Here is a 144,179-nt window from a genome sequence, read left to right as displayed (position 1 = left end):
TGGGCCAGCTGCGGGTTTTTCTTGGCTGTGTAGACATAACATGTGTGTCCTGCAAAAGACTCAATCCCAGTGCTTAAAGTGCACCAGAGCCAATGGGCTGCAAATGTACACAAAATGTCTACAAAGGGAATCAGATCACTAAGGGATGCACATAGCTCTGCCTGGAGGAAGACCCCTTCTGAATGGCTGCTTTCCTCACTTGCCTGCCTCCTGGGGCAGAGCAGCCAATCAGAGCTGCTGCAAGAAGCAGGCAGAACTGTCTCCGTCTCCCCTTAGCAACTGAAGACCTTCTCGCAGGAGGAAGGAGGGAACAGAGTCCAGCTATTGAGAGCAATCTCCCTTCCCTCCTCCCTTACTGTGAGCAACAGGACAACTCCTCTTGTCCCCCTCTCTCTACCCGCAACATCAAGTCTGGGAAGGGGGAGAGAAGACCCTGCCTGGGAGAGGGAGTGAGGAATCCCAGGAGAAGCAGAGGTGAGGGTGGGGACAGAACAGATATGGGGGCAGAATTGATGGCGGGCAGCGGGACAGGCAAATAGGATGACACTTTAATTTCTGTAGAAGATGATAGGACCTGCTGTCCCACCCCCACACATTCTAATTTTCACAGACTACATTAAGCAGTGCTAATTCCTGCAGTTTTGACTCTAGAAAAGTGGGGGGGGGGACATTGACTTTAGTGGACATTTCAAAGGAGTATGGTCTTTAGGATTTGAACCCATCATATTTATCATAATGGTTAATAAAATAAAATGCATGTTTTTTCCCCCCAGCTATTCTCTCTGCTGTGGGGATGTAAAGAGATCAAGGGAACTGGGATGATTCATGAACAATAAGAGGGCAGTGATGTTGTCTTACAAGTTTACCAGAGCTTTCCACGAGAGTGGGAAAGACTAAGGAACAAATCCCTCCCTCACAACCACCACTGGAGAAAAAAATAATCACATGTATTTTTTCCCATGGGGAGTGGAAGAGAAAAAGGAGAGAAAGCACATGTGCCAGATGTTAGTCAAATCACTTATGTCTAGATCCTCAAAAGTCTTTAGACGTTTAACTGCTTGAAATCAAGGGGAGTTTTAATAAATGTCCCCAACGGCTGGAGATGGGACACTGCGGACTCTGAATTATTACAGTGAATTCTTTCCCAGATGTCTGGCTGGTGGATCTTTCCAACATACTCAGGATCTAACTGATTGGCATATTTGGAGTCATAAAGGACTTTTCCCCAGGTCAAATTGGTAGAGACCCTGGAGGGGTTTTTGTTTGTTTGTTTGTTTTCCTCTGCAGCATGGGTCACTTCCTGATTTGAACTAGAGTAAAGGGTGGATTCTCTGTATCTTGAAATCTTTTAATCATGATTTGAGGACTTCAGGAACTCAGCCAGAGGTTATGGGTCTTTTAGAGGAGTGGGTGGGTAAGTTCTGTGGCCTGAAATATGTAGGAGGTCAGACTAGATGATCATAACGGTCCCTTCTGGCTTTAAAGTCTATAAGCCTTATTAGAAAGTGTTCATGGCTAGGCTCCCCTCCCCGCAAATCTATCTCACCATCTTTTCTCCAGTGTGGATTGAATCACCCCACTCACATGCCCAGCACTGTAGCCAAAGCCCCACCACATCTGGCAGTGCAAGGCCAAGAATGGGGTAGGATGCATCATGGCAGAGGGAGGGCCCCATCTGCATGTGAACACATGTCACAGAACGCTGTTGTGGGATCCTCCAAATCTGCAAGCGATGAAAGCCAACAGACCAAAGCAGGGAGCTGGGCCCAGCCCCAAAGGACAGAGGCCACTGCTTGTGGGGTGGGTGACCTGGATTTGCTCTCCAACACTCTCCTCCCCAGGGCATCACAGTAGCCAATAAGTTTTACTTATTCTCCCCCCCCCCCCTCAACCAGTATTTTCACCCACCGCATATGAGTATAAGAACCTGATGAGAATAGAATATCCTGCTCAATGGTTGTTGAATTTTTGTGTAGGAACAGAGAATTCTTCCTTCAAGCAACTTCTCCTTAGAGCTGATGCACAGGCCATCCATCTCTGTTATTTTCTGAAAACTATGCCATGCTTCATAGGGAAAGCTGAAGGATAACCTTTTGGCTATATTATAGTGGGATCTTTTATTTTCTCCCATGTGTTCCTTAATGAAAGAGCAGACAAGGAAGTTCAAGCAAAGTTCAAGCAGATTTGCCCAAAGCACCAGCTGATAACACTTTCTTAATGTTAAGACCATTGTCAGCTAAAATACAACCAACAGACAAAGTTGGCAATATGGGCCAATGCCTTATCTTTCTCTGTTAAACTCATCCAGGATGTTCAATGAAGTACACTCAACAGGAAGGTACAATAAAGATAACAGAAATATGTTGCTACCTTTTGAGCCTTGCAAATCCCTGACTGCAAGAGATAAAAGGCATTGTAGTGAAGAGTTCCTCAGTTTTCTGCAAAATTATTCTCTTCTTTCCATGCAAGACAATATTTTTTTTCCATCTGTGCAAGGAAGCCCAATGCTACCTCTAGACCAAGTGTGAAAGTTACCCAATGCATATTTAAATAAAGAGTTTCCAATATATGCAAGCCCAGAAAGCTATGATATCTTTTAAAGTAGTTTAACAGTGGTGAGTACGAAGATATAAGAGATACCATTCCTCCGGGGACAGAGGCTTGCAGCTGTCTGGCTGGCTGATTATCCCTGTCTCCTGCATCTGAGAAAAAGTTGGAACTTAATTACCTGACCCTTATAAAAGAGGACAGGCGGAAAAATGGAGAAGGGAGAGTGTAGCATCTTCTGGGAGGCTGGGGTCTGTGCTCCCAGTCAACTGCTACTGAAACAACTGCAGAGAGGAGGTGCTCCAGAAATCAGATGGAAAAAAGGAAACTGGGTGGAGTCCTTTATTGCTGAGGCTCTGAAGTAAGAACCAGGAGATTTTAGTTCCTGAAATTACTGGTGTGAGGGACAGACTTGGGAAAGGGACTACTCGGCATGCACAGACTTTTGAGGGAAGAGCCTGCAAAGTTTTGATTTGTCTGTTAAGAAGGTTTAAAATATAACTAACCAGCCCTTCTGGAAACTGCTTCTCGGGATTCCCTGAGAGAGAGCTCATACAGAACAAACCAAGGGAGTGAATTGACTCAGCAAGAGCAAAGCCTAGTCTGGTAGGGAGGAGGGTGCTATAATATAAGCCCCGATCTTTTTACAGTGAGACTAAAGTTCATGCCACATTCATTTCCAAAACACTTGCTAAGTGGTTGTTGGCTACCCGGCTATATAGCGGTGCCAGGTTTAGGCTGAATAGAAACCTTTTTGGTCGATCTTGCGGTCAATGCTGGAATAATGTACATCTCAAAATACATTAACATTTCCAAAGAGCATGACTTCCAGTTTTTAACCATAGCAAAACAAAAATCCATAAAAAAATAACAAAGGAGGGAATGTTCTGAAAGTGCATTAGTTAATACATCAGTTGCTATTAAAAGTGCCTAGTATGCTGGGTGCAGTCTAGGTTAACTTTTAGAAACATAAATCACATCTGTCAGAATCAAGTATGTCTTTGCAAACACTTGCTCTACTCCATGATTAAATTTTAATTTTAAAAATGTTTTCAATGAGAGCAGCTCTTTGTTAGCTAATGTGGAAGGCAATTTGTAAATGTGCATATTTTCCACTGATCTAATTGTACTTGAGATATTGGGCCAGGAACATGGAAAAAATAAGATAGGGAGAAGAGATACTATGCTGGCTACAATCTCCACCCAAACTGCCATCAGCCCCTCCAATGCAACCACTAGAACTGGCCTTTGGGTCCTGCAACATCTGTTGCTGCAGTCCACCCTTGATTTGGAAGACATGTAAATTGAAGGAAGATTTCAGCTTTTATTCTATTACAATATTTTTCTAGCCCTTTTCTTTGAGGAAAGTAGCCATAAAACATAAACTGACAGCACAAGAAGAAACATCTGAGCTCCACTTCTGTAGCATGCTCGACTCTGTGATAGCCGGCACCCTGCAGCATGGGTAGAATGGACAGGAAAGGGGCAATATACAGTATCGGACAAATCATGAAACACTTAGTTAAACTGTCCTTATATTAGTAGTATCATTCATTTTAGGTTTACTAACATGAGCAAGAGTTTCCCGATATCAGGCTTTATATATATTCTCTACGTATTCATTTGGCTACAAATCTGGAAAACCCCAGCACTCTATTAAATTGCTTCTGTAAAAACAAAGCTGTTTGACTCATAGGTGTATGCAGTATATTGGGCAGTAAAATAGGTAAAACAGATACCCCAATGTTTCAACACTATTTTTTCTGAGGCTATATAGATCCTAGTGCTCTATGTTGGTCCTAATCAGTCAGTTATTTTCATTAAAGAACAAGAATGAGACTTCTGTATCAGGGAGACAATTAACAAAGATGTAAAAAAACAGAAAGGTGCTTGAACAAGTCAAAATATACTAGGTTTTTAATTATCCACCAGATGGAGCCTCTTACCTCTAAAATGCTTTATTTCATCAGGATAAATTAGCCTAAAAATGCCTGTTCAGATGTATTCAGTAATTAAATATAATAATCTGACCAAAACTGGTGATAAAGCCAACTAAAATACCACCAATACCCCAAAACTTCAGTTATTTAAAAACAACATTCTATTGTATGCAGAATTTCATTTAAAATAATAATGGCATAACGAACTGTAGCTAGTGGGAAAAAAGATCTTATTTCAGATTAGAAAATTCTATGAATGTATAAATTAATACAACACTGTTTTAGTTTCTATAAAAGTTTCTGCACATGCAGATTTGCATTTTTAAAGGCTAAATACTAAAATAATATTCCATTTTCAGAGATTTTGTTACATGTGTTTTCTGACTAATGTATATTTTGGCTATTTAAAAAAAATCTGTAACGTGTGGTTGATCATAAATTAGAGAGACATATCAGAGAATCCTAATCTGATAAATTAGGTTTGATTTCTAGTAAAGTACTGTATATCAAGGGAAGTTGAGAGGATTTATCTATAACATTTTAAAATGAAATGTGCTCATTATTAGTTTGAAATTACACTTTTGAGAAAAATATTTATTTTGATAATATTTATACTTAATGCATATATAAAATGTTGCAAAATCACCATTAGTTGCCTAAACTGGCAAATAACATGAATTTAGGGCTCCCACTTCCCACGAGAGTGTCCTAAAGTAGCAGGTTAGAGATTCATTGTTACTCTCTCTGGCCCAATGACTATCTGGATCATGGAAACGTTACGTGATTATTGTAACGCCACTCTCCCTGTGAGTGGGTCAACAGCAGGGGGGGATTGAATTTTGGATCTTAATGCATGAGCCTCAACTACCTGAGCTAAAGGGCCAGCTCTGTCAGCCAGTGCTCTAGCAGGCCCATGAACTTCTGATACCTAGCTACCACCAGAGAGGGGCAGAGCACCAGACTGATGTGGGTTACAGTGTTGTTTTTATTATTTGTGTTCCAATATCTCCTAGACCAGTGCTTCTCAAAGCCAGTCTGCCGCTTGTTCAGGGAAAGCCCCTGGCGATCCGGGCGGGTTTGTTTACCTGCCATGTCCGCAGGTTCAGCCGATCACGGCTCCCACTGGCCGCGGTTCGCCACTCCAGGCCAGTGGGGGCTGCGGGATGTGGCGCGGGCCAAGGGATGTGCTGGCCGCCCTTCCAGGTAAACAAACCGGCCCGGACCGCCAGGGGCTTTCCCTGAACAAGTGGCGGCCCGACTTTGAGAAGCACTGTCCTAGAGGTCCCAACCATGATCAAGGCCAAATTGTTGCACTAGGCACTGTTCAAAAACACAGTAAAAATCACTGCCCTGAAGGGGCATAGATAGACAAGACAGATAAAGGTGGGGGATGGGAAACAGAAAGGCGAAGTGACTTGGCTAAGGTTCTCAGAGTAGGTCAGTGGCAGAGGTGGAAAGAAAGCCCAGGTCTCCTAATTCCCATTCCACTGCTCATAATCCACTATGCTACACTACCACCCATGGAACAAGAAACTAAAATTCTTCCCAAATAAGGCTTTTAATTGGCCGGTTCTACTTATAACCTATTTGTCCAAAAAATCTTAAATTGGCAGTATAACCATATCACGAGGCTTCCATTAAAAAAAAAAAAGTTTATCCTACAGCACTTGAATTAAATCAACTTTATCTGCCTGAACTAACTCATGGCATCAGCATTCTTTTGGGAGCTAGGCCTTTCAAACACACAGACGATGGTTATTAAACCTTCTATCTATTAATATTCCTGTGAGTAAAGTGAGGACAAAACAGACATTTCCTTTCTTACATTTCCCAGTACATTTGTATTCCACTTCAAGTGCTCCAAGAGATGCTTGAAACTCAGCCTCTGTTAGTAGAATTCCAAATGAGTCTTTGAACCTGATGGCAGAGCTGGGCCAAAAATAGGCTCTTGTCTCTGCATCTCTCAGGGTCAGATCCTAGTCTGTACTAAGCACCTCTTGAGAGCTGCTGACTTTTCTGTGGGAGTTGATTGCTTACTACTTCATATGATTGTGCCCATATGCAAAAGGAGAGGATGAGCCACAGAAAGACAATTTGTTGGTTTGTGTGACTGCTGTAAATGATGAGGCAGCTGCCCACTGACTCTACCATAATATATTTACCTGGAAACTACTGACGCACTGAACTGCATTGGCTACAGGTAAGACAAAGGATATAGTTCAAGGTCTAATTACTCATGCATAAAACTTTATTAATCTAGGACGTAAGTATTTGTAGGATAGTCTTTCACTCCATTTTACCAAGGCAACTAGAGATTACTGTATAGATGCATGGACCCTTGTTAACTACAGAAGTTCACTCTGGATCAGATGATGGGCCTTCATGTACTAGGAGCTCATATATGGAAGTCATTCTCTGTCTCCCTCTCTGAGTTTTTTTAGAGCTCCTTGTAAATATGTCCCTGTGGGGATTGTTTTGTTTAATTTCCCCACCACAGGTGGGGAGAAAAGTGTGTTTAGAACTCTTGTAGCTGGGGCACTTAGTCATTTATAAGTTTTAAACCTTCATATTCTATTGTTGTATATGTTGAAAAAGCCGAGGTTTTGTTTTTGTTTTTGGTGTTGCATGACTTGTCAATTATTTAAATAACTAAAAGCAACACTCCCAGCACGTGTTCTAAAGAAAATCCAGTCACACACATACACAGATGCTGGTACAAGCTCAGACCACCTTAAATAAGAGGGATCAAACTCATTTTATGATGAGGGCTGTACTACCCTTTCACTCTGGCTATATCTACACTATGAGCTAGGGGTGTGATTTCCCTGCTTCTGTACACATCCTTGAGCTAGCTCTCCTCAAGCTAGTGTGAATATAAATAGCAGTGTAGCCATGATAGCATGGGTAATAGCAGCGGAGACATGGCTTAACCATGTCCAGTATGTATCCACCAGTTTCCAATATCCTCTGGGTATGTACTTATATGGCTAGCCCAAGCCTACACCTGGGCTACCCCTGGCTTCACTGCTGTTTTCAGTGTGCTAGTTCCAGCAAAGTTAGCATGTGCCTACTGAGCTGGGAAGCCTGGTCCCAGCTGCAGTGTATACATACCCTCAGTGTCTGGGGCTGGATGTAAAAAGTTCACTGACAAGTGCCAAACTTGACTGTCTTCTGACTGGAGCATGTACGTCTTTAGCTAGTGAGGTAAATTATTGCATTTAAAAACAAAGCTTTTTTTAAAGTAAAAGCATCCATGAAACCTCCCTCACTGTGTATTCCCCAGTGTTCAGTAATCCCTTACATCTCCCATGTTTGTGAATTTTCCCTACCTGCTGCCCCACTTGGGGCATAAATGCTTTTCTCCAGCTAGGACTTTGGAACTGTTCCTCACCCACCTCTCTCTCTTTCTCTCTCCCCTCAATACCACCGCCAGAGAATTCTCCTTCCCCCTCACTCTTTCCACTTCCCTCGCTTAGGGTAAAAACAAACCTCCCCTTTCTCTCTCTCTTTCCTCCTCATTCCCAACCTGGCTCCACCTTCTCTTTGAGGAAACTCCCCCCTATTTTTTTTCTCTCCCACTGGTTTCTGTTCCCTGAGGTAGGGCACTGGGGAGGGGGCACACAACAGAGAAGCAGCAACTTCCAGGAGCCTGATCTTGTAGGGCTTAGCAGCAGAGAGGACTGAGGAGGATGCTGGAAAGACTCGTCTTTGATCCCAATGTTGTGGGGCTTGGTGGCAGCAGGGAAAGAAAGAGAAAAGGAGCCTGGTTCTAGTAGTGCTCAGCAATGGTAGCAACGGAGCCAGGGGGTAGGTGTAACTGGAAAGGAGTCTTCGCTGAGCCTGAACTGTTGGGAGTTTCGGCTCTGCTACCTGTAGCTGTACAAAAAGTTGCTGAAACAGGAGGAGGGGAAAGAAACTGAGAGGCCTGTGCCCAGTCAGCCATACACTCCTCCCTCAGTTCCTTCCTCTCCGGCCCCAGTTTTTTTCTAGGCCTTTTGTAAACTAGTTGCAGACAGACAACTGTGGACTGAATACCTTTGAAGTTTGCAGAGGGAGCTGCAGGTTGTTGTTTTTTTTTTTTTAAAGAAACGGTCTTGTGGCCAGATGCTACCCCTGGGCCAGTTATTTGACAACCTTCTCTAAAAGGTGTAGACTTGCCAGAAGCCTCGTTCTGCCATGTCAGGAAACAACTAACTCATGTTGAACCAACAGGACTTAATCATAAGTTGGAAGAATCAGACGGGGGGGAGGGGGGAGACAACAAACAACTCCTCACCTCCTATGGACTGTGCAGCTCTGCTCCACTATGTGTCTCTTTCTGTAGCAGAGGAGGAGATTGGGTACATGGCATCTGAGGGGTGGAGTAGAAGCCAGATCTGACACAGTGGAGATCCTGTGTAAGTGATTAACAGAGACCCCAGATGCTACTGCAGCCATGGTAACATAAGCAAGATCTGAATGAGCTCTCCCCTAGTATCTACTGATGAGCTGGGGGAAAAGACTTCAGGACCAGACTGTGTTAGATAGACATGCCTACTCAGCCTAGGTATGCAGCATGATGGAGCTGCTTTGCCAAAATGATCAATTCTGGCTGGTTTTGGGTTACAAATCACTTTGGTGTTTGGATGCATGCACAATGATATGTTATCTTTATTGTACAAGTGTAAGGGCAGCAGATCTATGCTTAGCATGATCTGATTGAAGGTGTCACCCTAAACTGAACTTCACTGGCTAAGCAGGGGGTAGGGATGGCAAATCCCAGTGAAGAAGAGAATGAGTGGGACAGATGTTTCTACCTGGTGGTGAGAAATCTGCCTAGACACCATTTGACCCACCCCTCTCCAGGGTTAATGACAGAGCTGATTAGACTCCATTAAGAGTTCTTGTTTCTAGTTGGTGAATCCTAGAGCTGTCCTCTCTGCTAAGGCCTAGGGGCTAAGCCTTAGAACTTGTCTGGGAATGTTGAAGGGCAACACAGAAACTGCGCTAGCAATAAGGTTCCCCACAACCTGCTGAAATCCCTGAGAGCTAGGTTAAGTGGTGAATCCTCAGAATGTGATGTCACAGCAGCAGTGGCAGAGAGAGGGAAGCCAATGGTGGCAGAGAGAGTGATGGCAGCAGACAGACATTAGCAGCTGTGAGCCAGTTGCAGAGCTGACGGTGGTGGAGGCATTGCTCAAGGCTGCCTTCCTTCCCACCCCCAGGGTGGGAGGTGAATCCTGTCAATGCACCTCCAAACTTGAGACTTCACTAACCAAGGACAGCCAACGGTGAGTGGGGTGCAATGGAGGGAGAGGGGAGAGAGGAGTGATGTGTTAAGGGGATATTAGTTCATCAGACTTTCCCACCACCAGGTGGGAAACTGAGGCAAGGGATCTGGTTTGCTTATGGTCACATACTTTTGAACGTAATTGTCGTGTTTTCCCAAATTAATGATGTGTAAAAAGTTCTCTTTTGTTATGCACAAGCTCAGTGCTTGCAATTGGGGAAGAATTACCTGTTAGAGGCACTTAGGGGGTTGTTCAATTTTCCCAGATTACTGGGTGGGGCTCAAAATGGTTCTGCTTTGTATTGTTAAGAGGAACCCCTATACATTGAACCTGACCCTTTTTTTCTGCCAGAAGGGTTACAGTAGTAGGGTAGAAGGGTTACAGTAGTAAGTAATGGCAGTGAAGCAGCTGTGAAGTTTCTCTGTACCAAGTCGCTGGATTGAAGGTGGTAGTAAGATTCCTTTCTGCAACCCATCTTAGATGAGCTTTGCAGGGATGAGGACAGGTGCAGCATCTGGGACTAAATAATGGCCTATTTGCTCAAGAGGCAGCTTGAGATGTGAGGAATGGGAAGGACAGGCTATACTTAAACAATCCATTTATTCATGTTATTAACTCGTAAAGCAGTGGCAATGTAATTGCTTGGAAAGCACATGACATTTACTGTTAGTATTCTGACATGACATAAATCTTTGCTGTGATTTGGTTCTGCATTACATACAATGGTACTATACTTCTGAAAACCTTATGAAGTAGGTATAAATCCACTCTTCTCTCACATCACATGACAGAAAATCTGGCCCCAGTGTTACAATGCACTTCATACAATATCATTTTAATGCAAACATCTGAAAAAGTTAATGCAGAAATGGGTCAGCAACCCATATAAATGACTTTACAACACACTCAATGGTTTACTTAGATGAATGGAAATGCAATTAACCTGACTGCTGAAGTTAACTGCAGTAGGCCATTTCTTATGACAGGCATCTGCCTACTGCAGCTAGCTGTGTTTTTAGTGATATTAAATACTTTTCAATTTATGAAATGCCCTGTCGACTTTTTGTGAAACCTTTAATTAAAATATTTAGCTAATTATTTCCTGGTATGAAAGTAGGTGGTATTTCACTGAAAACAACCAACAACGCAACAAGCCTGCAAAGATAAGGGGATCAGAACAATGCAAAAATGATAGCTAAGGTTTACTGCAAAGACAGTTCAAAGGAAGTAAGGCTGTAATTTTAAAATAACATCTCATTAGTTTGTTTAATTACTCATTGTTGGCAGTAATTGATTTTAAGGCTGGAAACAGAAACACATAGTACTTAGGAAAAAGAAAGTAATTTTACTCTAGTAAATTGGACACAAGATGGAAGTTCTATCTAAAGTGTGTGCCACTCCGATTAGGTTTCGTAAGTGGTTTAGACTCTACTATATTTGGAAACTTTTGACCAAAACAAATAGGTGCAGCAATGATTAGCTGTTTGTGACTTCGTATGTTTGTTTTGTGTTTTTGTTTTTTTTAAAGACAAATGGAGGCGCTGAGGGAGGGGGAAGTAATTGCTGGGAAGACGCCTGGGTGTGAACTTGGAGGCAGGGCCGGCTCCAGGGTTCTTGCCACCCCAAGCGGCGGGGGAAAAAAAAAAAAAAGCCGTGATCGCGATCCACGGCACCTCCACTGCGCCGCTTTCTTCTTTGGCGGCAATTCGGCAGCAGGCTCTTCCCTCCACCAAATTGCCGCCGAAGAGCCCGACGTGCCGCCCCTTCCCCTTGGCCGCCCCAAGCACCTGCTTGCTCAGCTGGTGCCTGGAGCCGGCCCTGCTTGGAGGGTTGTTGGATATGGGCAGAAAAGTATGGAACAGAGGGGGTTTTTTGGGGGGGGGGGGGTGACATTGTTAGGGAGCTTCCCCCATGCAGACCCTGGCTGACCCCAGCCTCTCCCATTCCATCAGGCACATCTGCCCCTGTCCCCATGTCCTTGCACCCCCTGTCCACATGTCCTTCCACCCCTACTCAGACACCCACTCCCCCCATCCCCATGTGGCCCTGCACCCCCCCATCCCCATGTGTTTCTGTGCCCCCACTCAACCACCCCCCTGTCCCTATGTTGCCCTGCACCTCCCTTCCCCCTGTGGCCCTCTGCCTCCACTCCCATTCAGCCCCTGCCACAGTCTGTCCTCCCCCACTAGCACTTATGTGCCCCTGTCTGACCTCCCACCAGCCCCACACTATCTGTCTCCCCATAGCCCCTGTCTCCTGACCTGGCCTGACTGGTGCTGTGATGAAAGCAGGCTCTTTCTCTTCTCTAGCTGGCCAGGAGCTGCTGCTCTGTTCTATCGCCACAGCACCCTCTGCTTGGCAAAAGGTGAAACTGCAGTAATTTTCCAGCAGAAGCTTTTTTCTGCATAAAAAAAAGTATGTGCTGCTCATTAATTATGTGCACAGGCAGTGGCGCAGAATTCTCACAGGAGTAAGAAAAAGAGAAACGTGAAGGAAGTGAAAGTTAGAAGTGAAAATAAAAGACAATTACTGTTTACTGGGCTGTACAGTACATCTTCTTTATCATTTTGATTGTTCATTCCACCCCATTGTAACAACTGGATTGTGGAAAATACTGCTAATTCACAGAGCTGATCAAAATTCTCCAGAAATCAAGTTTTCAGTTAATTTTTTCATCAAACTTTGATGAAAAAGACTTTTTTTAATGTTATCAATTTTGATCAGTTCTACTAGTTAATCAATAGTAGAAAACATGGCTTTGCATTCCTAGCATTCAGGTGTAGAATTAATTCACCAACCAAGTCTTGTCCTTATAATCTGGGGCAATAGAAATCCACTGCTGTGTTGCTGGGCCAGGGACCCTTTTAAACAGTTGCTGTTAGATCTGTTGATGTCAATAGTCAGAATTCTGCTTCCAGGAAATCTACATGAATTGACACTTAGAAAGTTTACTTTGATGTGAATGTGCTCTGCAGAGTAAGGGCAAGAAGGAAAGCCAGCTGAGGTTTTATTGAGTATGCCTTGTAAGAGAACAACCACAAATTGAACTTACAATACTTGCCCTGTATGGCAGCACAAAGTTTTGAGGTTTTTCTTCCCTTAGACATACCTGTGGTGAGTGTGGGACAGAGAATGAACAAATGAGAGCAAGTCCTGCTGATATGAGGAGGGAAATAGTTACAGGAGGTATTCCTTTAACTCATGAGGCAGAGGTTTATACTTTTAGCTCTGTTGGTGTGCAGCAGCCATTTTCTCTTTACTTTGGCTTTTTTCCCCCATTAAGAGTCAACATTTGCCAACAAATACCTCACAGTTATTTACTCATCTAAGCAGAGGAGGGAAATTGATAATCTGAGATATCACCGTGGCGAAGTTTTCTTAGTCTTGGGAAATGATGCTTTTATAACAATGGCCACCATAGATGTGTCTATGTTGCAATGTAAGCCCAGGCTTAGTGGGACTCGAATCATCTGACCCTGGGTTACAGAACCCAGAATTTGAGCATCTACACTGATTGTTAACCTGAGATTATAAATTTTCTAACACAGGCTTGAACCTGGGATTCTGGCATCCACACAGCAGCAAACAGATCCAAGTAAAAACAACAGTATTCCAGCCTTCCTGAAATGTAGGTGTTTTAGTCCTTTCACTGTGGTGCACTGAAGAAAAACTTGACTGTTCACCCTGCACATTGCAGGAAGTTTGAACAGCCCACCCACATATCCTGGCGAGCGGTACTTTTGGTCTGTGTGCTCCTAGCTACCAGAGCCATCAACACGAAGGAGGCACTTTCTAAAGAATGTCTTTTGCTTGTGTAACCCACACACCTTCTGAGTGTGGTGGTCTGTCCCATCTAGTGGCACCGAGACCATTTAGAGAGAAAAACAAAATGAGACTGCTCTATAGCCTTAGCTAACAGCCAGTTGGATTTAAGCTCATGCAGTAAAGGCTCATGCACTAAGCTCCAGAGGCCCCAGGTTCGTTCCCACCTGCCAACGACTGGGGTTTGTCAGTGTTACACTTGTACTTTCACTCCTGTGTCAGGAAATGGATACAGCTTCCATGAAATGCTGGTGGACATTTTGTCATTATTTTGTGACCTGTCAAAGGCACCTGACACAGCTTATGATGGAGCAGAAGCAGCAGCAGCAGGAGGAGCAGCCAGGCATGGCAGACTCTTATTGGCTGATGTGGCTCATTACATTCGATATAGCTGCTGGTACCCCCTACATCAGGGGCGGGCAAACTTTTTGGCTTGAGGGCTGCATTGGGTTTCAGAAATTGTATGGAGAGCCAGTTAGGGGACGCTGTGCCTCCCCAAACAGCCAGGCATGGCCCAGCCCCCCCCCCCATCAGACCCCCCCCTGCTTCTCATCCCCTGATGGCCCCCCGGGACACCTGCCCCATCCACCCGCCCTGCTGTCTGTCCCCTGACCACCCCTGGACCCCCTGAACCCTAACTGCCCCCCGCCGCCCCATCCAACCCCCCTCTCCTTTCTGACTGCCCCCCCCAGACCCCTGCCCCATCCAGCCCCCTTCTCCATTCAACCCCCTGCCCCCATTCAACCCCCTGTTCCCCGCCCTCTGACCGCCCCCACCCCTAGCCCCTGACCACCCCCCAATCTCCCCTGCCCTCTATCCAACCCCCCTCCACAGTTCCCTGCCCCCTTACTGTGCTGTCTGGAGCACCGGTGGCTGGCGGTATGAGTGCACCAGGACAGGCAGCCGCGCCTCCCAGCTGGAGCCAGCCATGCACCGCACAGCAAAGAGCACCAGGTCAGACCGGGCTCTGCAACTGCGCAACCCAGGAGCTTGCAGCCCCGCTGCCCAGAGCATTGCACCTGTGGCACAGTGAGCTGAAGCTGGGGGGAGGAGGAACATCGGGGGAGGGGCTGGGGGCTAGCCTCCTGGGCCAGGAGCTCAGGGGCCGGGCAGAGTGGTCCTGCAGGCCAGATGTGGCCCGCGGGCCATAGTTTGCCCACCTCTGCCCTACATAGATTGGCACTTCTGGAGCAGGGACACAAACACAGACTGGTGGACTCACATCGTCAGGCAGATCTGGGATGATCAGCAGTGAGTCCAGAACTTTTGCATGAAGAAAGCTACATTTCTGGAGCTTTTCGAACTGCTTGCCCTGACCCTCCACCATAAAAACTCACTTGCCAGGTTACTATAGCCATCTGGAAGCTGCCTACTTTAGACTGCAGGTCTATTGCAAACCAGTTTGGTGTTGGAAAGTTGACTGTGGGTTAAGTGCCTCAGAAACCTACACTACCAATCAGGCATGTGGTTTACCTCAAGTCACAGGCATAAAAAATATTCTTGACATAACTGTTGGCTTTTAGAGAAGGGGGTTTCCAAACTGTGCTGGGGGCATTGATGGGACTTATGTGCCCATAGTTTGCCCTCCTCCAGGAGCACATGAGTATATAGACCTCAAAGGGACTACTCCATTGTTACGCAGACCCTCATGGACCACAGAGGGAGATTTATGAATATCAACATGGGTTGCACAGGAAAGTTTGCAATGTCATGGTTTTTTTTACTGAACAGGAGTCGAGATTCATGGACAAGCTGGGGCGCTACTCCTACCAAATTACATTGTCATAAATGGAGTTACTGTCCCCACCGTTATTCTGGGAGACCCTGCTTTTGCCTTGGCTTACAAAACCATACCCTGGTTTCAGAGGCTGGCAAAAGACAGTTTAATTAGACATTCTGCAGGTGCAGAATGGTGTTTGAATGGGATTTTGGCAGATTGAAATCCCATTGGAGATATTTGTACACCCAGTGTCATCAATGTTGTCCTCATTTACTGCAGCTTGCTGTGATCTTCACAATCATTGTGAAGCCACCAGTGAGTCATTTCCCCATGAATGGACCTATGATAGCTACAAAGTGCACCTGCCACATCTGGAGCTGGATGCATCTGAGCAACGGAAGTCAGGGATGCTTTGTGCTCCCACACTATGGACTTGCATGGCCCAATGAAAGAGGGGGAATAGTATTTATGGTGCTCGGCTGGCAAAGGGAGATGTTATTCCAAGCCGCTAGGAGGAAGCCTGCAGTTTATGCAACAGAAATACTCAAACACGTAGTGACTGAACAGCACATCTGTGAGTAGAGTACATGGGTCAGCTACCAAGGTGGCCCTGGAAAAGACCCCCCTTCCTCAAAATGTAACTACCTATCTGGAGTTCCTGCTTCAGGAAAAGTTTGCAGCCATCAGCACCCAGGACTGGGTCAGAACTCATGAAGGAATCAGCAGGATGCAGCGTTAGCTTCCACGTGGCTTATCCTGTTATGGCGGTGTACAAACGTGCAGAAATCCAGAGCCGCCTTCCTTCTTGCCCCTGGCACATTTCTGGACAATTTCAAACCACAGTCATACTTAGGAGAAACAATTTTGTTACCTGTGAACTGCATGGAATACCTCTAACTGAAATGGATTAGATTTGTGAATGCAACACATTTCCCCAAACACACACACACACAGAGTTCATGATTTCCAGGTAGCTTGATTGAATGGTTACAGAGCGGCGTATTTACAGGCATGATAATATAACATTATTATTTTTAAGGACTGAAACTAGAAAAAAAATCTGTGCCTGTCCATTAAAAATATATTTTAAAGGTGTTCTTCATTGTTGGCATGTCCCAGTCAGCATTTTGAACTCCATGTGGTGGAGATGGGCGGGGGCCAAGGGGGAGGGTGGGAGAACCACGCTGCTGGGATACAGTCCACTATTACTGGATATATGCTGCTAGCCAGGTTCATAGAGTGGAAATCCTTTCCATTATGGTAGTAATAAACATTACAATGTGTCTTGTCTATCTGCTGTAGGCTAAAGGGCAGGCTGTTCCTCAGTGGGGTGTATCATCTCCTTTGAGTATGGACCCAGAATGTGTTACTGACCAAGTCATCACACACCATAGTTGGCTGCATGCTGGGTACAATGTCCAGCACCCAGGCAAACTCCTGATAAAATAGGCATGATTTTGGTGAGTTGCCCAAGGTGTGGTTATGGTCCCTGGTCTTCTCACACTCATTCCTGAGCCACTTAATGCACTCCCTTCACTGGTCACTAGTCTGGTAAATTTGCAAAGCTGTCAGCTTCTTCACTATTTGCTGGTATGCATAGTTATTCCAGGTACTCTTACTAAAGTCCACTCTTTACCAAAAATCATGCTGTGCTCCTGTGGCCATGAAGCAGCTCACTTTGCAAAAGGCTTGTTCTGTCCATTCTCCATTGCAAACACAGGTGTCTCTCTGATGGTGTGTTTGCAACTCAGTGGTCAGAAGAAGGGTTAATGCTGGCTCACTGAACTGCTGTAGCACACCAAAGAGGACTGTTTCCATTTTCACTAGAGTAGATTTGAGATTCTTGGGATAGATGTAAGTGGGAGAATGGTCCCGCTGTTGTGGGAAACTTTCCTGGCTTATATACTACCCCGGCGAAATGGGCTAGCAAAAGGATCTAGGTCCTCGCTCCAATTTCCTTTACCCAGAGACCTGCCTGACCTCAAGGGCTCTCCTTCCACTCTCCTGTGTGGCAGAGTCCTCGTAACCCAAACAAAGCTCGGGCCAGGCTTCCTGGGGGGCTCGACCCTCAACCTTGTCATAGTCACATAGGGCAGGGGCTAAGTGTCCCCACTCCAGGGTGCTGTCTCTGCACTGGATGCTTCCCTAACCCACTGATCATTACATACAGTGCAAAGCAAATACAATTTATTAAACAGCAATCAATTTTTTTAAAAGGGAAAATAGGAAAGGTTAAAGGAAAACATGTCACCTCTCTCTGTGGCATGGGGACATCACAACCAGTGCCTCTGGAATGTAAGGGAAGTTCAGTCTGTTCCTCACACGTCCCAGGCCTCCTTCTCAGGCCCTGGCTGTGCTAATGGGATGCTGCGGGTCGGACACTTGCTCTGGTGTTGGCCATACACCCTCAGGCTCTAGATGGCGGGACCCTTCTTCCCAGCATCGCTCCCGCCCCATCAGGGTTACAATTCCACTCCAAGTCTGGCCTTCAGGGCCTCTTGGCTGGGGGCATCTCCCTGTGCTGGGCCCACTGCCCAGGGTCCCCCTTGCTCTCCCCAGCTGCTCACCGCACTCAGCTCCGGACTGCTCCAGCCACAGCTCCACTCTGGCTCTGCACGGCTGCTGCTGCTGCTGCTCTGCCTCCAGCTCCCTGGGCTGCTTCTCTGGACCCTTTGACTCTCGTTGCCACAGCTCTGCTCCCAGCACAGGTCTGCTCTGTGGGCTGCTTCTGTGACTCTGCTCCCAGCACAGACCTGCTTCCTGGGCTACTTTTCTGGCCTCTCTGGATCTGGCACAGCTCTGTTCCCGAGCTCAGCTTGGGCCCCTGCTTTCTCCTTAGCTTGGCCCTACTCTGTCTGACTCAGGCAATTCTAGCTCACATAGAGGATGGGACCCCCCTGGCCTCCTGACTCCCTGGTTAGCCTGCCCACCCTGTCAATCTGGTGTCAACAGGGACTGGCAGAGGTTGAGTTTTCTCTTGCCTCTTCCCTGCTTGACATGTTATGCTTTGGCTTAATTTAATGTAGTTTGCAATCAAGCTCATTGCTAGGCCATGAGGACAAGATCTCCTATGTTGAACTTTTATTGAAAGCAGTAGGAGTTAGGTGCCTAAACCTTCAAAGAGCTGGCCATGAGTGCCTGGCTTCTCTGCTCACTTCCGTAGGAGGTTACCAGAAGCAACATAATCTCAGAAACAGGTATTGGAAGGAGAACTGACAGTAGTTTTAGGAAAACAGAAGGAGGTGGTCAGTAGGAGAAAAGAGGGAGTTAAAGTTTAATGGGAGAGATTTGAAGATTGAGTCATAAGTGAGGAGAACACTGTATATGTCACTTTCCATACGGCCTTGCAAGACCTGGACTGGACTAGCTCTCTATTCAGTCCTCTTCAGCTATAAAGATTGTGGCTATGATGGAACTTGCTGAGGATTTGTGTGGGAATAGAAGTATGTGGAGTGTCTTGAGTCCAGAAAATGAATCTTAGCTATCCTTCAGCCCCTTCCTCCCCAAAAATTGACTACAAATAAATGGACTTAACAGGTATATCTTTCCATTTAATCAAAGAAAATGAATGTGCTCACCTCTTTCCCTGCTGACACAATAACTAGAAATGCTTTTAAGTAACATTCATTTTTGGACAAAAACAAGAACATTTCAGAGTTAAAACTGACACTAGTTATTTAACACATGTATGTAGCTAGGTCTCATGGGGTTCTCCAGTCACTCTTCATGATGTGTGCTTTGCTAACAGCTACAAAATGGAATGAGTTAAGGTTGAAATGTGTGCATTTTTGTGTCTCCCTTTAGTATGACTCTCCTTGACTCCATCAGTCTGTGTTAGAGCCTTGGGTTCAATTCTGTTCTCAGATACATGAAACCTTTAAAGTTACATGCTCAGATACATCTTCCCTGTTAAAGTAAATGAGAGTTGCACTGGGGTACTGCAATGAAGATAGAATTGGGCTTTTTAATGTTAATAGTACATTAATTTAATGTTAGGCTTTTTCTAAATGCCACCACACTTTATATTTTTATGATGTTGGCCAAAGATTAAGAGCCCCATTTTCAAATGGCGTGCATGCAAAAGTGCTCATGCACCTTTTTCACAGACCTCATTTAAGCAAGTAAATACCTCTCTATGGTGTTTCTAAAGTTTCTCACTATGACCTCTAAATACTATGCATCCACTCAAGACAGCACTGATCATGCCCTAAATTGTAATGCATATATGTATGTTGTTGCATCGCCTTATTTACCCTCCAGTCTCTCCAGTTGTGGTGAAAAGATGACCACTGCTGGTGGAAAGCATTAAGAAAAAATTGTGTTTTGCATTTAAACCTAAATGCAGTTAGGGTTGGATTCAAAATTGCCAACCCCAAGCATTCAAAAAATGCGTCAAACCTATACATTCTGGGTTGTTCTCATTTGCCTTCTGTGCCAGGAGGGAAATGAGGGCTAGAGACTCCAACCCCAGCCCCTTTTTAAGTGGAAGCTGAGATTCTCATGCAGTCTCATCATTCAACCATTTGAGGCTCGAAGAATATCAAAATGCAAGAGCTGGCAACACTGCAGTCTTATTTTTATCTGGTAAGGAGATCCAGAGCTGGGGTCAAGCCACAAAAAATGCCCCTTCAGCTGCATCTCAGTCTTTTGTAGTGGACAAGACTAGTCATAGCATCCCTGAATAGCGGTCATGGAAAATCATGGATTAATAGGTCATCTATTATATTTCCTGGACCGAGCACAGGGATCGGCAACCTTTGGCACACATCCCGCCAAGGTAAGCACCCTGGCTGGCCGGGCCGGTTTGTTTACCTGCCGCGTCCGCAGGTTCGGACGATCGTGGCTCCCACTGGCCACGGTTTGCCGCTCTAGGCCAATGGGGGTGGCGGGAAGCAGTGGCCAGCACATCCCTCGGCCCATGCCACTTCTCGCAGCCCCCATTAGCATGGAGCAGCAAACCGCGGCCAGTGGGAGCCGCGATCGGCCGAACCTGCGGACACGGCAGGTAAACAAACCGTCCCAGCCCATCAAGGTGCTTACCCTGGCGGAACGCGTGCCAAAGGTTGCCGATCCCTGGCCTAGCATAATAGACGTCTTTTTTCTGCTGCAGTTCCTGTTAGTGTAGGGGCATTTCTCTGGGCTCCACCTCCAGGTGCTGTTGTTTTTAGTTCTTGTAGTCCATGAAATAGTATTGCCTTACCTGTAGATGGGAGCAGAAGAGGACCAGGATGATCTCTGCCCCTTTCTTGCTGAGTTTTCCCAGTGGGTGGTTTTGAGCATATGCTTCCCTCAGAGTACTCTCATGGGGTTTCACAAGGTTCTGTCTTGTTTCCCTTGTTGTTTGATATGTATCTGGGGCTGTTGGAAAAGTTATTGAGGCAGCGTGGGTTGTGGACAAGGTATCTTTTCACAAAAAGCCACAAAACTTTATCAAAAATGGCTTTAAAAACTCAACCTCTTATTTTGGTAATCAATTTTGCTTTTTGTGCAATAAAATTTAAAAATTGCAAGACATTTTGAAAAAAAAATGTCTTGGGATAATTAAAAATAGCATCTAGAACTGCTAGGAAAATGCCGGTATCATTACAATGTGTTCTACATGGGGCTACATCCCAACTCCATGCTGAAAGAAACTATAGTGCAGAATATTTGGCATATCAGCATAAGTGCGTAACATCAGAGCTCCGGGATCTGCACTGGGTGCCGGTTATCTCTTTGGAGGAGTTTGTGGTGTTTGTTTTTGACCTTTAGTGCCTTAAAGGTTTTGGGATGTTTCTCTATGAGAGACTTGCCTCCAGGGTTTTTGCCGCCCCAAGCGGCGGGGAAAAAAAAAAAGCGCCGTGATTGCAATCGGCAGCACTTCGGCGGCAGGTCCTTCCCTCCGAGGGGGATCGAGGGACCCGCCGCTGAAGAGCCTGACGTGCCGCCCCTTCCCATTGGCCATCCCAAGCACCTGCTTGCTGAGCTGGTGCCTGGAGCTGGCCCTGCTTGCCTGGACAGAGAGTCATACTGCTGCAGCTGCAATCAGTGGGGGAGGTCAATATAGAGATGCCCTCTTCCTCCTTCCCACATACGCACACACTTCAAAAGAAAGCGAGCTATTTTCTATGAAAGGCACAGGATCTTGAAACTTGTTCCAGTCTTGAAAAAAAACCTCAAGTCTGTTGACCTTTACACTCGCTTCAAAGCTCAGCTATTTTCCCAGGGTTTGGGGCATTGGAGGAGTGTGTTGAGGATTAGAGTTCATAGGAATTGTGGGTGATTCTGATTAATTAGTTGTCAGTTAAACCTGGGCTATAGGATGTAAATAGGTTGCTGCATATTTATATGGATTATATCTTTAATTATTGGCAGAAGTGCCTAGAGCTGGGAATAGGGTTTTTTAAAACCATACACATTAAGATAAAGCAAGAGGATAATAGAGAGATTATTTTTATAGCTGGTTGATGTGATATAAACAATACTGAAATGTCACTGAAGTTCTGAAGCTGAATTCGGTGCAGTCACAGTTTTGAGTATAATCTTTGTAGCATATTTCCTTAAAGGAGAAAAAAAGTGTGAAACTAATTATAGTCACTGCCTTGTGCCTTTCATAGTGTGTGAGGCTCCTCTATGGACAATCAAGGTACCTCCGCATTTCAAAGTTAATGAGCCAAAAAGATGAGACTTGTTTAGTTTCCTGTTCTTCTGCTTCTAATGGCGTAGTTGTTCCTCTAGCAAACCTTACAAACTGCTGAATTAAATGAAACATGCATTTGGTTGCTGAAGTCACAAAGCAATATTCATATGAAAGCTGATTGAATTCTTCCTAATGGCAGACTATTATATGATAGCACAACTCCTTATCTCAGTGAATTACGTGGAAAATGAAAGCAATGAACAAAGCTGGTTATAAACAAATCCAGTCATACAGCATCTTGAAAGTTAGCTCTGTACAATAACCACTGTCATCTTTTTAAGGGTCTCTTCCTGTCCTTTTTCCATAATTGAGACCTTGTTGGATAACCTTCCTACTTCAGGAGAGGGTAGGAACTTGAGGTGTGCAGCAACTGCAATATTGCTGTTTTCCTTAGGCATTAGTTGATGCTGTCCCCTTATAAGTAATTTTTGGATAAACAATCCCGCCGGGGGTTAGTACAGCACACAGTTAGGTGTCCAGAAATGCACTGCATTATTTTTACCACCCCATTAAGCATCGCTGACATAGGCATGGTGATTAGAATATTAGAAGCTAGAGAACAGACAAAACACAGAGATGGCACAGAGAAACAGGTTTTTTGGTAGACTGGAGGAAAGCACAGCTAGAAGGAGATGTGGATTTGTTATCTTTCTTATCTCTTGCATAGAAAGCATATTTACTGTGACCTGTATCTGTCAATATGGTACTACCTCAGAAATATACTCAGCATTTCTTCTAACAAAAAAATCACTGATTGGCACGGTTATTCACAATGCAAAGAATGAGAGTGTATCCATGTAGCTAGATATTGGATTACAACCTGCAGATTGTTTTAGGATGGTGCTCGGTGTCGGTACAAAAGAGTATTTCTTAACCATGCTCTGAACTTCACCAATGTCCAGATCACCAAAGCACTCAAACAGGGGTAATTTTAATCATCTTTAACCATAAGAAAGTGACTTCAGTGACACTCATATTTAAAATTAAATAGGTGCTTAAGTACTTGATTTGAGCCTAATACCCTGTTTAACCAGTCCTTAACAACAAGTGCAGAGAAAGCAGGTACCCTATTTAGGAGAGTTCTTCACAGTTAGTGTAAAGAGAGAGAGAGAGAGAGAGAGAGATTTCTACTGAATTTAATAGCCTATCAGGCCTCAGGTGTGCAGTAAAAAAAATAATCTTTACATTAACAGTAACTTAGTGGAGCAGAGCTCACGTTATTCAGTCTGCCTTTCTGCATCTCCTTCCTCCTCCACAGTTGACACCACATTGCTTCTGCTCAAGATAAAAGCTAAAGAGAGCATGATCTCTAGCTCTGCCCCCATGGGAAGATTATGCTACAAATTGATTGTCCTCCATTTTGAATTCTAATCAAAAACTCCTGATGCAAAAAGCAGCCAGAAGCAGGCAGGGCCGGCTCTAGGTTTTTTGCTGCCCCAAGCAAAACATTTTTTGGCTGTCCCCGACCCCAGCCCTGGGCTCTCCCCCTCCCAACTGCACCCTCCTGCTGCCCCAGCCCTGGGTCACTGGTAACTCGCTCCCAGGGCGGGTCATTCAGCAGGAATTTTGGATGTGCACAGAACACAGACAGGATTGGTTCCCATATGGTTACAGAACTGCAGTAAAGTGGAACAATTTTCAGCTTGTGTGACTAGAGGATATCTGGATGCACATTATAAGACTGTCCTACATAAATGAGGAAAAGTTGAGGTGCCTTTATTATTCTTTTGTTCCATTCTTTGTTTCTATGGGGAATGCACTATCACGGTCTTTCTTTTAAACAAATAAAACTAAAACTTAAAAAAAAATAAAGCAATGGCTGTTGAAAATAGCAACTCCAGTCCTAATAACCACTGGGAAGCATTTCTTGCTCAATTTATTCTACTTTTTCTACAGCAAGTTACAGTGGATCAGTATATTTGATTTGGGGGAAATGAAGTAACAGCTGCGCAAATTGAGCTTGAGCACCCCTGAATTTTGAGGGTGTTCAAATCTGGAAGGCAGGTGCTAGATTCCCTTTCTGAATATTACCTATATCTGGAGAGGAAAAGTCAATTTCTGCTTCCATGGCTCAGAAGTGGAAATCCTCCTAAGTGTCTGGTACTGTATCTAAAGCTGCCCAGGTCCAGAGCCTCCCCTCCCTTACTTTTCATTTTAAATTCTAGTGGGATCCACATACCTCCCTTGCTAGGCTTCAGATAGAGAGGTGCACTGTCCATTTAGTCCCTACAATTCCTTCTTTGGGGGAGGAGCAGCGGCGGGGGGGGGGGGGGGGGGAGAAGAGCCCAGGGCTAGGGCAGCAGGGGGTGCGGGTGGGGGCCAGAGCTGGGGCTGCAGGGGGTGTGGGCGGGGGAGAGCCCAGGGCTGGGATGGCAGGAGGTGCGGGTGGGGGCCAGAGCTGGGGTGGCCGGGATGCGGGGGGGGGGGCAGAGCTGGGGCAGCAGGGGGTGGGGGTGGGGGAGAGCTCAGGGCTGGGGCAGCAGGAGGGTGCAGGTGGGGGCCAGAGCTGGGGTGGCAGGAGGTGCGGGGGGGGGGGAGGGGGAAGAGCCCAGGGCTGGGTGGGTGTGTGTGTGGGGGGGGGGGTGGCAAAAAACCTAGAGCTGCCTCTGTTCCTACCATTCACAGCAAGCTGCAGATTTCAGTTCCATACTCCTTTCCCACACCCCTTCCTGTTACTAGTGACCAAGGGAATGCTGGGAAATGTAGTTCTTTTCCTGCACCAGGGCTGGCTCTATAGGCAGGGAGCTAACCAAGGAACTACAGCTCCCAGGGGCCCCTGTTGGTTCTTAGCTCCCATGCTGGATTCTTGTCCCCTTTGCAAATCTGCCGCCCCAAGCAACTGCTTGCTTTGCTGGTGCCTAGAGCCGGCCCTGGAAGCAGGTAAAAACAGGAAAATGAAGGAGGAAGAAAAAAACTTAACAAAGCTTGGGATAGATTATGCATCCTTCCAAAACCCTGACCACTTTCCAAAGGAAAACAGGTAAGGCAAATAAAAACTTGTTTCTTTGGGACAAGGAATGCCTCCTGTCATGTTTAACACCCCAATCCCCTGCATGGTTAAAAAACATTGCTGCAGATCCCGTGACACTGTTTCCCCTAGTCATACAGGAAACACTGTAGACACATATGCCCCCATATCTTAAAGAGAAAAAAAAAGATTTTTCAGGGGAAAAAAGAAGGAAAGAAGTGACCTTCACCCAAGTGCAATCAGATAGCACAAGTCCATGTGAACCAGTTGGTTCATGTTAAGTTGGTTGGTTACAATAAAGCATTGTGAAGTCCTACACTGTAGTTAATTTCATCTGACAGTATAACCAACATGGATTTATTGGATGTTGCTTAAAGAAAAAAATCTTTTTTTTTTTAAATCTCAAGATGACTATAAAATAGGAATTACAAAGCATTACACAGAGGGATGCCAGGCCTATTGTAGGACAACGACATCTGCTCATATGCATAGATATGTGCTTTGGCTCCAGTCATGAACAAAAACAAGCATTTCATGGGACAACACATCTTTCTTTTCCTGGTTTAAAGAAGCATAAATGAATGTGCATTTTGAAATCCACAGAGAACTGTGGGTTGTTAGATTGTTATGAATTCCACCAGGCGGAGTGTGTTCAACAGTCCCTTGCAATATGATGGTGACATTCTTATTATTTGAGACTATTTTTGTATGCAGCATAAAATATTTCCTGTAATATTGCTGTCTCACAGTGCATTATGTACATGGAAGACTGATTCTCATTGTTGTTCTTGGGCCTTTATGATTCACTAAGGGCTGCTTAAGTCATGTGTGTGTGTTGTGGACCTCAGTGAGCTTTATTATTATTTTTCTACTATTCAGTGTATGAACATATAAGGTTAATTAGGTAGTGGTTTTCTTTATTCTATAGCTTTGTGTATATTCATGAGAGGAATTGTAGTATAGTACAATAGGTAAGTAAGCTTTCATGTTTACACTTTAAATTAGATGACTCAAGAAGGATTTAAATTAACTAGGATGATTACTGTATGTTAAGTACCAGTAGGTTATCTAAGCAGTAATACAACAACACATGCTGTGTTTACTGTAGCCACATCCTGTGTTTCTAACATTTAAAGTAGTGCTTATTGAACATAAAAGGCCTAATCCTGCTCACGTTTGATTTTGCCATTGACATCAGTGGGACAAGGATCAGACTTGATAATGCACACTTCTTTTTCAGTAAATCTCTATTGTGGTTATGTAGTGGCTTTCTTTTCACTTTCTTTTATTTATTTTTAGTGCTAACTTACTGGTGCTGGTAGTATCTGTGACCAAGCACTTAAAATGGCACCATATCAGTGAGCAGTGGCATCATATGTCAGAGAGCGAGAATCTTGATAAACTGCCTCTATAGTAAACTGAGTAAACTTAGACCTGAAGTCACTGAGAAACCATGCAAAAGGACCTCCAGCATACCATTTTTAAAGAGTAGCATTTTGAAATGGAGCTGTATTTCAAGGGGAAAAAAAATCACAGATACTTCATGTACAATTATCAAATGGTCATGTCTCTGCTAAATCAAAACCCGTGTGGGTTCCCCCCCACAACCAAGAAAGAGCCTTTTCTTCCCTGATTATTATGGGCCCAATGCTGCAAGAACTTATCTGTTTCAGTAATTGTACTCATGGGAGTAGTCCTGGTGGCTTCACTGTGAAGACTCACATGAAGAAAACTACTTTCATCCATGATGGTGGATATGATAGTGTGTATAGACTCCACCCGAGTCAGAAAAAATTTAATGGGTGGCTGGATGCCTTGTTAGATCCATCCCGTGACACCTGAAGCTAGTGTTTGGCTTCCAGGGAGAAGCAAAAAGGAAGAGTCCAGCTCAGCTGGTGGCTGGTTGGGAGGGAGAATAGACCTTCAATTTACTATGTAGGACAGCTGGGGATAGGAAGTGGGGAAGACTTTGCTGAGGATTGAGCCCAGGAAGGCCGGAATACTTTGTTTCTCTGTGTTTATTTTGTGCAACGGGTACCCTGGAAAGGCGTGGAACTCTTATATAGTTAAGCTGAAGAGCTAAGTAACCTCATTCCGGAAGGGGTTGGAGACTGGGTGGATCAGCTGAAAACCCTGAGGAAAACAGGGGCAGAGTGACTGCTGTATGGTGTTGCAGCATAAGGAGGCATGCAGAGAGGACTCTTGGCCACAGCGTGAATGGCCTTGGACAAGTTTTAAACTTCAGCTGTCTTTGCTGTAGTTCCATTTCACACATATGGTGAGGAATCAGTATTTTTTTTTCATGCCCACCAACCACCTCATAAGGATTTTTCTCTAATTTAAAAAAGTAAAATATAGAAGACAGAATCCAAGCCTAGACAAAGAAATAAGCTGCAAAGATGAACGCTTTGAACAGGTGAAAGAAAGAGATTAAAATTGAAACAGTTTTGCAAATTTAGGATCAAAATTCAACCACTTTTACTCATTATGAGTAGCACGTTAGTCCGTGCATAGTGCCATAGAAACAGTATATCCATTTTATGTAGATATTTATTATTGCTTGACATGCCTTCCAGAATATATGAAAACTATTTGCATTTTCTATAATCACAAAGACTATTTAAAAAAAATCAGTAATTGAAAAGGAGTGTTTTTTTTTTTTTTCAGTGAAATTTAAAATGTCTTCCCTTTGGTATACCCTCTTGACAGAAATAAGTCCATCATGAATTCAGTTTCTAGGTTGACTGCTCAGTCAGTTTTCTTATTTTACCAAAAACACAGTGATGACTGAGTTAATGACTGTATTGCTTTTTTGTCAAATGTGCTTGAGTTTTGCATTTGTTACTAATTAGAGATCAGATGAATCTCATTAAAAGGTTATTGTAACTTTTCTCTCCATTGAGAAGAGACAAAGAATTTCTCGTCTGAAAAACAATGCAACTGTCAGCACCTAATGGATTTGCCAATGTTGTTAGGAGTGAATAATAAACAGAAAATGACTTAACATGAACTTTTGTGGAGGGTCTAAATTCAGCTTCACAACACAGATCAATATGTTTTTCAAGATGTGACTATGTATTAAAAGTGCTGAGAGTTTTGTTGATAGCAGAGTGACATTTTCCTGTTCATTTAGCTTAGATTTCTCTCCAAAGAAATCTGAAGAAGTGAGGTTCTTACCCACGAAAGCTTATGCTCCCAATACTTCTGTTAGTCTTAAAGGTGCCACAGGACCCTCTGTTGCTTTTTACAGATTCAGACTAACACGGCTACCCCTCTGATACTTGTCTCCAAAGAATGAAATAGATAAATGAGTCATGATACACGCTCTAAAATAAATGAATTGCTCTTACATTTAGCTTCCACCATAAACGATGATGTATGTGTTTTTCCTCCTTTTTGTTGTTTCAATAAAATAAGCATTTGATTTTTCCTTTTGTATGTAGTAAAGCCTATGCTATATGGGATAATACCTAAAATAATTGCAGTATATTGTTTGTATTTATTCTATCTGTATTGTTTGTATCTTATTAACCTTTCATTACTTGTTTGTGCAGAAACTGCTCTCAGCATCAGTGCTATGTAATTGTAAGGTGTTACTATTACTGCTGTTGTTTCACTCAGGTTTTACACAAAACAAAATGCAACATAGAACTTTAATGTTAATTTGTGAGTTTGTGAAACCTGTCTGTTTTGTAATATTATAGTTTGAAAATGTTACAATAGTTGATGTTATTTATAGTGTGTATATGACTTATATAGCCAGCTTTATAGTAGGGCTTGAATCTTCAATTGACAGGTGCTTAGTTCTTTACAGGACCACACCTGTAATGAACTAAGTCACTGTCCCCCCCCCGACCCCCCTTCAGTTACATTTGTACAACCCAATTGGTACCGACTGAGATGAATGTTTGTAAATGAGGCTGTTTCTATGTTTTTAATAAGGCTTGGTCTACACTAGGCGTTTATGTCGAAGTTAGCGCCGTTACATCGAATTAACCCTGCACCCGTCCACACCGCGAAGCTATTTAGTTCGACATAGAGGTCTCTTAAATTCGACTTCTGTACTCCTCCCCGACGAGGGGAGTAGCGCTAAATTCGACATGGCCATGTCGAATTAGGCTAGGTGTGGATGGAAATCGACGCTAATAGCTCCGGGAGCTATCCCACAGTGCACCACTCTGTTGACGCTCTGGACAGCAGTCCGAGCTCGGATGCTCTGACCAGCCCCACAGGAAAAGCCCCGGGAAAATTTGAATTCCTTTTCCTGTCTAGCCAGTTTGAATCTCATTTCCTGTTTGGACATCGTGGCGAGCTCAGCAGCACTGGCAACGATGCAGAGCTCTCCAGCAGTGATGGCCGTGCAATCTCAGAATAGAAAGAGGGCCCCAGCATGGACTGATCGGGAAGTCTTGAATCTGATCGCTGTGTGGGGCGATGAGTCCGTGCTTTCCAAGCTGCGATCCAAAAGGCGGAATGCAAAGATCTACGAGAAGATCACTAAAGCCATGTCAGAGAGAGGATACAGCCGGGATGCAACGCAGTGCCGCGTGAAAATCAAGGAGCTGAGACAAGGCTACCAGAAGACCAAAGAGGCAAACGGACGCTCCGGATCCCATCCCCAGACATCCCGTTTCTACGAGGCACTGCATTCCATCCTAGGTGCGGCCGCCACCACTACGCCACCACTGACCGTGGACTCTGAGGATGGGATATTGTCCACGGCCAGTTCCTCAGACATGTTAGCAGACGGGGAAGATGAGGAAGGAGATGAGGAGGATGAGGCAGTCGACAGCGCTTACAACGCTGATTTCCCCGACAGCCAGGATCTCTTCATCACCCTTACAGAGATCCCCTACCAACCATCCCCAGCCGTTAACCCGGACACAGAATCTGGGGAAGGATCAGCCAGTAAGTGTTTTAAACATCTAAACATTTATTTCTAACAGAACAGGAATATTAAGAATAACAACAATGGATTTCTCATGATTAGTTTGCCCTAGGCGCTTAACGTTTTAGTCCTGGGCAGTGCAACTATTGAAAAAAAATCTAACAATGTCCGATTTAGCATGATTGTTCTGCCCAAGCCGCTCTACTGTTTAGTCCCTGCCAGTGCAGCTACAGTAAAATGCGGTCTATATGTCCGGGGATAGAGCAGAAATCCTCGTGGGACATCTCGAGGAAGCTCTCCTGGAGGTAATTGGAAAGCCTTTGCATCAGGTTCCTGGGGAGAGCGGCCTTATTGGGTTCTCCGTGGTATGAAACGTTTCCGCGCCACGAGACAATCAAGTACTCCATCATTGCCCTGCAGAGCATGGCGGCATACGGCCCTGGTCTTTGGAGGCTTTCCCGAAGCATTCTTTCTCTCTCAGTGTCTGAGATCCTCATCAGGGTGATGTAGCTCATGGTGACCTGCTTTGAATTAGGTAGGGGAATGTTAGTGTTGGGACTGCTTGCCCGTTCCTTTACAGAACTGTAACCGCCGGTTTGCAGCCACGCGTTGGAGGCGGGAGAGGGGCAGCATACAGGGATCTTTCCCAGGGACAGCCGCGAGGGGGTGGGACGGGGCAGAGTTCCTGCTTGCCGGATTGCTGGCAGCAGGGACTGGCATTGCTTTCAATGTGAAAGGAGGCCAGTGCTACTATTAAAGTTTTAAGCTGCCACAAGTCTACGGCTTACCATGTCTGCCTGCTACACAAATTCCGGTGTCCTGCCCCGCTTCTCAGATCTGCAGTGCAAGACCCCAGGCACTGAATGCGAAGGCCGAGAATTCAACCTTGTCCTGAGTGCGCATGTGATAGGTGCTGTGCATGGTCTTGTTCACAGAGAAAGACTATGTTCTTTGTTCACAACTACATTTATCTTTCTGAGGAATTCACTCCCTTTTTCCCATTCCCACAGCCACATCTGTGACTGTCTCACAACCTAGCCTGGCATCACACTCCCAGAGGCTAGCGCAGATTAGGCATAGGAAGAAGAGAACACGGGAGGACATGTTCTCGGAACTTATGGGCTGCTCCCGAGCCCAGGCAGCACAGCAGACCCAGTGGCGGGAGAACTTGTCCCAAATGCACCAATCACACATGGAACGGGAGGAGAGGTGGCGGCAGGAAGACCAGCAGGCGACTCAAACGCTGCTTGGACTAATGAGGGAGCAAACGGACACGCTCCGGCGCCTTGTGGATGTTCTGCAGGAACGGAGGCAGGAGGACAGAGCCCCGCTGCAGTCTATCTGTAACCGCCCTCCCCTGCCACCAAGTCCCATACCCCCCTCACCCAAAGTCCAAAGAAGGAGGGGCGGCAGAGTCCGTGCAAACTCTCACTCCACCCCTGCAGACAGCTCTAGTAGTAGAAGGCTCTCATTCCCCAAAATTTGACAAGTTCTTTCCTTCCCGCCTCACACAAGCCCCCGTCCAAGTTTCACCTCCCAGTTTCATGTGTAGTTGCTAATAAAAAATATGTTTGTGTTAATTACTGTTTTCATCATGTTCTTTTGGAGGAGGGGGGGGAGAGGGGGAAGGGGGTTGGTAATTGGACAGGACAGTCACCTTTAGCAGGGTACATAGGCGGGGGCAGGTCCAGCAGCAGGGCACATACACAGTGCAGTCACTAGTTACCCTGGTCAGTCTGGGAGGTGGTTTTCATGTTCTGTGGTGGGGGGTGGGTTGCTCTGTGACTTTGTGGCGGGGGAGGGCAGTTACAGATCTTATGCGGCGGTCCTTATCCTGGATCACAGAGCCACGCAGCAGGGGATCTGTAACCGTCCTCCCCCTGCCACAAAGTCACATAGCCCCCCCATACACACAGTCCCGATCAGGAGGGGTGACAGGCTCCGTTGAAACAACCAGTCCACCACTGCGGAGCCTGTCAATCCTGGAGTTTAGAAGCGTCATTTGCGTCACTACACTACACCCGCTCCCCACCACAGTCTGCGTCCCAGGTTTAAAACATTCCCGCGAAAACAGTAATAAAGAAAACGGTGTTCATTAACAAAGTAGAAGTGATTTTATTTCTAAACGTGTGTTGGAAGGGGGTGAAGGGGGTATGTAACTGGAGAGGATAGTCAACATTAACTGGGTAAAGAAACGGGGGCAGGTTCAGCTTCTCTGTACACAAACTTAAAAGTCACAGGTTACCCTGCTCACTCAGGAACCTAGCTTTCAAAGCCTCCCGGATGCACAGCGCGTCCCGCTGGGCTCTTCTAATCACCCGGCTGTCTGGCTGGGCGTAATCAGAAGCCAGGCTATTTGCCTCAACCTCCCACCCCGCCATAAAGGTCTCCCCCTTGCTCTCACAGAGATTGTGGAGCACACAGCAAGCTGCTATAACAATGGGGATATTGGTTTCGCTGAGATCACAGCGAGTCAGTAAGCTTCTCCATCTCCCCTTGAGATGGCCAAAAGCTCCACCACCATTCTGCACTTGCTCAGCCGGTAGTTGAAGAGTTCTTTTTCACTGTCCAGGGCGCCAGTATAGGGCTTCATGAGCCAGGGCATTAGCGGGTAGGCTGGGTCCCCGATGATGACTATAGGCATCTCCACATCCCCAAGAGTTATTTTGTGGTCCGGGAAGTAAGTACCTTCCTGCAGCCGTCTAAAGAGACCAGAGTTCCTGAAAACACGAGCGTCATGAACCTTGCCCGGCCATCCGACGTAGATGTTCGTAAAACGTCCCCTGTGGTCCACCAGTGTTTGCAGCACCATGGAAAAGTAGCCCTTTCTGTTAATGTACTGGCTGGCCCGGTGCTCCGGTGCCAGGATAGGGATGTGAGTTCCATCTGTGGCCCCACCGCAGTTTGGGAATCCCATCGCTGCGAAGCCATCTATGATCACCTCCACGTTTCCCAGGGTCACTACGTTTGACAGCAGTACATCAACAATTGCCTTGGCTACTTGCATCACAACAACCCCCACGGTAGATTTGCCCACGCCAAAGTGGTTCGCGACTGACCGGTAGCTGTCTGGCGTTGCAAGCTTCCAGAGGGCTATGGCCACTCGCTTCTGGGCAGTGAGGGCTGCTCGCATCCGGGTGTCATTCCACTTCAGGGCAGGGGACAGCAACTCACAAAGTTCAAGGAAAGTTCCCTTACGCATGCGAAAGGTTCGCAGCCACTGGGATTCATCCCAGACCTGCAGCACTATGCGGTCCCACCAGTCCGTGCTTGTTTCCGAGGCCCAGAATCGCCGTTCCACAACATCCACATGACCCATTGCCACCTTGATATCCTCGGCGCTGGGTCCCGTGCTTTCTGACAGGTCTGTGCTACTCTCAGACTTCAGACCCTCACCGCGGTGCCATAGCCTCCTCGCCTGACTTATCTGCATCTGCCTCTGGGAAAGGTGGATGATAAGCTGCGAGGCGTTGACAACGGCCACAACTGCAGCGATGGTCACAGCGGGCTCCATGCTCGTAGTGCTCTGGCGTCCGCGCTGTCACTGACTAGAAAAGTGCGCGAACTGATTTCCCGCCGGCGCTTTCAGGGAGGGAGGGCGGGAGTGATGGACGGATGACGACAGTTACCCAAAAGCACCCTCGACACATTTTTTTACCCAGAAGGCATTGGCGGCTCCACCCAGAATTCCAATGGGCAGCGGGGACTGCGGGAACTGTGGGATAGCTGCCCACAGTGCACCGCTTCCAATGTCGACGCTTTTCCCGTTAGTGTGGACTCACAAAGTCGAATTACTGTCCTTAGTGTGGACACACACGTTCGACTTTGCAATATCGATTCCAAAAATTCGATTTAAGTAAAATCAAACTACTCTCGTAGTGTAGACATACCCTAAGTGTTCAGCATTAGTTCAGATGTAAAAGTTTCACTGAAATAATGAAAGCAGTACTACACAAGTCGAGTTGTTATAGATGTGTTTAGTTTTTAGATAAGAGAAACTTATGAGGCAGCATAGTCAATAGGACTGAGTGTGTAAGTGGAAATTGGGTGTTCTAGTCCAAGCACTGGAACTGAGAAGAGGGAGAATAGCTGTTGTGCTCTCCATGATTCCCTTTCTGATGCCAAGGCATCCTGGATGAGAAGGGGAAAAGTGTCTTACCTGCTTGAATGCAAAGGAGTGGGGAGGGTTAGAGGCTGACAGAAGCAAGCTAGGGGCGTGGCAGTCTGGAAGTGATGAAAGCAGGTGGGGACAGACACATAAGGTGAGAGGTAGGAGCACAGGGAGACATGGTAAGAAGGGGATGGATATGGAAAGGGGGTGAGGGCAGATTGGGGGGAGATGAAGCAGAAGGGCCCGTAAAGACTGGTGCACACTTCTCTCAAAACCTGTAAACAAACCCAGAATTCCTATGAACCTACTCCTCTGCTGTCAGCAAAAAAGCTGTGAAACTCACTCGCAAAGTGTGTCTCATCCCCCATGCATTACTGATCACAAAGAGGATAGCAGCCTACCACTACTGTCAGTTATTCTGTTAACTCAAATGGTAGAGGTCTGTACTGTGAATTTAAATGTCCTAGCCCTGATGACTCATGTGGGATCAATATGGTTCCACATGATGTGATTTCTGTTTTTATTTAAGCAAACAAACAAAAATAGAAAATGATGACGACAAGAAATATGCCAAAATAAGAAATAAAGGTTGCAAAGTCAAGCACTCCGTAGTTAGGAAATGCCAGTATTAAGGTTGCCTATGTTAGACAGTCAGTGTATGGCCTTTTCTCTTATACTGAGATTATTGTATATTTCTTATATATTTGTTAGAGTGAGAAATCAAAAATAAGTGATCTAGATCTAGACTACTGCTCTTCAGCCTGTGGCCCACAGACCCTGGGAGTCTGCAGACTATGTCTAAGATTTCCAAAGGGGTCCGCACCTCCATTTGGAATTTTTTAGGGGTCTGTGAATGAAAAAATGTTGAAAACCACTGATCCAGATTGAAAGTACATGTTTTGATCTTGGGGTGCTGAGAAACATGTCACAGATAAGATATAGCTTTAACAAATAGCCATGGACAAACTCTAGGAGCAGATGTGACAGAATACATAGTAATGCCATCATACACAATAATACTACTACTTTATAAATGAATGGGGAACTAATCTCCATTTTCACAAAGAAAATGTTTGCTTGTATTCTATAGTACAGGAAAATCTGAAATACTTGCTGTTCCATTTCCTTCACTACAATCTTAAGGAAAGTGTTGTATTAAAACCAGCATTCTCTGAGTTCAAGAGAACTAGATGGAGAACTGCTTTTTGACTTTATCATTATTAGTCATGTTTATTAGTACAGTGTCTAAGAACTAATTAGGAATGGGGCCCCATTGTGCTAGGCATTGTATGCATACAGAATAGTAGACAGTCCCTGCTCTGAAGAGCTTGCAATCTAAATAGACTAGACCGGGGTAGACAACCTATGGCACGCGTGCCAAAGGCGGCACGCGAGCTGATTTTCAGTGGCACTCACACTGCCCAAGTCCTGGCCACCGGTCCGGGAGGCTCTGCATTTTAATTTAATTTTAAATGAAGTTTCTTAAACATTTTAAAAACCTTATTTATTTTACATACAACAATAGTTTAGTTATATATTATAGACTTATAGAAAGAGACCTTCTAAAAACATTAAAATGTATGACTGGCACGCAAAACCTTAAATTAGAGTGAATAAATGAAGACTCAGCACACCACTTCTGAAAGGTTGCCGACCCCTGGACTAAACCAATGCAGGGTGGAGAAGAGGTAGGGGTGCTGGAATAATTTATATGAGGGGAGAGCTGAGAGCCATTGAACAAAACTGTTAACCCTGTATATAATGGAAACTACTTCAAGCCAGGGAGTGCAGCAGCACCGCCAACACCCCTAGTTCCAGCACCTATGGGAAGGGGTAAACCTCACAAGCAGAGAGAACAATGTGATGGCAGCAAACATCATGTTAGTCACATAATTTATTTATTTTGTGCGTTTAGTTTGAAGGGGATGAGCTAAACTTAAAGAAAAGAAAAGTGAAGAGAAGGGGCTTTGGAGGACAGGGCAGGGGAGAATAGGGGAAGAAGTCCAGGGAAGTGGTCTGTGAGGAATGAGGAGGGAGAGGTTTAGAGCAAACATTCAATCAGCTGAAGGCAGAAAAAGTCCTGGAAAACTACAGAAAGTTCTCTGAATATCTGATGGTCCCTTCCCTGATTTGGTTGCTTTTGCAGCTGCTCCTCAAGGCTCAAGTTTCTCTGGCTGGCTCCTCTGCAGTTTTTCCCCAAGCCCACATGGCAGGGGGGTGGGGGTGAAGGTTTATATGGTGATGAGGAAGTAAAGTAAAGCACCATCTGGGTCCTAGTTTACCCAGAGTAATGGGGGGTGCCCCTGCTTAGAGCTGTTTAATCAGCTAGAGGGTTTACTATTAAGTGATACAAGATTTTTTCCCAAGGCTGAGACCTTGTGCTGCCTTTACAGTAGTTCCAGTCCCTGACAGCCAGTAAGTCGGAACCTAGCTTTGGAAATCAAACTCCATGTTCCAGTCTAGCAATGGTAGTGGTGGAATACCTCTAAGAATTTGGGAATTTGGTAGCATTTTCCTAGTCACCGATGGAGCTTTTTTTTTTTTTAAATATATATATAACCTTTATATTCATAGCAAGACAGCTTAGTGGGGACCAATTAAAAGTTCCAAGAAAGCTTTTCAAATGAATAAAAGTGAACTGCATGTGTGCACTTCAGATATAACAAATGTGGATGCGGAGGGAGGGAAATGCTTTTAAAAGGCTTCAAAGTCACTTAAACTTTAAAAAGGTTCATAAGGAGTTTTTTAATGAACATTTTTTTAAAAAAATGTAAAGTGAAAGTTAATAAGAGATGCAGGTAGGCACTTGTTGGTGGCAGAAATCTTTCAAATAAAATAAAAGTGAAAAAAAAACCTCTTTAAGGCCCCATCAAGCAACAATGATCCAACTGTGTAATTTCTGCGGTATATGGTACTCCAACACTGGCCTGGAAAATGTGATAAACACAGTTGTGTCTTGCAGCGTAGCAAGGTCTGAACTATATATTTCCAAACCCAGCGTAGCAAGGTCTGAACTATTTATTTCCAAACCATGTCATAGCTGTGGATGTTTGCAGGGCTACTTCATGACTTGGAAACATAGTTAACACATGATTGTGCCCCATCCACTTTGCAACACCAAACTGTGTTTTAATTGGTCGAGGAGCTACAGTGTTCTAACTTGGCCACCCAAAGTAGTAGAAATCGCAATGGCGATGGCATTGAACATAAGCCAGAATGGATGTTAACTCTGTTTCCTTGGCCAGAGTATGAAAGAGGTGAGATGTTTGTTAAACGGGTTCACCAAACCCTGCTAGGTTAGTGATTTATACTGTGGTTTTGAAAACCAGTTTAAAATACTTTGTTCACCTGTGTGCATGCTGGTCAGGCAAACTGTTTCAGCAGCATCTTGGTAGCAAGATTTAGGTTTCAAAAAAATAGTTCTGCAAACATTGTTCCAGCTCCACTGTACTCAGGGCCTAAGAAAAATCATTAAAAAATCGTATGGCTATATGGGGAACAGAAGTGGATGCACAATAGCCAAAATAGAGGTACTTGAGGGTAGAGCAAAATAGTGAGGTATACTGGTAGGAGCAGTGGTGTGGTGTTTAAAAAAAAAGTCATAGTCCCCAAATGAGAAGTGGCTAAACTCAGTTTACCCTTGACTACACTACTGGGTACGAGAATATATCTGAAAGGGAGCAGGCTAGGGGAAACCAATCTCAGGGAAGCTGAGAAAAGAGAGTCCTATGGATTGAACATGAGCAGAATCAAAGATGAAAGGACAGGGCAGTACACCTAGTTGAAACATTTCTATAAATTTTTTTAATGAAAAATTGAGGGAGGAATGGAAACTGGCTAAAACTTTTGTGATTTTTTTTTTTCTTGGATAAATCAGAGCGCAAGGGGAAAAAAACCCTAAGAGTACAAACCATAAGTAAAAGTAGTTGAGAGAAGCTGGAATTGGTTAGAGTGCCAAGAATCATAGTCTAGAAGCCCCAACTGTCCCCTAGTCAGGTGCCAAATCTCTAGTATCCACCGCAACAACTTCTATGATTCAGTTAGGCATTTTTAATTCAAAATTCCCCCTTGAAAACTTAATTTAAGGGTAATATAACACTCATTTAATTTAACTGCAACTAAAATAACACAATGGGTGCTGTACTTGTTGCATTACTCATTTTTATATTTAATTAAATAAAACCCTTTATTTTGATTCACTTCAGCAGCTGTCACAAAATGTCACAGCAGAGTGTCATGAATCCAAGAGCTCATGCAAAACAATTTGTCAGTATTGGCACAGAGTGTGCAAGGGGCTTATTTGATTTCAAAAACTCAACCTTGCAATTAATATTATTATTATTTAATAGAATAATTTATAAGCAGCCATCATGAGGGATACCTAACCAAACCTACCTTCATTGCAAATGCACGGCACATTTCTTTGGCCTTGCTTTCTCTAACATAAATGCATAGCAAGGTCTGTGTGTATATCACTTCTTTGCCTTTGCTTTATCCCATTAATTGGGGTTGGCGTATCTTCATCTCCAAGTATTCCTGTTGCGTATATCTTCCAAACTGTCAAGACAATCTACTACATATTCATATCCCTCTAGGGAGAGGATGAGAGAATAAGTAACAGATGATAATTGTTAGTCACCTCACTTAATGCATTACTTGAAGCCCCTCAGATACTTGGCTGAGGAACACAGTATAATAACCTATATTGAACAGAATAGCAGTGTTCAAGAATTATAGCTCACTAGATGTTATTCTGGCACCATCTGTTTCTCACTACAATTGACTTTTGAAAACATTAGCATCTCCAGCTTTCACAGTGACCTCACAGGAGCCAACCTGCTTGAAACAAACCACTGTGTATTTATATACTCCAGTCCAGTCCCTTGATTTTATCATCACTGATACTGAAAACATTTCAGATCACCACAAGCTGAAAAATGAATATCCCACCAAGGTATGTCAGAATGTCTAAACATGATGCTATAGTATTTCATTAAAAATTATTATAGTATTAAATGCCTCATGACAGAGGTACAACCCAATTGGGTTACACAATTAGGTTTTGTAAAAGATCTACAAATCTTTGAGTAATATCAAGAAGAAAGAAATTAGCTGTGACCATTCACAAATTGGAAGTAACAATTTAATAGAGAATTCAAGGTTTTATAGCCTTCAACTATAAGACCTAAAGGTGAAAATCACCCATATGCAGAGGGTCATCACAAGACCTATGCACTACTTAAATCCCACATAAATCCTATTTTGAGGCTATAGGCCCTCTGCACAGGAGTGACTTTCTGTTTTGGTGAGCAGAAGGAATACAGAGGATAGTGCTGTGCTGATAAATGAGCAGAAGAGACCCGGAAAACCTGTATGTTCTATTTTGGAAAATAAAACAATGCATTGACCGAAACTACCACTATTGCCATTCAGATAATGCTCCTTCTCTTGAGAAACCAATACAAAGCTTTTTAAAATTGTATTTGTGTTAGAATTCTGTATTCCCTGGGATATTGAAGTTTTCACAGCATCTATGCTGCCTAATTGTACTACTACTTCCTTTTCCTCACAAGGTTGGTCTATCACATCAATGGAAACAGTGTCTATTAAAGCATTCTATAGAAATTCTAAAAAATGTATAGAGTTAATGCAGAATATTATTCCTTCTATAGATTTTGGTTTTAAAAATAACATTTAATTACAGCAGAAATAGATTGCAATTACATTTTGCTGAATGGTTCAAAAATAGTCTGACTTTTATAAGTTTTATAGTTTTGTTTTGTGACTTCTCCACTGCCCTCTCCCCCCCAATCAGGGTCAGGGCTCCTAGTTTCTAACTTGGATTTTGCCACTTTCTCACTGCATAATTCTGTGAAAGTCACTTAGGATAAAGTTATCAATTGCCTCTAAAAATGCATCTGCAATACTTGCTGGTGCACCTGTTTGCAAATGCAAAATTATGTATTTGCAAGAGCCCGTTGACTAATTATATGTTAACCCGTTTAGGTAGATGGGGTGAAACTCTTGCTCAATTACAGTTCATAGCAAAAACACCCATTTAATAAAATGAGGCTATGAGTTTAATTCAAAAGCTTTTGATACTTAACTTTGTGCCTTTGTTTACCCAAATAAATACATACATTTCTAAAATGCATATAATAGTAGTTAACACACAATGGCTTTGTGTAATTTCATTAATTGTGTATTTTCTAAACTTCTGTGTACAGGATGACTTTATTTACAAAGGGTATTTATACACTGCTATTAGACACATGCGGCTGGCTTGTGCCAGCTGACTCATACTCGTGAGTCAGGCTGTGGGGCTGTTTCATTGCAGCATAGATGTTTGGGCTCAGGCTGGAGCCCAGACTGAAGTACCCTGCAAGGAGGGTCCAAGAATCTGGGCTACAAGCCCAAGACCGAACGTCTACACTGCAGTGAAACAGCCCCACAGCCTGAGCCCCGTTAACAAAAGTCAGCTGGCACGGACCAGTTGCAGGTTTTTAATTGCAGTGTAGAAATACCCTTATTGATCACTGGAACAATCACATTCATTCAGCAAAGCAGGTTCCAGGTAGTATGGGCATTAAACTGCCACAGATCTACTCCTTAAGTGTCTCTTGAATTTTTCACCTCTTCCATGCTGTAGTTTTCTATAAGGTGTTGCAAAAACCCCACAGAAAGGAAGCTCTCTGTTAAATTCTGTAAGCTTTTGGAATATCTTTATATAGAATTCTATTAAATTTTTGAGGAACCCTATGAGTTTAATGTGCTGTATTCTGCAGGGATACATTCATTAGTGTTTTATAGGTATTCTAAGAACTGTATAATGGATCAGACTTATACTTATGCCTATGAAGAAAGAATAGAAATACATTCTGAATTTATATTAATGACAAAATAAATTTGACAGGCTCTTCTTCTGTTCTTTTTCTCTCCCTTCTGTTAGCATTTATTCAAATGTTGTTACTTTTTTTTTTATTTCAAAAAAGACATGGTGACATTTTTATTATGGAGAGGAACTATTTATCGTGTTTATATATATATATTAGACAGGTGGGAAACTTGACATGTCCTCTGAAGATTGTGACAAAGAGGAAGCACATACTGAGAGAATGGAGGGTACCCCCCGATCTCCTTTTGAAGTATCTGTACACCCATTGACCAGCTGAAGGAGAAGGGGAGCTGAGTGACCTCTCCTTCTCCACTTTTCATTAATTTAAACCTTATCTTGAATTCCTGGGAGCCTCATCCTGCTCCACTTCAGCTGCCCCCCCCCCCAAAATTGTAGTATCAGAACTATTTTTTGCAGATGCTGTGGATCCACTTGATCACTTTCTAGGGGTGTCAGGAAGGAATATTTTCTTCCTGTTGGAATCATTTTGGCAGAGGCCTGGTGGGACTTTTCGTTTTTGTTTCTTACCTGCCTTGCAGCATCCTGGATACACAGTTGAGGGGGTTTAGTAATTGGTGGTAGTACTATGTAGAGATGTTAGTTTGTCACAATTTGCAGCCAGTTTCCAGTGCAGTTAAGACTGGTTTCCAGAAGTAAAAGACCTGGGATTTTGCTGATGGAACTTATACCTCTGGGATAGGTGGAAACTTCGGTCTTCATGTGCCAAGGCCTGCCCCCATTTTATTACCATCTGTCCCCCTCACGGAGTGGGGAGGGGAAAGGTGAAAGGATTCAGAACAGCAAGCTGAATCGCAGGGTTAAGTAAGGAGAGTGTACCCCAAGTGATGGGTTACATGTTAAGAGCCCTGTAACGCCTGCATTTGAACCACTTAACATGTCTAGTATTGAGCCTCCCCTGTGTCAAGCTTCTCCTGTTGCTTAAATTCTATCCCTCATTCATTGATGTGTCCTGGTCAATGTAAGGATGAATAGTCGTAGGCATTTGGTGCTCTCTTCTGCATTGTGAAGTGACACTGCACAGTTATTTGGCTAAATTATCTATTCCAGTTGGTAGGCATAATAGTCTTGTCATTCAAGTTGTGACTGAAATCTCTTATCTGAAATCCATTCCCCCTTCCCCCGGCCCCTCATAGGTGTGCATCATTGTTTTAGCATGCAGAGATATGTTTAAATAGGAAGCTTGTCAAGAAAACAAATCTGTATCCAGTTCCCAGGCTGGAAAACCCAGATAATGGGATGGCAGTGTTCACATGACGTGTTATCATTTTCTCTTCAAAACCAAATTGAGAAGAATTTGGAAGGGATGCAGTGGTAACAAGATGGTGTATTATTAATGTTCTGTATCACGTTTTTGCTGTAGCTAACAAGCCATTATAATGATCTGATACCATGCCTTATCAGTCAGATCTGATGAGGTGTATGGAACTTACGTGCGTCATCTCTACTCAGTAAAACCTACAGATTGGTACTGCAATATAGATGTAAATGCAGACACCCTGCTTGTTAAAGTAAGAACACCTCAACAAAAGCAAAGACATTCTAAGTTAAAGCTGTTTCACTACTCTTAATGAGGCTTTCTTCTGCTTACCTAATGCATGGTATAGCATGTAAGCTCACCCTACTGATAGGAGTACATTTAATAGCCATATGTTGCAAACTTAGGTCCTGATCTGATAGGTTTTGTAAAAGAGAGCCAGAAAAACTTTTTTCTAATTCCACTTTTCCCATATTGAGTGGCCTTAGTAATAATACTTTGCATTTATATAGCACCTTTTAACCAATGATGTCAAAATGGATTAAAACACTAATTGTGCCTTATATACCTCCACAAAGAGATGCAAATTGCCTCTCTCTATTATAGCTTGTCAGAATATGGTCTTTCTATCCTTCTGTAAATTCTGCCATTTCAAAACTGGAATTCATCCTAAATCAGGACACAAAGCTGAAATTATTGAAGAACAGAAAATCCTAAAATACTAATCTTGTAAACATCAGAACCATCCTTTTTATTACAAGCATGTTGAAATATTACTATATTACATAAAATATTACATTTGATATTTACATATTGAATATATGTGATTGATTCATTCATGTGTAAAAGTTGGGAATCAAATGAAATAGTGAAATTAAAATACTGCTTTTATTTTAAATTGTTTTGGAAAAACATGAAAATGTCATTGTAAGCAGTACACTATGAAATCCTGGATGTTTACAAAATGCTCAATTATCTCAAAATGCTCTGCAGAGATGTGCAGTTCTTTCGCTTCTCTAATTCGGAATCTTTATGATCCAATTTAAACAATGTGGTCAGATGCTGGTGTGATGGATATCTTAAATATTTTATTATTAATATGCCCACGGTCACTAAGTAAGTTGCTGGAAGAGATGGAACTGGAATCCATATTTTCTGACTCAGAGAACCAGGTCATCATCCCCTGTTCTAACCCATTTGTGCTGCTCTCCCAGTGCAAAGGAACAATACAGCCATCTCAACAGAGTGCCTAGTGATTCCTCTTGCACAGAAGCAACCTTGGTTGGTATAGCCACCTCTGTCAGTCCATTTTAATTCCCGCTAGGAGTTAGGTGTGACATGACCTCCAGGGTACAACCTGGAACTGTGGGACTGCTGTGGCCCCTTAACTCTCCAGCCGGAGCTGTCTCTCATGATGTTTGGCTAGTGACAAGCAGCAAACCCCTTCAGGCGCTATAACACTCAGCCACCAACGTGCAGAGACACACATGCAGCTAAGTTGCATGAATGCTCTCCAAGTCATTTGTGAAGTATAAAGAGAGAGACACCAGTAAATCCCCCCAACCTGCTGCCTTGCACCCCAGAAATGTACCATCTTACACTGCTCTTCTTACACTTCTCTTGAACAATGCAAGCTCATTCATTAGTTTGCCATTTTGTCAAAAGATAGTGGACATACACCAGTCCTTGTAATCTGAGCAGATTCCCCAAGCACATTAGACAAACTCACTGGTAAAATTAAAACATTAAAATAAGTTGTTATTTATCTTACCTACAGAAAGATAGATTTAAAGTGGTAGGCATAAAGTTCAGAGATAGTTTTCTAAGAAAACTAAACATGCATTTTGAACTTTCAGGCTAAGCAAGATTTGACTCAAACAATTTTTCGCACCCCACTGTGTATTGCAGGTAGGTGACAGTTCTCAATATATGGGCTGAATTTCCTTCTCATCTGGGGGCCAATCTCCTCAGTTCAAAATCTTTGTCTTCCCGTGTTCTTGTTGCCTTCAGTATAGGTAGGGGAGTCAAGAGGTGGTTTCATGATGCCACTGTCCCTTATTTTATATTCTCAGTTAATCTCCCAGGGAAGATACTGGTCCAGACATGTCTTGGTGGGCCTTGCTGAGTCATAGAGTTGAACAATCCTCATTGTTTGGTGCTTGCACAACTGTCTCTTACAGAATGATAAATCTCTTGTTTCCAAGTCCCCATGGCTGGTCATGGACACTTAATGTCCGTTTAGATGGGGGTCACAAATTTTGTTGCCACTTCAGAACTATCTGTGTGCGTCTCCTGGAAACACAACATATGTCAATAACAACCATATAGCAGATTCCATATGCAATTACGATACACATATTTTGACAGAACAATGAGTTTCTGCAGATCATGACCTTTCATATGATACTATGCAAGGCACGTTTGGTATGAAATACCACAGCCATATACCAGTGATTAATATGGGTGCTACTTTTAGGTACAGTGTGTCACAGTATGTCTGTAATAAGAAGGGCAAGTAATAAGAAAGGAACTATATCCCAACAATCTCCACTAGCATATAGTTTATAAGCAGTAACTGCAAGTAAGTGTAAGTTACAGCAGACTTCACTTGTGTTGGGGGCTGGTTCAGCCAGCCCCAGATTGTACACTTTTTGATAACTCACAGAAGGTATGTTCTAGTTGTTATAGCGTTAGGCCAGATCCTCAGGCTAAATTATGCTTGGCTCAGGATCAGAATAGGTGGGATGTGGGGGGAGTGGCTTTCTGCCACTTTTATCTACCCCGGGACAATTTGCTGTATAGTCTTACAACTCTGAGTCTGATTCTGTGCTCGCACTGATTTTATTCTGGTGTAAGACCACTGAATTCCATTACATTTTCTTAGATTGTAAACCAGTGTGTGGCAGGCAAATCAGACCCAGAATTATTTTAATAGCTCTCATTTTCTAGTGATTTTGTTCCCAAATAAGTATTCTGGGAATATTCCCAACAGCATAATTCCTATAGTATTACTGGTATTCCTCTGGTATTGAAATTCCTTTTTTATTTTCTGTTCCCACAGATCTTTATTTTACTATAATTTTTATAACACAAGAAATCCATAAAGTGTGTATTGGCAAGGGAGTGAAGAATTAAGTCCCTTACTAACCCTCTTTTTGTAACTGGTGGGGCAATGATAACTTACCCAAAAAATTCCATAAACCTGTGATTTCTATTTCCTAGCATGACGGCCATGAACAGTGGCAGAGGGAATCAATGCAATTTTAGTTTTAATCTAAACTGACCATATTTTTTGAAATTACAGTCACTAAAATCTTTACCTTTCATAGGCAGGAGATGATGAGGATGGGGTGATCATAATGACTTTGCATGGGGGAAGTCAGTCAAAGGCTTTCTGGCAACAATCACTTTCTCTCCCTTCATACTGTACTAATGACAACCTGTCTTCACTCCCCTATTTCTAAAGATACTATACCATTAATGCCAAAGAGTTAAATTACAATTCAAAACAGGCTGTGCTCCAGAACAGAGGAGGAAGCCTAGCAGTTAACTACAGGGTACCAGAATACTCTCACATCCTGATGACTGATTTTTATAAAACTCTTTCTACAAATGAATTTAATGAAAGTTTACCTATCGATAAATCTAGGGGCATTTACAAATTACTCCAATTTGTAATTGTAAATAACAGTCACAACTGATACCACTGGACCCTAAAGCAGACACTCTTCTTCTTTAACCACCTCCACCCTTTCCACACCCTTCAAAACCCTGGAAAATACATGTCAATGGACTCTGTGAGAAAGAATGAATACTAGTGCCAAGAACTGCTCCCTGAAGCTCCCTTGAAAACTCCCTGCCATGAGTCTCTACCATTTTAAAATAAGTTGTCACCGAGTGATTACATGAGAAGAAGGGAGTGCGTGGTGCTTCCTGGGGGCACCTGTTCTTAGTGTGTGAGAGCCTTCTCTTTGTCTGCCAGGAGTCAGTACCCTGATATCACCAGCCATATGCAGTACAAGTACTCCCCACACAGGTTCCACTATCCCTCATGCAGGTTAATGATAAACTGTATCTTCTGAACATCCCCCTGAAGTATTCAGACTCTTAACCACAGAAAGCTCACAGAATTACCAGATCCACTATTCCCAAAGGAACAGTACACCACAACTTACCCAGTGCATTGTTACCACATAGCACTTAGATACAATTTATAGTGAAAAGAAGAATACAATTATTTCACAAAGAACAGAGATTCAAATGATAGCAAGTAGGATTAATAGAAACAAAAAGTATAAAATAAAGTCATAACATGCATTTGGGAGCTTAAACTTAACCACAAGATGCCCTCTTGTTTAATAAGGAACTACTTACACACACTCCTTATCACAGTGTTTTTCAACCAGGATAGCTGAGATCCTCCTTTCTTGAGACAAAGTCTGCTGGCAACTTATCTCCTCCAGATGAAGGATGCCTGTGTGTCCTTCTTCACCCTTCAATATAGTAGATTGGTCCTTTGTTCTTTACCTGTAAACAGGGCTCACTCCTCCACAGCTCATTTCTTCCTTCTATTTTTTTTCTCTGGAAGTCCCTGCAATCTTAGCATTTAACTCAGTATGCAAATCAACTTCCATTGTAAGACACCGAATACACAACGACCAGCTAGGAAGATGTGTCCCCCCAGCTCCAGAGTGTCATATAAGGCTTCTACTGAAAGCCGCTGTCATGCTGGTCATCATAAAGGGGTCACCTGCTGTGACATTACCCAAGGTACAATCTGGACTAATGAACAGCTGTGTCCCCTCAGTTCTCCAGCCTGGGTACATTTGTGATGCATTGCTGTGAGAGTTACCACTCCTGGTTTGCTCACACAGAGCTTCCAGCATGTAAGTTACACCAAGTTATATTGCATGAGTGCTATAGCCAGCCATTCTTGAATGAAAGTGCAGGGCAACATCAGCAAATTCGCAGTTCCAGACTTTCCCCAAAAATGTACCTCTTGTACTGCCCAGCTCTCTCGTGAACAATACAAGCTCATATAAAGTCTGTCATTTTATTAACAGAAAATGATATGCACAAATACAGTTATCCCAAATGCAGATTTCAGAGTAGCAGCCGTGTTAGTCTGTATCCGCAAAAAGAACAGGAGTACTTGTGGCACCTTAGAGACTAACAAATTTATTAGAGCATAAGCTTTCGTGGACTACAGCCCACTTCTTTGGATGCATATATGATGTAGTCCACGAAAGCTTATGCTCTAATAAATTTGTTAGTCTCTAAGGTGCCACAAGTACTCCTGTTCTTTTAACAAGCTAAGTAAATTTAAAGCAGTCTCTCTCTCCAGCAGGCTTATTGGCTCAATTTCTTTGACAGAGCCCTTCCCCCTGTCCAATACTGCTTCCTTTGTTCTTCAAGTGTTGTTGATGCCATTGGTAGAGAGAAATGGAGAGATAATTTGGGGCAGCTGCTCTCCCTTCTTATAGTTCTTTCTTTTCTTCAAGAATCATCTCCAGCCGGGGTTCAGGAGACAGAGAATCTGTGATAGGAACCCCAAGATGTTTCTTTATCGAGATGTAGATTTTTTCGGCTCCACCTTTTTTCCTGCCCAAAAGTGGCTAGTTATCCAGGACCCTTTGATTTTGTTGCCACCTGGCTGAGGTATCAGCTTTCCTTTTGTCTCTGAGGAACTGATTTGTAGCTGCACTCCAGACTTGGAACTTGTCTTAATAATACCATACAGAGGAATCTTCTAGCTTTATGTGCAATGTTGCCACACATACTTTACCAGGACAATAATGATCAGCAAATTGTGAGTTTTCAAATGATACTGCACAAGGCATACTTTGTGCAAAAATTTTCATAGTCTTGTAAAAGGAGTGAACATGAAGGTAAATGCAGGTGTGACAGTCTGTACCTCTAAGTCCTTAAGAACATAATTTCATATATCTATATCTATATCTATATACTTACATATTATCTGTCTATGCATTTGGCAAATATGTGACACAAACTTTCAGTAGAAACTTTAAATGACACTCTTTGAACTAAAATGTAAATATCAGATACCAGGGTATTTCTGTAGCCTTTGCTCTCTGCCGGTTGGCATCAAGGTGTCCTTGGGTTACAGGTTGTCAGAACCAAATCCATTTAGAATGGTGAGCTGTTGTAGACCTCCTGAATATAATTGTGGAGAAGTGGGAATCTTCTGATATATATTTATTAAAAATTGTGTGATTCTATTCCCCCTCACCATATATTGTTACCTTCTAGATGTAGAGGGATAACTATGAGGAAGTATCAGCCTGTGAACTGAGTTATAGACTCAGACTATTCAAAGACCTGTGTATCAATCAACTTTATAAGTGTTAAAAGTGTCTGTATGGGCAATAGGGGTGTTACAGGAGCTGCCGGAAGGATCTATCATCAGGAGTTAATGGAAATCCTGAGGCTGGTAACCAATCTGAAGAAACATTCCTCCCTTGGGGGAAATTACATATTCTAGTTTGACTTGGTAGGAGAACTCTGGCAAGCAAAGAACTGGACTATATACAGTGACCACCCAGATATGGTGATAGTGGTTACTCTTACCTGATCCAATCACAGTCATCAGGAGGGATGGACCCTGTGGAAAGGATCTGAATGACTTTGAAATTCACAGGGGTCTCTCTGAGATAAATCAGACATGCATACAAGCTGTTTGTTGTTTTCAATATTTGTTTTCTCTGTATTTTTTTTCCTGAATAAATAATACTTTGATTTTTGAGGGCTGGCTAAGTTGTCATTGTCCCGAGAGAGAGTACAGAGCTGCAGGTGCTCAACTGAACTCAGATATGTTAGGATAACACTGGTCTACAATTTTAGAGAAGTCATCTGCTTCAGAGATAAAATGTGCTATTTATTATGTATTTTGATGTGCTGAATTCAAATATGACAATTAAAACAACTGATTGGCTACTGTTTCTAAGGCTTGGTCTACACTAAACCCCCAAATCGAACTAAGGTACGCAACTTCAGCTACGTGAATAACTTAGCTGAAGTCGACGTACCTTAGTTCGAACTTACCGCCGTCCAGACCCGGCAGGCAGGCTCCCCCGTCGACTCCGCGTACTCCTCGCGGCGAGCAGGATTACCGGAGTCGACGGGGAGCACTTCTGAGTTCGATTTATCCGTCCAGACTAGACGCGATAAATCGAACCCAGAAGTTCGATTGCCTGCCGCCGAACCAGCGCAGTAAGTATAGACAAGCCCTAAGATATTTAAGTTTTTACATTATATGTGTATGTATATTGTGTAGATAGTAGAGTGTTAATCATAAATTGTAAACCTAGGTCTTTTCATGTGTTTATGGTTGTTTTACATGATAATATTTCACCTGTCCTGTTTATGTAACACTTTAAAAATCAGCAAAAGGGTTATATAAATAAAATTGATTATGAAACAAAGGGCAAAAAACTATTATGTACATAGTATAGTCCTATTCAGTGTCTACTCGGCGCTTCTTGGCGTGTCTCTTATATTCATTAAATGGAGCATCTCTTGCATCATAGTCTGCAAGCATCGATGGGCTCCATTTGCCCTGATAGCGTTTCTCCATTGTTGCAATGTCCTGGTGAAATCGCTCGCTGTGCTCGTCGCTCACTGCTCCGCAGTTTGGTGGAAAAAAATCTAGATGAGAGTGCAAAAAATATATCTTTAGTGACATGTTGCAACCAAGGCTTTTGTATGCCTTGAGGAGGTTTTCCACCAACAACCTGTAGATGTCTGCCTTGTTGTTTCCGAGAAAATGTATTGCCACTAACAGGAAGGCTTTCCATGCCGTCTTTTCCTTGCCACGCATTGCATGGTCAAATGCATCACCTCAAAGAAGTTCTTTGGACCAACAAAGACACCTTCCTTTATCTTAGCTTCACTTAACCTTGGAAATTTTCCACGGAGGTACTTGAAAACTGCTTGTGTTTTGTCAATGGCCTTGACAAAGTTCTTCATCAGACCCAGCTTGATGTATAAGGGTGGTAACAAAATCTTCCTTGATTCAACAAGTGGTGGATGCTAAACACTTTTCTTCCCAGGCTCCAATGACTGTCGGAGTGGCCAATCTTTCTTGATGTAGTGGGAATCTCTTGCACGACTATCCCATTCGCAGAGAAACCAGCAGTACTTTGTGTATCCAGTCTGCAGACCAAGCAAGAGAGCAACAACCTTCAAATCACCACAAAGCTGCCACTGATGTTGGTCATAGTTTATGCACCTCAAAAATTGTTTCATGTTGTCATAGGTTTCCTTCATATGGACTGCATGGCCAACTGGAATTGAGGGCAAAACATTGCCATTATGCAGTAAAACAGCTTTAAGACTCGTCTTCGATGAATCAATGAACAGTCTCCACTCATCTGGATCGTGAACGATGTTGAGGGCTGCCATCACACCATCGTTGTTGTTGCAGGCTACAAGATCACCTTCCATGAAGAAGAATGGGACAAGATCCTTTTGATGGTCACGGAACATGGAAACCCTAACATCACCTGCCAGGAGATTCCACTGCTGTAGTCTGGAGCGCAACAGCTCTGCCTTACTCTTGGGTAGTTCCAAATCCCTGACAAGGTCATTCAGTTCACCTTGTGTTATGAGGTGTGGTTCAGAGGAGGAGGAGGATGGGAGAAAATGTGGGTCCTGTGACATTGATGGTTCAGGACCAGAAGTTTCATCCTCTTCCTCTTCCTCGTCTGACACAAGTGAGAATGATTCTGGTGCATCAGAAACCGGCAGTCCTTCTCCGTGGGGTACTGGGCCTATAGCTGATGGAATGTTTGGATAATGCACAGTCCACTTTTTCTTCTTTGACACACCTTTCCCAACTGGAGGCACCATGCAGAAGTAACAATTGCTGGTATGATCTGTTGGCTCTCTCCAAATCATTGGCACTGCAAAAGGCATAGATTTCCTTTTCCTGTTCAACCACTGGCCAAGATTTGTTGCACATGTATGGGGCCCACCTCTTGTCCTGATCTCCAATTTTGCAGCCAAAATAAAGATGATAGGCTTTCTTAACCATAGTGGTTATACTGCGCTTTTGTGATGCAAAACTCACTTCACCACAAACATAGCAGAAGTTATCTGCACTGTTCACACAAGTACGAGGCATCTCTGCTCACTTTGGCTAAACAGAAATGTTCTAGAGCTGATATAGGGCAATTTGTTCAGCAGAGTCATGTAAGCTTCATTATGATTGCATCATTCATGACTTCTGGGAATAACATGATGCAATTCATATCATGTATGACGCAATACCAGCTTCAGGTTGCATCATTCATTGTTTTGCCTAAAAAGCAAGTACTGTCCAAACCCAATCATAGATTTATTCATAGATCCAGTCAAAGATGTAGTTTAGTCATTTCTAGTTTAAATTGAGATCCCTTCCCTTTTTAACTCACTTATCCTCTGCCATTCCCAAGTCAAGTGTCGTATATACTGACCCAATAGCATATCTTGAAAACTAGAGCCAATCAACAATGTTAAGCATCATTTTCGTTCTCCGTGACCCAGAATTAGTAAAGTTTGACTACATTTATTTCAGAAGCATTTTGGCTGTAGAGCAGTGTAATCACAGCGAATTTCAGGAGGAATTGCAAGCTAATTCTCCAGTCTAGAGGAAGAGAGTCATGGGCTTCTGCCCTGAGAAAGCTGTCTGCTAGAGCTCTAAGAACAAAGTGGGGTGTCCTCAAGGAGGCCACAAGGTGGTCAGAGATGCAGCTACCTTGGGAACTGTGACAATAATTGTCACAATTTCTTTTCCAATTAAGTGTTGTGTAACTTCCACCACTGAAGCAGGATTACCATATAACCATCCTCACAGTGATTACATTGCCTTTTAAAAACTTCAGACTTAAGCTTTGTTAGATCCTTCTTTGATTCTCTTTTAATTTGCCTACACTACAGGATATCTCCAGAACTTTATTTTTCTACACCCAACCCTCTGAATAGCAGAGAAGTATATGGACAGTTTAAGAGTGCAGCTCATTGAAACCTGCCAAAGCAGGATGATTGTCAGTGTCATTAATGCTAGTTTGATGGAATGAACTGACCAGGTGGTATAGTAGTAAAGATTACAATTGACTGTAGATGTCTGGAACAAACTCTTTATTGGCAACTAAAATTGAGTAACCATGGGGGATCATTTTTAAGTTTGGGGGCTTCATGTGGACTGTATTCAGCAGGACCTATTGGCTTTTTAAATCAATATTTTTTGGTTTATTTGGAGCTTTTTTTTTTTTTTTTTTTTTTGCTATTGGGTCTTCTTTCTTTCAGTCATGAAGACTGAATGCATAGTTTCCTTATAAGCAAACTGTACCAAAATACTTGATTCCTGCACTAATGTGATCATAAGTAGTTACTATGACATCCCTTCAGTAGAGTCTCAATGAAGTGGATCTTTATACAGATTTTCTCTTTCTTCACAAATTATTATATTTTAATTAGTGTTCTACAAAGCAGGTGTGTGTGTGTGTGTGTGTGTGTGTGTGTGTAATATCTCGGAACACATTTTTCCCCTGAGGTGGGGAGGGAAATTGATTGATCATCACAATTGTATTCATTCTTTTATTGAAAACCAAAGTTTTCAACACATTTTTGTACAATATTTACATTTTAGTGAACCATTGATTACTGTTACATATGATATATGACTTGCTTTGGTTTTCCAATCAAATACTAAGAAAGTTCCTGCACAATGTATTACTGATATCTGTTTTTTGAATAAAAATAGATAAACAAGTCAATAGTCATTGCAAGTTATTGACAGCAGAAAGAATAGCACCTGTGCCTCTAGCTTGCAATGTCCTTTTGATAATATTGCATATTCCTTCATCCACTAACTTCTGATTATAAGAAGCCTATAAGAGACACTCAGTTATATTGTGTAATTTTATTGATGGATGTTGCTATGGTGTCATTGCATCAATACTTCAAACTTACAATATAACTTTAATTGAACAGTTTCAACTTGCCAAAAGGGATTACTGATGTTTATAGGAATGCTAAAAAAAATAAGTGGTTACTGTGCATGCAAAACAGAACATCTCCATATATTTCTATCTAACAAAGCGCGGCATAAGTGCTTTGTGTAAGCAATTTTGATTTTCTTTGCAGCATTACTGTTATCAAAGTAGTGAAGTCTTGGATGTGTAAGCGTGGGTTGTGAGAAAATCCACCTCCATTTGAGCTCTCACATATCAATATTATCCATTCTCTTAAAGGTCTAAAATGATACCAAAATATGCAGAAAGATTGAACCCAATCAGATGTTTTGGATTAATCAGAACTGTTATAGCATTAGATACAGGTGATGAAGGATTATGGAGCTACTTCCTAGATCTGTTTCCTAGAGCATGGTTATTTCTCCGATAATAGAGGGGCATAGAGGAGATAGGGAGCCAGTGTGGGGAACTGAGATCAGATGAGGAACTGAGGGGCATGAGGACTGGGGCTGGTAACCAGTGGGGTGGGGAGGTAAGAAAGACACTGTGCAAGGGAAGAACTGGGAATAGCTGGACAAAGAGACCGGGGTGAGGAGGAGACAGGGAAAGTGAGGACACTGAGATTAGATGAGAACCTTGTAGAGGAAGACTAGGAGCCAGTGGAATGGGGCACATGGATGGGCGACTGGAGGCTGGAGGAGAAAGAAATAGATCAGGGAAGTAGGATTGACTGGGCAAGAAGAAAGTCCCACTCCCTGAGTAGGGGAGGTTGAGATGAGAAATCTGGAGGGGTGACATTAGGATTTACTGGGCAAGAAGACTAGGGTTGGGACCAGAAACCTGAGGCATAGAGACTGGGAATGACTATGTATGGAGAATGGGAAAGGGGTGAGGAGCCAGTGGTAGGATAGTGACAGAGCTGGGGAAGGTACAAGTTGGAGGGAACAGGGCAGAAGCTGGCAGGCGGGGGGGGAGGGGGAGCGGCGGAATTGGTAGAAGAGTCTGTGCCTGACAGAGCACATTCCCCTCAAGAGCCTGGAATGGAACCCAAAAACCCTGAGTCTCACCATTCCTCTGCTGTCCTAGTGCTGGTCCACATAGAGGTTATTAACAATATGTTAATTATTACTCTTGTTATATATTGTAACATATAACTATGTTAATTATGACTATATTATTACTATATGTTAATCCATTACTCAAGTGGAGGAGGTCAGTGTGGTGGATCAAAAGGTTCCAACCCTTTGGATGAACCAAGTGAGTACCAAGATGATGGAATTTCTGCCTTTTTCAGTTTATATTTTAAACACATACAAAAACAAAATGTTAAAGTATCATTAAAGTTGTAAAGTCAAGCACTCAAAGTTAGGAAATGCCAGAATTAAGGTTGCCCATGCAAGTAAGTGACCTTTTTCAATTCACATTCACTGGCAGTTCGGGGTGGGAGAGCGGATAATATATCAAGTCCGGTCAAACGAAAACTGAAAATTATTTTAAAAAAATTGGCAAATCGAAAAGAAAGAAAAAAATTTTTTTGGTCAAATTAAACATTTTTTTTTCAATCTGGGCTAGATTCGCAAAATGGGTGCTGATGAGATGGTAGTAGTGGTCCCCTTGCCCTTATGACATTTTAGCCCATTGATTACAATGAGGGTGACCAGATATCCCGATTTTATAAGGACGGTCCCTGTATTCGGGGCTTTGTCTTATAAAGGCACCTATTACCGCACACCCCCGTCCTGATTTTTCATACTTGTTTTCTGCTCACCCTAGTTAGGACACTTACCTAGAGTGTAGGAGACCCAGCTTCAATTTCCCCTTTTGCCTGATGTGGAAAGGGAATTTGAACTTGGGTCCCCCATCTCTCTAACCCACTGAGCTGTCAGGTTTTGGGGGGCAGGAATCTTTCAATCTCTGTTTCTGAAGCTGTTCACATTTTGTATAAATAATTAGTCATTGGAGCACAGGACTAGAACCTGAGTTTTTTATATCCCAGGTGAATTCCTGCACCACTGAGCTATAGAATCGTTCTATTTTTTTTTTTTTAAATAGCCGAATGTAGGACTTAGGACTGGTCTATATTACAAAGTTAGGTCAGCTTAACCACATTACTCAGGACTGAAAAATTCTGTGCCCTGTGTGATATAGTTAAGCCAATTCAAGCCCCAGGGTAGACACCATAGGTCGATGGAACAATTCTTCCATTGACTTAGCTACTGCCTCTCAAAGAGGTGGATTTGCTACAGAACCATTTCCATCGCTGTAGTAAGTGTCTACATTACAGTGATGCAGCTGCTGTTGTGTTTCTACTATAGACATGGACTTAGGCACGTAAAATGTCTGTTAGGCATCTAAGTCCCCCTTGTGAATCCCTCACAGAATTTCTATGTGACGTTGGGCAGGCACTTATTCTTTATTTTATGGGTTCCTGATTTGAGATCTTGGGCTCTGATTTGTACAAGTGCTGAGCACTCAGAGCTGCAACTGAAATCAATAGGAACTGTGATTTGAACAAAGTCCAACATAATGCGAAGTGCTCTGAAAAATTCAGGCCCCAAGTGTCTCATAATTGGGCACTCAATATTGGTGAATATTTTTTTCCTTAATCTATCTTTGCCTCAGGTCTCTGTCTGTAAAATGGTGATAATACCCACTCATCTCACAGGAATTTTGTGAACATGAATTAATTAATGTTTGTGAAACACTCAGATCTATACTGATGAGTGCCATAGACAAGTCTCTGAGGAAAATAATTCAGTGTTCAGAGTAGAGTATGAATGGGGCTCAGTAAATAAGACATGGAACAAAGAGTTGCTTATTAAGTGAGCAGTATCCTTTCCGTGCACTGAATGAGGCAGGGGTACTGTGGGAAAAATAGTATGTGATCATGTAATTGAAGAGGGTATCATAATACATATGCACAAGGGGGCTAAATTATGGATGCATGGGCAACCTTAAACTCTGCCATTTCCTAACTTTTGAATGCTTGACTTTATAACCCTAGTAATATTTTATTGTAGTTTTTGTGTGTGTGTGAGATATAGTATAGCAAGAGACAGATTGATTAAATAAAAGTGCTCTGATATATAGGAAGTGGATATTTTACGGATAGGGAAACTGAGGCACAGAGAGGTGACGTGTCTTTCCCAATAGGCAAGTGGCAGTGCTGGAAACAAAACCCAAGTCTCTCCTGAGTTGCAGTCTTGTGCTCTATGCACCAGGCTACACTGCCAGCATTATTGCCCCAAATTTGCTTATTGTCCAGTTATATGGGCAGAATAATTTCTTTCTAGTATATGATGAAATAGCTGAAAGCTCTGAAAACAAAGGATGGGCAAAGAAAGGCTATGGATTTTAGCTAATATGACTTCATTGCTGAAGTGCAGCCAGCTGGAGGTAAGAAAAGCTAAACTGGGGACAGGGACAAGACAATGATGGATATCCTTGTTTGAGAGCTGGATAAGATCAGTCTAACAGTTTCTGGCACATGTTGTATTTCCTGCTGTTCAGGCAACTTAATTTCATTTATGACAATTGGATGTACGTTATTTTCTCTCTCTCACCTCCCCCCCCCCCTTTTTGTGTGCTGAAGCTGTACCTTTATTTATTAAATAGCATATCTTTGGAAATATGTAATTAAGCTAGTGTTCACATACTCTACATATCTGAAATTTCTTCAGTTTTCTTTTTATGTGCTCAATAAGAAAGGAGGAGGAGGAGTACTTTATGTGTTCTTTGTTATCTTTCTGTCTAGAGACATACCAGCTTATTGAAACTCGCCTGTGAAATATTTTTCTTTGGACCAATTATCTCTCTGTCTTACACTTTCAAGATCTTGTAACTTCATAGCCACAGAAAATTCACAGTCAGCTATCAGCTGGATTGCTCCCCCCATGTGCGAAGTATTAAGGCATCAAACATGCAATCATTAAGGTAAATTATGTCCTTTTGGTGTGAACATTTAAGTCTCTGTGGGTTTGGGTTTTTTATTACAAAAAAGATGTTCTGGAATAGGTTATATATAATGGGGATAGAAAATGTGAATATCACAGAAAAATGCACCAATTTCTTTCTTGGAGCTCTAGGATAGCAAAAATTGAACATGTTGACAGGGTCTGAGTATACTGCTGTGTCTGGCTAAGTATCACTAGTCTTAAATCTGAGTTGGTATTCACACTGCTGTTCTCAGGCCATCCTGGAATACAAAAAAAAATTGTTAAAACTATTTTAAGGTCATTAATTTAAGCTCAAAAATCAGAAAAGGGGAAAGTTAATGTTCTAGTAGTATCATTAATTCCCCACACATTACATGTGTGTATATATTTAGATTACTAATTAGATTATTCAATATATACCTAAATATACCCAGTATGTGCCATGTGAATGAGTTACTTTGACCTAGACTATCACAGGCCCTATTCAGACACACAGAAGGAGTAAACCCTTCCACATGTACACCTTTACTCCCATGCAAAGGTGGGTATGGGTTGTTCAGATTAAGGCAATGTCTACACTAGCACTTTTGTCAGCAAAACTTTTGTTGGTGAATCCCCCCTCCCCCCCCCCCCCGACCGACATAAGTTTCACCAATAAAAGGGCTGGTGTGGACAGTGCTATATTGGCAGGAGACAGTCTCCCTCTGACATAGGTACCACCGCTCGTTAGGGGTGGTTTAATATTGCCAGAAAGAAAGCTCTGTCCTGCTGGCATAGATCAGCTACACAGGAGACCTTACAGCGGTGCAGTTACAGTGGTACAGCTGTGCTGCTGTAAGATCCATAGTGTAGTCATAGCCTGAGATACTGGCCATGGAGAAGGGAAAGCCAGGGCTGCTTAGCCAATAGTTCCCCTTGCAAGCAAGTTTGTGGCGGGGAAAGAGAGGAAGAGGGAGTGGGAGGAGATCTGGTTCTACCCATCCTCCTCACCTACCAGCCAGGGAAGCAGCTTGTGCTCAGAAAACACAGTTAATTGTTCCAGGAAGGGTAAAGTAACTTATTAATCCCACCCCCATCCCGGTTGAGGAGGAACTGGGGAAGAATCAAACTAAGTCACAACTTATTCTCTGGTCTACTCATGGGCAGTGCACCTACCCATCAATCCTTCAGATCCAGCTCCCATTGAAGTCAGTAGAAGTCTTTCCATTTACTTCAGTGAGAGCTGAACAAGGTCCTTGTAGCGGGGTGGTTACCCCGCTCCTGTCCTGAAGGGCTTAAAACAGCCCTGGGTGAGGGCTGTGGCAGGGGAAAAGCTGGGCTGATTGGGAAAGCAGCCACAGTTGTAGCCAGTGGAATCAGGGCCCAGCTGGCCCTAATAAGAGGGCAGTGGGCCAGAAGGAAAGAGACTCTCTCTCTAACCTCTTGAGAGAGAAGGACCTGGCTGCCTGGGAAGGTGAGGAGGGTACCTAGGGTGGAGCAGTGCTGGGGAAGGGCAGAGGGAACTGGGGAGCTCCAGCCTAGCAAAGCTGCAGGCCGAGTTAAGGGCCCATAAAAGGGTACTAGGGCTGCAGAGGGGTAACGCCTCTGCAGGACTAGGCAGAGGCAGTTGATCCAACCCCCATTGCCGATGATGAGTCGTTTACAGACTGCAGTCCTTCCCAGTGAGCAGGGGCTAGATGATGACTGGCAGTAGTAACTAAGGCAAGGTGGGGATAGAGGGTTGGGGGTTCCCCTGGGAGTGGAGACCCAGAGACAGTGGGTTGCTGCTGGGGGCAGAACCCTGAAGTAGAGGGGCACCGAGGTCCATGAAGGACATGGGGGCCAGCGGTGGGCGAGCCACCAGCTTGCAGAGAGCGCTCTGAGCTGGAAAGAGCTAATTCCAGAGACCAACCAGCAGGAGGCACTGTGCCAGTGAGTCGTCGCCCCACCACAGTCCTACATAAACAAAACAATGGCTAACATATAAACCCACTATGTAGAATGACCTGGTAACAAGACAACACTACGTAGATAAACACACAAGAGAAAAACTCACATCAAAGAAAATTTCACGTGTATTGGACAGAACCCTCAGAGCATTGCTGAGCAGGAATATGAATGGAATTTCTACCCTTTCCCAATAAACCCAAAGAACAATAAGGTAACAGAAAAACATTGGCAGGTGAGATCCTTATTATATTAAGAATCTGCAGAAAGTATAAAGTTTTCCCTTTGGCATCTTTAGGGTTTGGATCAGGCAATGAATGAGGCCAACTTCTATGGAGTTACACCATGGATGAATTTGATCGAATGTTTTTGGTGTCCTTTTTTTTAAGGTGTATTAGTTTCAGTTAAACTGAGAAACTAATCAGTAGCCTTAGTTCTGTTGTAACTCTCAGGAGAAAAAAATAAAACAAAGAGTCTGCTAAAATTGGTATATCATTAGTTTCTTTGATATGTCATTAGCCATGAAAGAGAGAGGTACTAGTGAAACTTATTACAAGGATTAATGCAGCTCTAACAGAGCAAGAAGATGTGTGAAGGCTTTTGGTTCTAGTCCCCAAAAAAACTAAGCATACTTTTTATAGGGCTACTGTAGTTTGTGAAACTGAAAATTCTGGTCAGCCAGAAGGTCACAAAGCATACATTCTCATCCACTACATTTTTTTTTAGGAAATTCAGACTCTTGTGTGGAATAATTTCTTATGCTGGCATCAACTTATGGCCCCCATCATGTCAGCACTTGTGCACATGAGTAGTCCCCTTGAATTCAAAGGGAATACTCATGAGTGTAAAGTTTACCATGTGCATAACTGTTTCCAGAATCAGGAGCTAAGTTAGTAGTAATAGTGTATCCCATACTGATTTTTCTCACTTCAGTTTCATTGTAATGTTTAAGCAGCAAAGAGTCCTGTGGCACCTTATAGACTAACAGACTTATTGGAGCATGAGCTTTCGTGGGTGAATATTCCCACGAAAGCTCATGCTCCAATATGTCTGTTAGTCTATAAGGTGCCACAGGACTCTTTGCTGCTTTTACAGATCCAGACTAACACGGCTATCCCTCTGATAATTGTAATGTATAAATGTGTCAGATGAATGGCACAGTTTGAAAAACATCCATTTGACTTCTCCTCCCACAATGACCTATCTCTGGTTATGCTAACTTAACAAATGTGGAACTTCAGCTGAGAAAGCTGCCAAAAAAGCACTTTTATCATCTTAAAAGGAAATTTAAAGTATTCCATAATGTATTTGAATGCCAATTTCAGGTGTGGTCATTTCATGTTTGAACTAAAACACATCTTCTAATCCAGAAACACACATATTCAAAAGACTTTGATTAAACAGAATCAATGTTCAGTATAGTTGTCACTTTATAAATGGTCACTGTACTGGACATAGTTTGACCTTATAAAATAATATGGAAATACAATTAGAAGTATGAGCATGTGAAAGCCTGTTAATAATCAAGGGACTATCCTTGTTTTATGGTTGTTTTCCAATAGGATGTTGCCCACTACAAAACACGTGTAAATCTTGATCCAAGGAAATTATTGTTCTCCTGTGCATGCAGACAAAATGTGACCAATACAGACTGTGAGAGGACATAGGATTTATTCATAGTTCTAGTAGCTGCAGTACGAAAGGGAATGAATTGGAGGTTCAATGTAATATTAATAGCCAGAAAATAAAATTTTATTCTCTATTAGAGCTCAAGCAAATGTTTGCTTAACAATCTTTAAGAGCTATGGTTGCTTTTTACACATAAACCAAAGGGAAACTTCAGTAAAAAGAGGAATTCCGATAATTTGCTCTGGTCGAACTAAGAGAATTTGGTCTAGATTTGAATAGTAAAACCTCCTTCTATAATTTGATGAAATTAAGGGGCACTAGATGTTCAAGGGTTTTAGTAATGGAGAGAATGAAGGGAAGATATTGAAGGACTTGTATAGGGGAGAAAGGGAGAAGAAAATCAAAGATTTTTACAAGATTATGGGGCTAAGAGATGGGAAGCATAATTGTGTCCTAAATGGAGACAGAAGGAGGGGGTAAGGAGAAGGATTGGGATTGGAGGAATGGTTTGAGTCTGAGATGGTAGTTGGCCATCCAAAATATATCATATTTGGGCCTGGAGACTTCACTGGAGCTATGTTGTGAAAGGCTTTTCGTTCTGGGCCTGGCTACTACAACTTCCTATTGACCCATTAAAAAGAGCTTTAAGGTACATGGGTATCGATCTTGACAATCCTCTCCTTGTATTCATTCCCAGGGGTATTCCTCCATAGTTTAACCAAGAGATCATATCATGTGGAGCTGCTATCTCTTAGCTTAGCTTCTCCCTTTCTAGCTATGGTAGCCCACCCCCCTGGAACTTGATATGAGCCGTGTCTCTGGGCTTGTCTTCACTACGAGCTAAATTTGTGCTGCTGTGATCGATGCAGCAGGCATTGATGTAGCCAGTCTGGTGAAGACACAATAAGTCGATGAGAGATGCTCTCCCATCGACGTAGCATGATGTAGACACTACTGTAAATCGATCTAAGTTATGTTGACTTAGGTTGCATATCTATACCTCGTTAGGATAGACTCGGCCTCTGTGCTGGGGCTTGCACATATTCAGAAGGAGGGAGGAATGATACTACTTAGGATCAGCTCTCTTCCTTCCTATAGGATTTGACCCATTGTAGCAGGATTTCAGCAATTGTTATGATCTCTCTGGCTAAAAATGAAGGGTATAATGTGGCCCTGAATATTTAGTAAGAATAATACTAGTAATGAATTATAGTAGTTACCTTACTAATTTACTAGTTAACAACTAGCTGCTAGTACTGTGTCCTAATACAAATTAACCAGTGTCTTGAGTTAGCATGGTCCATTGGAAAAACCTGGTGGTAAGTCTTGCAATGTCTTTACAGGTCACTTCTGTATAAAATGCATTGGATTTCTACAGTTTTCTCCTATCTCACTTCCATATTATATTGCACCAATGAAATACAGTGATTATCCTGGGGGGAAAATGTCACATAGTAAGCACATAAATAAAACTAAAGTGCAACCCATTTTAAACCACTCTGTTCAATCCGTAATATTGGCTTTACTCTTGGGGATGCTCTTCTGTATCATGAATATATAAATGTAGCACGTTTGGTAGTGCCTCCTCTGCACTGAATTAGACAGGCCAAGGTAGATTAGGAAATATAAGGTGTAAATTCTCTCACTACGTCTAACACTAGGCTCTATTCTACAAGATACTGAACACTCCTATCAGAAGGAGAGTAACGTCCACGCCTGCTGTCTTCAACAGGAGTGGAAGGCACTCAACAACTTGCAGAAATCGCCCTGCTATATTTGATTCAAGCAAAATGTTTGTTTGTTTTTTAATTTCTATGCAGAAAGTGGACAGTGTATTGGACTTGGATTTGGGAAACCTGAGTTCAATCCCTGGCTCTGCCATTGACCTGCGGTTTGACCCTAGGCAAGTTACTTCACTTCTGTGTCCGTTTCCCCTCCCATCCTTTTTCTGTCTTTTCTATTTAGACGGTAAGATCTTTAGAGAAGGGACTCTTTCTCTCTTACTATGTATATGTAGAGTGCCTAGCAAAATGGACCTCTTATCCCAGCTAGGGCCTCTAGGTGCTACTGGAATATAAATAATATTAAAAATCATTTACAATACTGCAACATTTTTTCCATCACCTGATACTCTTACATGTATCAGATATGCTGATATTTCACATGAGGCTCTAATTCTGCAATCGTTACTCACATAAAATTTGCACTGAAATCATTGGGGTTTTACTCGAGCAAGGACTAGATAAGGATGACAAGAAGAGGCCCTTATTAAAAATTTATGTTGCAGTGATCAGGTTATGAGACTGTAATAAAAATCCCTACGTCCTTTTATAGGGTCCAATCTAGCAAAGCACTTAAGCAAGGGTATGAGTTCAAGCATATAAGCATCCCTGTTGATTTAAGCATGAGTGTTTTCTGGATCAGGGCCAGAACACAGAGATGTAAGAGGCGAGAGTGAAGGAAGCAGTCAAACTCTAAGCTCAGAGCCTAAAAATTGCAGGAGAAAATCAGAATTTTAGGAATACTTTAACACTTTTTTAAAAATGCTGAACTACACATTATGTAACAGAGTAAAGGCTTGCCTCCAATAGATGGAAAAAATTGAATAAATAAATTAGACCATTTTAAAATGTTTGAGTACTCATGCAGCATAATCTGTCTAATTCAAACTTTTTCTGTCCTCTTTGAAGTTATTTGTACAATATTATTGAATTATATGAAAGAGAAAAAGCACAAGGTTTGAATTTCCCAGTGATGGGGCTTTTCTTATTAATATTTCTCTCCTTATATTAATTGTAAAAATGCAGTTCTGTTTCATCTTTAATACAAGGCAGAGATATGGAAAATGAATTTTCTCCCTTAGCAAAGAGATTGCTAATAATAAAATTACTGTCTTCTTGCAGGTACCAATTTGCTATTTAGTAATATGCTAACACATTGTTTCAGACTTCTATAACATACTGTACCAGCAGGGAGAGAATATGATTGTCATTTACATTTTTGCTATATCTTCTCATATTATATCAAAGAGAGGTGAAGAGTTTTACCTCGGCTGATGGCATGCCACATATAATAATAGCATTGCCCCCAGTACATTTGTTTTGAAAAGTACATTGGATACCTGCTGCCTGAAGGAACAATCTGTTTTTGTTCTGCTGAATAGAAACAAATAGATAACTGAAGTCCCATATTTAATCTATGTGCAAAGAAGGAGGGGAGTTGGTTGTGCCTAAGCATGCATCCTCTTTCTACTATCCATTTGGTATTCCTTCCATGCAGTTTAGGCTCTATGGACAAGAAAATGTCAGCTGTGGGGGAGGAAGTGGAATGGCATTTGAGCAAGCTGGGCTTGGATAGCAGGGACTTGAACTTTGGGTCTCTGGCAGCACACATAAGCAGCCTACCCCCTGGGCTATTGGCTAGTCTGGGGTGCCTCTAGTGCTTGTGGGGGGGAATTGAAAGGTCTTGGTTTTCTGATGTGAAATGAAAACTAGTTTTGAAACCCCAAATTATTGTGTGTAACAGAATTCTTATTTTCCAGCTAGCCTTAGTACTGACCACTCTCGACTGCTGTAGAAGTCAATGGGAGTTGGGGGTGTGAAACAAACTTTATGGAATAAAGATAAACTTTATTGAATTAAGTTGCACCCTGTTGAATTAGGGTTAATACCTTTGAGGTTCTTTGTATTAAAAAATGCAATTTTGTATGTGTTCTTGTGGCATTTTATATACCTTCTGTATTAGGGTGAGGGAGGCTAATTTATTTTCTCCATTATCAGCCCTTTGAAGCCACCCCCTGGAGAGGTAAACATATATGAGTTTAAAGTGGTTTCTTTAGGGAACAACTAACAGAGAAAGGGATTTTTTTGATAAATAGCCTAGTTTTAAATTGGCTCAGGATCTTCTTTCTGATCCAGCAAATCGACAGAACCCATGGTTCATCAGGGCCCCATCCTTAGAGTAGGTTTGGAAGGATGGAGCCTACTGAGGCATCATAAGACTGATTGCTTGTTTTGAGCTGAATCTGTGATTAATTTGTAACCACAAGGAATCCCCTTGGGTGGGGTTAAAGGACTGCTCCTGCCAGAATCCATGTTAGGATGAACTCTGATAAATTTATTAGTATGCATATAGCTTCTTTGATTGTTTTAAAATGTTATCTCTATTGTGATTTTTATCTTAAGATTAAAGTAGGCTTGGAAATGCTCTGTGGTACCTCAGAACTGTAGCAATTACACCTGCTAGCATCATTGTCAGGATGATCTTTACCACAGATTTACTTACGGATCCTGAGATGACCCAGGAGTCCGATCCTGGAACCACAGACCCACCCGCTGTAGGTACAGACATTTCCTGGTGGGTCAGCTGCCTGCTGGGAGAAAGTTCTTTCTTTTTCCTTCCTTCTCCCTCTCTTTTCATCATGCTAGCAGTCTCTGAAGAGAAAGCAAGCAGGTATCTTTGGGTTGTCTGTGCTGGGAATAACACAGTGAAGGCAGAGAACTATGCAGCCTGGAGATACCCTGGTCAAAAGGGAGAGAGATGTAACTCTCTATCACAGAAAGGCAATGGCTGGGAGCAGGAAGCATGAGAGTGCGTGCCCTTGCTGTCCCATAGAGGGGAATACAGATGTAGTTGCCCTAAGCTGTAACCGTGGGTTATCAACACTTTTTCAGGACTGGGGACTATCCAATTGGGAGAACAACAAGGAGTCTGGTGGCACCTTAAAGACTAACAGATTTATTTGGGCATAAGCTTTCGTGAGTAAAAAACCTCACTTCTTCAGATGCATGTGAGGTTTTTTACCCACGAAAGCTTGTGCCCAAATAAATCTGCTTAGTCTTTAAGGTGCCACCGGACTCCTTGTTGTTTTTGTGGATACAGACTAACACAGCTAACCCCTGATATCTGACACCAATTGGGAGAGTCCTCCTCATATGTAGATTTCAGTGTATTCTCCATTATGAAACCACCCATGTCCTCCCTTCATTTGCAGCATTGGCATGTCTGAAGATTCAGATTCTTGTTCTATTCCAGCAAATAGAGTGTTGCCAGCTCCATCCAAATCTGAACTCCATAATACCAGTGCCAAAAAACTTTGGGCTCAGACCTTGGATGAAGTGAGCTACAGAGCCCCTGGAAACTCTGATGCCAAAATTACAAAATGAATATTCCATCTTCATCATATTTATTCTTTGAATTTCCATTGAAGAATCGTCTCTGTAAGACTGGAAAAAGCATGTCTGTAGTGACCTCTTGATATCCAGCCACCTGGATTTATAAGACTATTTTCATCCTAAACTAAATTGCTTCCTTTGTCATGTCAGATTTTTTTTCTAGAGTTGCAAAGCAGCTATTTTATTTTTTGTTAATAACTTTGGAGTCATGGGTACATGTTGCCTGCAACTACAGAAATTGCTGTGGTTGGGATTCTGAACCGGAGAGGTGTTAGCACTGAGAAATGAATCGATGTCTCTTAACAAGCTGTCAAGATCTTTAACAGATGTTTTGTTAAATCATTCTGCACCATTGCGCTAAGTCAGTCTGAAACAAAACTTGCCTTTTTAAAGATATGAATATCTTCCTTGAAATTATGTGGCTTATTGTTGAAGACAGGGGACAGCGTTCAAGAAAGTAGGGAAGAACTGTATAACCTAATGTAACAACTGCGATGACGTGCTTTCAACAAAAATAAAAGAGTAACAATATGAAAGTAGGAGAGTTAGAGAGGTTAACAGATGCACAAATGTTCTGGGTTTAAAAATACTGATTTTTTTCATCTCTGATCAATAAACTAGATCCTGTCCTACATAGTAGTTTTGTAGTTGTCAGATCCCAGAAAAATAGCCTTATTAGCTAGGGTGACCAGGCATCCCGATATTATAGACTTTGTTTTATATAGGCAACTATTTACCCTCTCCCAACCCTGTAAAAAAAGTGCCCCAATTTTTCACACTTGCTATCTGGTCACCCTATTATTAATAAATGTAGACAGATGGCACTTCCATCAGTTTTCTTCCACTGATTCTCCAAATAGCCTGAGGAAACTGCATATACCAAAACCTCCTCAGTTGGTGTTCGGTATCAGAATCACAGTCGTGTCTTTAATATCATCGTTTGAGCACATCCGGTAATCTGACCTGTCAGCATGCTAGCCAAGTGGAAGTGACAGTGAATGACAATAACAAACAAAATAAGATGGCTGCCAGGTGTGCAGAGAGACCTAGGGACCTCAGTCAACTGAACCACAAATCCATTAAATGATTTAATTTTGTGTATCCAACTGTGGGCTATATTTACAGCAACTGTGAGAAGTATGCAAAAATAAAACATGCATATGAATAAACAATTGGACAGACGAACAGAGGTAACCCACAGAACAAAACCCACACATTTAATTATTCCTTCGTTATTTGGTAGACATAAGATTAAAGGTTAAAATCACATACATAAAAGAAATTCTTGTCTAATATCACCTTAAACTTTAAAAAAATCTTTCTTAGCAAAATTGCTTTTGACCATTAATGCTGAAAGGAAATATGCATTGTGCTCCATGAAAATAGGCTAGTCAGTTTGAGTTTTGTTTTAAGCCATCTCCTAGTCACTTTCACTTTCTGGCTCACAAGACGATGGAGGCAAACACAAACCAGGAATGTGTAAATTCACTGTAAAAGGGAATGGCTAAAACATGCCTTCAGTAACAAATCAAAATAGATGTCAGGCTACATTTATAAAGGAAAACACCCTTCTTTGACAAGCAATTTTCATTGAATTAACAAGTAGTGTATATTCCCTCTCAGGGGCGGCTCCAGGCTCCAGCGCACCAAGTGTGTGCCTGGGGCGGCAAGCCGCGGGGGAAAGCCTGCCGGTCGCCGTGAGGGCGGCAGTCTCACCTTTGTATGTTAGTTCACACAAACAAATAAATCAAGTTATTTGGATCTTTTGCTGATTTTTTTTCTCTCTGGGATTCCTAATCAACTGCCTTTTGTAATTAAGAGGTCTCTGTTTCCGTTAAACCATATTATTCAACACCTATTATTATAAATATCGTCATTTCTGGAACACAAGGGATTATCACCAATTTTTGATCCTTGGGGAAAAAAATCCTGACTCGTGTATGACCAAAACTATGTGAAATGTACCCCTTCACCCAGAACAAAATGCAAATAAACTAGCTTTGTTTAGGGGGGACATTGTGAGTGTTGAGGGGGCACAGTGTCCATCTCCAAATCCATAAGCAGGTTTGTGGCAGCCTGATAAGACTTCTGCAGTTACTGCTCTGTTAGCAGGAGAGGCAATGATCCAATGTGCTTTGTACATATGGGATCAGATTTCAAAAAATCTCAGCACTCAACAAGAGCAATGGGATATGCTATGTGCTGAGTATTTCTGAAAATCTTCCATGGGGTTTGTAATCATTGGATCCATGTAACTTCAGATCCAGTATCAGTGACACAACAGTTTCCTAATTTATATCTTCTGGACTGGGCTTCATGGAAATGCTCCACCATGCACAGTGTATGCAAGGTTGAGTGTGTTACAGGCTGTGTTTGGTCTCTACAATGAAGCATAAATTTCACCTTTAAAGCATATCCTGCTTTCTGTGAAATTGGAAGTGTAAGATCAAGAATTAATGAGGTAGTCATTTTAAAATAATCAGCAGAGGTCGGAGACTGGTTCTGCTTTCTTTAGAGAGATTTAGGTTTAGAGAAAAAGAGGTGAAAATAGATGACTATGACAGTCCTTTTATGGTTCTGAATTGACTGGTTAGAGAAAAGTGTTTGCACAGCCTGGTTTAAACTTAGTAGAAGGATATATTAAATAGGTGAGGTGGATGATTAGACATCATGGGGTGATATCTTTATGTAATGCCAACAAAACAAAAACAAAACAAACAAAACTTTGATGCAATATTAAGCCTGCCCTGCTGTAATCACGAAATGCAGCAGTTAAACGTCCCATGGCAACCATATTACATATCTTGTGGGACAGATCCTTCACCCCTCAAGGTCCCTTTTCACCTCTCCAGCAGCAAAAAAAGGAACTTAAAGATGCTTTAAGGTAGCAGCTAACGAGTCTTATTGTTGGGAATATTGAGCATGTGTGTGAGCTACACCAGCTTCTTCTGCGGCTTCCTGATAAAGGGGCATTCCAGGGCATGCTGGGATGGGGGTGGTGCAGTTAGGAGAGAGTGAGTTTGAGTGCAGTGCTTTCCAGTGATACTGGCCAGAAGAGCAGCCCCTTGAGGACAGTTACCTGCTAATGCAAGTGAGGGGAGGCCTTAAGCTGTTCTAATTTGCACTGGAGGCTGTTCTGGTCTACACATCAGAAGGCAGAAAGAATACATAAAATCACCAATGGCTTTCTCCATCAGATGCATTGAGTGCTGCATAGGTGCAATGATCCATTCCTTTGAGAAATATATTTTGACTGCTTTATGAAAAGAATTACTGGCACTCTTGCTGGACTGTAGACAAGATTTGGAGGCTTTGCAATGGGTCAGCTTCCTATTAAGTATTTTCAAGTGAAATATATTTATTTATTGCTTTTCACATTTTTTCCTATTGAGGAAATTCCTGTCCTCCTGCAGGAAATCTTGAAAATCTGGGAAAGTTGTTTTGTTTTTTTCAATTTTCCCACACAATCTTATTGTTTCCCAACTTTTCCAGTTTGGAAATAGTGAGAAAAGGAATATTGACAAAACTAAATAGTGATGACTTTTGAAATGAGGCTGCCTGATCAGTTTAAAAAGTAACCAATCCAAAATTCATATATGAAATATTAATAGATATAAAACACCATTTAGTCATCTATGTAAACAGCTCATAGCTAGATAACTATTTGCTCTATTTCCATACTTGAGTTGACACCATATCTCTGTTATATTTTGTTAAATGTATTGCATCTGCCTGGGAAGGGGATAGACATCTCTAAAAATAAAATCATTTTACACTGATTAATAAAGACTTGCTTTAGCATTTTCTACAAGGTAAATTAGTGTGGCATCACTTCACACTATTTGTGGTTAGGATAAAAACCTTATGGCAAATCCCTGTATAATTAGCTGGGAAGAGACCAGTAGGCTTCTAAAGACTTAAATGTTCTAGAATTTGATAAAGCTAGCAAGAACCACTAACTCATCTAGTCTGAGCTTCTGCATAACACAGGTGATGGAATTTCACCCAGTGATTCTGATCTTTAGCACAACCACTTGTGGATAAATTTAATATAGAGTTAATTTCTTTGTATAGTTTTTTTTCTTCTTTTAAACCATCCTATGGAGTTTTGTAACAGGATTATATTTTTTTTCCTAAATGGTTCAAAAAACCTAGAAAAAGGTTATCAGTTTCTTTTAAGTTTTAGCCCATTTCCCAGTTTTTAACAAAATGCAGAATAAAATCAAACTTAGAGTAGTTGGCTGTTAGCTTGCTTGTTTGTTTTTGTACCTTTCCTTACATATGTTTGACACATCTCTCTGTGGGCTCCTGATCCTTCACAGTAATCTGTGTTGGCTCTGTAGTAAGCTCTACTGAAGTCAAATAGGGCTCTGCATAAATGAAGCATTCTAGTGCCAGTGATCACAATGCAGGTTCAATGCCAAGATTTGGTAAAATTGAATATGTTACATATAGATAGCTTTATAATTGATGTAATTATATGCAGCGGTTCCAGTGAAAAAGTTTCTTCTTGCCTGAAAGTTTTTTACTAGTTTAAGAGATTCCCTCTGCAGATATTAACTGAGATTTTCAAAAGAGCCCAAGGGAGTTAGATGCCAAATTCCCCTTGAAAACCCCAGCTATAATGGATAATCCTGGTGTAGCCAGTAAAATCACTCAAACACAAAGAAATTTAACTATAATCACGGTGAGATTTGTATTAAAGTCATGCACAAATATTTTAAATGTAATGAGTATGGAAAATATTCCCCATGTGAATCCATATCAAAATACAGTATGGAGTATAAAGATGCATTAAGAAAAGGACTGAGTTCTGCAAACCATTACACCAACATTTAAGAGTTTGCAGCATCAGCCCCAGACGTTGATGTTTATATTGTTTTTCCCTTCATGGAAAACATCAACTAACCCTTCTAAATGACCACTGACGCTTTGGTGCATATTAATCAATATAAACCTTTCACTCTTTAATTCTGAACGAATTAGCAGTAATTAAGTTTGCTAGTTTGTCAAAAATATCAGCAGTCATTCTGAGTATACTACCTGTCAATCAAACATCTTTTAAATAAATCATGATAGCATTATCAGCTCCAATTAACAGATCATAAAAATCTTTCCCTGTATAATGTTTGTCCCTATGTGTCTATCTATCTAAGGTGTGTTTGTTTGTGAAAAGGGGAATACATGATGTGGGTGCAGTAACTACTTACTCTTTGAACAGAAGTTTTATTGGCATGAGTTAAGAAGAGAGCATGTACCCAAATGACACAGCTCTTCTGAGTAGACTATAAATATGATACAGTTGAGGAGGCAACTGGTTCAGCAGGAAATTTCACTGAGTTCTAGAAAGACCAGTGATTATTTATCTTGAACCAAATCCTGCTCTCCCTTCTCAAAGGGTGTCTTACCTGAGCATGCAGAACAGAATTTTGGTTTCTAGACTAGCTATATTTTAACTACCATTTCTTCCGACTTGTGCTTCCGAAATCACTGTCCAGGTGGAAGCTCTGGAAAGCAGAATATTCCCTAGTCCAACTCAGAATGCTAGGTACGAAGTGAAAGTAGGAGGTGGGTTGTGGAGTCCCATCCTGGAAGCAATGAATGCTTAGGTTTCAAATGTTTTTTCAAATTGGTGGCTGTCACACCTACCAGGTTTGGGACATGTGTAATTTTATCTTCTAGGGTGGTGAAACTTCCATTTAATTACTAGTCAAAGCTGATATATAAACAAAATAATGTGCACAGTCGTTTATGTAGACTGGAACAAACCCTTCATATGAAAATATGGTTAGATGCTTTAGCTAACATAACTATCGGAGTGCATGACTCCAAGTTAAAACACTTCCCTAAACAATACAGTAATCTTTCTAGAAGTAGTGAATTCTGAGGAGAACAAAAAAAAAGCAAACCCTTTTTATTCATTCAGCGATAGCGGGCCTGGGGAATAAAAGAACATCAACAATGGCTAAATCTCCCCACGTTAAAGTTGATTGCTTTGGGAGAAACCATCTCACTGTTCTTTGGTAGCTGTTTGTTTATCTAAAGGATGTATTGGATAAATTAAAGAGAATAAGACGACTAACCATTATACACATTTATGTTGAAAATTCTGTTCTCTCAAGAATGAAAACTACTATAGCTCATCAGTCTCTACAAATTTCCTTGGGACCTCAAGAAAATTGATCATCCCTGCACATCACTGATATCTGTGCAGGGAGAAGGACCTTTGCATATATATCTCCTCTTTCCAAGTGGCAGCGTGGGAAGGTCCTGATGTTTCTGTGGCACTTTGTATCTCCTTCCTCTGGCCCCTGTGGGGGATGCTTTTCAGGACCAGGGTCCATAGTCAGAGAAGGAATGGAAATAGTGTAACTTCAGTCACAAGGACAGCTCTAGCAATTGGGAGCTCTTGACAGAGTAGCTCCAATGCAGGTGCACTACCAAGGAGCCTGGTGAAGACAGCTGCCATGGGCTAGCAACAGCACAGAGTGCCTCCCTGCAGATGGCTTTAGTCTTCTGCAATGCCCTTGAGATCTGACAGTTTGGGAGTAGCCCTTTGGTCACTTCTGTGGGGACACGAAAGGGCAAATTCTAAGCCCCGCAGCAGGATGATGATGTGTGTATATGTGTGGGGATCCTCTTGTAGGCATGTCCTTCCCTAGAGTTCTCTACCATGGCTTTTTACTGGAAGAAGGGATGATCGAGCTCCAAAGGTCAGTAAACCAAACACAAAGGAAGCCACCTTTTAGAGAAAGGTAAACATGTACCTACTACACAGACAAATAGATGTGTAAAGTTGCTTTGTGAGAACATGGAGTGTAACACTATCTGGCAAATCTGAATTATGGTTTTGGTTTTGTGAAAGATGTACCGGTATCTCCAAGGTCATGATTCTGTCTTTAAGAAGCTACAAAACTCTAGAGCCTTAGATAGAGTGAAAAACTTTCTTGCCATGTTTATTACAAAGTACAGAAAAAAATTAATAAATAAAGACAATCTCAACATTGACATGCAATGTCAACACTTTTCTTCAGAGTTGCTATCAGAAACAGGTCCAGAAAAAAAATGAAATCAGATCCTGATTGGTGAATATGAGAGCCCTTAACCTTGGAGCATAGTTGAAAAAATGAGGCACTCCGTGGAGGGGCTGGGAAAAATATGTATTTCCACTAGTAAAATTTGTTCGATCACTGAAATAAAATTTTTTTTTTAGTGCAGCTATACCCTAAATGGTGACTCTCTAAAAATTGTATTATGGGAACCTATGATTATTTCTCAATATTTTCCAAATCAAACCTGTTTAGCTTTATTTAAATCATATATTTTTTTATTTTCCTTTAGAAAAAAATTGCAATCAAATAATTGATCTAGAATCATTTGACAAGAATTAACAAAAAAAATAAAAATAAAAAAAATCCCAACATTTATTTCTCACAACACACTGTAATCCAAGAGGAAAAGAGAAGAAAAATTCTGTCAAACAACAGTTCTCTAACATACTACATGAACCTTTTTTTAATAATAATTACTTAGAAGAAAGACTGATGATATAGCTAACAGTGATATAGCTAATAAATTACTGCCATTCTGCAGAAAGGGAATACTTGAAAAATTCAAAGCAATTTGAACTGAATTTTTAGAGGTCTATGATTAACATGGACCCTGAAGATAGATATGTCACTCCCCCTTCCCTCCCTTTATCGTAAACCTCTTTATTTACTTTGTATTTTAATGAATCTCATATTTTGCTATATTTGTTGTATTTGGAAACATTAATAAAAATTATAAATAATAGTAAAAAAAATGATATATCAGGATAAACCTAATATTTTGGGATAGGACTTATCAAAAATCTGAAGTCCTCATAGTCCTGCACATCTATTTCAGAAAAAAAGATTTTCTGAGTATAAATGTAAAAAGAAGTTGTGTTTTTGTTTGAACTGCCAATCCTGTAAACTCCCAGGGATCTGAAGGTCAAGCTGGGTATATTAATTCACACCATTCATACACAATAATAAAAATTCTGCAAACTAAATTTTTCCCTCATATATAATTTTGAAATCACACTATTTTCTGATTATGCCCTCACTCATAACTTTGCAACTTGGTTGAAGACTAATGGAAATTAATGGAGTTATACTAGTATACATTCAGTGTAACTGAGTGCAGAATTTACTGTTCTAAAAGTAACTGGAGTTTATTTATATCAAAATTTTTTTTTTTAAATAGGAGCCTAAATTTTGGTCCTAAACCATAAATAAACAGCCTGATTTTCAAAAGTGCTGAGCACCCTGCAGTTTCTTCTGACTGCAGTGGTCTTTTGAGCATGTCCTGCACTATGGCTGGAGAGTATTTATACCTGCTGATTTGGAAGTAACCAGAAAAGACTATGTTTTTTTTTTTTTCTTCAATAGGGATTTTTGCACATTTCCTTAATCCAAAAGAGATATTAAAATGGGTAGTTCCCCCACTTCTTGGGGCTTAGTAGTTTCAGCTTGGAAATTAAAATGAGGAATACCAAACTATTAGTCTCAGGGCTTGTCTGCATGAACAATTAGTTTGTGGCAAACTCGGGTGTGAATCTGTCCTGATCTGGTATGGAACAACTGTCTTCGTGGACCCTCCTGATGCACATTAGCAGTTTATTAATGTGCTTTGATCTAGACCTCTTTGAAACAGGAAAAGGGTCAGCAGGGGCCATATGGATAGTTAATCCATGGCAGGCTAGTGCAGGGTAAATTCACACCCCAGCTTGCTGCAGACAACTTGTCCATGTAGACAAGGCCTCAGTTCAGAGAATGGATCCCTGTGGTCTTGAGCAACTTACTCATTCCAAATTTTTCAAGTGTTCACTGACTGAGTGTTTCACTGGGGTGAGTACTCTGCTCTGGTATCATTAACTGTTAGTAAGGGGAATAATAATATTCACTTACCTCAAAGGGCTGTTGTGAGGGTTAATTAGATAATGTTCCTAAAGTATTATAAAGATTACAAGCACTATAAAAATCCTTTTATTCCACTTTCTTGTGGCCTGCAGAGGGACAATTTATTGTACTATTTATTATGTTGGACATTTTCCAAAAGGAGGGCTAGAAACATTGCTACAATATTTATAGATGACTACATACATATATGAGTACAATTGCAACAGCAGACTAATCAGAAATAAAGTGAAACACAACAAAGAATTACTAGAGCAAGTAAACATATAGTTTTATTGAGGCTATATAGTTTGTTTCAAATGTTTCCCTAATTGAAAAAAGAAACACAGAAATCACCCTGAACACACATTTCATCACATCTAAAGATTTAAATCTTCACCACAGAAAGATCCCATCTGGACGTTAACACCCGAGTTATTCTTCTGATAATTTACTGGAAGGAATAAGGTAGAGTTACAGGACTAGAATCCAAAAAACAGAAATGCAAGTCACATCATTTTCATAGCTAGCTCACAAAATCATAATTGGGTGAATTAAGCATGGAGTGGCATCTTTAATGTTTGATTTCCATTCCTAACTCAGATGAAATTAAATCTTTCACATTATTTTAATAGTTTAGGTAAAATTCACACACAGTTCATTTTATATTCACGTTGTATACATATTTAAAGTACACTGCTTTAATTTGAATAAATTAATTTCTTAGGAGCACTATGAACTCACACTACACTATACAAGTCACTGAATTTTACACACAATTGGGTCAAGTTTTCAGAGTGGCCTCAACCTGCCCTTTCAAATTACAGGTGCTATTTTCTGCATCAAAAAAAAAAAAAAATTGATACCCACGAGGGCAATGAAGGGAATTACTATCCCTGCTGTATAAGTGAACACTGTCAAGCCCAGTAACTTCTGGAAGTATTTTGACCCTTCTCTTTCTGATCTTATTGGATCCTGATAATGCAAGGAGAAATATCATACTGGGAAGAGGTAACTAAACAGTTTTGAATCTCTGAGTTTTGGTTGATGGCACTTGAATTGCCACAGGAAGTGTTTCCTGTGAGGCAAACTTAATTTTGGAGTGATGTTCCTGCCAGTTCTCTCTTAAAAGCACTTGATTTACATATTTGATGCTATCCTTTTGTTTTAGAAATTTGTCTTTCCTAAACCAATAAGTAATATGATCAGACATTACAGCTTTCCTTATGAAGAGGAAAATAGCCATGAACTCTCTGGAGAAAAGACTGCCTTTTAATTATATGTGCATACTGTGTCTAATACAATGGGACACTGATCCTAAGTTGGATCTGTAGGAGCTACTGCAATACAAAACTAAATAATAAAAATAATCAAATAAACACATTAATTTAACCTTAATACAGAGAGAGCTTGCATGAGGCCCTGTGTACTGCTGAAATGCTTAGCAGTATCTTCTGCCCTCATGCAAATTAATAGAAAAACTTTCACTGACTTCACTGAAATCGGGATGTGTCTCTGAACACTAGAATTAAGTGCTACATAAGACCTTAAAGAACCATATGCACTGGGAGCCATGTGAAATGCACCATTTGAAGTGGTAGTGAGGAGTATGTGAAATGCACCCCTATGCAGATAGCTCACTCAAGGCCTGTTCAGAAATCATCCCACTCAATCCCAATTGTTCAAGCTTAAGTAGGGCTTAAGTGGCACTTAACTGGTACATGCATAAGTGGAAAATTTCACCTACAGATAAATTGGAGCTGAATGAATATAGATACTAAAGGAAAGAGTATGTGTGTGTGTGTGTTATATTTTACATTTTATTACTTTTTTTTTTAAGTGTATCTGAGCTGCCTATTTCTTCTTAATGGGATCAGCTTCATTAAGCCTTCCTCACATTGAAGAGTACTTCATTCCACCAATAATCCATTGAAGTCACTGGAACTACTCACAGAGTAAAAGGCTACTAAGCCAAGGGAAGGGCATTCTAAACTGGCTCTTAGGAAAGAAGCAAAAAAAATTCTGGAGGAAGGGACTGTCTTTTTGTTGTGTGTTTCTACAGCACCTAGTACAATGGATTCCAGGGCCATGACTGGGGCTCCTAAATGCTACCACAATGCAAATAACAAATATTCTGTTGGCCTTTAAGTTATTATTGTTGACTGAGCAGATGACCTGTGACCCAGTTTAATGTCATCCTCAGTAGAAGCAGGAAGAGATGAACTGATAAGTCATTTATTTAACAGAACCTACTAAGTTTTATGTTATCATTGTCTGTGCCTGATTTGCTGAAACTACTCAAGGACCCTCACAAACAAGTCAGCTTGTGAAATTTGCCCAAAAGTCTAATAAACTGCAGTTCTATCAGTTGTCAAGTTCCAGTTGATGGTGGTAGTATTATGCTGACAAGCCAATGCAAAAAAAAAAAAAAAAGATGGGGGGGGGGGCAAATTATTTGTGTTGTAGCATTTTTTAAAAATGCAAGTTAATTCTTGACTGGGGCTGAGGGGAATGTGACAAGCCCACTACAGAAGTGAGGAATGAAAGTAATACTATGGGGAAGGAAAATTTGCTTTTATACTGTATTACTTATAGAGAAACAATTTCAATATACTTACTTAAGCCTTATAACTTGCTAGCTTGCCCATCACTTGTCATGTGACAATGGTGAAGAATCACAGAAAGGGTGTCTTACTTCTACCACTGACTAAGGAACTTAATTAGAATTAGGAAAACAGGATTATCCCTAAAACTACCCTGATCCTCGCTCTCTTATTTTCTTCACTTCAGAGCATCTGCCTGGAATGCACCTCTGTTGCCTCAGTTATTGTCACAGAGCAGGACATGAGCAGTCAGGCCTAGTGGTAAGATCCAGAGTGAGGAACCAGGAGGAAGTCTGGGACAGGGGAAAGATAAGACAGCAATACATAACAATGCTGGCAATAAGACAGAAACAGGAGAAACCACTGCTGCAGGCAAGTGCATTGAGATACCAGAGGCCAAGAGCTGTTGCTGAATTTAAGAGTCCTGGCAAAAACCATTCAGCCAATCAGGTGATCTGGCCAATTTGGAGATTTAGCTGCAGTTAGCTAGCTGATCCCAGGCCCATATGCAGGCCCTCATTCCCATCTTTTTTTTTTTTTTTTTTTTTTAAGAAACAGTGCATACATCTTCATACCACTTTGTACTCCAGTAATTGTATATCTGGGTTAAAACTGACTATACTCTCTAATTTTAACACTCTGGAGGGATCAATGTCCAGAGTGATTCCCCCTCCCCCCTTCAAAACACAATGGGGATGATTTTCTTTTAACTAAACTACTAATTTGACTATTATTATTACCCTTAATTGTATTATCACATGCAAATAACTAATAATAATAAGTAATTAGTAAGCTGCTGAATTCCATCTATTGAACCTATTTTCCTTTTTTCCAACTGAACACATAAGTCACAGCTACCAGGACTAGCTGAAGAACTAGACATATATGGCATTTGTATAACTCTATGTGAAGGTAACAAGGTTAATGTTGCTATGTTGGAATGAATGACCTGAAGGTGAGACAGTGCTTCTGCCTGTTTTGACTTAAGTGTCAATAAATGGAGATGTAGTGAGATATTTGGTTAATAAATAGCCCCCTCTAGCTCCTTTGCAAAAGCATCCTGTCCCATTTTCTTTCTCCCTTTAAGCTAGAAATAAATAGTGAGGCAGTGGTACTACACCAGGTGAATCTGAACTTCAGAGCATTGAAACAAGGCCAAACCCACAGTGTAATGTAATGTTCAGAATTAGGTCTCTGTTAGGATTCCATTCTACATGTAATGTTCGTCATTCTTCTTTCTTCATGGTACATTTCTGAGTGTGACCATCAGAGACAGAGGATAGAAACTGGAAGCAATGAGGAATGTTACTAAAGACTTTGTTACAACTGTATTGACAGGCACAAACAAAGAAAACTGAAAGAGAATAAAGAAAATGATAACTAAGGATACCAGACTGTCCTCTGCTTCCATGACTGGAAGAAAGCTAAAAATCCAAGGATCTACACTAGGGTTAGCATGGAAAAGGGGAGTACCAGTTCCACGTCATATATCTCCCTTCTTCTACTCCTGAGAAAGGTTTTGCTTTGGGATCTCCTTGAGGATTCAGAGATTGGGACAATATAGGACTATAGGGGCTGGTTGCTCTGTTCGGCTTGTTCTACCATCACACCCAACCTCTGGGCCATGCACAAGTTACTTTGCATCAGGCCCTCATTAATTTTTGTAGGTTCCCTCTGCATTATAGAATTCCTTGTCTCATTCTTCCACACATAGGTGTCCTGGGGACAGAAGTGATTAGGGAGTTGCAGAGGCATGGGATATCTTGGGAAGATAGCCGTTGCCCTTGCAGATCATGGAGGAAGTAATGAGCATAGCCTCCTCTATGGAGCTGAACTCATGGAAAACTCTGCTTTCACCTATAGAAAAAAATATACAGAAATTCCACAATTGAAACACACAGGCATTCTAATCAGGTATATGGAAGTACCACACTTAGAAAATCATGAGGCCATGTGTTGGGAACACAACAAATAACTTGGAAGAATAAGGGATGTCTTTTGGAAAGGAGTCAACCTTGGCATTTGAGTCATAACAAAGGTTGTTGGTGTTTGAATCTAAGCTTTTGTTTTAGAGCTCAAACTACCGCTTGCCAACTATATCAAACCACGGGTGCCTAATCCTTGTCTACAACCCTGTGGTTAGTGGTGTCTGCCTTAACTTTCACATTTTGCCTAAATTTTGTCTCCCCAGTAGGTGATATTTCTATTTTTTGGGGCATTTTAATTAAGTTGATGGTAAGTGACAATGGCAAACTATAGCTTCCTTTAAAGTCTTTCTAGAATTAAGTATTTATTTTTAATTGCCTTGCTACCCTATTTTTTATCCATTTAAGTTCCCCGTTGATTTTAATTAGGCTTTCCCACAGGTTAGAGCTTGTTCACCAAGCAGGTTTTCTCAAATGCTCTCAGCTATACCTTTAGCACTATTTAAAGAAATACAAGAAAAAAGTTGCTGCCCTCAATGGCACAGAATAATTAATAATAATAGCTATACAGCAAAGATGGAATCAGGTTACTTTCATCCTAATTAAGGGCTGTGGTAATGCAAATCATTATTTGCATTTGAAATGGCTTGTGGCTGCAGCAGCTCACAGTAAGGCGCCATATTCTTGGTAAGATCTCAAGACAGGAATAAAATTAATTTATGACATGCACACATGATCTACTCTGAGAGGTCATTCTGAACGTTGAGATGCCAGATGCAGTGAGACAGCAACAGAGTCTCTGATAAAGAGGACTTTAGTACGAGCTGAAGTTAGGTGCTGAGAGAGTGAATGGAAATGAGTGACTATCAGAGCTGAGAGTTAACTGTACCATAGACAGTCAAAAAGATAACTCAGCAACTGCATAGGGAAATATGGTACAACTCAGCATGAGAACAAATGGTGGCAGAATTGGATCCTTAATTAGCACTGCAGAAAACAGGAAGGTAGCCAGTAGAGGAGTTCCAGAATTAATTGTTCTTGAGAGCTGTTGTGGGGTCACGCAGCTGTGCAGCAGCCTATGTAGCACCGTTCAGGAACCAACCCGGGGACCTGCAGTGGCTGGGGGAGGGGTGCCCCTCCCCTGACCCCAACCTAGCCTGGCCCCCAACCTGCCATAGCTGGGGTGGTCCCCCAGCCCCAACTATGCTGTGGCCCAGACCTACCGCGGCCAGGGCACTCCTACCCCGGCCCAAACCTGCCCGGGGAGGCGCAGCACAGCCTGGCCCCTGCCACTGCTGGGGTGGCATGGCCTGGACCAGACCCAGCCTCGGCAGCCCAGCTGGGACCTGAATTCGGGTGGCCTGGCCTGGACCGGACCCAGCTGCTACGGCCTGGCTCAGCCCCAGCCACGGCTGATGCAGTCCAGCCCAAACCCAGGCGGCCTGGCCCAGACCTGTTGCGGTGTGCCGCTCCCCAAACCCAGCCCCGGCCTGGACCTGAGGGGGCCGGGGGAGAGGCACCTATCCTGCAGCCCCAGCCCCGGAGTTGCCGCGATGGGGAGAGGTGCCTCTCCCATACTAGCCCATGTGCTGCTGCATAGAGAGAGCTGGGGGGAGTCCTCTCTCCCCACTGTAGCCCTGGAGCAAGCTCCTGCACCCCAAACCCTTCATCCCCAGCCCCACCCCAGAGCCTTCACCTCCAGCCGGAGCCCTCCTCCCCACCCAAACCCTCTGCCCCAGCCCTGAGCCTCCTCGCACACTCTGAATCCCTTGGGCCTACCCCAACCACATGAATTTTGTTATGTGCACCAATATGAAGGTGATGTGTGACACATTGGTGCACATAACAAAATTGGTGCACAAAACATCCATATTGGTGCACATAACAAAATCCATTCTGCACATGGATGGGAAAAATTAGAGGGAACACTGGTGGTGAGTGGCTGAATCCAGTGCTGAATTGGGCTGTGTGTATTTAGAAGTATTGTCTACCTGAGTGCTATGTCTAGAACTGGCTGGTGATCAGCATAATGGGTTTGTTAATGTGGGGAGACTAGGAAAGCAGCTTGGAGTATATGATTTTTTTTTTTTCAAATGGGACGTTGTGCTTCTTCCTGGGAGTCAGAACATGAGCTGGGTCAAGAAGAAAAAAGGATTTCCTGAAAACTCTGGAGCTCTTTAAGTGTAGTGCATGAAGGGAGACGACAAATGTATCTGGAAAGAGATTTTGAAGAGAGTCAATACTGATTAAGTAGACTGATTGAAGGCTGCCATCTTGGATTACTGCCATCACCTGTTCTCATGAGATTTTGGCCACACCAAACCGGAGCTGTAAAATCAATCCTTTTCTTTGGTCACAAGGTGGCCCAGGGTCAGGAACACCTGGAGGCACTGATTCATAATCACAGGTTTGGATCCAAATGCTGCTGCATTCAAAGGGCTTATGGTTTGATAGACTGTTTTGTCCCATTTTCAGTATAAAGATCAAAGTAAAATGCTCAAAAATAAAAAAAATAAAAATTCTAAGGGATCAGATGTTCCCAGTATCTATGTTTAATAATTCAGAAGAATAATTAAGGCTTCTTATTTAGAATGATGTTGTGTATTGTTCCAACGTACTTTACATTACATGGTATAATATGCAGATAGGGTCAAATCTTTCTCCCTGTGCCTAGCCTGTGTAGATGGGTATGACACAGAGGACTCCCCTTGTTTGTGTAATTGGGCTGGATGGAATCTTCCCTCTGAGACCAGAGAGCACGAGTGGTAGTGAGGAGGACTTGCCCCTTAAACCTAATCTTGGGAAAGATACAATATAAGGCAAATCTTGCCCCTTCTTGATACAAAGCGTGCTTGGATGCAGTGGAACCAGTGTGATTCAACTGCAGAAAAGAGGACAAGATTTGAAGAGCACATTCAGGGAGTACACCATACCTGTGTACTGTGAAGCTGTGGGACTACCCGGGTCCACTAGCCAAACACCATGCCCGCTTCTAGACAGAACTCTGGATTCAAACATCTTGGACCTGGGAAAGTTTGTATCTAGAGGGCAAGATCTATATCCTTCTTCTGTTTTTTATGTTCAGCTGGATCCAAAAGTAAGGAGAGGCGAGTTGCTGTTTCTGGGACCCAGGATCCCCATGCACCCACCCTTCCCAGCTGGTTCCCACCTCACCATTGCTGAGTTCTAGCCACTGACCTCTGACCACCACCCACTTTTTTTGCCTCTTCTGGTGACTGTCAGCTCAGGTCACCAACCCTGCCAATCCAACTAGGGTCTTTCAAGGGGTTAAGCTAGCTGGTGAAAAGGCTTCTAGTATTTGAAGTTCCATCAGCTACTGCTAGCAACAAGGTGAAGATCAAGCCAATCCCTGCTGTTTCAGGTAGGGGAAGTAGAAGTGGGCACAGGGCCGGCTCCAGGGTTTTGGCCGCCCCAAGCAGCCAAAACAAAAAAAAAAATAAAAAAAGCCACGGCCGCGATCGCGATCTGCGGCGGCAATTCGGCGGGAGATCCTTCACTCTGAGCCGGAGTGAGGGACCATCCTCCGAATGGCCGCCGAATACCTGGACCTGCCGCCCCTCTCCCAAGCGGCCGCCCCAAGCACCTGCTTGAGAAGCTGGTGCCTGGAGCCGGCCCTGAGTGGGCAGCAGTGACCATGAGATGATTGAGTTTAGCTTAAGGAGAGTAGCAAAATACAGACCCTGGACTTCAGAAAAGCAGACTTTGACTCTCTTAGGGAACTGATGGGCAGGATCCACTGGGAGGCTAATATGGCGGGGAAAGGAGTCCAGGAAAGCCGGCTGTATTTTAAAGAAGCCTTATTGAGGGCGCAGGAAAAAAAACATCTCGATGTGCAGAAAGAATAGCAAATATGGCAGGCTACCAGCTTGGCTTAACAGTGAAATCTTTGGTGAGCTTAAACACAAAAAGGAAGTTTACAAGAAGTGGAAACTTGGACAGATGACTAGGGAGGAGTATAAAAATATTGCTCGAGCATGCAGAGGTGTAATCAAGAAGGCCAAAACACAACTGGAGTTGCAGCTAGCAAGGTATGTTAGGGGTAACAAGAAGGGTTTCTACAGGTATGTTAGCAACAAGAAAAAGGTCAGGGAAAGTGTGGGACCCTTAATGAATGGGGGAGACAACCTAGTGACAGATGATGTGGAAAAAGCTGAAGTACTCAATGCTTTTTTTTTGCCTCGGTTTTCACAGAGAAGGTCAGCTTCCACACTGCTGTCCTAGGCAACACAATATGGGGAGGAGGTGAGCAGCCCTCGCTGGTGAAAGAACAGGTTAAGGACTATTTAGAAAAGCTGGACATGGACAAGTCCATGGGTCCAGATCTAATGCATCTGAGGGTGCTGAAGAAATTGGCTGATGTGATTGCAGAGCCATTGGCCATTATCTTTGAGAACTCATGGCAATCGCGGGAGGTCCTGGATGATTGAAAAAAGGCAATGTAGCGAGGCACGACTCACCCGGTACAGCACCTCCTGCTAGTGATCCTGGGAATTAACTCAATTTCAGCCTAGAGCACCCTCTGCAGGCTGGTGGCTCACCTGCCTCAGGCCCCATATCCAGCCTGGACCCTGGTACCCTTTACCTTGGGGTTCTGCCCCTCCAGTACCCCTACTCTGAGTCTCCTCTCCCAGGGGAACCCCCAACCTCTAAACCCATCTTGCCTCAATTTCTGCTGCCACTGGGGCAGACTGCAGTCTGTAAACCACTCATCATTGGCAAGGGGGGGCGGGTTTGGACCTGCTGCCTCTGCCTAACCCCAGGCTGCACCTTTGCAACCCCAGTACCTGTTTTGGCCTTTGATCAGGCCCGCAGCCTGGGGATTTGCCAGGCTGGAGCTCCCCAGCTCCTCCTCCATTTCCCCAGCACTGCTCTGTCTCAAGTACCCTGAGCTCCCAAGCAGCCAGGTCCTTCTCCCTCCAAAGCTGGAGAGAAACTGTCTCAGCCCCTGCTTCACAGCCCTTTTATAGGGCCAGCTGTGGTCTGATTGGGGCATGGCCCCAGCTGTGGCTGCTTCCCCAATCAGCCTAGCCTTTTTGGCTCACAGTCCCAGCCCTCTCCAAGGCATGGCTTTTATCCCTTTCTGGGCTGGAGTAGGATGACTGCCCTGCTACAGGCAAATACAGTGCCCATCTTTAAAAAAAAGGGAAGAAGGAGAACCCGGAGAACTACAGACTGGTCAGCCTCACCTCAGTCCCTGGAAAAATCATGGAGCAGGTCCTCAAGGAAACCATTTTGAAGCACTTGGAGGGGAGGAAGTTGATCAGGAACAGTCAACATGGATTCACCAAGGGCAAGTCATGCCTGACCAACCTGATTGGGTCTGTGGATATGGGGAAATTACTGGACATGATATATCTTGACTTTAGCAAAGCTTTTGATACAGTCTCCCACAGTATTCTTGCCAGCAAGTTAAAAAACTATGGATTGGATGAATGGACTATAAGGTGGATAGAAAGCTGGCTAGATTGTCAGACTCAACAGGTAGTGATCAATGGCTCGATGTCTAGTTGGCAGCCGGTATCAAGAAGAGTGCCTAGGGATTAGTCCTGGGGCAGGTTTTGTTCAACATCTTTATTAATGATCTGGATGATGGGATTAATTGCACCCTCAGCAAGTTTGCAGATAACACTAAGCTAGGGGAGTGGTAGATACCCTGGAGGGTAGGGATAGGGTCCAGAGTGACCTAGACAAATTGGAGGATTGGGACAAAAGAAATCTGATGAGGTTCAACAAGGACAAGTGCAGAGTCCTGCACTTAGGATGGAAGAATCCCATGCACCGCTAGAGGCTGGGGACTGACTGGCTAAGCAACAGTTCTGCAGAAAAGGACCTGGGGATTACAGTGGCTGAGCAACTGGATATGAGTCAGCAGGGTGCGCTTGTTGCCAAGAAGGCTAACGACATATTGGGCTGCATTAGTAGGAGCATTGCCAGCAGATCAAGGGAAGTGATTATTCCCCTCTATTTGACACTGGTGAGGCCACATCTGGAGTATTGCGTCCAGTTTTGGCGCCCCCCACTACAGAAAGGATGTGGACAAATTGGAGAGAGTCCAGCGGAGGGCAATGAAAATGATCACGGGACTAGGGCACATGACTTACGAGGAAAGGCTGAGGGAACTTGGCTTGGTTAGTCTGCAGAAGAGAAGAGTGAGGGGGAATTTGATACCAGCCTTCAACTAACTGAAGGGGGGTTCCAAAGAGGATAGAGCTCGGCTGTTCTCAGTGGTGGCAGATGACAGAACAAGGAGCAATGGTCTCAAGTTGCAATGGGGGAGGTCTAGGTTGGATATTAGGAAACACTGTTTCACCAGGAGGGTGGTGAAGCACTGGAATGGGTTACCTAGGGAGGTGGTGGAATCTCCATCCTTATAGGTTTTTAAGGCCAGGCTTGACAAAGCCCTACCTGGGATGATTTAGTTGGGATTGGTCCTGCTTTGAGCAGAGGGTTGGACTACATGACCTTCTGAGGTCTCTTCCAACCCTTATCTTCTATGTTTCTATGCCTCTGGGTAGAGAATTTCATACCCAGTATTAGCCCTCGAATGACCTTCTTTGGACTGGTGGGTGAGGTCTAACCAAGCATTCCCCAAGAAGTCGTAGTGGAAGGGGAGTAGTCAGCCAGCACCTACCTGTAAAGCCTAGAAAAGGCTAGTGGCCGACAGACTTTGTTCCTCACATAAGACGGCAGCGATGACTGGGGACCTTGCGAGAAGATGAGTACAAGAGGAGGATGCAAATCTTAAAAGGATATTCTGATTCCTCTAGTGAATGAGGATGTGGATGCAGGCTATTGCTGGTGTTCAGTAACCACTAAATTCCAGTTTTGGTGGCATCTGTATCCCGATGGGATCATATCATCCGATCTTTATTAACATTTTAGTTTCATTTTAAAAATGTATATAGTGTTTAGAGGACTTTACGAAGACACGTAATTTGCATCCTTGTGATTTGCTTGTTTTGTACTATGAAAATTATAAAATACATTAAAATTTATAATTGAAACGACAAAGTAATTCCAAAAGGATTACAAAGGTACTACTACTACTACTATAACGTCTTTGTCTTCTGCAAAGAAATAAGTAAGTATTTAGGTTTCACAGGTTGTTTTGATTGAGCACAATACTTAACCGAAATCAAGCTCTGCGATAAAGCCCCATTAACCATGCCTTTTATAGTTCAAAATAATGTGATTTTAAGTACAAATTTGTTGATAGTTGATAATAAAGAAAGTAGTAAAAAAACCAATAATCATGAATTAGAACTATAAGAGATTTAGATAATACCGTCATGTGAGCATTTTAGTTAATCTCTAAAGAGATTTTATGACCAAATAAATAAATAATGTTTGGTATAATTTTTCCCCAAATGTATTCCATTAACTCTCCTATCAAAGAGCCATATTCCTAGCTGGTGTAATCTGACTGCATTGGAGCTATGCTGAAGATATGGCACTAAGTGCATAGTGAACTTACAAATACACAGTAAACACATAACATATTTTTGCCTTACCATTGTAATTTGTATACATCAAAATGAATAGCAATCAACCAAAGTCCTTTTATTGTTTTACTATGGTCCTTGCTTGAGGTTTGTATTACTTTTCATGTCTGCGGTAACATCCTAGCAGTACTAAAATAAGAATGGCATAGCTCATACTGCATTGTACTGGAGCATGCACATTATACACCACCTTTGTGGTATATAGTGCTACTGTCTCTGAGCATGTCATTTTCAGTATTTCCAAGCTCATGGTTTGTGTTTTGCCTCAGTTCTGTGACATACTTACCTATCTGTTCTTCCCTTAGGTGTGAGTGAGACTAGAACTGGTAATGTTCAAACACAACATTTTTCTTAGGGTCACCATAGTGCCTAAGCATTGCTGAGAACTCATCCAAAGTGGGAGGATTTTCAGTTGGCTAATGTACAAATGTGTTATAAACTTCCAATGCCTCCTTTCTCACTGGGTGCAGTCAAAAGGCTATTTTTATGTCCTCTTGTGTTTTAACATTTCCCGAAGTTTCGTGTAAAGGTAGAAGCATAGTTACCGACTCCTCCAATTCTCAGCAAGAGTACCAAGGAAAGATAAATGTGTGGGTGGCTTGAAGCCCTGCATCTTCAGGTGTTTTTAGTTTGTTTCACTTGTGTGTTCGGTATGTCCACACTGCAATAAAAGACCCTACACACAGATGCAGCTGACCCAGCTCATCTGACAGGCTTGCGGGGCTAAAAAACTGTAGTCTAGATGTTCAGGCTCAGGCTGGAGTCCAAGCTCTTGGGGGGGGGGGGCAGTGTTTCTAATTGTAAGGGTAGTTAAGCTCTGGAATAGGCTTTCAAGGGAGGTTGTGGAATCCCCATCATTAGAGGTAATTAACAGGTTAGGCAACCACCTGTTAGAGACAGACTAGATATACATGGTCCTGCCTCAGGACTTTATGACCTCTGAGTCCCATCTAGCCCTACATTTCTATGGTTTTATTATTCTAATTTCATAAACTACTCCATAGATATATGCATGTTGGTTACATCACCAGTAGGCCAGGTATTATTCACGTAACATCAAAAGGAAATTTGTCATTTACCTCAAAGAAAAGAGGTTTGGATTCTAAGACTGGAAAGTCTCCTTTAACCCACACTTTCTAATATTTAAGTGTACAGGATGTAAAAACATTTAATTTTCAGATATAGTGTCCACATCAAACATGAAGTTTAAATCTGGCTTTACAATACAATACGTTAAATATAGATTGATTTTGTTTTTAATTGGAATGATCTTTTGAAACTATTTCATACAGGGATCATTTTATTACTACCATTATATGAATGCATATTTATTGATGGAGGAATAGATCTGTAAAAATAATTTGTTCTTTATATGAATAACTATAAAATACTAATTTAGTGTTCAACTGAGGATTTGTTTTTCATAAATGTCCCTTGAATTGGAAAGATGTTATTTAAATGAAATATTTATCCAGTCCTTTTTTACAGTGCAGGTTTTGGCCAAAAACACAGACTCTTTAATGAGCAGGATAAAGTTTAATGAATATATAACAGATCTTCTCATAAATATAATAAAATTCAATAACAGATATTGCCAGTTTAAATTAAACCAATAAACTACAATAGAAAGGACTACATGAAAAATTGATGGAAACAAAATGAGAGATGTGCTGAACATGTCGGTAAAAAAAAAAAATCAGGAATTGTATCTGCACATATTTAAGGAGACACTTACCTGACATGTTGTAGTGAGCCAACCTACTGATCTGTGACTTCTATTCAGAACTTGGTTGTGTAAATTTAGCAAGATACCATTGTGCCCAGTAGAGTTTTATTATGTAATAAATATAAATAGAGACAATCCATCTCTGTTCTTCAATTTCCTATCTGTAACACTGGAATAATGGTCATATACCTGCTTGAGAGAGACAAGGTGAGTGAGGTAATATATTTTATTGGACCAACTTCTGTGGATGAGAGAGACAAGCTTTTGAGCTTATACAGAGCTCTTCTTCAAGTCTGGGAAATGTACTCAGAGTGTCACAGCTAAATACAAGGTGGAATAGATTGTTTAGTATAAATAGTTAACGCATATTTCAAGAGATCATTGAAAGCAAAGTGGCCCAGGAACACCTCTCCATCATGAGCTGGGAGAAAGCCACGGAGGGTGAGGGAGTTAAATGGGTTATAGATAAATGTAATAAGCCACAAACGCAGTGTCAATATTCAGTCCATGATTTTTAGCATCTATCAAATTTATTAATTTAAGCTTCCAGTCTTGTGTTTTGAAGGTGTGCAGGTTTCTTCATAAATGGAGTGTGATTACTTTATGGAAAGCATTCACCCAAGACAAAAGCACCATATCACCTGTAGGTGATCACTTTTCACAAAGCAGTCACTCCATATCTGATCTCTAAAAGGAAAACCTTCACAACACCTTGAAAAGATGAGCCTGGGAGCTTAAATTCATAACTTTACTAAATACTAAAAATCATAGACTGAATAAAGATGCTGCATTTATAACTTATTACAACAAATACACTTTCTCCAGCTTCCCCCCCCCCTCCCCATGTCTGGAGACTTGTTAACAGGTCACTTCACCTTGAATAGTCCCTTGAAATATGTCTTAACTATTTGATAAACAAACAATCTGTTCCACATTGTATTTAGGTGTGATGTGGTCCTGTGCCTACACTGCAATTAGACAACCGTGGCTGACCCATGCCAGCTGACTTGGGTTTGCGGGGCTGTTTAATTGCAATGTAGAGGTTTGGGTTCAGGCTGGAGCCTGAGTTCTAGGACCCTCCCACCTCACAGCGTCCTGGAGTCTGGGCCCCAGCCCGAGCCCAAACCTCTACACTACAATTAAACGGCCCTTAGCCTGAGTCTCATGAGCCTGAGTCAGCTGGCACAGACCATCCATGAGTTTTTAGTTGCAAACTCTGAGTATATTTCCCAGACCTGAAGGAGGGCACTGTGTAAGCTCGAAAACTTGTCTCTCTCACCAATAGAAAGTTGGTCCAATGAAAAAATATTACCTGATCAACCTTGTCTCTCTAATATCCTGAGACCAGCATGGCTACAACAACACTGCATGTAGCTTCTTTATAATGTATTTTGAGAGCTGTGTATAAAAAAAATCACTAGGAGCACAATGTGATGCACCCACATATGGGAGCAAGGGTGTGTGCAGTTCTCCCCTACATTGACTACCTCTTTAATAGTACGAGAAAAGAAAGCAGCCTCCATAGGACTGCTGTGCCCTTTCCCATGAAGGGTGGACATGAAGGGGTGATCTGAAGTGAAAAATGGGGCAGTTCTTAGCTCCATCCCTGCAGCACATCAGCCCAGCACAGTTGGGCCTGTATGGAGGGAGAAGTAAATCGTGCCAGGTGTAGGACTAGTACAGATAACTTCCCCTATTTGGGCAAAGGAGGAACCAGAGTCCAGATGGAAACTTCCTGAGGAGCCCTACTCTGTTAATGGGGCAGAACAACTACGTATTGCTCCTTATGGAGTTTGTGGCTAAGGCACACTCTAGTCTGTATGAATGACATTAATAATTACCAATGATAGTTCTATTATGAATAATAGACTTTAAGATTTCTTCTTATTGTTAGCTTCTTTCCCCACACCTCCCACTCTCATTTCTGTTCATTATTATTTGTTTTACACAAGAAAAAAATATTAGCCAGACTAACAATACTGTACACCTGAAGCTTTAAAGCAAAATGACATGGGAGGCAGAATAAATGTCTTTTGTCAAATGAGATCCACACTGCTGCATTAGTTTGTCTTTAAGACAATGGTTTTAATTGCTTAGAAGTCAGTAAAGCATTATTTAAGAATTGTCCTCAGTAATTAAATTAGGTTACTCTCTTTGCTTAAACACACATTAATCTTTCATGGTGACATCAAATTTGCAAACACCCAGTGGAAAAATACTGCAGCAAATAATTTTTAATGTAATAAATATTTAATCTATAAAATAATAGAATCATAGGACAGGAATGGACCTCAGGAGGTCATGTAGTCCAGTCCCCTGCAAGGCTAAGTATTATCTAGACCATCTCTGACAAGTAAATGGAGTAGAACACTTCAAAGAAGTTCTACTTTACTGCTCTGCTGTACTTGCCAGGAGCTAGTGAGCTCAAAGCTCTTTAACAATTCCAGAGTGGAAACACCTTTATCATGAGCATTGTACCAACTCCTTTTGTGGTTTTTAGCTTCTTTGTTTTGTGTTCCATTCTGTGAGATAGTATACGAGGACAAATTTGTAAAGAAGAGAATACATGGAAACTGCATCCTCTAGGTACAAATAAGGCAATTTATTCTTACAGCTCACCTGACCTGTTAATTATTGACAAAGTATCAAATGGCCAACTCCTAATTCAGTTGATTTTGCAAACAACTGATACTTTACTGACACGTATCAAAAGCCATTTTATCATGAGATAACAAATGTGTTCTCATGACAATTCAGGAGTTAATGTTTCTGTTACCATTTCCCTATGGAAATATCAGATCATGGTTAAACAAGACAATTTTGATACACTCAATGGAAGCAAAATAAATATCTAAACTGGAGCAAGTCCTTTAAAAAAGTCTATTTAAAAAAGTGTGAGAGCAACATGTTTGTTCTTCAGATTCATTTTGAAACATCAAAATGGAAAACACAACTCAGTGTAACTCCTTAGATAATATTTAGCTTGACTACATGTAGAGGGGCGGACTCACCCCTGCGACACCCCCTGCTGGTCTCTTCTGGGAATTAGCTCTTCCAGCACCCTGGAGCACCCCCTGCAGGCTGGTGATCCACCTGTCCTCTGGCCCCCATGTCCATCCCAGACCCCAGTGCCCTTGTATCTGGGGGACTACCCTCTGGCAGAACCCCTTCCTCTGGGTTTTCCCCAGTGGGAACCCCCACTCACTATCCCTACCTCACCTCAGGATAAGGCCACTGCCAATCACCAACTAGTCCCCACTCCCTGGGGCAGACTGCAGTATAGGCCACTCATCATCGGCAAGGTTGGGTTTGGACCTGCTGCCTTGGCCTACCCCTGGGCTGGGCTGCCCTCTGCAATCCCCAGTACCCCTTGGCCTTCTGCTAGGCCACAGCCTGGGGCTTTCCAGGCTGGAGCTCCCTAGCTCCTCTGCCTTTCCCCAGCCCTGCTCCACTCAGATACCCTGTCTCTAGATCCCTGCAGCCAAGCCCTTCTCCCTCTGAACCAGGGCCGGCTCTGGCTTTTTTGCCGCCCCAGAGGGCGGGGGGAGGGCACGGGGGGAGGGCGGCCGGGGGGGGGGGGGGGGAGGGCACGGGGGGGAGGGCGGCCGGAGCCCTGGGAGGAGGGCGGCGAGCCCCGGCGGGGGCTCCGCTCTCCCCCCGGCGGCCAGAGCGCAGGGGGCAGGGCGGCGAGAGGGCGGCGAGCCCCAGCCAGGGCTCGCCCCTCTCCCCCCCGGCGGCCGGGGGGAGGGTGGCGAGCCCGGCCGTGGCCCCGCTCTCCCCGGGGGCCGGAACGCCGCGCCGCCCCCCTCCAGGTGCCGCCCCAAGCACAAGCTTGGTGGGCTGGTGCCTGGAGCCGGCCCTGCTCTGAACACAGAGAGAGACTCTGTGTCCTTGCTCCTGGCTCCCAGCCTTTATAGGGCCAGCTGGGCCTGATTAGGGTGTGGCCCAGCTTCAGCTACTTCCCCTATCAGCCCAGTAGCTTTTCCCTTTGCCCCAGCCCTCTGCCAGGGCTGTTTTAAACCCCTTCAGGGCAGGAGCGGGGGACCACCCCACTACACAACCCCTTCACCCACTGGAGTTTTGATCAGTTATATTGATCTGTGATATGCCTTATTGGATAGTATTAATCATGTTGCACTACAGCATGTCTGATTCTGTATAACTGGCATAATTCATCTGAGGCATCATGCAGTTATGTTTTAGATATGAAACAAAAACAAATATATTGTTTAAAAAAACTCATAAATTACCTTGACAGTTTAATATCTCACACTGCACTAACTTAAACAACTATTGTCTCCCCAATCTCTTCATGATCTGTTTTGGAAATGAGAGATGTTCTGGAAAGGATTGCACCTAATGGTGGGCTGATGGATGTTTGCAAGCTGTGCAGCTGTTACATGGCAGATAGGAGACTTAGCACTATTGAAACTCCTGGCCTGTGAAGGCTAGACTTGGCTGAAGTGATGTGGGTCACTGCTGGAAAAGGAATTAGCATCATCACTCCTAGAGTCTGTTGTTCTGCCTGTATCAGCTCTGAATGTAATTTCCTTTCCAAGTGGCAAGTTGAGGTATTGGAGCTTGACCCTACAAGGTGCTTTGGTAAATCCCATCATCTCCCATTGGATTTTGCAGTGTTTGTGCTCAATATTATAATATGCTTACTACCTCTTCTGAGCTGCTGAGCATCATCAGTTCCTAATGACTTCAGTAGTAAGTTGTGGGTGACCAGTTACTTGAGAGTGCATCAGAACATAAAAATGGACATACTTGGTGAGAACAGTGGTCCATCCAGCCCAGTATCCTGTCTTCCAACAGTGACCAGTGCCAGACCAGTGTCAGACTGAATGAACAGAGCAGGGAAATTACTGAGTGGTCCATCCCATGTCATCCATTCCCAGCTTCTGGTAGTAACTGAACCTGACCCTGTATGAGCAAGAGCATAAACAGAATAACAAACATTCAGAAAAATATAAATATGCATATGGTAATTGTCACATACTAAAATACAGCTTCAATTTAGATGCATGCATGTATATGCAAATGATTGTATCATATATTCAAATTCTTTGTGTTTATGTAAATCAAGAGGAATTTTTTTTGCACATATACATTTTGGCATTTGTTTTCAGAAGTCATGGTACACAAAACTTACACCCAAAAGTAAATATCTGATCAAAGTTACAAATACCTAACTAGAGACTGGATTGAGATCCCCCTAAAATTAAGCAATTTTCAGGGGTGCTGAGTACCTGTATCACCCGTTGATTTCAGTTTGAGTTGCGCTGCTCAACACCTCTGTAAGTCAGTCTACTTTTATTTAGGTGCCTAAGCTTTGGGTCCCTACGTTTGAAAATATTGGCCATCGTTTATAATCCAAATTTTACTGACAGTTCTAAATATTTTGGGAAGTCACCAGCTGGTACTATTGCTAATTGTCTTACAAGTTCGGCTTATCTAAATGTATAAGCTGTTAGATCTTGGAGAAATGTCTATTATTAGGTATGGTACAGTTCTGTTTAGACAATGAGCATATCACTAGTAGAGTCTGCTATGCCTGAATCTCTCTCTGGCTATGTTTCATCAAACATTACATATTGTCAAACAATTACAGTAGTTTTGACTGCAGTTTGGAAGCAGTCTTTCAAATCTGTCATGGAGATATGGATCAAGCAGTGTCACCAATACACATTCCTCTTTTAAACATTTTTGTGTCTCAGAGTCTGTAGAATGCTTTGAAGATTCAGTCAGTGTAACTGCAGCTATGTCTTCTTCGCTTTCAAAATCAATCTGCAATTGTTTTAAAGAAAGAGGAAAAATGGTGGCAACACCAGGCTTGTATTATCACTGCTGCCTTGTCCTTCAGATGGAAACATGATCAAATTTGCAATAGTAAAAATGTTCTAGAGAATGGGAGCTGAAGGCAGTCTCTGCCAATCATTGCCATAATCCAATGCCATTTCATCACTTTAAATAGGCTGACCATATTTCCCAAAGGGAAAATGGGACACAATGCGGGGCTGGCCTGAGCCACTCGCCCAAGCGCCCACACAGGGCTGGCATTGCTGCTCACACAAGTCCTGCCTGCTCCCCCAGCTCGAGCCCTACCTTCCCTCCCATCCCCCCTGCATAGGGCTGAAATCGCCATTCTCCCCCTCACATGTTCATCCACACCCCAATTTTTTTTTTTTTTTTACAAAAGTGGGCATTTGTTGGCAAGAGCAAACAGGACTTTTGCAAAAAAAAGTTGGGACAGCCGGGACAGGACTTAAAAAAGGGACTGTGCAGGCCAAAACGGGAAGAATGGTCACCCTAACTTTAAACCTTGGATAGACTCAAGGGCTCACATTCTCTTGCTTCATGAAACCGCCAAAATCCATCCTATGTTTCAATTCTGCTGACGAACAACAACATTGCACCGAACACTTGAAATGTTAAAAATGTTTCTTTTCACTTTAGCAATGTCCCTCTTCTAGCACATTTAAAATGTGAATATTCACACTAGAATAAAGATGGAAAAATCAAAGAGAGATGCAGGGAAGAAATCCAAAATGATATAGAAAATGTGAGAAGAAAGGCCTCATCTGAATGACAATGAAAAATCTGACCATTTCCCCCCACCCCCAGTCGCTCTGTCACCCATTTTAAGTGTCAATGCCATACTGTGGATACCATTTTAACTGGCTAATTCTAGAACTAGTTTTGGGCCAGGAGTCTTTCAGTTAGCCAATTTAGATTTTCAAGGATAAGTATAATTAAGAATGAGTATTTGTTTCTGACACTGAGTGAAATTGGTCATGGGTGAAATATGATTATTAAACATTATTGTTTAGTAATACCTAGGGATTCCAATAAGGATTGTGGCGTCACTGTGTTAGGTGCTGTACAAACATATAAGATGACACAGTCTTTACCTTCGGGAGCTTACCATATAAGGAAAATTTCAGTTCAAAGGACATGTTATGCGGCACAACTTTCAATTAATAATTGTTTATGAGGAGTTCAGCTCCAGCCACTCATATATTTAGATTACTCAAATTGCTTTCTCTAATCCTTAAGAAGTGGAGATCTGTAAAAGCAATGGCCCACATGCTGTCTTATATCTAATATCAGGCTTTACATGATATCATCATAGAAATATCCATTTGTGGAATTGAGGTAAGGCATCAATTTATTTATACCATCTGATGTTGCTTTACCACAAGAAAGATTTAAAAATGAAGGGCTCTACCAATGGCTTTCTATTTATCTAGTTCTAGTTGCTGGTTTTATGCATGAAATTTGTGCTAATTGTCCTTTCCCTGGCTTCACTTGTGCCTCCATAATGACTCCCTAGTGCCCACTACCATGTAGCCAACTAAAATACTTTATAAGATCAAAGGATGGAGCTGGTCAACATTTCTTATTTGATATTTTGGTATGAAAAATGGTCATGTTCAAAAAAAGTTGAATAATAAACACATAAAAACTTACTAAAAATTCTTCAACTTTGGAAAAGTTACAGAGTAGTAAAAGGAAATACAAACCTCTGTAATTTAGCCACTGTAAAAGGCTGGAAAAGTTTTGAAAAGTTAAAGTGTGGCAGAAAGGAAAAGTGAAAAAAGCAAACAATCAAAAGAACGAAACTAAGCCCTGGTCATCATTCATTTCATTGTGACCAGTGGCAAAAAGAGAGGAGAAAATTATGGGAAATTAAAATGTTAAATGAAAAGTTTCATGACAAATTTTGAAAAGAAGGAAGAATTGTTCCATTTCAAAAGCTGCAAAGTGGAAATGACCTTCCCATTTTAAAAAAGTTGTGCAATTGTTTTTCCAGTTTTCAACCAGTGCTACAAAAGGTAATTATGGCCACATTGCAGATTTTCACCCACTAAGGACAGGTAAAGCAATCATCTCTTGTAGGTTGAAAAGAATCCTTTATTTGCATCTTTTAGTATATTCATAAGCAAAACTAACTTAGAAATCTACAAGGAAAATGTCTTGGGTAAACTCTTTTGCTGTGCAGGAAGAGAGTGAATAATGTAGGTTAAGAGGCTCTGAGATGCTAACTTCTTTGGGGAAATGGATGATCTCACTTTCCTCAGTTCTTCAAATAGAATTACACTGGAAGGGATGTTTTTTGTGTTGGTACCTTAGAGAAATGGGGAAAGGTAAACAGATTGGAATTAATAGCTTCAAGATCTGTAAGAAAATTCTGATCCTCATACTCTAGGAATTCTGTCTAATAAATATTAAATCCCTGTAGGAAGATTTATTTTTAATACCTACATTCTATATAAATAAAGACATGCCACGGAAAGAGAAAAGTGTAAATTATATGTACATCTGACCAGGTAGAAATGCAACATATTCATAGAGCTGAGCAGAGGATGACAAATCTATTTTGCAGCAACTTTTGTGGTTTAGAAATTTCTTTTTGTTCCATATTAGAATGAGACCAAAACCCTTGAACCTTTTAAACATTTTTGTGAAAACCAAATTTTGTTGAAATGTCTATTTTCAGACCACACTCAAAGCTGTGTGTGTCCTAGGGTTTAGAGCATTGCCCTGGATTGTGGGAAATCCAAATTCATGTTCCTACTTTGTGTGACTCACATCAGTTTTTCATCCTATATCACTCTCAATCAGGTTAAGGAGGGTCTTAAACCTGGATCTCGCAGATCCCAGGCCAGTGCCTTAACCACCAGCCTACAGAGTATCAATCTTTCTTGCTCCTTTCCACTGCTAAAAACATTGAAGAAACTGATACATTGCAAAATATTTCATATTTGATAAAATGACTTTTTTGTTGAAAATATACCAACCATTCATCATATTCTATTCATCATATTCTTGCTAATATTACTTTTGCTGATGAGTCCAATTCTGCTTTCCAGAGGGAGATTGTCTAAGAGTTTGTCAGAAACATGCAGCTAAGGGTAGCATAAAATCCCTCCTTTACCTGTAAAGGGTTAAGAAGCTCAGATAACCTGGTTGGCACCTGACCGAAAGGACCAATGAGGGGAGAAGATACTTTCAAATCTGTGGGGGAAGGTTTTTGTACTGCTCTCTTTGTTGTTCTCTCCAGGTCAGCAAGGAATCGGGGCAGGGAAAATACATCTCCCAAAGCCATACCTGAACTAAAGGCATCTAAGATTACAAATTGTAAATAACACTGGTCTACAGTTTTTGAGAAGTCGTCTGCTTCAGAGATAAAATGAGCTATTTATTATGTATTTTGATGTGCTGAATTCAAATATGACAATTAAAACAACTGATTGGCTACTGTTTCTAAGATATTTAAGTTTTTACATGTTATGTCTATGTATATTGTGTAGATAGTATAGTTTTAATCATAAATTGTAAACCTAGGTCTTTTCATGTGTTTATTGTTGCTTTACATGATAATATTTCACCTGTCCTGTTTATGTAACACTTTAAAAATCAGCAAAAGGGTTATATAAATAAAATGTATTATGAAACTAAAGGCAAAAAACTATTATGTACATAGTTTAGTCCTATTCAGTGTCTACTCAGCGCTTCTTGGCTTGTCTCCTGTATTCATTAAATGGAGCATCTCTTGTCACTGTCCAGCAATAGTCTACAAGCATTGATGGGCTCCATTTGCCCTGATAGCGTTTCTCCATTGTTGCAATGTCCTGGTGAAATCGCTTGCCGTGCTCGTCGCTCACTGCTCCGCAGTTCGGTGGAAAAAAATCTAGATGAGAGTGCAAAAAATGTATCTTTAGTGACATGTTGCAACCAAGGCATTTGTATGCCATGAGGAGGTTTTCCACCAACAACCTGTAGTTGTCTGCCTTGTTGTTTCCGAGAAAATTTATTGCCACTAACTGGAAGGCTTTCCATGCCGTCTTTTCCTTGCCACGCAGTGCATGGTTAAATGCATCATCTCGAAGAAGTTCACGAATATGAGGACCAACAAAGTCACCTTCCTTTATCTTAGCTTCACTTAACCTTGGAAATTTTCCACGGAGTACTTGAAAGCTGCTTGTGTTTTGTCAATGTCCTTGACAAAGTTCTTCATCAGACCCAGCTTGATGTGTAAGGGTGGTAACAAAATCTTCCTTGATTCAACAAGTGGTGGATGCTGAACACTTTTCCTCCCAGGCTCCAATGACTGTCGGAGTGGCCAATCTTTCTTGATGTAGTGAGAATCTCTTGCACAACTATCCCATTCGCAGAGAAAACAGCAGTACTTTGTGTATCCAGTCTGCAGACCAAGCAAGAGAGCAACAACCTTCAAATTGCCACAAAGCTGCCACTGATGTTGGTCATAGTTTATGCACCTCAAAAGTTGTTTCATGTTGTCATAGGTTTCCTTCATATGGACTGCATGACTAATTGGAATTGATGGCAAAACATTGCCATTATGCAGTAAAACAGCTTTAAGACTCGTCTTCGATGAATCAATGAACAGTCTCCACTCATCTGGATCGTGAACGATGTTGAGGGCTGCCATCACACCATCGATGTTGTTGCAGGCTACAAGATCACCTTCCATGAAGAAGAATGGGACAAGATCCTTTTGACGGTCACGGAATATAGAAACCCTAACATCACCTGCCAGGAGATTCCACTGCTGTAGTCTGGAGCCCAACAGCTCTGCCTTACTCTTGGGTAGTTCCAAATCCCTGACAAGGTCATTCAGTTCACCTTGTGTTATGAGGTGTGGTTCAGAGGAGGAGGATGGGAGAAAATGTGGGTCCTGTGACACTGATGGTTCAGGACCAGAAGTTTCATCCTCTTCCTCTTCCTCGTCTGACTCAAGTGAGAATGATTCTGGTGCATCAGGAACCGTCAGTCCTTCTCTGTCCGGTACTGGGTGTATAGCTGATGGAATGTTTGGATAATGCACAGTTTACTTTTTCTTCTTTGACACACCTTTCCCAACTGGAGGCACCATGCAGAAGTAACAATTGCTGGTATGATCTGTTGGCTCTCTCCAAATCATTGGCACTGCAAAAGGCATAGATTTCCTTTTCCTGTTCAACCACTGGTGAAGATTTGTTGTACAAGTGTTGCAGCATATGTGTGGGACCCACCTCTTGTCCTGATCTCCAATTTTGCAGCCAAAATAAAGGTGATAGGCTTTCTTAACCATAGTGGTTATATTGCGCTTTTGTGATGCAAAAGTCACTTCACCACAAACATAGCAGAAGTTATCTGCACTGTTCACACAAGTACGAGGCATCTCTGCTCACTTTGGCTAAACAGAAATGTGTCCCTTTGCAAAATCAAACACTGACAAATAAGAGAGCACGACACTGTATGATTTCTAGAGCTGATATAGGGCAATTTGTTCAGCAGAGTGATATAAGATTCGTTATGATTGCATCATCCATGACTTCTAGGAATAACATGATGCAATTCATATCATGTATGACGCAATACCAGCTTCAGGTTGCATCTTTCATTGTTTTGCCTAAAAGCAAGTATTGTCCAAACCCAGTCATAGATTTATTCATAGATCCAGTCAAAGATGTATTTTAGTCATTTCTGGTTTAAATTGAGATCCCTTCCCTTTATAACTCACTTATCCTCCGCCATTCCCAAGTCAAGGGTCGTATACACTGACCCAATAGCACATCTTGAAAACTAGAGCCAATCAACAATTTTAAGCATCATTTTTGTTCTCAGTGACCCAGAATTAGTAAAATTTGACTACATTTATTTCAGAAGCATTTTGGCTGTAGAGCAGTGTAATAGGAAGGAAATGCATTAGATTATCTTTTGTTTTAGTTTGTGAATTTTCCCTATGCTAAGAGGGAGGTTTATTCATGGGTTTTTTTTTGTTTGGGTTTTTTTTGGTAATTTTAAAGTTTTGCCTAGATGGGAATCCTCTGTGTTATAAATCTTATTACCCTGTAAAATTACCTTCCATCCTGATTTTACAGAGCTTCTTTTACTTTTTTCTTTATAATAAAGTTCTGCTTTTAAGAACCTGATTAGTTTTTAGTGTCCTAAAAACCCAAGTGGCTGGTCAGTGCCCACTTTGTTAACCTATTTGGTTGGTATATTATTCTCAAGCCTCCCCAGGAAAGGGGGTGAAGGGGTTTGGGGGGATTTTGGGGGAACAGGAACTCCAAGTGGTTCTTTTCCTTGAATCTTTATCTAACTCACTTGGTGGTGGCAGCAGTACTCATCCAAGGACAAGGAAGGATTTGTGCCTTGGGGAAGTTTTTAACCTAAGCTGGTAGAAATAAGCTTAGGGGGTCTTTCATGTGGGTCCCCAAATCTGTACCCCAGAGTTCTGCATGGGGAGGCAACCATGACAGAGCTACATCACAGAACTTGCCAGGCAGCTATGGTAACTTTAAGTCTCTTCACTTCATACTGATCTGGGACTGCTGCAGAGACTGGAGAGGCCTCCAATGTAACTTGTACAGTGCTGTCTAACTTACAGTAGCCTCCCTAGCTACACCTATAGGTAGGGCCCTACCACTTTCACATCCATTTTGGTTAATTTCATGGTCATGGGATTTTAAAAATAATAAATTTCATGGTTTCAGATATTTAAATCTGAAATTTCACTGTATTGTAACTGTGGGGGGGTTGCAAGGCTATTGAAGGAGGTGACGGTATTGCCAACCTTATTTCTGTGCTGCTGCCTTTAGAGCTGAGCAGTCAGAGGGCATCTGCTGGCTGGGCACCCAGTTCTGAAGGTAGTGTCACCTCCACCATCAGCACAGAAGTAAGGGTGGCAATACCATATCATGCCACCCTCACTTCTCCACCGCTGCCGACAGCAGTGCTGTCTTCAGAGCTGGGCTCCCAGCCAACAGCCATCACCCTCCGGGTACCCAACTCTGTGAAATCTGGTCTCTCCTACAATAGCCAGATTTCACATGGGAGCTCAGATGTCATGGTCCATAATGTGTTTTTCACGACTGTGAATTTGATAGGGTTCCACCTGTAGAAAGCAACACCTCCAGAAATCTTTGTATTTCTGCATCCTCTGGCCCCATTCACAACCTCACCCTGGTAAACTTCCTTCTCAGAACTTGCAACAGTGTCCTCAGAGGGTAGCCATATGGCTGTCTTCTACTGTGCCTGTATTGAAAAAATACTTCCTCGGCTGCAATGAGGCTTTTAGGACTCTTTTGTATAGCCCTTTAGTCTGCCATAAAAGGGCCAGAGTAGATGTGAGGATCTTTGCTGATGCACCAGGTTTATTAGTTTCTATTGGTTTAAATGAAGTAAGTGGAAAAACTCCCTATTGACTTTAATCAGACCAGGATTTCAGACATTGATTTGCATGAGAATTTTATCTGAGTAAGGGCTGCAGGACTTCACCCAATAATTGTATGTTTATGGAGATAAAAAGATTTGTTGGAACAAACAAGGAAGACTGGAAGAAAATTTGGGATTAAATAACAGGGGTTTTTTGGTGAAATAAAATAAATACACTACAACAATATATATGCTACGTCAACGGTTCTCAAACATTAGTAATCCGAGGAACTCCATTTTGATTTAATTTTTTCATAGATTCCCAAGCCCCCACTCAGCTCCAGGCCCCGTCCCCACTCCACCCCTTTCCCCAAGGCCCCACCCCACCTCTTCCCGCCCCACCCCTGCGCCTCCGCTTCCCTGCTTCTTTCCGCCTCCTCCCCCTCCCTCGCAGTGCCTCCTACACGCTGGGGAACAATTGTTCCATGGCATGCAGGAGGCACTGGAAGGGAGGGGAGGAGTTGATCAGTGGGGCCGATGGACCTCAGAAACCCCCAGGGAGTCCGCAAACCCCAGTTTGAGAAATGTGCTACATAATAATAATTAATACCAAACTAATGGGGAGGAGGGTCACTTCCTTATTCTGAGTCCCAAATAATTGGACACATGAACAACTAAAAGTACAAATATCATTTATACCTAATTGCGACAGACAGACAGACAATGGTCTGGTAGTAAATTATTTCATAACTAAGGAATATGAGGGAGAAGAGTTTTAGCTATAGACAAAAAATTGACAGATCCAGATTTAAACTACCTTCCCCAAGAGCAATGGGCAGGCCTCTGCAAAAGTAATCAATTTAATAAGTTGGGCAGATGCTCAGAGAACACCCCATGAAATGTTGTGCTTAAGGCTTGGAAATAGGAAATTTCCCATTGAGATGGAGTTGACCTACCTCAGGGCATTCGATAGATCTAGTTTTGGTGAAAAAGGTGATCTTGCCTAATATGGTAATGGACTGTAATACATAATCCTTGAAAAACAATCTCTCTCTCTCTCTGACTCTCTCAGTGGACACAGAATGGGGCTGGAACTCTGAAAGAAGTGGTCAGAGCTATGATTTGGTCTTTAGGCACATTAATCAGTTTGTTGTTGCTTTACTGTAACTGCACTAGATATGCCTTAACTAGTTTAGCTTATGGGGAATTCAAATCTAGCTATGTTAGGCAAATTCTTTCTTTGTTTTAAATCCATTTTCACAGTTTTTAATAAATCTTGTTTCAAAGAAGTCTACGGTTGTATGTGTGTTCCAAGCAGTTCATCCCGAAGGAAAAAAGAACCCAGTAGCAGTGCTAAAGGATACAAATTTTACCAGACCAAAAGTACCCACTCAGTCTTGGTTAAATGCTATGATCAGAGATGCTTCTCTCATTGAGCCGTGTTGCTTTCACTGTGGTAGGTGAACACTTTTGGAGACTTCAACATCACCAAGGAAGAGACATGAATTGGGTCATACTAACTTTGGGCATTTACATATAACTGATGATTAGCCAAAATATTATCATTCTAAATAACTGCCTTAAGATCTAAGCACTTTGGACATCGATAGTCTTCGGATAGATCAATTGAGCCTTGCATTGTATTACCAGTTAAGCAGGGAAGGGTGACAACTCCCTCCTGCTAGATTAGAGCATCTCTGAGACACATTATCCCCTGGTGACTAACTTTCACTTCAAGGTGAAGCACACTTTCAATATAGTTACATTATTCCTTAATTGTTACCCCTACATACATCTCACAATGATTATAAATGTTGACAAGCTTATTGCAGACATCATACATGTTACTCTTTATGGATAAATATCCCACAAAATATGTGTTTGGTGTGGTGAGTTTGTTGGGTTCAAGATAAGAGTTGTTTGCAAAGTACCGGGGACCCTTTGCCACTGAATCTTTGTGTCACAGTGTTCCAGTTAAGATACAAGCAAGAAACTTGGTATGGATGTTGTTTTTCGGACTTGTGGTGGACTCAAAGACCTTGAATAGGGATGCAAGGCTCCTTTGATGATTCATCCTTATGTTGTTACCAGAAGATTTGGTTTAATAATCCTATACCAATGATGTTGCCTAAAATTACTACTTTTAATTTAAAAACTTTTCCTTTATAACTATTTAAATTTGTAACCAAGGTTGTGGCCTGCCCTAAAGGAGTTGCCAGGAAAAGCCGCAGCTAGCTAGCTTTCTCTTGAAAGGATACGGATACAGCCCTCCGATCAAGAATAGACAAGTAGGCAGTAAATCTTTGAAAACAAAAATAATATATATTTAGAAGTGAGTAGTTATGATAAAAGAATAAGGGTTACAGTATAAAGAAATGAACCATCACAGCAAATAAAGATGCAATACTATAATAACAATTTCAACTACGTTTATAGCATATAACGATGTAATCATTTACTTAATATAACAATATATAAATTAAACATTCAATACTATATACTTAAAGCTATACATCCAGTAAGTGCTGGCCAGGCAATTACTAGATGGGTAGGAGAAGATCTCACTCAGACCACGGACATCCAGCTTTATTTACACTTGAAACCCATGTGCTCTAGGATGTTGGTAAAACGCATAGGAGAAAAAGTTACTTGAGTTTGGTCCTAATAAAGACTAGCTGATTGTGAGATGTTCTGGGTGGGAAGGGACTGAGGAGCACAGAAATGAAGCGGACATTTCACCTCAACTTTTTACTAACTTGTTGAGATATCTTTCAATGCAGCTGCCATCTCTTGTGTTCTCACTCCAGGTCCTGTCTGTCTGTATGTGTGTTGCACTTATGTATTTACTGGACAGAGGGAGTAGCTGAGTGAACTTTTTGTGGCATTCAAAAGACAAGTTGGGTAAGGTAATATATTTTATTGGACTAACGTCTGTTGCTGAGAGAGACAAGTTTTCAAGCCACACAGGGTATCTCCCTCACCAACAGAAGTTGGCCCAATACAATATATGACTTCACCCAACTCATCTCTATCTAATATGCTGGGACCAACACAGCTACAACTACACTGTACACATCAAAGGCATTGGATGAGGCACTGTGGTTTAGCCCTGCAAAATTCAGATCTGGATTAGAGGTTCCAGGTTTGAGTAAAACAACCAATTTCTACCTTGGTCAAAAAGTCAGACAAACCTTTTTTTTTTTTTTTTTTTTTTTTGTAAGTTTCAAACAAACAAATAAAAAATCCCCCAAAACCTTGTGTTCTTATTTTTCAGTAGTGTTCAGCTCAGTACTTCCAGGAGCTGAACAGGAACAAAGGCCCAGTCTTCAGTATATTGAGCACCTGTGACGTTGCACGCTACATGATTTTATGTAAGTATGCTGATGAGTGTGAATATAATGTAACTAAAATATGCTTCACACAAAAGGTCTCTTGTAAGGTATCATTACAAAGCTTATAATCTACTGAGTGTGGTCATCCTATTTGCATAAATGTATCACTCTTGTATCTGAAACTACAAATATGAAATATAACTCTGAGGGCCTATTGTAATTATGTAAAGTGTGGGCCATTAATGGTGGTTTGGAATCTTGATGGCTCCCATCAACCAGGAGAATTGACTGTGGATGACTCTGTATGCAGGCAGGCCCTCCCGTGAGTCAGGCTGGGAGGAATGAAGTCTTGGGGTCTTACAGTGACATGTGATCATGTCATCTAAACTGGAATCCATCTTTAACCTGGTGCTTTTCCATTGAGAAGGAGGGGTGGGAACCCAGAGGGACAAAGGATTCCTGCCTTATGCAAAAGATATATAAATTGGTGGAACAGAACAAAGGGGATGGCTATCATGAGAAATCCCCTAGCTACCACCTGAGCTGGAACACGGGCTGTACCAGGGGAAAGGATTGTGCCCAGACTTGGAAGGCATCCAGTCTGTGAAAGAAATTTATTGAAATCTCTGAGGGTGAGATTGTATCTGTATTCAGTTTTATTACTGTACTAGGCGTAGACTTGCATATTTTATTTTATTTTGCCTGGCAATTCACTTTGTTCTGTCTGTCACTACTTGGGACCACTAAAATCCTACTTTCTGTATTTAATAAAATCACTTTTTACTTATTAATTAACCCAGAGTATGTATTAATACCTGGGGCGGGGGGGGGGGGAACAGCTGTGCATATCTCTCTATCAGTGTTATAGAGGGCGAATAATTTATGAGTTCATCCTGTATAAGCTTTATACAGGGTAAAACAGATTTATTTGGGGTTTGCACCCCATTGGGAGTTTAGCATCTGAGTTTTAAAGACAGGAACACTTCTTAAGTTGCTTTCAGTTAAGTGTACAGCTTTGGGGCATGTGGTTCAGACCCGGGGTCGGTGTTGGAGCAGACTGGTGTGTCTGGCTCAACAAGACAGGGTGCTGAAGTCCCAAGCTTCTCCCCAAAGCTGGGGCAGAAGTAGCCTTGGCACATCAGTTGGCAGCCCCAAGGCGGTTTCTGGGATCCAACCTGTCACAGCACCCTCAGCTCCCAACCCAAAGGGTGTGGAGAATGCATAGTACAGGACTGGGCCCCAAAAGGAGAAATTCTGCAATTCCATGAATCAGGCTCATATGAAGAGATTCCTAACCCAATTATAGACTCTCGTGGTCTCCAAAGTTTGAATATCCATACAGAGGCAGATCCTCAGCTGGTGTCGTTATGTTGAGTTCAGTGGAGTTAACACAATTCCTGAGGATCTGGCCCCTTTTGGATGTTTTTTTTTTTTTCTGAACTGAATTTTTAAACTTTTGAGATTTATCCTTCATTTGTATAAATTCAGTCATTTAAAATACACTCTTAAATTTCAGAAATTATTTTCTCCAGTGAGGAGAGGTGCTTAGAAAACCTGCATTTTTTTTATCATCTCATCACTGGGAGATGGGTGAAAACACTAACTTATTTTCTGGGCTGTCCATGTCACATATACTTGTGCCACATGTCAGAAGGCATGTCACATATCCCACAATTAAATTCAGTGCAAATAAAATAAAATGCAAAGAATTGCAAACTTAAAATAAAACACAAACAAACTATGTAGAACACATTTATTTATGATAGACCTCAGTTTCTTTTCCTTTACTGAATAGTTCACATCAGATGTTCCCAAAATGTGGTATGTAGGTCTCATGGTGCTAGCTCCGCCTCCTTGTTCAGGTGTTAAATTGCATTAAAAACATGAATCAAATTCCAATTATTTCTTTTTCATGTAAGCAATTTCTGTACTTGGCACAGGGATATTTCCTTATCATGAATAAGAGGGGAGGTGGTCTGTCTAATATTGAATGGGAAGGCAGGTATTCATGACTCAGTCTTCCTCTTACGATGGGTCTGCCTTAGGAAAGTTGGTGAACTCATGGTTTCAGTTACATACATATTTCTCTCAAGATTTTGCCGTGGTATTCAATTATTGGGCAAGATTCCCAGCTGGTGTTAATTGGTGTAACTCCATTCATTCTAGTGTGATGTTTGGCCCTGACTGCTTTGTATTGGAGCTAGAAATCTCCCTTTATGGGGGAACTGGGTATTCTTCTGATGTAGGGGAATATGTAGGTGTCATAAAGCTATCTTTATTCCACCTGCTCTTGGCTCCTGGAGAAAGGGGTGGGCCTTGGGCATGCCCAGGCCACACTACCCTTTAGTGATCCTGATCACTGGAAGAGTCTCAAGGGAATCATTCATGCTGATGTAACTTAAAGAGCCCTGTCAGCTGATCAAACCAGGCTACAGCAGATCCCAACATCATAAAAGTTGCAGCTTAAAGATATCTTGGTTCCCTCTTCTCCCTCTTTAGTACTTTATGTAGACAGAGTAAATAAATTCTAGAAAGGGTCGTTAAAGCACATCATATTCCCCTCCCAAAGATCAGAGACTTTTGTTTTTTATTTAATGACTTTTAATGCCCCCGGCGCTATTTTTCCCCTAACCAACTACTCTAAACCCCTATCATGCTTCAGTGCTTTAATTAGTTAAGGATCCTAATAAGATCTGATGAATAAAACATTTTAGATTGTTATCTGTAATGTACTGTAGAAGAAGACCTGCTGTAGCTTTTGTGAAAGTCTACATCCTTAGGTTAAAACACCCCTGAATGATTCTAGTATCAGAGGGGTAGCCATGTTAGTCTGAACCTGTAAAAAGCAACAGAGGGTACTGTGGCACCTTTAAGACTAAGGGTATGTCTACACTACGAAATTAGTTCGATTTTATAGAAGCCGGTTTTATTGAAATCGGTTGTATACAGCCGATTGTGTGTGTCCACACAATAAAATGCTCTAGGTGCTCTAGTCGGCGGACCGCGTCCACAGTACGAGGCTAGCGTCGACTTCCGGAGCATTGCACTATGGGTAGCTATCCCACAGCTATCCCACAGTTCCCGCAGTCTCTGCCGCCCCTTGGAATTCTGGGTTGAGATCCCAATGCCCGGATGATGCAAAACAGTGTCGCGGGCGGTTCTGGGTACATGTCGTCAGGCCCCTCCCTCCCCCGTCACAGCAACGGCAGACAATAGATTCGCGCCTTTTTACCTGGGTTACCTGTGCAGACAACATGGAGCCCGCTCAGCTCAGCTGAGCTCACCGTCACCATATGTCCTCTGGGTGCCGGCAGACGTGGGACTGCATTGCTACACAGCAGCAGCTGCTAACTGCCTTTTGGCGGTAGACGGTGCAGTAGACTGGTAGCCTTCATCGGTGATCTGGGTGCTGGCAGCCGTGGGGCTTGCCTTTTGGCAGTAAATGGTGTATTACGACTATTAGCCGTCCTATTACAAGTCGGGTCTTCGCACGTTAGCAGAGTCTTCCCCGAGCAGCCGATTGTGCAATAGGCCTGAAGACCATCGTCATACGCCGCCCCGTATTTGCTGCCAAGCACCCAGAAAGATGCCGAGGGCTATCAGTCACGCTGCACCGTCGTCTTAAGATGTAAAAAATAGATTTGCTCTGTATTCATTTGCTTCCCCCTCCCTCCGTCAAATCAACGGCCTGCTAAGCCCAGGGTTTTCAGTTTAATCTTTGGTGGGGACCATTCTGTGTGACAGTTGTTTGTGTTTCTCCCTGATGCACAGCCACCGTTCTTTATTTTAATTCCCTGTGCCTGTACGCCATCCCTCCTTCCCCTAGTCCGTCAGATACTACGTTTGCGCCACAGCTCAGAGAGCCGAGAAGCGGTTCGCGCCTTTTCTTTGAATTCTGGGTTGAGATCTCAATGCCCGGATGATGCAAAACAGTGTCGCGGGCGGTTCTGGGTACATGTCGTCAGGCCCCTCCCCCCCTCGTCACAGCAACGGCAGACAATACATTCGCGCCTTTTACCTGGGTTACCTGTGCAGACAACATACCACGGCAAGCATGGAGCCCGCTCAGCTCAGCTGAGCTCACCGTCACCATATGTCCTCTGGGTGCCGGCAGACGTGGGACTGCATTGCTACACAGCAGCAGCTGCTAACTGCCTTTTGGCGGTAGACGGTGTAGCATGAGTGATAGTCGTGGGCTGGCAGCCGTAGGGCTGCATTGCACCAGCCCCTTGCCAGGGCGATGGTATAGTATGACTGGTACCCATCGTCGTCGTACTGGTGTGGCTCTCAATCATGGCCACCTGGGCAGACATGCTACTGTTTCGATGATGATGGCTACCAGTCGTAATATACTATTTTCTGCCAATTGCCCAGTATTGTCTGCTAAGCACCCAGAAGAGGCCGAGGGTGATGCTGGGTGCTGGCGGACGTGGGGCTGGCAGACATGGGGCTGCATTGCTACACAGCAGCAGCCCCTTGCCTTTTGGCAGATGATGGTATTTTATGATTGGTATCCGTCATCGTCATACTGGTATGGCTGTCACTCATGCTGCACCGTCGGCTGCCACCTTAAGATGTAAAAAATAGATTTGTTCTGTGTTCATTTGCTTCCCCTTCCTCCGTGAAATCAACGGCCTGCTAAGCCCAGGGTTTCCAGTTTAATCTTTGGGGGGACCATTCTGTGTGACAGTTGTTTGTGTTTCTCCCTGTTCCTGTACCTGTACGCCATGTCGTCACTCGGCCCTCCCTCCCTCCCTCCCTCCCTCCTTCCCGCCCTCCTTCTCCTGGTCCATCAGATACTAGTTTCGCGCCTTTTTTCTGACCAGGCGCCATAGCTAGCACTGGGATCATGGAGCCCGCTCAGATCACCGCGGCAATTATGAGCACTATGAACACCACGCGCATTGTCCTGGAGTATATGCAGAGCCAGAATATGCCAAGGCGAAACCCGGACCAGGCGAGGAGGCGATTGCAGCGCGGCGACGAGAGTGATGAGGAAATTGACATGGACATAGACCTCTCACAAGGCACAGGCCCCAGCAATGTGGAAATCATGGTGTCACTGGGGCAGGTTGATGCCGTGGAACGCCGATTCTGGGCCCGGGAAACAAGCACAGACTGGTGGGATCGCATCGTGCTGCAGGTATGGGACGATTCCCAGTGGCTGCGAAACTTTCGCATGCGTAAGGCCACTTTCATGGAACTTTGTGACTTGCTTTCCCCTGCCCTGAAACGCCAGGATACCAAGATGAGAGCAGCCCTCACAGTTGAGAAGCGAGTGGCGATAGCCCTGTGGAAGCTTGCAACGCCAGACAGCTACCGGTCAGTCGGGAATCAATTTGGAGTGGGCAAATCTACGGTGGGGGCTGCTGTGATCCAATTTGCCAGGGCAATGAAAGACCTGGTGATAGCAAGGGTAGTGACTCTGGGAAACGTGCAGTCAATAGTGGATGGTTTTGCTGAAATGGGATTCCCAAACTGTGGCGGGGCCATAGACGGAACCCATATCCCTATCTTGTCACCGGAGCACCAAGCCACCGACTACGTAAACCGCAAGGGGTACTTTTCAATGCTGCTGCAAGCCCTGGTGGATCACAAGGGACGTTTCACCAACATCAACGTGGGATGGCCGGGAAAGGTACATGATGCTCGCGTCTTCAGGAACTCTGCTCTGTTTCGAAAGCTGGAGGAAGGGACTTTCTTCCCGGACCAGAAAGTGACCATTGGGGATGTTGAAATGCCTATCGTGATCCTTGGGGACCCAGCCTACCCCTTAATGCCATGGCTCATGAAGCCGTACACAGGCAGCCTGGACAGGAGTCAGGACCTGTTCAACTACAGGCTGAGCAAGTGCCGAATGGTGGTGGAATGTGCATTTGGACGTTTAAAAGCGCGCTGGCGCAGCTTACTGACTCGCTCAGACCTCAGCGAAAAGAATATCCCCATTGTTATTGCTGCTTGCTGTGCGCTCCACAATATCTGTGAGAGTAAGGGGGAGACATTTATGGCGGGGTGGGAGGTTGAGGCAACTCGCCTGGCCGCTGATTACGCGCAGCCAGACACCAGGGCGGTTAGAGGAGCACAGCAGGGCGCGGTGCGCATCAGAGAAGCTTTGAAAACGAGTTTTGTGACTGGCCAGGCTACTGTGTGAAACTTCTGTTTGTTTCTCCTTGATGAAGCCTCGAACCCCCCCCCCCCCGACCCGGTTCACTCTACTTCCCTGTAAACCAACCACCCCACCCCACCCCACCCTTCCCTCCCGCTTGCAGAGGCAATAAAGTCATTGTTTTTTCACATTCATGCATTCTTTATTAGTTCCTTACAGAGGTAGGGGGATAATTGCCAAGGTAGCCTGGGATGGGTCGGGGAGGAGGGATGGAAAAGGACACAGTGCATTTTAAAACTTTAACTCTTATTGAAGGCCAGCCTTCTGATGCTTGGGCGATCATCTGGGGTGGAGTGACTGGGTGGACGGAGGCCCCCCCACCGTGTTCTTGGGCGTCTTGGTGAGGAGGCTATGGAACTTGGGGAGGAGGGCTGTTGGTTACACAGGGGCTGTAGCGGCGGTCTCTGCTCCTGCTGCCTTTCCTGCAACTCAACCATACGCTCGAGCATATCAGTTTGATGCTCCAGCAGACGGAGCATTGCCTCTTGCCGTCTGTCTGCAAGCTGACGCCACCTATCGTCTTCAGCCTGCCACTTGCTCTGTTCTTCCCGCGATTCAGCCCGCCACCTCTCCTCTCGTTCATATTGGGCTTTTCTCATCTCCGACATTGACTGCCTCCACGCATTCTGCTGTGCTCTATCAGCCTGGGCGGACATCTGCAGCTCCGTGAACATCTCGTCCCTCGTCCTACGTTTTCTCTTTCTAATGTTCACGAGCCTCTGCGAAGGAGAAACATTTGCAGCTGGCGGAGGAGAAGGGAGAGGTGGTTAAAAAAGACACATTTTAGAGAACAATGGGTACACTCTTTCATTACAAGGTCGCATATTTCGGCTTGCAGGCAGCCATCGTAGGCCACAGTGTTTTGGCTTTTTTAACCTTCTTAACATGCGGGAAAGGTTGCAAACAGCAGCGCATTTCCCATATCAAGGATGAATTGGGTTGTCCATTTAAAATGGGGTTTCAATATAAAAGGAGGGGGCTGCCGTTTCCCGGTTAACATGCAGCACAAACACAAGTAAACCACCCCCCCCACACACACACATACACGATTCTCTGGGATGATCACTTCACCACCACCCCCCACCGCGTGGTTAACAGCGGGGAACATTTCTGGTCAGAAGAGCAGGAACGGGCGCCTCTGAATGTCCCCCTTAATAAAATCACCCCATTTCAACCAGGAGAGCTTTCTGGAGATGTCCCTGGAGGATTTCCGCTCCATCCCCATACACGTTAACAGACTTTTCCAGTAGATGTACTGGCCGCGATTGCCAAGGCAAAGTAATCATTAAACACGCTTGTTTACAAACTCACCGGAGGTCTCCTGTGTGCCCTGAGGGTCTTGGGTGAGTTCGGGGGTTACTGGTTCCAGGTCCAGGGTCACAAACATATCCTGGCTGTTGGGGAAACCGGTTTCTCCGCTTCCTTGCTGCTGTGAGCTACCTACAGTACCTCCATCGTCATCTTCCTCGTTCCCCGAACCGTCTTCCCTGTGTGTTTCTCCAGTGAGAGAGTCATAGCACACGGTTGGGGTAGTGGTGGCTGCACCCCCTAGGATCGCATGCAGCTCCGCGTAGTAGCGGCAAGTTTGCGGCTCTGCCCCGGACCTTCCGTTTGCTTCTCTGGCTTTGTGGTAAGCTTGCCGTAGCTCCTTAATTTTCACGCAGCACTGCTGTGTGTCCCTGTTATGGCCTCGGTCCTTCATGGCCTTGGAGATCTTTTCTAATACTTTTCCATTTCTTTTACTGCTACGGAGTTCAGCTATCACTGCTTCATCTCCCCATATGGCGAGCAGATCTCGTACCTCCCGTTCGGTCCATGCTGGAGCTCTTTTGCGATCCTGGGAGGATTCCGTCACGGTTACCTGTGCTGATGACCTCTCCACGCTGGGCAAACAGGAAATGAAATTCAAACCTTCGCGGGTCTTTTCCTGTCTACCTGGTCAGTGCATCTGAGTTGAGAGCGCTGTCCAGAGCGGTCACAATGAAGCACTGTGGGATAGCTCCCGGTGGCCAATAACATCGAATTCCGTCCACACTACCCCAATTCCGACCCGCAAAGGCCGGTTTTATCGCTAATCCCCTCATCGGAGGTGGTGTAAAGAAACCGGTTTAAAGGGCCCTTTAAGTCGAAAGAAAGGGCTTCGTTGTGTGGACGTGTCCAGGCTTAATTCGGTTTAACGCTGCTAAAGTCGACCTAAACCCGTAGTGTAGACCAGGCCTAACAGAAGTATTGGGAGCATAAGCTTTCGTGGGTAAGAACCTCACTTCTTCAGATGCAAGTAATGGAAATTTCCAGAGGCAGGTATAAATCAGTGTGGAGATAACGAGGTTAGTTCAATCAGGGAGGGTGAGGTGCTCTGCTAGCAGTTGAGGTGTGAACACCAAGGGAGGAGAAACTGCTTCTGTAGTTGGATAGCCATTCACAGTCTTTGTTTAATCCTGATCTGATGGTGTCAAATTTGCAAATGAACTGGAGCTCAGCAGTTTCTCTTTGGAGTCTGGTTCTGAAGTTTTTTTGCTGTAAGATGGCTACCTTTACATCTGCTATTGTGTGGCCAGGAAGGTTGAAGTGTTCTCCTACAGGTTTTTGTATATTGACATTCCTGATATCTGACTTGTGTCCATTTATCCTCTTGCGTAGTGACTGTCCAGTTTTCCCAATGTACATTGCAGAGGGGCATTGCTGGCACATTGCTGGCACGGGTGCTAGATTGTGATTCCAGAGTCCTGATTTCTGTTACTCACTCTGCTGCTGAGTGTGAGAGCCTCAATAAGTCATTTGACAGCTCTGTGCTTCAGCTTTCCTAGCCTTTGGGTAGGTCTTCACTACCCGCCGTATCGGTGGGTAGCAATCGATTTATCCGGGATCGATATATCAATCGATATATCGCCATTCGTGCTCACCGTCGACTCCGGAACTCCACCAGAGCGAGCGGCGGTAGCACAGTCGACGGGGGAGCCACGGCCGTCGATACCGCACCGTGTGGACCCCAGGTAATTCGATCCAAGATACAAGATACATTTGCTGCCAGGTACTATATTCCAGAAATTTCCCTGGGTGGGAAAAAAATCAGAATTTATCTACTGGAATGTAATTGTTGGTTTAGGTTCAGAGAACATATGTTTGGATTGAGGTATAGTACTTCATTTTTCCAAAGGTGCAAACTGAAATATCTTACTACAAAATAAATTACAGAAAGAAAAAAATAATTAAATTATAAATATTGCTGTGACTCTCGCATTCAATTTAGACTCTTTTTTAGAGCCTTTTCTGGACATCATTTCACTTGTTTCCCTCCTCCTTCCTACTTATATATTAACATATGAAGTGGTGCCCATTCCATTCAGCTAAAAAGAAGGTGTTGATCTGGATTTTATCAGACCTCAGCATCTTACCCAAAGCCACAAGGAAACTGGGCTGTGAGCACACAAGACAATCTCTTCTTTCCCCAATCCTTTTTTCATATGAGACCATTTTTACCACCCTGTTCTGAACAGAAACTTTACACACTCTGCTTTCTCCAAAATTATCACCTTCAAGGAGTTTGGCTTTATCTGTAACTTCAAAACAAAACGTCAACTTCAAGCTTGCATGTGATTGTGAACAGGGTTTCTTGGCAACGATCAACTGGTCCTAGGCACCTCTGTTCAGAAAGCCATTCCCATGTCCCATACAGCTGACGTGGCATTAGTAAACTGCATCAGCGACATAGAGCCAGCATCTCTCTTCTAGATTCCAACACCTGCTAACTTGATAGGTTCAACCTAGGATTTTATGGGGTTAATTTTTTTGTTAGACGTTTTAATTTTGAAAGAAGTTCACTTCAGTTGGGGTAACATGTTTGGTTGCACACCTGGACTGGATTTTATCTAACATGAACCCATTAGCACCCCACACCAATCCTCGGAAACTTTCTACGTGAAACACATTAAATTGACAAGTACTTTGAATTCTTAAGGGCACTACGCATATTTTATATAAGATGATAAAGCCACATGTGACGGGGCAGCTCCGCCCCGCACTAGCCCCGGAAGTGACAGACAGGTAGCTCTGTCAGCGGAAGTCCCGCCCTGCCATGCCCGTACTGGGCATGCTCCAAATGCTCCATGAGTAGAAAAGGAGGGAACTCAGCTCAGTCTGGGTGGGCAGCCAAAGGAGAAGGACCTAACTGGGCAGCTCCTGCAGAGGACCAGCCGACGCTCTCAGAGCCGCTCGGAGCGGAGGCTTCTTCTGACTGGCACGAACCCCTATTGGGGGAGGAACCAGAGGAAGCGACGGCCCTGGAGGACCTTGGGATTCGTGGGTGACCCTGACTCCCAAACCGGTAGGAATCGACCCGGGGTGGGTGACAGACTGGTACCTTGCCCCCTGTAAGCCTCAGCGTGTTTTGGTAGGACCACCCCTGCTGAGCCAGCAGTAAGGTCCTGCTGCCCTGTAACCAAGAGCTTGTTCTATGGACTTTGGCCACTAGGCCATGTTGCCCTGCAGCCAAGGGCTAATTCCCTGGACTCTGGCCATTAGGCCGTGCTGCCCTGTGATGAGGGGTGTATACCATCACAGACTCATTCTATGGACTCTGGCCATTAGGCCGTGTTGCCCTGCAACCGGGGGCAGTTATATGGACTCTGGCCACTAGGCCGTGTTGCCCTGTAACGAGAGGCGTAAACCCTCACACCAAACCAGGGATTCATGCTGTGCCCTCACCTGAAGTGGCATGGCTTCACTGAGTGGTGATGGCACCAGACTCATTTCAACATATATATATTGAATGATCTATAATTGTGCCATCTATTACATCCAATATATGATTTGTGCCTAATCCAGGTTGACTGACTTCTGACAATGTATTAACAATAGTAAAGATATAACTATATAAAACAGAAGCATGGACTCCATTAACATAGTACAATTCTTACAATTTTCTTAAATTAAGTTACATAGATTTCAGAGTGGGAGCCAGGTTAGTCTGTATCAGTAAAAACAATGAGGAGTCCTTGTGGCACCTAAGAGACTAACACATAGGGCATAAGCTTTCGTGGGCTAAAACCCACTTCATCAGATGCATTGAGTGAAAAATACAGTAAGCAGTGTATATATATTACAGCCCAGGAAAAGATGGGAGTTGCCTTACCAAGTGTGTGTGTGGGGGGGGGGCGGGGGTGTAAGTGCTAACAAGCCCAATTCAATTAAGGTGGAGGTGGCCTATTCCCAACAGTTGACAAGAAGTGGTGAATATCAACAGAGGGAAAATTACTTTTTGTAATGACTCATCCACTTCCAGTCTTTATTCAGGCCTAATTTGATGGTGTCCAGTTTGCAAATTAATTCCAGTTCTGCAGTTTCTCATTGAAGTCTGTTTTTGAAGTTTTGTTGTTGAAGAATTGCCACTTTTAAGTCTGTTATTGAGTCTGAGAATGAAGTGCTCTCCTACTGGTTTTTGAACATTACAGTTCTTGATTGCATAATATGTACAATTCTTGTATGCAATAATTCTGTCAGTAGTTAAAATTGTTGAAAGGACCTTGAGGAATTCCACCAGGATTTCAACAAATTCCATCCCACCATCAACCTCAGCCTGGACCAATCCACATGAGAGATCCACTTCCTGGACACTACAGTGCAAATAAACTATGGTCACATAAACACTACCCTATACTGGAAACCTACTGACCGCTATACTTATCTACATGCCTCCAGCTTTCATCCACTGTATTTTTCACTCCATGCATCTGATGAAGTTGGTTTTAGCGCACAAAAGCTTATGCCTAAATAAATTTGTTCGTCTCTAAGATGCCACAAGGAGTTTAAGTTACACAGGACATTCTTAAAATAAACTGCTAAGAGATTTGGCAGACAATCAACTATGGCAAAGGAGGTGAGAGAAATTTAACTTATTCAAGATTCTGAGTGTAGAATGTACAGCATTTGATATACACCATTCCTCTTTTGTGTTAAAATGATCTGTATGCGTGTCTCAGCTGACGTTATCTGTTGAATTTCATTGTCTCTTTGATTAGCATAACAGGGATTTTTCTCACCAATTCTGGTTGGTATGCTTAAATAAAGTCTGTTACATTTTTTGGGTCTTTAGAAAATGTCTTTAAACACACGTGTGAGCAGTGGCTTCTCCTGACCCTGTTCCAAACAGTCTGTTTTTCTCCTTTTGGAGAGATGGCTTTCTCTACAAAAGGAGTTTAAAAATGAAATGCCACAAAATCCAGTCCAAGCCTTCTCCACAGGTGTGAATGCCCCCAGGTTTCCATTATGTGGGCTATTCAGTTCACTCCCTGGGTCCTCATTCTCCAGAGAGCCATTTTCACCTTGAGTGTGATTAAGATAATGATAACAAGCTATGTGCCTCAATGAATCAGCAGAACTCCTCTATTCCTTCCCTAGAGGGAAGAGAATTTATAAACCAGGAGGTGTGCTGTAGAAAAACAGTGTCAGGTAGTTGGACTTCTCTCTTCTTTAATCGGGCCTGGCTTGCTTACTGAAAGCACAACTGCAGGAATTCAGCTGGGCAGTAGATGAGATTGAAAAGACTCCTATTCACTTTGCTGGAACAGGACAGGTCCTTACAACTGATGAGACGGTAGGGAATATCTTATGTTGTTGTGTTTGTCAGTAGGTTTTTGTGTGTCCTTTCACCCTATTTGGGTTTTTATGCTACAAGGGAAAAGTTTGACCCCTTATTTGTCAAAACTATAGAAAATTTAAAGAACCTGGTTGAAATCATCAGCATAATAAATCCTTAGTAAATTCATCATCACTTTCTGATTGGCCAAACACCCCTCTATAAGGTTATTTGGAAGGCCTGAAGGCTTAGGACAATATTTTTGTCTTAAAGTGAAAGAAGCTAAAGAAAAATAGCTGAAATCTTCTGTGGAATATTATGCCCTTCTCTGAGTTCCAAACAACAACAAAATAAAAGCCTTGAGTAAGCAGAAAAAAAGTAGAGAGAGATATCAAGGGAGTATTTTGCAGCAGTGCATGCCCTCAGAAGCACACAAAAATCATATTGTTTTATCCATCAATGGATCTGATTTTAAAAGAGAAGCAGAAATGATGATACACCTAGTCAGGTAAAGTTCACAGTAGTTCTCTAAGGTTAGTAATACTTATGATTGGTTAAGATTGACTCAGACCTGGTGATAAGGCTTGTGATTTCATATCAAGGCTTGTGTATATAAATGCCAATCAGGCACCACATCATGTGACAGTCTCAGAGGCAACTCCAGAGTCCTCCAAAAATTGCCTGTGAAATCCATCTGCGACATTTACACAGACAAACAAAATAATACCGTGTGTGCCATATGGGCATTCCACTTAGCAGCGAAAGGTCCTGCTTAGTAGTTTTCTGTGGGTGGCTACTGATGCTGACCTTAGTGATTGGGGTGTGGGGGGGAGTAGATGTGGTTGAAAACAGCAAGGCAATATCTAAACAATAATAAACTATTTGGGGCAAGGAGCATTTTTCCTGTGTTTTGTACAGCACCTAGCACAATGAGGTACAGATCCCTGAGTCGGGTTACTAGGCAATGTATCTAATGTATTGTAAGACTAATTTGATATATGGATATGGTGACAATATCTGATTATGGACATTAGATTAGCTGACCAAAAAAAGAAGCTTTACAGACGATCCAGCTGGGTTTCAAAGGTTTACCATGCTTAACTCAAAACTCATTGTTTCTATTCGCTCATGCTATTTTCTAGTATAATTGTTACATAGTAAATGTCTTAACATTTAACTCTTCCCACTCTTAATAAGCCTATGCCCATTGCCTAGTATTGATAAGACACTGCGCTAGCTCTGGATGAACTGATATATTTTTCTTGTTATTGTAACACTGTATGTGGGGTTCAGTTTTCTGTCACTGTGTGTTGCATGGGATATGTACTGTGTTGTGGTATTCACTATATAGTGTATTAGGCCATGCAGCCCTTTGAATTTACCAGCAGGAAATTGAAAATATATTTAATGAATATGTTTAATGAATTTTTCACTACTTAAACAAATGCAGTACTTCATCAGAAAAAAGTCACTTATGCTTTGTGCACCTTGATTTGTGTTACGTTGCTTACGGTTACAGGTGTAAAATATGTAAGAGAGAAAGTCCTTGAATTTCTTTTGCTTCAGTTGCAACTCTATTAATCGAATGGGCAGGGAATTGTAATGCCTCATTGCTTTTTGGCTGATGGAGGGGAATGCAAGGACCTTCCTACTTTCAAAGTGGCTTTGAAATAGTATTACCAGCAACAACACATCAGGGAAGTTCAGCACTGTAAAGTAAAAATTGTATTCTTCTTTTTTTTTTGTTTAATAACAAAAAGGAAAAATTGCACTTTTCTGACTTTATCAGCAGGAAACTTGAATAACTGGCTCTGTCACTCTTCTTCCCCAGTTTCCACAGCTTCTAAATGACAGTTGTCATAAGGGTCTACTAATGAACAGAAAATTTAATCGTAAAAGATCTCTGGTAATAGGCTGATAAAAGTGGACAGTGCATAGCCTTGCAGAATAATCGCAATCAGTTACTCATCCAAGTGACAATGAATAAACAGCTGATTATGTGATTATATCAGATTACCAGTAATTTGGCAATTCAGCTGCTGTAAATCTACCTGAAATGTTTGGCCTGACCTTGGCAAGAGCTTATACAGTGACATTCCTGTGGATTACTGAAGTCCCGCAGTTTCTCCATTAAGCCAAATTAGAGAGCTTTGACCATTGCAATTTGCATCATAGAGTTCATTATGATTTGCCCCACAGGTGATTCTGTATGTGCCTTATTACAAGAGATATAGAATAGCTGAGTGAGACTTGTCCTGCAGACAACATTGTCAAACCTGTTCATTGTGTCCAATATTGTTAAATTTTCAAGGTCGGGCAATAGAGATTAAACCATGTGACTCCCATTAATATCCGTAGGAAAGGAATGATTAAATATTCACACACCACTTTGAAAAGGAATTAGCATGATAGTTATCTTACTCTGAAACAATGCATAAATGTACAAAGATTTTGAAGTCACTTTAACAAAGCTCCTCTGATCGTCCCTAAAGAAGAAAACTATCCTGTTAGAACCAGACAGCTAAATGGACACCTGCAGAAATGATTGAAATATGCATGGTAACTATAATTAACATACTACAAATGGCCATAACAGTGTAGCATTTCTCAGAGCAGAATTTTAAAATGATTCATTTTCCTCTTTCCTTACAGCAGGTGATATACATATCTCAATTTGTTGATGGAATGTTAACCTAGGAAGAATCTTTTCATATTGCTATTGTTTGATTTAATTCTGGGTGTTTTTGTAGCAACATTATATCTGATGTCAGCAGAAAGGAATACACAGTTTGGGGAGTGCTGGTCTAACTAATCTCTCCTATATAGCCAGCAGGGAGAGCTGATGTATTGTTCTTGGTGTGACTCACTAAAACCAAAGCTGTTTATTTTAAAATCTTCAAAGAAGTAGAATTATGTGAATATGAGATTGAATATGTGGTGTACTAGAAAGGTTTGGTGAGCATGAGTTTTGGATTACTGCATTATGAGCAAGTTCTGCAGGTTTTAACAAATAAGTCATATTAAGTAGCTGTTTGGTCTGTTCTGTATAGTTAGGTTTGGTATAAATTAAAAAGAAAAAACTAAGGTGACTGTAACAATTTAGATTCCAGATGCATTTAAGATCCTGCCATAAGTAGATCTCTCTGAAGTAATCTAATCTTGAGGTGATAAAAGCGAGATGGCGAGGTTTGCATTGAAAGGAGAAAAGCTGCAAATCTCTAACCAGATTTAAATGGAAAAATAGTCTGCAACTTAATGTCCTGGCAATAATTGGAAATCTTACCAGACTGTCAAATTGCAAACATAATTAACCTATGTGTTATGGAGGAAACTATTCTTGGAATGTTTTCAAATTTCTTTGGATGGTTTTTGTATCTTTCTGCCTGGAAAGGCAACTGCCTATGTTGCTATGACTCCAGTATTCAAAAAAACATTCTCTAACAGGTGTGGTTTTTTTGGTTTTGTTTTGCTTTTTTTTTTTTTTAAGTAATCACAGTTTTAAAGTGAGGTTTCTCTTGACTTTTCAGGGTAGGAAGTAGATGCCATGTGTACTTTTGGGAAACTTGGAATTTGCCATCCTCTTTCATTTACAATAAATGATGAGGCAGGAAGAGTTATAAGACAGATATATATATATTTTTTTTTAATTGAGCATGCATGGAAAACAATGCTACATGCTGAGATGTCCCAAAGCTCCAGATGTCTCCCTAACCAAAGTCCATCCTGAAATCTGCCCCTCTTTCTCCATCTCACCCATCCTACTACACTTCCCAAAGGCAAAAAGTTCTTATGTATAGCCTGGCAGAGCTGTTAGACACCAAGTTTTAACTTGCTATATTTTTAACTGTACAAAGCCTGCCATTGGTCTAGCGCTGAATCTTTCCTGTACTGAGTTTCAGTCAGATGTAATTTTGGAGGAAAATTTTCACATTTTGGGGACTAGGAGGAAGTTTTCTCTGACAGTCAGATTTATTTATTTATTTTTTTAAAGAAAGAAAAGTAGCTGTTGGAAGTTGCTTAGGAGTTTAGCATTTTAAAATAACTTCCAGAGAGATGGGTGGCCAAGGGCCACAGGGAGATCATCAGAGTTGCATAATAATCATATCCACATATGTGGCATACAGAACTTATATTTATAAAAAAAAATCATTCTTCCCTCATTAAAACAATTGAATGGCCATTTGGGCCTAAAATCACAAAACTCTGGTAGCTTGTGATACAATAAAGTGAAATCTCTAACCCCAAGATAGAGTGGGTTTTCTTTGTGATGTTTTACAGATACCTGTCAGAACAAAGCTACTTCAAATTTATTAATTTACTGTGCAAGAGGACTTAACTTTCAAATTAAAACCAATCCAGCTGAGATTTCAATTCTAAACAAAGAATTACATGCCTTTCCAGAAGAGTCAAGACTCCAGAGATTTCTATATTCTGTTGTAATTGGAATTGCTTAATTGCACATCAGTGAAAGCTGAACAAAAATGATAAAGAACAAAATGATTCAATTGTTATGATCATTAGGAAGACTAACATGGATCAATCCCCAAATGAAAAAGGAACTATAATTTCATAAATTTTTCAAGAAATCAAACTAATAACAATTCAAATACAATAATGCATGGAAAATCATGGAGTCTTATCTGACCTACCTTAACTCTTGTGTTTGCAAAATTTGTCTAGGATTTTTTTTTTTTAAATTGTCTCTTGTGAAGTTTCATTCTCTTGCTAAATACTAATGATCCAGCAATAGAGATGGCTTAATACTTTTTGACAGAACAATTTTACACTAGAATACGTCAGTTCTGTTGAACGTTGCAAAAGAAACTAGGCAAGCAGCCCCTGGTTCCTTGGTAGCCCACCTAGAAGCTGGGTGGGCTGCCTGGCTACCCAAGTGGCCCAATGGCTGACTCCCTGGTCAGCCTGCCTGCCAGTTAGTTCCATGGCTAGCTTGCCTCTATCTTACCAGCTTGGAAAGTTTCAAAAAATTCCATGTTGGTTCTTCGAAAATAGAATTACATTTTCTGTAGGACAGAGGTGGTTTTTTTTTTTTTTTTTTCATACTCCCTTTTTGTTCTGGTTCTGAACTACAACAACAAAAATTTGGAAATGCAAATGTTTGTCACAGGATGGAAATTCCAGTTTCCACACAGCTATAGCCACCAATAAAAAGAAAACAACATCTAGTAATATTTTAGCATTTCTGACCTCAGCCCCAGCTGGAATCAGGAAGTGCAGAAGTCTGTAAAATTGTAAACTAAGGTATTAATTAAACTGTTCCAACTTCAGAAGCAATGGACTGTATTTGCATTGATTTCACAACCAATCTACTGTATTGGAATATGCTTCTAATCTAAAATTTAGCTTCCAGGACTTCTCTCCAACAGTTACTATTGGTACCAACTTGTATTATGCATTGGCAGTAAGCAAACCAGTATCTGTATGTTTGAAGAGCAGGATTTGAATGATGTAGCTCAACTATGGTCCTGCAGGGAAGAAAGCAGAAGAATCAGGATATGACGTCTAATATGGTTTACATTATTTACATTTAAAAATTGTTAATGTGAGGGTTCACTCTACATAAAAGAGGGGAGATGGCTTTGACATACTGATGGGAGAAAGAGGATGAAGTGGGGGAGAGGAAAAGAAGTACAAAACCAAAGGCAGGGGAAGACAGAGAGGAAGACTGAGAAGAGGCACTACTGTGGATGTAAGTAAAGGATCTATGGGTCATAATGGATAACTAGCTGAACATGAGCTCTCAGTAGATGCTGTGGCTAAGATTGCTAATAAAATCCTTGGATATACAAGCAAAGGAATATTGACTAGGAACAGGGTGGTGGTATTGCCTCTGTATATAGCATTAGTGAGAGAATTACTGGAATACTGTGTCTAGGTCTGAGATCCACACCTCAAAAAAGATGTTGGAAAAACTGAAAAGTTCAGAGAGGAGCTACAGGAATGATTCAAGGTCTGGAAAACCCGCTCGTATAGTGAGAGGTTCAAGAAGCTCCATCTATTTTTGCTTAACAAAAAGGTTAAGAGGTGACTTGATCATGATCTGTAAGTATGTACATGGAGAGAAGATTTCTGATAGAAAAGAGCTTTAACCTAGCAGGTATGGGCATACAAATAGCTAATTCCTGGAATCAGAAATTTGACAAATTCAGACTAGAAATAGGTACAATTATTTTAATGGTAATTACCCAATCAAACAAATTACCAAGGGATTTAGTGGATTCTCCTTCAGATGAAGTCTTTAAATCAGGACTGTATGTCTTTCTAAAAGATGCTGTGTCTCAACCAAAAGTAATGGTCTTGATGTAGAAAATGCTGGGTGAAATTTTATGTACGGGTAGGCAGAAGGTCAGACTGGGTGTTTATATTGGTCTCTTTTAGCTAGCTTACTTGGAAATGTCCCTATTTCTTCTGCTTGGCAATCCTACTCCCATCCCCACCCTTTTTCAACTACCCTACGACTTCACAACAGAAGTTAACTCTTCCTTTCCCCATCTGCTAAAATACAATCACTGCTATCAACCTTCTAGTCTCTCTGAATCCACAGCACAATCCAACACCTTTCTAACTGACTCTTCACTCAACACACTGAGCAGAAGTGTTAACCCTCTTTCCTTGGTCCTCTTAGAAGAGTTACCCAAATTACCATTTGAAATCTCACCCTAAAGCCCATATCTCAAGACACTACTACTTCTAATTATCACATGAATTTAACCTCGACCATACAAACAAAGTCTTTATGCTTTATATTCCTATTAAAGTCTTTTCTTGTCCCATCTCCAGAAAATGCACAAAGAAGAATAACAGCATCCATATGTCTTCTCCATGAGGATCATGTAACATGCTAAGACTACCTGTGAAATACCTCCAGCATTTGAAAAATGCTTAGCTACTTGTGGTGGGGCAGTGCCCGACCCCCTGACGAAAAGAGCTGAACCAGGCCTGAGAGGCTGTGCAGACCAGCAGCCAATTAGCCAAGGCCGGGGAGAGTCAATCCGGGCCGGGCTAGGTCCTATATAAAGGCTGCCTAGCAGAGGAGAAGGGAGTCTCTCCCTGACTAGCAAGGGAGAAGGACTGACTCCTGAAGCAAGGAGATAGCACCTTGGATAGAGCAGTGCTGGGCAGGTTCAGGGGAGCAGAGAAGAGCTCCAGCCCATTATCTGCCAGGTTGCAGCCCTGACTAGAAGGGCTGAGAAGGTGCAAGAGGCCAAAGAGGAAGTGGCCCAGGGAACATAGTCTAACAAGGGGAGAGAAGGAGGACAGAGAGACTGCTGCTAGAGGGTCTCTGGGTCAGGACCCAGAGTAGCAGATGGGCCTGGGTCCCCTCCTTTCCCCCCGCCCCTTGTACTTCACCTGCTTGTGGAGGAGTGGCTGAGATGGACTGCAACCGGCCCCTGAGGTGCAGGGCTAGCCTTTGGGGTTGTGGTTGGCCACCGAGGCAGGTGATAGGCAAAAGACTGTTAACACACACACAGCTCCCCCGGCAGAGGGTGAGACTGGAGTAGTGGGCACTGCCGGAGGGCAGTGTCCTGAAGAGGACGCCGCCGAGCAGGGAGCAACGCGGGTCCCAGGGCAGCAGAGCAGACAACGGACAAGGCACCACATGTTGAGGGTGCGCCACAGCTGACCCGAGCAAATTCTTAGAGCAACCAGCGGGAGGCGCCAGTGGTGGTGAGTCATGTACCTCATCACACTACTCATTAGATTTAAAACAAAGCATCTGATAAATTATAGAAATGCTTTTAAAATGCATTTACCAAACTCTTATTAAGCATTGACTTCAACTGCTTAGACCACTGTTTCCCAAATTTGGGATGCCACTTGTTTAGGAAAAGCCCCTGGCAGACCAGGCTGGTTTGTTTACCTGCCACATCCGCAGGTCCGGCCGATCGTGGCTCCCACTGGCCGTAGTTCACTGCTCCAGGCCAATGGGAGCTGCAGGAAGCGGCGACCAGTATGTCACTCAGCCTGAGCTGCTTCCTGCAGCTCCCATTGGCCTGGAGTGGCGAACCGCAGCCAGTGGGAGCCGCGATCGGCCGGACCTGCGGACGAGGGCTTGGGTGAAGGGGGTGAAATGGGGGCAGGGACTTTGGAGAAGGGATGGAATGGGGGCGGGGCAAGGGTGGGGCAGGGGTGGGGTCGAGCACCCCTGGGAACAGTGGAAGTCCACACCTATGGTTATGTCAGTGTAGTAGGGAACTTACATAGCTAGGAGGAAGGCTGTAGTGTAGACGCTGACCTAATTAGGTTGACATTAGCTGCCTATGTTGACCTGTGTAGTGTAGACCAGCCCTTAGCATTTGCCATTTCACACCTATACTTCACCATAAAAGACTCTACAGAGGGTCAAATTCTGATCACTTTACTAACATGAATAGCTCCATCAATTCCATTAAATTACTTCCTATTGACTTGTCAAATGACTACAAGCAGAATTTGGCTCAGAGTCAGTAAACACCAGCTGGTACAACTCTGCCCAGATGTGTACTCTAAAGAGCTCCCGAGACTGATTCTCAATGCCAACAGCTGGAAGAGAGCAGCCAATACACTTAGTGCCTTTTGCTGCCTGGCTATTAACTGCTACTGCACATTTGCTCAGTTAATAGAATACTAGCAAAAGTATTGGTGGTTGTGAGGATGTTTAATATTCATCTTTCATATTTGGCAGATGTTGGTTGAAAACAATTAGGCAAAAAGCCAGAAGACTAAAAACTTCTCCAATAAATTATAATACAATTAAATGAGAATCTACATTAGATATCTTTTCTGATTAATTATCAATTAGCTAATAATGAAGCTTCAAAGCTTCTCCTAACAGATGGTCAGAAAGTTTAAAATATACTTGATCATGGTTAATCCGCAAAGTTAATATTCATGGTACTTGCAGCAATCAATCTATCCTCTTGCTGTAGAATACTGTACAAGTCTCCAGGATCAAATGGACATTAGTGATTTTCTAGTCTCTTCCTGTATTTGGGGTGATCTTGGGGTTCAATGATTTTGTGTGAAAGACTGTTAAACTGCAGTACACCTACAAGTTTAGATTTGCCACTTAGTGTAATTCCAGTCATGTCACTTTAAAAACACTCTAGCACAACTTCAGGCCTCATTATCATTATGTTTCACATCCAATTATTGTAGGAGTACAAAATTACTCCCTGTAGGTTGTCATTATAGGTGATTATAGCTGCTGCTTGTTTTATGTTATCTTGTTTTATAATTAACCCCTTATGAAACTTCCACTAAAAAGTAAGAATACACATCTGTATTTCAGGGCCGCCTAGAGGATTCAGGGGGCCTGGGGTCCCCCGCCGCCAAACTGCCGCCGAAGACCTGGAGCAGAAGAAGCTCCGGGGCCCCGGGCTCCACGAGAGTTTTCCGGGGCTCCCGGAGTGAGTGAAAGACCTTGCTCCAGGGGCCCCGAAAAACTCTCGTGGGGGGCCCCTGTGGAGCCCGGGGCCTTGGGCAAATTGCCCCACTTGCGCCCCCCCCCCCCGGTGGCCCTGCTGTATTTGCCAGATTATATGCACACTATCATGTATATACATACCAAAAGTGAATTTCTGTAATGCTTTGTATTTTAGTTTCCACTTTGCAGAGCCAAATTCTATTCACCTCACTGAAGTGAGTAGTTCTATTGACTTCAGTAGGTCTACCTAAATGAGTAAAATGAGAAGGATCCAACAAAAATGTTTACTGGACTAAATAGGCTAGTCCTGACTTTAGTCTAGATCATTTGGGCCAAATGCTGCCCCCTGTGGTACCTTTGTCACCTCACTGAAGCTATGCAGTAATATGGTTTTAACTGGAAGCAGAACATATTCCTTTCTTTTGTATATTGGAGTTTATACTTGACATGGTTTATATTGTGTATAACTAAAACAATTTGAGTTTGTCTGATCCTATGCTATAAAAGCAATAGGAGTTTTGCATGTGTATAGAGTTCAGCATTAAGCCTCCTTAGTGAGAACAGTTCAGTCCTGCATTGTAACAGAAAAAAAAATATGTGAGTAATTTTGGGGGAGAACTGCAAAGATTCCTCCCTTTCCTCCCCCCACCCCCATCCAACCTCAGTAGCATTTCTGAGGAGCAGGGGAGGAACGTGGTTTTGATTTTCTATTCTACTTTTAGGCCCATGGATGGGAATGACTGAATATTTTCCAATTTTAGACTTTAATGGTAAACAGTGTCATCCAAACATATTAAATCGATTAGTGAAGTGAATAGACTTCATTGTTGCTGGAAGCTGTGCCATATGTTCCAGTGGCAGTTTCTTATGTAGAGCTGAAATAATCAAAGCTTTTTGCAGAGAAGTTGAAAAGGATCATATAGCTCGACAGCTAACGTAGGATTAAAAGTGGTTGATAATTTGTGGTGAAGCTAAAACATTTAGGTTTTGACTAAAACTTAATCAAAACAGAGTGATGTTCTGTAGCCTGGTGATTAGGGCACTGGCCTGGCCTGTGGGAGTACTATGTTCAAGCCCTTGCTCTGCCTGAGCCAGAGTGATGTGGTTTGAAAAACTCCACCGAGCAGGGTCTTGCACCTCCTAGATCAGTGCCCTAAAGATACAGGTTTACTCTCTTGTGCATATTAACATATCTTCCTGAATTTAAAACCTCTGTTTTTTTTTTACCTGAAAATGGAGAGCAGAATTCCATTTTCACTGAAACACAGTGGTTTTTGTTTTCATTCTGCATTGGAATGAAAAGAGATTCTGAAATCTCAAAAGTTGTGTGAAACAAGATTCGACATGTTCCGGTCAGCTCCCTTTTGAATTTCAGTTCAAGTGAGTTGCCATTTCAACACTGATCTGAACTGTAAAATGATACAAAGCTTTAACCAAATTAATATGGACCTGACTGTAACTGGCCAATCGGTGGTTGTGTGGGGTCTATAAGGAACCCCCACCTTATGCTACTGTCTCCATCATGGCTTTGCAAGGTCCACATCATGGCCTTGCATATTTAAGAACTCAGTCGTGTCCATAATGTATATGGAAACTACTTTCTACAACTAATTCTGCTCATAATACACTCTCAGATCCCACTTTTTTCAGTAACAATGATTCAAAATGTATTGGGAAAAATTTCAAGAAATAAGATGAGTACATGTTTGAATTGAACCTCCCAAATGACTCATTCCATTCACCTCAGTAAGGACTAGCTATTGTGCCTTCTAGGCAAAGCCCTTTGTGTGATAGGGAAGGGAACAAAGATTGCTCCTCAATCTACTTAGGGGCACCACAGGCAGTCTTCCTTAAAGAATGCCTCCTGGAGATCAAAGGGTGCACAGATGGAAAATGCATACACTTATCTCCCAGGGACCCATGGCTCCACCCTACTCTCAGCCCTTTGTAGCAATAATTAGGGAGCAGTGCCTGAACTGCATCGACAGCAGGGACCAAAATTCTTCCTTGTCATTATGCAGTCCACACAAGAATCGGAACGCTTTCCTTTCTCTCCAGTCCCATCTCTGGAACTACCAGAATCTAGCCATAAGTATGGCAGGACTAGCATTCTTTAATATACACAAAGTGAAGGCTGGCCTGACTGATGGTCATGGAAACATTATCATGCCTATAATGTGACGTAAAGCCTTACAAAAAGTGAAGCTCTACCCCTGGCATTCCATTACATCAGTCACACTGTACATACAGTAAATGGGATGTCTTAGTCCTTTATCATCTTTTGAATCAAAATTTGGCTTTTAGAAAATCTTAAAGCATTAGCTGGAAAATAATTTGTTTTCCAACTTCTGATGGAATATCCTAATAGTCTTTTACCATTTAAAATGACATTGTAGCCCTATCACATTGCACAATCTATTTTTCACAAATAAAACATTGCTATAAAGGTCAAATGTAGTTAGTGAATTAGATCTAACTATATAATTGAAAATGCAATGAGTAAGAATTTAATACATTAAGACCAGTGGACTAATACTTCATTTCTAAAACAGAGTGGCTACATGTGGGTTCTAGAATTCATTTTAATTTTGATGCTCTTACTTTCTTTTCTCTTTTATGAACAGTGACTTTTACTAATCTATTGGCAGACCTCAACAACAGCACACATACACAGCAGCCCACAAAACAAATAATACATTAAAATACCTGCACAAAGTTGTCTTCACCAGGCTAGATTGGAACTCCTAGAAAGGGCAGGGCACTTTCAGATTTTACAGCTTTTCTTCTTGATGCCCTTAAATATGGGAGACAAAGAAAATGAAGTAGTTGGTGTGTGAAACTCTTTGCATCTCAAGTTATCTTTAAAAACTATAGACTAAAGGCTTTTCAGAAGATGCATCCGAAGAAGTGGGCTGTAGTCCACGAAAGCTTATGCTCTAATAAATTTGTTAGTCTCTAAGGTGCCACAAGTCCTCCTGTTCTTCTTTTTTCAGAAGATGGTTTGTGTGTGGGTTGTCTTTTGTTTTTGTTTTAATAAGACAGAATTAAGGGCTTCTAAACCTGAATAAGCTACATTTGGAAATTTTCTTAAAGGCTGTGATAAGGAAAGTATTCCTGTTCAAGAAGGGCATTTAAGCATTAACTTGAAAACAATGGGACTTAAGCATGTGCTTAAAGATAAGCACACACTTACGTACTTGCCTAAATCACATCCAACACTAGCACTGATATGGTTTCAATAAGGATTTGAAGTTTATGCCTCATTGAGCTGAGTGAAGTTGGTTGCAGGTGCATTTCAACTGTCCTATCTACCTTGAAAAAGTTTTCTACAAGGCTGGGTTACCAGTACATCAGCACAACTGTATATTAAATACTGAGATGTCTAATGTTGATGGAAAAACTGACTTCAGTAGAGTTGCACTGATGTAATGAATGGACCCCTTCCTTTTTCTTCTTTTTTTTTTTTTTTTTTTTAAGAGAGCTTTGAATTCTAAAATGTAATTTCATAACACAGCACAAATTGTAAGTAGGCAGGATATCATGATCACGTGTCCAAAGTATTTTCTTGCCTGTGATCAGTCCTTAATCTTAAATTAGTTTGCTGTGGGTTTGTCAGGCATTTACAGTCATGCTCACCTTCCAAACTTTCCCATTAACAAGCACCAAGTCGGGGTAATCAATTATATTTTGTCAAGGTCCAAATTTCTTGGTCAAGATCAGGGGTTCTCAAACTGGAGGTTGGGACCCCTCAGAGGGTCACAAGATTATTACATGGGGGTCGCAAGCTATCAGCCTGCATCCCAAACCCCACTTTACCTCCAGCATTTATAATGGTGTTAAATATATAAAGAAGTTTTTTTTTTAAATTTAAAAGCGGGGGTCGCACACAGAGGCTTGCTATGTGAAAAGGGTCACCAGTACAAAAGTTAGAGAACCACTGGTCAAGATGTAGTCAAAGTCCAGACTCAAGATAAAATAACACAAAATTAATAACAATGATAGTAAGTAAATACAAAGATGTTGTGGTCTGGTCGAAAGTGACTAGAGGTCTGGATTTTGTGCACAGTCCACCTGTTGGCTACCTCTGCACTATGCATTAGACTGTTTCTTACTATTGGTAAGTATACGACACACACACACTTAAAATCCCAATAGACAAAACAGATGGAGGAAGCAATTATACCCATTGTACATAAGTGCCTAACAGTTGTGTTATCCAACAACTCTTCTCATCCCCCAAGCTTTAGCCATAAATACATTTCCCAGTGAGGATTACTACATGTCAAGTTTGAAAATCCAGCCATTCTTGAGTCATGTATAATCGGGGATGGGGAAAGAAGAGTACCCTTACAGTAATTACAAAAAGTGATGCAGAGGCCCACTGTCTTAGTACTGTTACTTCTGGCTTTGAGTATTTGTTTTTAATATTGTTTTTCAAGTCAAATTTTTGTTTCAATGTTAATGTTTTGCACATATTTTCTGAAAATCATACATTCTCTATCAAACCCAAGTCAGGACCAAAAATGAGGATCTTGTTGTCACTGAAAACGGCAAATATATTTAATCTTTCCATGTTTAGGTTGTTCCAGCTCTTAAAAATAATTTTTGGATAGGTTGAGATTTTGGCATATTTACTTCCCATTATGCTGAGTTATCTCACATTCTGGCGGTTTATTTTGTTAGGTAAATGATATGTGAAGGCGGCAACATGATGTATTAAACTATAAATGCATCTAACTGTTATGAAATCATAAATATTTGTGGCTTCTCGATGTTCTCCACCTGTGGTGCTAGATCATCAACTGGCGTAGTCTCACTGAAGTAGATGGAGCAACGCTAATGTACACCAGATGAGGATCTGACCCATAATATTCACACTTCTATTGACTTCCAACTTTTCATCAAGGTGCATTTGTCCTTTCATTAAATAAGTTTAACCTATAAGTAAGTTACTTTTCTTCTCCTGAATTATGTCTTGCATAAAAAAATTCTGTGCTGAAGTAACAGAACAAAACCAATTATTGGAGTGATTCAGGCAGCATTCACACTTTAAAGCAAATTCTTCAATCTTTAGACACGCAGCTCCTGTTGAGTTCAGTGATAATTTCAGGTGTGCTTTAAAAATATATATATATATCAGCCTCTACAGGCCTGGTTCTGGTTTCCTTCTCATCCTATAGTGCATTTCTTAGAATGGAGACTATATACATAATATGTGAAAAGCCCAAAAGATAATATTTTAAAACAATAGCAATACTTACATTTTCCTATTTAAAAAAAACCACAATATATTTATAAGCAGGTCAATATGAAATTGTAAAAAAGCTATTTGGAGACTTCGTTCTTATTATTCAAAAATATGATTATCAGCTGGTGAGATTTTACAGCTAAAATGTCCCAAAGAGGTAGAGGCTGTAAATAATGTTAGTGGGATGGGTGGTAATGAGTGTTAAGTGCCTGAGCTAATGCAAAATGGCTATTGCAAAATTTAATGCCATTTTGTGACCATATTTTATATAGTAGGAGGAAATAGGAACATTGTAGTAAGAATGAGACTCATTTTGATTCAGAGTCCCTGTAAAAATGTCTTATTAAAGTTCTTTCATTTAAACACAAGTGGCCAGAATTTGCTGCTCTGCTGTTCCTCTGTTACACTGCATTGTTGATTGCATAGCCAGCTCCAGGAGGATCATGCCAGTGTAAGGGGCATGGCTTCCCTGCACCATAGGTCCCAGGCATAGATCCACCAGAAATGAACTAATGTCTTGTATTATCTCTATATAGTATGCAATTAAAAAAAATGTTCAGCAAGAATTACTGAACAGTTCTCCTTCAGGAGATTGTTTCCTGCTGCAGTGTGCTACTCAACTGGGTTTTATGCAAACTTTCATAATAGCTAAGGACATGTAAATGAAAGTGTTTAAGAATATGATATATGAACCACATATTCATATAAATGTCCCCTTAAGGCTGAGAAGTTGTAAGTTGAGATGAGCAGCAACAACGTAATTACTTATTGTTAGATCTATCTGTGATGTCTGAAATAAGAGAGCCCTAAGTCAAGTAGCAATACACAACTATCTTATAGGACAGTGGTGTGCAAACTGAGGTTTCTCTCTCCTGGGGGTGGGGGCACAAGAGGTTCTCGGGGGGAGGGGGGAAGAGGAGGAAAGAAACTTTGCCATTTTAAAAAACATACAAATGACACTTTTCAAAGCAGACCTACTAATGCCCCATTGTCACCCTTTCTTCTGCACTGCTGGCTGGCTATTCATGTTGTTTGCAGTGCAGAGGGAATATTTTTTTAATCCTGTTTCCGTCCCGCCCCACAAAATCATTCCCACCTGCTTCCGTGTTTGTTTGAACTTTTATCCTGCTCTTGCTACTGTGGCAGTGGGTCCTCCCATGGGATCCCAGTCCTGCTGCAGGGTAGAGCCAGGTAATGGAGGGGAACATGACAAATTCTGTGAATAGTAAGGAGGAGCGTGACTAGAATAGTTTGCATGCCACTGTTTATAGAAAACGTTTCACTACTATATAGAAAAAGGACATAAGTGCTCTTTCTAATATATGATGATGCATTTCCTGATAGCCAGAAAGATGTAAGGTAGAAATGTGTGCATTACAATTTTCTATTTACTAGATATGAAAGGAACTGGAATTTATATTCAACTTGAAATTCCAGTATTTAAAAAAAAAAAAATCCTTTCTGAATTAAAAGAGACAACCTAATGAAACTTCAAATAGAATGTAAATTTCCCTGTTCCTCACCCCGCCCCAAAATTCATGACCATCGAAACATTTCAATAATGTTGATACATTTATTTTCCACTTATTAAAGATAATAATTTGAATATTGTGTTTTATATAAAGAAAATTCAAAATAAAATGTTTCATTTCCTGTCTGAAGAAAATGTTTCCAATTTTTCCCTATTTAAAATAATGTCAAAATTGATGTTTCTGGAAAATGTTTTGATTTCAACCAAGCTGCATTTTTGTATGGAAAACTGTTCTACTGTTTTTTGTTTTTTTTTTTCTTTTAATCACCTCTATCATCTCTTTCATCTGTACAGCTACAGGTTCTTCATTGCTATGAAGTAATTAGATTAACCATTGTTCATAACATGTGAAATGAAGTTCTGGAAATATTTTAAATGTCATAAAAGTAATAAGTGACTCAGAAATCAACATACATTTGTAGCACATGATCCTTACTTAACATTTGTTTCCTTGGGACTAGGTACAGTGTTGTTGTTCTGGTTCACTTCTACCATATATTGACGTGATCTTCTGTTTTCCACCTGGAGAATGCCTCCATGAACTGCCACAGGTGCCAGTGCCTATCCAGGCATCCTTAAAAGGTTGTGGCTTTAAAAGCTATAATCTAGCCCTCTGCGTAAAATGGGCACTTAGGTAGCCTCTCCATGACTTTCAGTGGTAATTGGCTGTTGTATATGAAGAGATTTCAGAGGCATCTTTTATTAAAGGACTGTCATTTAGATGGCCTTTCTGTTTTATGTTAGGACTTAAATATTTTTATAAAGCTTAACAAACAGCTCTTTAAAGCATATTGCATCTGTCTGAGACAGACATTTGATGGGCACAAATTTACACCTGCACGATATGGGGCACAAAATATAACTGTTCCTCAAAGTAGATCTAGGACCCATCCCAATTATCTCACTGTGTGGCAGTGTCTCATGTTCTGTGTTTTGCCGCTTTCATGGAACTTTGCTTGAAGCAATAGTGAACTGTAATTAGCCAATTAAGATTCTAAGACTCAAATATTGATCTCTTCTCCCTCCCACTATAGATTGACAACAGTGGATTAAAAAAAAACAAAAACTATAAGGCACCATAGGATATAATTTCTAATTACATTCTCAAAAAACACTCTGACAGCAATGTATGCACAAGCAATATCCTGCTACCTCCTCCGTTGGTACAGTTTTGCTGTGCTAAGGAGAGGAGGGGGATAAGATCTGGGATGCGCCTGCGCAGGTCTCATCTTGTCTCTGAAAGCGTTTCTTGCGAATCTGTATGCAGGGGTGGGAAAAAACAAGACTTGGTATTGACATTCCTAAGGAAACAGAATCTTTAAAACAATATTTAAGCCTTTTTTTTTAATACATTTTAAGGAAGCAAAAAGGGTGACAACCACATTTTGCAGATGACCTTTAAAGCAGCCAAAGCATCTCCCCCCACCATCTGATTTCATTTGCTGACTTTCATAAAACAATTCTTTTGGAAGAAGGTAGCATACTCCACCTGCCACTGAAATACTCTGCAGCACATACTGCATTATAGAATCAGTGTGCTAAGGTGATCAGGCTGCTAGTACTTCAGAGATCCTCTAACTTACTGCTGAATCATCTGGAAACCTCCAGTAAACCTATTGAATTTCAATTATTTACTTATCTGTCCTATTACCCATAGGAGAGTCATTACAGCAATATTTACAGCTGTCACAATAGCTAATGTGCTCTAGACATAGCAACTTCACTTGTTGTTGATGTGATGTGACATTTTAATAGAAGTCATAATCATGGGTATATAAGTCTGGAGAGTTTTTTTATTTTATTTTTATTTATTTTTTTACTCCCATGGAATTGCTGTTTTTATCTTGCTACCAAAGGCTTCAAACTTAGTCCTTTGTATTAATGTTCTTTACTAGAGGCATTAAAGGCTGTTTTTAGCTTTATCAGCAATTTAAACACTAAGCCATTTCATCTGCCTCACAAAGAGGAAAGGAAAAAAAGGCAAGGATTTCTTTTTCTTCAAGCGAAATAGAATATCCAATGGGATGGGGGAAATAAAAAAATAAATTCTGCAACAAGATGAAAAACAAATAAAATCAACAAGAAGAGTGTTAAATGCTGAAACAATAAAGGGAACATTGATGAGACACACAGATTTATTTTGATGTAAAAGCAGAACAATTACAAACGCACTTAAAAGTGTTCATGATGCACATTTCTTAATGTGCTTTTCCAGTTATTTCTGGATTTAATAAGTTTGTGTTTGTCTATATTTCATGAGGTTCAAATCAAATTCATAATCCTTAACACTAGTCTGAAAGGAAGACACTTCAGTGTCCAAAGGCAAGGTTTCCATGTGTACTGCTTTGGGTATTTTGTATAGCTGATCTCAAATCTTCTCTCCAGCCTCTTAATCACACACAACACTCCAGAGATCATAAGCAAACTTTGAGGTTGGTTATTTTTGGGAAGAAAACAGTCCTTCATTTCTCTTTCTTAACAACTAATTCTCAGGTGGTAACACAGCAGACCATTGCATTTGCTAAGCTCTTAATCTTAATGTCAGCCAAAGCTTCACCAGATGAATTGAGGTTTGACTTTTGCAGTTGTGTGAATGTTTGCACTATAGACGCTCACTTGAGATACTGTAGTCGATTGTTATGTCTGTCTGTGACTGGTGCATTAAAAAGTCAGAAATAAAGCCCTTGTGTGACTATTCAGTGTGAATGAGTTGACAGATCCATCCAGGAAAGAATTAAACCAAAGGCTTTAAATGAAAAGGCAATGCATTTATAACAGGATTATACATCAGTTTGAATCAAGTTTGTACAATGTCAAGCTGAGAGTTCAAAGGAAAACAAGAATGTGCACAAAGTATTGGCACTTATAATTGGCTAATGAGACTTCAGCATTACACAGGAATTGTACAGTAGAAGAAGAATTAATATAGTTAGAGGGACTGAGGAGGATTTTAATTTATTTATATGCTTGACTAATTTTCTTAACTACAAATTTAAGTCAACTTAGGTCTGGTCTTCACTACAGGAAGATCTATGCTGCTGCAATTGATGCAGCAAGGATCGATCTAGTGGATCTAGTGAAGACCCGTTAAATTGATTGCAGAGTGCTCTCCGGTCAACCCCGGTACTTCAGCTCCCAGACAAGAGTAAGGGAAGATGACTGGAGAGCGTCTCCTGTTGACCCAGCGCAGTGAAGACACCGGGGTAAGTCGACCTAAGCTATGTAGACTCCAGCTACGTTATTAATGGAGCTGGAGTAGCGTAACTTAGGTTGACTTACCCCTATAGTGAAGACAAACCCTTAAGTTGTCAACATCCAGCCACTGCAGTAATTAAGTCCATCAGTTGTGCCCACACCACATCATTGTGTCGGTGGAGTGCATCTTCATTAGCAGCACCTGTATCAATGCAGAGAGCAGTGCACTGTGGGATAGGACCCACTGTGCAACTAACTGCAGGGGGCTTTGGGGATTGTTTGCAATACTTCATGGGACCAAAGCATTGTTGCAGGGAAGAATTGGAACATGGCTTTGACCTCCCATGATGCCATTTCCTCCCTCTCTCCCTGCCCTGGTATCAAAGACAAACAACAGTCTTTTTTATTTATTTATTTTTTTTAAGTCTGCCTTAGCAGTGCGTATATCATAGCCCAAGAAGCATAGACCCTGCTCAGCTGTACACTCTTGCTGTGAGCATTACAAATACCTTGTACCTTATCCTGCCGTTTTTCCAGAGCCAAGACAGGAGCTGCTGCATGGAACATTGAGATGTCATGCAAGCAGCCCTGCTGCAAGCCATGGAACACAACAATTCCTGGCCACTGATGGCTGTTGCGCAGAAACTGAACACAGTGGAGTTCAATTTCTGGTCCCAGAAAACAAGCACCAGCTGGTGGGATCACATTGTTATACAGTTATGGGATGATGAGCAGAGGCTGCAGAACTTTCAAATGTGGAAGGTCACTTCCAGGAACTTTGTGCAGAGCTTTCCCCAGCCCTGAAGCCCAGCAACACTAAAATGAGATCTCCTCTGATAATGGAGAAATGAATGGTGATCATGCTGTAGAAGCTTGCAACGCCAGACTGCTACCAGTCAGTGGGAATCAATTTGGAGTTGGTAAATCCTCCATGGGAGCTGTTGTGATCCAAGTGTGCAGGACTATTAATCGAATATTGCCTCTCTATAAACCCATGGTACGCTGACATCTTGACTGCTGCATGCAGGTATATTGGAATTGGAAAAGATACAGAAAAGGGCAACAAAAATGATTAGCAATATGGAACAGCATCCATAAGAGAGATTAATAAAACTGGGGTTTTTCAGCTTGGAAAAGAGACGACTAAGGGGAGATATGATTGTGGTCTATAAAATCATGACTGCTGTGGAGAAAGTAAATAAGTATTATTTACTCCCTTCTCATAACATAAGAAGGGGGGGGTCATCAAATTAAATTAATAGATAGCAGGTTTAAAACAAAAGGAAGTATTTCTTCACACAACACACAGTCAACCTGTGGAACTCCCTGCCAGAGGATGTTGTGAAGGCCAAGAATATAACAGGATTCATAAAAGAGCTAGATAAGTTTATGGAGGATAGGTCCATCATGGGTATTAGCCATGATCAGCAGGGATGGTGTCCCCAGCCTCTTTTTTGCTAGAAGCTGGGAATGGGCAACAGACAATGGATCACTTGATGATTACCTGTTCTGTTCATTGTCTCTGAAGCACCCTGGCATTGGGCACTGTCAGAAGACAGGATACTGGGCTAGATGGACCTTTGGTCTGACCCATTATAGCCGTTCTTATGAATTCTGCTAAGAAGGTTAGTGACTCTGGGTAACATGCAGGACATAGTTGATGGTTTTGCTATGCTAGGGTTCCCTAACTGCAGTGGAGCAAGGGATGACCTGCATATTGCTATATTGGCATCAGACCACCTCGCCAAAGAGTACATACATTGAAAGGGACACTTTTTTTTCAATGACGTTGCAAGCGCTGGTGGATCACAGGGGGTGTTTCACCAACATCAACATGGGATGGTTTGGAAAGGTGATGTGCATCTTTAGGAACACAGGTCTGTTCAGAAAGGTACAATCAGGGATTTTCTTTCCAAAAAAAAAAAAATGTTGAATTGCCAATAGTGGTTCTGGGAGACCCAGCATACCCTTTACTCCCATGGCTCAAGAAGCTATACACCAGCCACCTGGATAGCAGTAAGGAGTGGTTCAATAATAGGCTGAGCAAGTGCAGAAGGGTAAAGGAGTGTGCCTTTAGACATGTAAAGAATCACTGGCGAAGTTTGGTTACTAGGATAGGCCTCAGTGAAAGCAATATCTGTGCCATAATATCTGTGAGGAAACGGGAGAGAAGTTTCTGGAGGGTTGAGGCATGGAGGTAGATAGGTTGGCAGCTAATTTTGAACAGCCAGCTACCAGGGCAATCAGAAGAGCTCAGCGAGGAGCTCTGTGTCTCCGGGAGGCTTTGAAAACCCATTGCAGTAATGTGCACCGCTTATCTGCGTTTTGCCTTCCCATACCATCCCCTCCATTGCATCAGTTTCCCTGTCCCTCCCTTCCCCCCTCCAACCCCAATGCTTGCAATAAATAAAGAGTATTTCATTCTCAGAACATTGTCTTTTATAGCACAAACATAAAGAAACTGAAAGACAAGGAAAATAATTTAATCTTGGGAAAATGGTGGGATAAAATTGGGAGGGGAGAAACCAAGTCAGCTTGTCTGGGGAAGTGCTGTAGTCTTGCCCATCAAATGTCTTTGAATGACCACGTTTTGTTCTTAGTACCCTCTGTGATGTTTCACTCCATATGCTTTATAAAAATATAAGTGTGAATATGATATAACTGAAATATGCTTTATGCAAAAGGTCTCTTGTAAGGTATCATTACAAAGCTTACAATCTACTGAGTGTGTTCATCCTATTTGTATGAATGTATCATTCTTGTATCTGAAATTAGGAATATGAAATATAACTCTGAGGTCCTATTGTAGTTATGCAAAATGTGGGTGATTAATGGTGGTTTAGAATCTTGATGGCTCCCATTGACTAGGACAATTGGTTGTAAATGGCTCTGTTTACTTGTAATCCTTCCTGTATATGTGTGTGCCAGCCAGTGGGTAATGAAGTCTCAAAGGACATGTCATATGATACTGGAATCCATCTTAAACTTGCTGCTTTTCCATTTAGAAGGAAGGGTGGAAACCCAAAGAGAGACAAAGGATTCCCGCCTTGTGCCAAAAATATAAAAGGGGCTGGAACAGAATAAAGGGGGTTGCCAGTCATGAGACAACCCCTAGTTACCACCTGAGTTGGAACCAACAAGGACTGTACCAGGGGAAAGGATTGGGCTCAGACTAAGAAGGAGTCTAATGTGTGAAAGAAGCTTATTGGAACATCTCTGAGGGTGAGATTTACCTGTATTCCGTTTCTTAATGTATAAGACTTAGACTTGCATGTTTTGTTTTATTTTCTGTGGTAACTTACTTTGTTCTGTCTGTTATTACTTGAAACCACTTAAATCCTACTTTTTTATACTTAATAAAATCACTTTTGTTTATTAATTAACCCAGAGTAAGTGATTAATATCTGGGGGAGCAAACAGCTGTGCATATCTCTCTATCAGTGTTATAGAGGGCAGACAATTTATGAGTTTACCCTGTATAAGCTTTGTACAGAGAAAAACAAATTTATTTGGGGTTTAGATCCCATTGGGAGCGGTGTGTGGGTGCTGGAGACAGAAGTACTTGCTGAGCTGTTTTCAGTTAAATCTGCAGCTTTCAGGGTGTGGTTCAGACCCTGGGCCTGTATTGCAGCAGGTTAGCATGTCTGGCTCAACAAGACTGGGTTCTGGAGTCCCAAGCCATCAGAGAAAACAGGCTCAGAGGTAGTTTCAGCACATCAGATAACAGTCCCAAGGGGGTCTCTGTGACTGAACGCATCACACCTTCCCCCGGTGTTGAGTGGTGGAAGGGATACTACAGTGGCTGGATTACTGGGATAATTAAGTCCATCAAAAGAATAATTTCATCTGAAACACTTTGGCTACAGGAGCTTCTTTGTTAGTGTCAAAGTGAGAGTAAATAAAATGTCAGGTTTAATCATTTCTAACTACAGCTCCAGCTTTCTTGGAGAAGTGGAGGGGGGAGATGTTTGAAGGCTGTTCTGCAGAGGTTATAGAAGGAGTCCAGCCTCACATTGTGTGGTGGTTTTTTTTTTTTTTAAGCTCAACTAGATGCCTCAACATGTCTGATTGGTCCCTCAAGCTGTAGCATCTCATCCTGCATGGCACGCTCATCCTCCTGGGCTGTTCTCTCCAGGTCCATTTTGAGTTTTTCAGATAGTGAAATCCTCCAGGCTCTTAGCTTTATGCCCTCTGTCCAAAAGGAGTTCATTACCTCATTGAACATGTCATCACGTGTTCTTTTTCCACGTTCTCATCTGTGAGAGCCTCTCTGCAGGTGTGGAGGCTGTGCTGAAGGCCAGGTTTTCCATGTAAGGCAAGAAAAGCACAAGGCAACTATTGTCAGCACATTCCCTGGGTCTAGTACAAAGTTGCTATTTAAGAATCCCTCCCCTTATTACACCGAACTGCAAGCCAGAACATAATCGACATCTCTAGTTATTCAATGAACTGTTTTGCTGTTCCTGCCATGGTTAATATGGCCCAGAAACATGGGCATGGACAGTGCCTGGAGACCAGGGACCAGCATTAAGCCTCCCAAAGTCCAGACTTTGTCCAAAGTGTCTCGGGGATGGGAGGGTGTGGCCAAGAAAGAGCACAGGAAACCCTCCCCATCCCTTTCCTTAACACTGGTGGTAGCAGTTGCCCTGGGCTTGCAGATTGGAGGCCAACACCAATCCCCTGCCACCTAAACAACTGGCATGTTAGGGAAACTATGGTTGAGGGACCCAGAAATCCCCCTGGGTGGGAGAATCACATGCTCTATTGTTTGCGGTATGAGCACTTGTAATTAAAACTTCCACCATCTCCTCTAGGTGACCCTATGTGATATCAGTCACCTGAGGATAACAGGCAGCAAGAGAGCAGTTGCTGCAAGAGTCTGGGTACAGACCTGGTCCATATGCTGCAATGATGCTAGCAGAATGAATACTAGAGTGGTGGGGAAAGTATCCTACCATGGTGGAAGAAATGAGACAGCCCTCCCCAGAAATCTTCTGCAAAGGATTGCAGAGTACCTCCATGAAAGCTTCTGGAGAGCTCCATGGAGGATTCCCAAGCCATACTTGTGTACATAAACAGTCTTTTCCGGGGGCACCCTCTACGAAGCTGGAGTGGCCACTGGGAAGCACATACCTACCACACCTCACTTTTTCTTCAGATTAAACAAACTATAAGAGCCTGTAATCCCTACACTTTGATTGGAATTGCATACTCTCAGAGGTGCCTTCCCCAGCATCACGCTCAACCACGATGCCATTGTGCGATCATCTGGAGTGCTCCAGGGTTAAAAATAGCTCTTGGCTCTTGGGGAAAATGGATTCCCTGCTCGTGTGTCTTCCGTTCTCCTCTTCCTCATCCAGAATGTCCTCCTCATTGTTCCCTGAGGTGGCCCAGGACTCTCACTCCTGGGAGGTATTCACACTATGTTGGGGATAGTGGTCAGGTCGTCACTGAGAATCGCATGCAGCTCATTGTAGAAGCGGCATGTTTGTGGTGCAGAACCGTAACAACTGTTCACCTCCCTTGTCTTCTGGTATGCCTGCCGAAGTTTCTTTGATTTTTTCATGTGGCACTGCTGCGTGTCCCTGGTGTACCTCTTCTCCCCTATGCCCTGTGGGATCTTTTTGTAGCTCTCTGTTTCTTCTGCTGGATCAGAGCTGTGCCTGCACCTGCGGTCTCCCCACAGACCAATAAGATCCACCACCTCCCGTGTATTACAGGCTGGAGCATGTTCGGGGCATTGAGTTGCCATGATCAGCTGGGCTGGCAAGCTCTCCATGCTGATCAAACAGGAAATGGGAATTCAAAAGTTCCTGGGGCTTTAAGAGTGAAGGGGCTGTTTCCATGTGTAGCTGGCTGCTGTGCAGTGGAGCTGAAAACAATCACCAGAGTGGTCACAGCAGAGCATTGTGGGACGCCTCGTGGAAGCCAATTTAATTGCTTTACACAATGCAGAATCTAATCTGCCTGTTTGTTGATGCATCAGCATTGAATAAAGGGCTACGCCTCTTGGGGAGATGGAGTAATTAAGTTGACTTAACAGGTGAGTTAGGTTGGTGGAAGGCACCTGTTAGGGAGAAGGTATCCATTATTAGGTTGACATAAGGCAACTTCCATCAGCCTAAATTTGCAGTGCAGACCAAGCCTCAAGCTGCAACATTTCAATCTGGATTTCCAGCCCTTAAAAATTTGGATGAGTTTGGATCAAAGATTTCTGTTTAGCCCATTACCCATCAGGCCTGATCCAAAGTTTATTGAAGTCAATTATAAGGCCGCTAGAGACTCATGGACTAGTCAATCCATACTACTCAACACAGTTGTACGGAGTGTGAACCCCCTTAAAGTTTAAGGGTATTCAAACACAGCATGCTGGTGTGAGCCCCTATGTTTAGTTATTCCATGTTAAAGATGAGCATGTGGTTGCTTTTCTAACAGTAGAGATAAATGGATACAATAAATAAGTTTTGTATTACTCATACAAACTATATCCCAAATGACACAATTACCAAGTTCAGTTGTGGGGGGCGGAGGGAGAGACACAAAAAAAGGGACTTGGAAATTAAGAAGTACAAGCAAGGGAAAGAATATTTTCATCTGGGATTTGAAATGAGATGGGGCGAGCTGATGAGGCAAAACAATACAAGAATGCTATAATTTTAGGAATACTGTACATGTTGTTCCAATAAAAATTATTAGATTTTATTGCACAGGCTTTCAAAACAAGTGTTTACCCTTCAGTTGTCATCTCAAATGACAATTCAAATACTGTACCAGACTCTAAAATCAGCTCTGTACTGCTATCGCAAGTTTTACAGAGACTAGATATGAGGGGAAACATTGTTTCACACTTTTTGCATACAAAAAAAACCCCTTCCCTCTCTCAATTGTTTTGTTTGCCTTGTTTTTTAAAAAAAAAACAATAAAAAAGTGTCATTAAACTACCTTTAGAAGAGACTCTACCAGCAGTCAAACAAAGCTTTGGAAAATTTCAACTTCAACAATTTCAATAAATATGTCCTGGAATGATACACCATGAGCAGGTATTTAATCGCTGGCATGCTTTTAGCATGTTAAGTGACCAGCCAGAT

General features: G+C 42.2%; 1 protein-coding gene and 1 long non-coding RNA gene across 2 annotated transcripts; one reads left to right on the top strand and one right to left on the bottom strand.

Moving 5' to 3' along the window:
* The first annotated feature begins 24,802 nt into the window (after positions 1–24,802).
* Positions 24,803–133,906, top strand: LOC122173063 (uncharacterized). Its single transcript, XR_010598678.1, has 4 exons — positions 24,803–24,958; positions 104,896–104,992; positions 124,492–125,379; positions 126,983–133,906. It is a non-coding gene; the product is annotated as an uncharacterized LOC122173063 (long non-coding RNA).
* On the bottom strand, positions 111,258–113,762 carry LOC135981589 (mediator of RNA polymerase II transcription subunit 15-like). Its single transcript, XM_065584768.1, has 2 exons — positions 112,431–113,762; positions 111,258–111,861 (listed from the first exon to the last, which is right to left on the bottom strand). The coding sequence occupies exons 1-2, from the start codon at positions 112,819–112,821 to the stop codon at positions 111,359–111,361; spliced, it is 894 nt and encodes a 297-aa protein (XP_065440840.1). The 5' UTR covers positions 112,822–113,762; the 3' UTR covers positions 111,258–111,358.
* Positions 133,907–144,179: the final 10,273 nt, after the last annotated feature.

The sequence above is a fragment of the Chrysemys picta genome, chromosome 2 (assembly GCF_011386835.1).
Source record: "Chrysemys picta bellii isolate R12L10 chromosome 2, ASM1138683v2, whole genome shotgun sequence".
In the NCBI taxonomy this organism is placed as follows: Eukaryota; Metazoa; Chordata; order Testudines; family Emydidae; genus Chrysemys; species Chrysemys picta.
The sequence above is the reverse complement of the archived record's forward strand: the minus strand, read 5'-3'. Positions and strand labels throughout refer to the sequence as shown.

Coding starts and splice junctions, on each gene's coding strand:
- LOC135981589 (XM_065584768.1), bottom strand. CDS start 112,821: ATGAAGGACCGAGGCCATAACAGGGACACACAGCAGTGCTGCGTGAAA. Junction 111,862..112,430: donor GGGCACACAGGAGACCTCCG/GTGAGTTTGTAA, acceptor CTCCTCCGCCAG/CTGCAAATGTTTCTCCTTCG.